The sequence below is a fragment of the Dromiciops gliroides genome, chromosome 4 (assembly GCF_019393635.1).
Source record: "Dromiciops gliroides isolate mDroGli1 chromosome 4, mDroGli1.pri, whole genome shotgun sequence".
Classification (NCBI taxonomy): domain Eukaryota; kingdom Metazoa; phylum Chordata; class Mammalia; order Microbiotheria; family Microbiotheriidae; genus Dromiciops; species Dromiciops gliroides.
The window spans coordinates 416022249-416155443 of NC_057864.1; the positions used below are offsets into that span (position 1 = coordinate 416022249).

Here is a 133195-nt window from a genome sequence, read left to right on the forward strand (position 1 = left end):
TGATTCTTTAAGAGAAAAAGACCAGTGCCAGGCAAGTCTAGAACTCTTCAGGCTTCACATACCCTTTTGACAGCATGCACTACTATGGTAAATGAAGAAGCGAGGGCAGGTTGTGCCCAACTCAATCAATGCTGTTTTTTCTGATTCCATGCTATTGTTAAGTGAGATTATTTTGTTAAATGGTATATGACCTATGAATATCTCATTTTATTCTAATCTGGAGCCTGAACCACCAGCCTGAGTTATGCCTGTACAGAACACAGTCTCTATACACATTACATACTCTATAGTCTAGTTGACTTGACTTAATTGATGTTCCTCACACATGACACTTTATTGATCACCTACACCTGAACTATATTCTCTCTCCTCTTAGAAACTAATTTCCTTCAAAATTTCCTTCAAAACTCAGCTCATATGTCACCTTCTTTTTTTTCAGGAGGGGGTGGGTGGGTAATGAGGGTGAAGTGGCTTGCCCAGGGTCACAGAGCTAGTGTCAAGTGTCTGAGGCTGAATTTGAACTCAGGTCATCCTGAATCTATGACTGATGCTTTATTCACTGCACCACCTAGCTGCCCCCTCAAATGTCACCTTCTAATGAGGCCTTTCCTGGCTCTTCCAGGCTATTAGTGCTTCTCCCATAAAAATTGCCTTATATTTTTGTATGTATTTTGTGTATACTTTTATATACCCTTTTAATATATCTTTTGTATAGACTTTCATATCTACTCCTATACAATATAAGTTCCTTGAGAGCAGGGACTGATTCATTTTTTTTTTTAAGTGAGGCAATTGGGGTTAAGTGACTTGCCCAGGGTCACACAGCTAGTAAGTGTTAAGTGTCTGAGGCCGTATTTGAACTCAGGTACTCCTGATTTCAGGGCCGGTGCTCTATGCACTGCGCCACCTAGCTGCCCCCTGATTCATTTTTTAATCTTTGTATCCCCAGTTTCTGGCAGACAGTAGGTGCATAATAAATTTTTGTTGATTGATTGATCTGAATAAGAATGCATTCAACTGAAAATGCATGAAGAGAAAATAAAATGCCCAGATAAAACTGTTCATTGGTGGGATTAGACTTGTTCTGCTTGGCTCCAGAGGGAAAAAAGTAGGAGCAATGGTGGAAGTTATAGGAAGGTAGAACTTTTAACAATTAGAGCCATTCCCAAAGGAATGGGCTTTCCTCCTGAAGCATCAAGTTCTCCATCACTGGAAATGTTTGTGCAGAAGAATAGATTAGTGAGGATTTATTCATGGAGCCCTAGGATTAGAGTAGCTAACTTCTAAATTCTCAATTTAAGGATTTAGGTGCTCTGATTTGTTTACAACACAATTATCTATTTACAAAATCAGCACTAGAGGTCGCTAATCTTCATTAGGAGAGTAAGGTCCTGAACGTATGGTAATTCAGATTTATTTATTTTTAGATTATTTTTTCTTATTCTGAACTTGATAAACACCAACACATGTGAATATTTCCACATATAAAGAATAGAGAAAGAGAATTGTATATGAAACCTCGAATCACAATTACATGCAGCTTGATTTTTTAAAAGGTATTTAATCTTTTGTTTTGTTTTTAAAAAAAGGTATTTAATAAACCCAACATGTTAAACCTTGCCTGTGTATCCTCCAAACTTCCATTGTTTTTCCTATGCATTTAAAAGAAAGGCTTCATTGACGCTCTATCTTTTCTTCTTTTTTAGTCACTATTGATTAATTGATGAATAAACTAATCATTAGCCCACCTTTCCTCAATTTTTCCACCCCTCGTTTTTTAAACTTCTTTCTTACAACAAAGATTATTGTCAAGCAAACCAAATCTACTCAGTGTCCACATCTGAAAATGTATGTAGCATTCTCTACTTCTACTCCATCTTCTGTCTGTCAGAAAGTGAGAAGCTTTTTTTCATCATCAGTCTTCTGGAATCATAGTTGTTCATTCCATTTAGAGTTCTTTTCTTTATAATATGGTTACTATATAAATTGTTCTCATGATTCTGCTCAGTTCACTCTGCATCAGATCATACAAGTCTGCTCAAGTTTCTCTGACTAATCTCTTAACAGTGCCATAACATTCCATTACATTCCTATACCATGTTTTATTCACCCACTCCCCAATTTTTTTCTTACCTCATCTTACATTCCAGTTCTTTGCTACAACAAAACATGCCAATATGAATATTCTTGTACATATAGGTTCTGTCCCTCTTTTTTATTTTTAAAATTATTTTTACCTATCCCTCTTTCTTTGGTTATCTCATGTTGAAATATCATTTTACAATTTACAAAGGGTGCTCTTATGAGCTAAGGAGCACTATTATCATTATTCATTCCCATGTCGAATGAAGAAACTGATTAAGGAGGTACATTCTCCCTGGGGCCCATGACCTTACTACCAAAGGGTCTTAAGCCCTAGAAACCACTTCTAGGGACTATATTTGGATCAGGAGTGGACATCATGAAAGCCAGCCTTGAGCCTTACAGGTCCTACCACCAGCCTAGGAATGAACCAGTAAAATTAGCATGAACACCTTATACTGTTACCAGTCATGGTTCAGTTAAACCACACTTTATAATAGGACAAAAGTAAAAACAAAAAACTACCTCCCTATAACTCCTACCATCTCCTCCTTTTCCTCTCTGGGGCCAAGCAGAACTAGTCTAATCCTTCCAATTAACAGTTATATCTAGGCACTTTATTTTGTCTCCTGGCATTTTCAGTTGAAAACGTCCTTAATCAGAGCAGAAAATCAGAAAAGTCTTGATTTATATCCAGATATTCTGACACTAAGTTCAGTGCTCTTTCAATTCAATAATTCAATTCAATTTGGCAGTCATTTATTAAACTCAGTACAAGACACTGTGCTTGACTCTAGATGTATAAAGACCAAAAAAAAAAGAGATGAGTCTCTTTCTTCAAGGAGCTTATATTTTCTTTCTACTTACTCCAGCATGTTATGCCTTTTTACCTAAAAATGTCTTCATTCGTTTGTTTTCCAGACCCATTTTTAGGCTAATCCTTAATGAGGATCAGCAGCCTCTAATATTTATTTCTGTGATGCAGGCGCTGGCTGGTGTTTAGGATAGGTGTCTCACTCAGTTGGCACTTGAGAGACAGAGCTGTGACTTAGATCAAACAAGAAGGTGTAGTTCATAATTTTGCTCGGTAGGTGGCACTCTATTCTATCCACCAGCCCAGCAGATCTCAAAGTCCCTTTGTCATATGCGCTAAAGAAATGAGGTCAAACTCAAATAGAAATGAGGACCACTGGGGCAGCTAGGTGGTGCAGTGGATAGAGCACTGGCCCTAGAGTCAGGAGGACCTAAGTTCAAATCTGCCTGCAGACACTTGACACTTGACACTTAACACTTAGTAGCTGTGTGACCCTGGGCAAGTTATTGACCCTCATTGCCCCACAAAGAAAAGAAAAAGAAATGGGAGCCTCTAAACTGTACATAAGGATCCCTGTAAGCCTCGTATTAACTTAGTTTTAAAATGTAATAACATCTATGTTTTATTGTATTTTATTTATTTTCCTAAATATTTCCCAATTGCATTTTTTTTAGTGAGGCAATTGGGGTTAAGTGACTTGCCCAGGGTCACACAGCTAGTAAGTGTTAAGTGTCTGAGGCTGGATTTGAACTCAGGAACTCCTGACTCCAGGGCCGGTGCTCTATCCACTGTGCCACCTAGCTGCCCCCCCAATTGCATTTTAATCTGTTTCTGCCGCATTTGGGATTCTGGCAGGCTGAATGCAGCACATGATCTGTGTGTTTAATACCTCTATGCTAAAGATTCTCACTGTAGCAAGGGTGTTCTGGCTCCCTCTCCCGGAGTTGGGCAAATTACATTAGCCTTAGGGTTCTAGGGTACATGGAAGGGCTTGTGGGTGGCTTTCCCTCTATTGTCATTAATTTGAGCCCACACTCCCCCTCATTGTTAGAGGGTGAGTGACTAGCACCCCTAGTTCCATTTAGCCACCTACTTTTACAAAAGAATCAGGTTGCTTTTACAAAAGAATAATTACTTCAAGGATACAGCAAGAATGAATGTACAAATACTTTCCCTAATAGCCCCTTGACCTCTCCTGGAGTAGGCTCAAAACTTAGTTCACAAAGCTAAAAAAAGCATTGGTCTCTCCTGGCCTTTTCACTTTCCTTTGATATGTTGTCTTCCCCCATTGGAATGTCAGCTTCTTTAGGGAAGGGACTGACTTCCTTTCTGCTTGTATTTGTATTTTCAGGATTTACACAGTGCTTGGCACAGAGTAAGTGCTTAATAAATGTTCATTGACTTGTTGACTCGGCCCCACCAAGTTCATGTCCAGATGCGGCATGACTGTTGGATGAATCCTTCCACTGGATTGGGGTCCTGAAGGTAGCTCCTGATGATGGCTGCCTCAGTTGAGACACCCCGCCCCAGTTTCCTGTGGCTTGCTCTCCTGACATTTTAAAGCTCCTCAGATCAGAGACTTCATTCCATTCATCAGATTTAATGAGCAAAAGAATCATCTAGATCCTGAAGAAATGAATGGGGCAAAGAGACCAGAGCTAAAATTTACAGGATTTTTTGAACACCTCCACAGCCAATCAAAGAGCTCTTCAACACTTGCTTAGCCAACTAGAACCAGTTACAGAATATCTATGGGGGTTCCAGTCTTCCTTTGGCACTTCTCTTATGCGCCATTACAATTCTCCCAAAAGGGTTTCCCTGGTGTCCTTCACAGGACAGAGATATCATTTTACATAATCTAGCTTTTAGAACACCCCCCCCCCATTACATCTCGATGATAATCGGCATGTCCAATCTAGCCAACCCATCCCTTCAAAGAGCTGGGCAAAGGTAAACTTGTGCTGATCAGGTTCTGAATTTCCACTAGAACATGAAAAAATAAAATATCACCTTCAGATATTAATATGGAATCTATGGCTCTTACCCTCTACCTTGTCTCTGGAGAATTTCTTGCTCTCCGTTGACCAGCCACTACATTTATAAGACTCAGGAAAAGGACATTTAGTGGCCATTGAGTTTACTATCAAAAATACAAGAGAAGAGTTTCAATGTGCCCATATTAACATACTTCTTGAATTTCTTCTCCCATTCTTAGTCACAGAAAAGGGAATAAGAGAGGTCAATGCTAGGGCCCAGGACTCCTCACTGGGTCCTGAAATGGAACAATAAAAAATGAGAGAAAAGGAGAATGGTTGGGGCTTAGGAAGTAGAGGGGTTGTGCTGGAATATTTTTATCACCAACATCTGAAATGTTTGAAATTTGTTCTGGTTCTCCACCCAGTCCAGGCACATTTCCCCTGAAGCTAGTCCCCCAGATGACTCTTTTGTCATCTGAATGACTGTTCTCCCAGCCCAATCTATCCTCTTGCTGCCACTCCCAGAAGGCAGGTCCCAGAAGTTGTAGGATGGACAAGAACCTCCCAGTCCCAGCTACTGAAAACTTCTCACCTCCTTCTCCCACCTCCTTAGGAAGTGCCCGGAGCAGTAGCTGCATTGGCCACTCAATCCAGTGGTTTCAATTTCCAAAGTCAGTTGCTGCTATCCTTGGCTTCACCCAGTTGTAGCCAAGTGCTACCATTCCCTGTATGGCTCAGGAAGGAAGAATTAGAATCTCCAGGACAAATGGGAAAAAGGGGAAGGTGTCCAATACATCCATGCCCATGTACTACTTTATCACTGCATTGTCCTCTCATACAGCCTCCTGTTTCTTAAGAGCTCATACTCAGATCTTCTTAACTCCAGGCCCAGTGCTTTATCCTTTGAATCACCTAGCTGCCTTAGGAAGTGCTTTAGAGATCATGTAATCTCAGTGTTCTTAACTTGGGTCCACAGATTCCCCAAAGTATCCATGGATAGATTTCAGAAGGTCTGTGAATTTGTATGGGGAAAAAAATGGCATTTTCTCTAACTTCTAACTGAAATCTAGTGTTTCCTTTAATTATGAATTTTCTTAAAAGAAAATAAATTATTTTGAAAAGGAAGGGGTCCACAGGTTTCGCCAAATGACTAAAGGGGTTCAGGATACACATAAAAATTAAGAACCCCTGGTCTACCCCAACCCCTTCATTTTATAGAAGAGGAGACTCAGATTTGTCCAGTAACCCAAATCTTAAATCCAGTGTTTTCACCACTGTCATGTTGTATCTATATGTGTATACATATATAGCTATGCATATTGTTGTGTGTAGTGCACAATGGGTGTGTGGTCTGTTATTAGTTTATAATAGTATTGAGAGGCCCTCCTTAATCCTTACTTCCTTCTCTTCCTTAAGCTCCCTTAAATTCTCTGCCCCTGTCCCCATATAAGGTCTTCTCTGGGGAAGTTGTTTAGTACTGTTTGTTCATCTTCTTCTTCTTTTTTTTTTCTTTCTGTTTTAGGAACAGTGATTTCCCTAAGCCCTCTCAGCTGGTTATTCCTCACTGCCCTGTTCTGCCTCAGGTCTTGGCCTTTCCCCAGACACATCTAAGAAGGACGTCGCAATCATCTATTTGGAAACATTTCTGAGCCAGTCAGATGTCATCCTAGAGATTTTCTCCAGACCAGTGGAAAGCCCATATGTCACTGATGGACAACATTGGTTTTATAGGGGAAAAGAAAAGAAAAGATCTTCTTTGTATCCAAACTAAACTAAGGGGGATGAGAGTGGGACTAGAGATGGTGGAGAATGGAACTGGAAATGGATGGTAGAAATAGAAGCCCTCCCTCAGAAAAACTTCCCTGATATTCCCCTATAACGTCACTCCTTCCCATCTATCCACTTCTCCCTCCCCATCAAAATTGGATAATACCAAAATTCCCTCTGCAGTAGTCCCACTTGAGCTACTCCCAATGATCTCCATCCCTTCATTGCTCTCTCCTTCCACCTTTCAGCTGGGACTCGATGGGCACAGTATTAGGAGAACTGCCTGGTCTCCTTTCACCTTCTTACTGTTACTGTTGTCCTTGCCTCTCCCAGGGTTCCTCACAAGCCTGGGGCCCTTCTGGGGTTCGAGGTGAGACTAGAGCCCATCAGGGAGGAGGGGAGTTCGTCCCTCCCTGAGTCTAAGAAGTAGCACTGAGTCTGGGTCATCCTGATTAGACCTAGCTGTGGGCAGAGCCAGACTTTCAGCTACAAGATATAAGGTAGAAGTTTTATTCTTGCTCAGGCCCAGGAAGAGGGGTGGGAAGCAAGACTGAAGATATATATATTTTTTAATTTATGATTTTTTTTGCAGGGCAATGGGGGTTAAGTGACTTGCCCAGGGTCACACAGCTAGTAGGTGTCAAGTGTCCGAGGCCGGATTTGAACTCAGGAACTCCGGAATCCAGGGCCGGTTCTCTATCTACTGTGCCACCTAGCTGCCCCCAAGACTGAAGATACTTTCAGAGTAAGAGGCTTGCTTTCTGTGGGGAACTCAAATGGCTCTTGGCTGATAGGGTACCAGCATCATGCCCTGGCATTCTTCCTTGGCCCCTTGTTCCACTGGGCTAGTTCTGGAGCTAGCCAAAGAAACTCCTTTTCCTTGAGGCTGTTTCCAGGATTGGCTTTCATCTCCTTTTCCTACACATCCTCTTCTTTTCCCATCTAAATTATTCCAGTCTTCAAGACAAGTTCAAGACTTGCTCCTTCCAAGAAGCCTTTCCTGACCATGCCATCCTACCATGATCTCTCCCTGCTTTCTGAATTCTAATACTTATTTAATACACATTTATTGAGGACCCACTATGTGTAAGGGACTGCACTGGATGCTGTGGCAGGCATGAGAATAATGCAATATGGTCTCTGCCTTCATGGAATTTACAGATCTGGGAGATCAGATAAAACATGTGCACAAATATAATACAATGTCTCATGGGATAAGTGATTGAGAGATATCCAAGGTGCTATGAGAAGTAGGATCATCTGCCATGGAGCAGTCATTTGGACAGTCATCCAAGCTTTCAGGGGCTCACTATGCTAAGTGCTCCAGATACAAAGAAAGGCAAAATAATAATAATGATGATGATGATAATAATCCCTCCCATTGGGGACAGTGCATTCTCATGGGGGACACAACATGTAAATAAATAAATGATCTATGTAGAATAGATGAAAGGTAATCTGAAGAGGGATCGCATTAGCAGCTGGGGGGAAGGGCCCCTGCGGCAGGTGGACTTTGGGCTGAGGCTTGAAGCCAGGCAAACTAAGAGCTGGAGGCTGGGGTGGGGGTGGGGTAGAGCATTCCAGGCATGTGGAAGAGCCAGTGGAAAGTCAAGGAGACAAAACTGGATCATAAAATGCGTGGAGGGGAGAAAAGTAGAAGAGGACTGAAAGGATAAGGAAAGAGGGGACAGGGCCCTGCTACTTATAGCACTGCCTATAATTATTACAACATTAATCTTTTTTTTTTTTTTTTTGGTGAGGCAATTGGGGTTAAGTGACTTGCCCAGGGTCACACAGCTAGTAAGTGTCAAGTGTCTGAAGCCGGATTTGAACTCAGGTCCTCCTGAATTCAGGGTCAGTGCTCTATCCACTGTGCCACCTCACAACATTAGTCTTTATCTTTGTATCAGTACATTTGATCATGTCTCCACAGGTTCCTTTAGTGCAACTGTCCTATAATTTCTTGGTTTCTCCTCTCCCCTTCCCTTTCTCCCTCTGTTCCCCACCCCCACCCCAGCACCTGCAAAGTAGTGTTCAACCAATCTCTATCACCACTCTTCGAGGGCTCTCAGATTGCATATATTTCTGTTGTCCTGTTTCTGTCTATGTTTCTGTTCCCATTTTTGTCAGACAGCAGGGGAAGGGGTCTCGGGGGTGGGGGTGGGGAGTGAGGGAGTTGTTCCGAGGAAAGGGATCTGGGTAGAATTGAAATTGGTTGGACAGCCCTGGTCCAGCCATCCAGAGGAAGTGGTAGCTATCATGACTAGTACTAAGATGGAATACTGGAACAAAGCAACAGTCTAGTACTAGGCTGGGCTAACTTTGCCCAGCGGCCTATGAGGCAATTTTCTTTTCCTTTTTCTTCTGAACCGTCTCCAGTCACCCTTCCCCACCCCCATCTCCACAGGATAACACGGATTACCAACACAGTCTCCATTGCTCTAGGCCAAAAGGTCTTAATCTTTGGTGTATCATGGGTCCCTTTGGCAGTCTGGGGAAGCCTGTGGCCTTCTCAGAATAATATTTTAAGATGGACAAAATGAGATACATACGTTACAAAGGAAATCAGTTATATTGAAATACAGTTATCAAAATATTAAAATAAAAACAAAACAAGTTCACAGATCCCAGGTTAAGAACCCCTGCCCTAGAATCATAGTCTGAGTATTACTAACCCATTTCTCTCACTCCACACATTCTGAACTTTACTACATCCTGGCCAATTTCTTCCCCCACCCCCATTTCAGCCTTGACTTTCTAATTCCACCCAAAGCCCCTGGAATGCTGGCTTTTCTTACTTCATGTTTATAAATGACTGAGGAAGCCTTCTTCCAACTCCCCTGCATCAATTCTTTCTTAACTCTCGTGTATATCTTTGATGATGCTCAAATGGTCATTTCCCATCAACCACGTTTATTGCCATGTATTTGTGCCAAGTACTGAGTCGCTTCTGGCTCTAAATCTCTATGTAAGAGTCTGCTCCCTCTAGATTCCTCCTCAAGACCCAGGACAGTGCTTTGCCCAGGGGAGGAGTTGGGGAGTGGCAGGGATGGGGTAGTTAGTGGTAACTGAAAGGAAGCAGGGTTGAACACTAGTACCCTGTGGTCCTGTAGTCCCCTGGGAGGGGAGGGGGGGAAAAAGGAGGGCCAGATATCTAGACCTCGCCAACCTTAAGTCCCAGACCCCCTACATTCCAGACATAATAGGGGAAAGGGGTAGTAGCCCTCAACTCCCAAAAGGAGGACAGAGTTGCTGCCCAGTAAATAAATAATGAAGTTAAATTTATTAGAAAACACGGTAATTCATGCCACGCGTTCCTGTCATCCTGTTTGTTTCTCCTTTAGGTGACAGGGAGTGGTTCAGGAACATACACACACACACAGACACACACATAAACACAAACACACCTCTCACTCCTGTCACCACTAACACTTGAACGGCCAGCTAGGCCAAATGCTGTGTGTAGAGGGACAAATTTCTACCTTCCCTCCCTCCCCTTCCTTGGACCAACCCCTGATAAACCAATGAATAAATATCAAATAAATACAATTGGGGCTCACCCTGCAATTCCCCACCTCCTGCGACCAGCTTCGGAGAGGGAATGGGTGGATACTGAGGGACTCTCCCCCATATTAGACCGAGTAGGCCCCCAGTCACGCAGTAGCCAGGCTGCCTCTTTCAGTCGGGTAGCCCAGGGCAGGGCCAGCCTGCAGGATGGGGAAAGGGGCTAGGTCCTGCCTTTATTACCACTTCCCTGTTGTGCCCTATAGGAGGCAGTTCCTCAGAGCCCCCTCCTCCAAGTCATTTGTGTGCCCCCACCGTGCCCAGGGCTGCTCCCCTGGGAGGGTGAGGTTATTTTTTGCCCACCCAATGGCGCCGCCTGAGGATCTCCAGGATCTGTGCACGCTGTCGGAGCCAGTCCTTCGGGGTGGGTCGAGGGGCTGGAGGGGCAGGCCGGGGTACGAAGAAGCTATAGCGGAGTCGAGGATTCTGAGGGTTCCCCACTACCAGGGCCTGCAAGGTCAGGGGCTGGGACAACGGCCCATGGCCTGTCAAGGTCTCCGAGGCTGCAGTGGCACCACTGTACCGAAGGCTGGCGCCTCCAGGAAGAACCACGTCACTTGGAGATGGGAGCAGCGTGTAGTCACCATTGAGGGCGTAGGAGCCGTCTTGAAGCTTCAGAGCCAGGTAAATGCTGTGGGGCCCAGAATCCCCCTGTTGCCGCACTAGAATGTGGGTAGCACCTGCAGGGATGGTGACCACGTCATTGTAGCCATACCTGGGGAAGGATACGAGAGGACAGAGTTAGGGAAGGGGGGGAGGTGAGGACAAGGCAAAAGGGTCTCACTGTTACCCCAGCCCACCTCCAGAGCATGAGGTCGACTCTCATTGCAGGAGGCATCTTTCTATACCTGAATTTCTTGGTTTTGGTTTTGGTTTTGGTTGTTGCAGGGCAGTGAGGGTTAAGTGACTTGCCCAAGGTCACTCAGCTAGTTAAGGGTCAAGTGTCTAAGGCTGGATTTGAACTCAGGTCCTCCTGAATCCAATGTCATTGCTTTATCCACTGCGCCACCTAGCAGCCCTATACCTGAATTTCTTGAAGGAGCCAGACTGTTTGCTGCAGCCAGAGCCGTCCCCGCCACATTCCATGCACTTGTCAAACTTTTTCTTAGAGCCAATAACCCGGTCACAGCCAGCATGGATACAGCGGCCCTGAACACAGACAGAGGTGCTGTCCAGTGAACAGGGGGTCCCATCTACCACCTGAGGAGAAGAAATGGAGTGAGGGGAGGGAAGCCAGGTGATGGAGGGAGAGGCTTGTGGGGATGGGAAAGGAACAGGAGCCTCATATTACTTCAGTAAGAAAATGTTCTAACGTCTTAGTGATCAGGGCAGGAGCTTGACATGCCAACAAAGTGATAGCAACAATCATTAACATTTATATAGTGCCTACTCTGTGCCAGGCACCATGCCGAAAGCTTTATAAGCATCATCGAATTTGATCTTTGCAACAATCCTAGGAGGGAGGTGCTATCATTTTACATTTGAGGAAACCGAGGCAAATAGCAGTTAAGTGATTTGCCCAGGGTCACACAGCCAGCAGTTGTCTAAGGTGGGATTTGACTTTGGGTCTTCTTGATTCCAGCTTCAGTCCTCTATCCACTGAGCCACCTAGTTGTCTTTGAGGCACTAGTAAATTTTAGTGGTGAACATAAGGTAAAGCTTAGTGGGTGCCCTACTTTGCTCAGTACCAAGAATACTAAGGTTGAGCACTGAGGCCAGCCCTCCATATAGTGGAGGCTGGTTGGAGGAGCTAGGAGGAGAGAAGAAAGCAAAGCTAAGATGAGATCCCGGCTAAAGATGCTGATGGTCAGATATATGTGAGCAACAACTCTCAACGCTTTGTGCTTTCTCTCTCTCTCTTTTTTTGGGGGAGCGGGGCAACGAGGGTTAAGTGACTTGCCCAGGGTCACACAGCCAGTAAGTGTCAAGTGTCTGAGGCTGGATTTGAACTCAGGTCCTCCTGAATCCAGGGCCATTGCTTTATCCACTGCACCACCTAGCTGCCCATGCTTTATTTCTCCAAGTAGCCATAAGGAGATAGTACTGGCAAGGTGGTCCTGTTCCATCCAGATGGCCTGCCTATGACATTGATTTTGCTTTCTTTGCTTTCAGAAAATAGGGTAGGACAGGAATTGTCAGGGTAGGGTTGTACGCCAGGGCCCTAAGGCTACCTTCCCCCTCCCCTCAACCCGTCCTCCCGGACCCTGACCCTGTCCTCACCCGTGGCTCTAGGACATAGTAGTAGCCAAGGGCTCGGGCCTGACAAGTGAGCTTGCACTGGTCCTGGGGAGCCACACCACTGTATCGTGGGACCCAATCCATGGGCCCCGGGAAGTTCTTGAAGAGATCAGAGCGGAGGTTGTAGGCAGCACACTGTTCCTCACGGAAGGTCAAAGCTGGAGCACACCAAGACAAAGGATAAATAATCAGGACTCAGAGTTCTAGCCCTGTCCCCGGCCTCCATCCATCTCCCCAGCTCTACCTATTGCCTTCCCCATACTGTTTCCACCCGATCCCCACTTCCATCCCCCACAAACTGCCAGGGACACATTGGGTTTGAGCCGGAGGCCCAATGACCTCCTTCTATCACCAGCACCTGGGGCTAAGCATTAGAGCTACCTCTTCCCCCCAAGGGTTTCTCCTGTGTCCCTTCCCCTTTTCCCCTCAGAAGCACTGGAAGGGAGCACTCATAGCCCTGCTGTCATTACCCACAGAATGATCCCATCCCCTAGTCTCTAGAGCCCACAAGAGATTTCTTTGAGGAGCCCCTCTCCATTGTCTCTCACCCCTTACCTGTGCCTGTTGGGCAGTCCTGGGTGTGGCAGGAGCGGAACCGTGTACGGCGTCCCTCACAGTATTTGCCGCCATTCCGGGGGACAGGACTGGTACAGTCACGGGAGGAGAATTGGACACCACCTCCACAGGTCCGAGAGCAGTCACCCCAGGGCCCCCAGGAGCCCCAGCCCCCTGCCTGTGGGGTCTGTGGAAGCAGAAGATTGGAGAAACAAGGATCGATGCAGCTTCCTCCACCACATCCCCTCACACTGCCCCACCGCCAGCACCAGCCTCATATCCCTCCTTCTGTCTTCCCACTCTCTCCATCCCCCTTCCTCACAGTCTTTCATTCCCTGGCCAGTGGTCATCCTCCTAGCCACCAACCCCATCCCCACATTTCCTGGCCCTCACATTGAAATCCTGGAGCTGGGCACTCTGGAGGCAGCGGCCACTCATGCAGGCCTGGTTGGGTCCACAGGGAGTGCCATCGGCCCAGGGGGAGTGCTTAGTTTGGCACATGGCGTGGCCGTTGAGGCGGCCGGAGCACCAGAGGGCAGCACAGGGTGGGGGGAGCTGGGGACAGTGTCTTGAGTCAGGCCCAAAGGTCAGCTGGCATTGGCGGTCAGCATCATAGTCCCTGCCTGGGAAGGTCACAGGCAGGCGCAGAGGAGCCGAGGGCTTGTCTAAGAGACAGTGTCCTGGGGAAAGAAGAGGAGAAAAGAGAAGTCATCAGGGGGTCCTGGTCCTGGGACTAGAAGGTTGGGGATATTCCAGCTTCTTGGCATCTGCTGAATAGGACGAGAATAGGGAACAAGAGCTCACAAGGACACACATGCTTTCTGCCCCCTTCCCACCTGTCAGATAGAAGGCACTTTGGGGAGCAAACTGGAGAAGGAGTCAGAGTCTGTCAGGAAGCAGGGATTAAGGGGCAGCTAGGTGGTGCAGTGGATAAAGCACCAGCCCTGGATTCAGGAGGACCTGAGTTCAAATCCAGCCTCAGATATTTGACACTTACTAGCTGTGTGACCCTGGGCAAGTCACTTAACCCTCATTGTCCCACCAAAAAACAAAAAGAAGCAGGGCTTAAACCTGGGAGGGGCCCAGAGGAGATGGGGGGGCCAGGGGACACAAATTTGGTTCACTGTAGGGTTCTGACCGTGGCCGTTGTCGAGGAAATCAGTGATGAAGCGAGCACTGCAGGGGGACCAGGGCTCCTCGGGGTCCACATGTGCCATCACTGGGGCCATCACATGGCGGGAGGAGCTCCCAGGACTATTCAGACTCACACATGGCTTGGAGTTGTCATGAAGCATGTTAAAGACGTGGCCTGTGGGGACAGAAGCACTGTCAGAGCAGCGGGGGGTCCCATCCGTCCCAGGGTGGACTGGAGCCGCTCGCACGGCATGACAAGGAAGCATCCGTCAGTTTGCAGACCAAACACCGCCCCTCTCTAAGCCTGCTTTGCTGCCCTGCGGGGTCTCCAGGCTTGCTACCACACACACACCCTTTACCCGTAACTCAGGTCTCCCTTTGAATATCGTTGGATTGTGGTGTAAGGAAAAGTGCACAGAATTTAGAGTGAGAGGACCTGGGGTCCAATCTGGGCTCTGCTTCTAACTACCCCGGTAACCGTGGACAAATTCCTCCACCTTTCTGGCCTTCAGTTTCTTCAAGGATAGGCCCACAGATTTAATATTGGAGAGCAATCGTGGTGGTCATCTAGGCCAGCGGTTTCAATGTGCTGTCTGGGACCCCTGGATGTTCCTGAGATTCTTTGGGGAGGGGGAATCTCTGAAGTCAAAACTATTTTTGTAATAATACTAAGATGTTTAATTTTCTGAAATAGTAACTATCCATACACATAACCCACAGAAATGAAAATTCTTGGGGGAGAAGGGTGCTGGGGTTCTGGGACCGAAAGATTAGAGAACTGCCGATCCGATTGAACCCCATCATTTTACAAGTCTGTCAATCAACAGGTATTTGTTAGGTACCTACGATGTACCATGCACGGTGTAGGTTGCTTGGGATAGAAAAAGATAAAAGAAACAATCCCTGCCCTCAAGAAACTGGTGTTCTATCAGGGAGATAATAGGGATACACGTCCAACTATATACAAAATGAAAACAAGGTGATTTTTTTGCAGGGGAAACCCCAGCAGCCAGATGGGAAGATCTTCAGGAAAGGATTCACATAGAAAGTGGCATTTTGGTTGAACTTTGAAGGGTAGTAGGGATTCTAAAAGGGGGAGATGAGGAGGGGGTACATTACAGGCATGAGGGGACAGCCAGTGCAAAGACATAGAGATAGGAAATGGGAGAGCGTGTATGAAGAATAATAGCAGGGAAGCCAATAGTGCTGGAGTGAAGAGTATATGGAAGGAATAACACAAGAAAACTGGGAAGGTAGGAAGGGGTCCGGTTGCCCTCAAAAGTTTGCATTTGATCCTAGAGGTAATAGGAGTTTATAGAATAGGGGAGTGAAATGGTCAGCTTTGCAATTTAGGAAAATCACTGTGGAGGATGGATTGGAGGAAGGAGAGATGAAGAAGGGAGACCAGTCAGGAGGCCACACTGTAATACAGCCCAGGTGAAGCGAGAACCTGAGTGAGGGCTTTGGCTGTGTGAAAGAAAAGAAGGCAGACAAGGGCATGGATGCAAGGGATGGTGAAGAGATTGAAATGACAAGATTTAGCAACTGATTGGATATACATACATACATAATACATACACACACACACACACACACACACACACACACACACACACACACACACACACATATATATATATGATATTGGTGAGTGAGATGATACCAAGGTTGCAAATCTGGGTGACCTCAAAAGTAACAGGGAGGGGGCAGCGAGGTGGCGCAGTGGATAGAGCACCGGCCCTGGATTCAGGAGGACCTGAGTTCAAATCCAGCCTCAGACACTTGACACTTGCTTAGCTGTGTGACCCTGGGCAAGTCACTTAACCCTCATTACCCCACACAAAAAAAAGTAACAGGGAAATTTGAAAGAGGGATGGGTTGGGGTGGGGGGGGAGAGATAGAATTGTTTTCAACATGCTGCATCTGAAATGCCCAGGATACAGTTTGAAATATCCAATAGGCAGTTGATGATGCTAGGATGGAGCTCAGGAAAGAGAGCAGCTGGGATTTAGCCTCTTGATGATAACTGAACCTATGAGAACTGACAAGATCATCAAGCAAGCGAGTACAGAAAGGGAAAAGAAGAGGGCCCGCATTGGAGCCTAAGGGTGTACCCAAAGGTAGTGTCTGTAAAGTGACTCTTACCCAGTTCGTGAGCAGCAGTGAAGGCTGACTGGAGTCCATCGTCTTCCACGATGGCACAACTTCTGGCTGGGTCACACACTGTGCCCACATCAGCCATGCCAAGTGTGTCACATGTAGAGACCCCACACAGGTCCTAGGGGAGTACAGAAGATGCATCAGGAGCCAGGATACCAAGCTCCAGGAGGTTGGGCACTCTAGAACATGATGGGGTCCTGGACACTAGAGGCTTAGGGCTAGGAGAGGCCTGGATGACAGTCTAGGAGGGTTTGGGGAAATGGGGAGTTGGTCGGGGCCTCACCTGTCGAGTAAACAGAATGGCCGTATCAAAGTGGTCGGGGTGGCTGTCCTCAGGAATGTTGAGTCCCTGCTGCCAGGTACAAAAGCTACGCAGGGTCTGGGCGGCGCTGGGGCCCACCTGAGGCCCTTCCTCACCGGGCCCAAGCACAACAAGCCGGGTTACCACCAGACTGACTGGGTTCCGAAGGCTCGGGTGGCGGAAAGCCTTGGCTGCGGCTGCCATCACAGTCAGCAGGTATCTCTTCAGCCCGGCCCCGTGAAATGCTGCCATCTTGTCATCTGCCACTACCAGGGTCTCCACAAAGCGGCTTACTGAGGCAAAGCGCTGGGAGGAGGGGAAGAGCAAAGGAGGGTTTCATCCCCAGACACCAGTGTTGCTCCCCTCCCCTCACCCTGTCCCCACTCCATTTCCTCTAGGGATTGAAGTTCAGCAGAACTAGATTGGGACCCGTAGGAGCCCATTGGGCTCCTCCTCTTATGTGGGTCATCTCCTTCCTCCCTTATTCGCCCCGACTCCAAGGGGCTTCTGCGGTTACTCAGGGACATCAGCTGTCGGTTTAGGGAAGAGGAGGGGAAGGGGGTGCCACGTCCCCTGCCACGTGGGCCTCAGGGGGAAAGAACAGCTGAGAGTGCCTGAGGGAAGAGATGGAGGGGGGCTCGCCCTGTTTGTGAGAGGGGCCTGAAAGCAGCGGAGTAGAGAGCTGGGTTTGCAACGTGTCTGTGCTGTGTGGTGGTGGGGGAACAAGTCTGTCAGCAGCCAGGGCCGGGGCCAGATATCCGGCAGTGGCTGGGTTTAAAGGGAGCGTCTGGTCTGGATTAGAAGGAGAAAGAGGGAGGGCGGGAGCGAGGGAGAGAGGGAAAGAGGGAGAGAGGGAGGGAGGGAGAGAGGGAGAGAGGGAGGGAGGGAGAGAGGGAGGGAAGAGGGTAGTTAGGAAAAAAAAGAAGGGAAGGAGGAAAAGAAAGGCAGACCAACTGTCTACCATGTTAAGAAGGGGACAAGCTAAAGAGAGATCATGGATGTCCTTCCAGTTTCTGAAGTGGGGTTGGGACTGAAGGGCCAGTCTCAGCTCCATCTTCTTGAGTACAAGCAAAGAAAGTGCCAAGTGCTGGGATGGGCATGGGGGCTAAAGTGTGACTGCCTAATCTCAAGGTGCTCCACTCGGGACTCCCTGTGCTGGAGAGAGGGGCCCGGAGGGCCAGTTAGAGGGAGGTGTGGTCACTCTCCAGCCCTAGTTTCCATGACTGCTGTAAATTCACCAGCTGGACTCAGCCTCCTTCTAACCAAGAAAGAGTCCGGGGAGGTTAAAGGGGAGACAAGTCAGCGGACTGACATGGAAAGACCACCAAGGGTCCTCGCCCAGGGCCTGGTTGGCAAAGTGAATGATGGTGACCAGAGACGAGTAGAAAGAGAAGAAAGAAGGGAGAGGGGGAAATGGAGCGGGCAGGGGTGGAGCTGGGTGGGGAAAGGATGAATGGAGGTCAGTGGGACAGATATGGTGGAGCGTTTGTAGCCTGGGCTCTGAAGCTGCCTACCTTGGCTCTTCGAGGGCTGGGGCCCAGGCTCCCGAGAGGGGCCCCAACGTTGCACATGGGGCCCTGGTCCCTGGTGGGGCTCTTTCGGCGTAGGATGTGGGCCCCTTTCCCCCCAGCAGAATTGGGAGCACCCTCTTCTAAGGGCTGAAGGTGGAGCTCTGTCCCCCGGTACTGTAGGACGCCCAGCAGGGCTCCCCCATCCCAATGCAGAGATGCCACAGACTCAGGGTCCCCGTTGATGGTGCCCGTCAGGTACGTGCCCACTTCAGCACCACCTAGCATCGAAGGGGCCTGGCCCAGGTACTGCACCGTCAATCCCTCCACCCGGACACCAGGGTCCTGCTCCAGCTCCAGCAGCAGCGTCTCCCCAAAGGCCGGCAACCGATAGAACAGGAGCCCCTGGGAGCCGGGACCAGGAAAGACGCTACCATTGAGTCTCTCAGGAAACACGATCTCCTCCTCCTGAGTGGGGAGGCCCACCAGCTGGGCAAGAGACAAGCAGGAGTTTAGCAGCAGCAGCAGCAGCAACAGCCCTGGAAGTGGCTGGGATGGGATGGCATTCAGAGGGCTGCTCTGAGTTCCCCCTAAGTCCCTCCTGGGACCTATATCTGCCCGGGACATGGCACTGCAGCACTAGCTAGAAGGAAATGAGGTGTGGGAGGCTCCAGCTACTCCCCCTGCCTGGTACTTGGAAGAACCTCTCAGCAGGAATCCCCTGTGGGTTCTGACCTGTGCCAGAGGAAGATGAAGTGCTGGCACAGGGACCGGGGAGCTTCCAAAGAGATAAAGAAAACTCCCCCCCAGAGGTGAGCAGTAAGTCTGAGGGCCACCTCCCCAAACACACACCACCCCTCCTCACCCTGGGCAGTAAGTAACTCCTCGGAGGTTTCCCCTGTTCAGGCTTTCTTCAGCTGTCCCTCCTGTCTCCCTCTGCCCTTCCCTATCTCTGGATGCCTCTGATTCCCTGTGTGTCTCTGTCTCTTTTGTTTCTCTGTCTTTTTCTGTCCTCTCTTCCTCTGTTTGACTTTCTGACCGTGTGGATTTCCCAGTCTCCCTCTAGCTCTCTCTCTCTCTCTCTCTGGGTCTTTGTCTCTGGGTCTCTCTCCAATTCCGTGTCTGTGTCTGTGTCTCTTTGCCTCTATCTCTCTGTGTCTCACCAGCCCTCTCCCGGTTGGATTCTCCTTAGCGGGCTCTCCCCGCCAGCGCCTTTAAGTACAGTGAAGAGCAGGGATTGGCTGAGCTGGCGGAGTCACTCAGACTAGGGCTTGAGGTCTTTGGTGGGAAGGCAGATGGGGTGTCTCATTACTTCCAAAAATTCAGGTTTTCAAAGGAAATTGGGGGTGGGGTGGGGGGAGGGGAATCCCCAGCAGTCAAATCCCAGGCACTTGGCCAGCTGATGACACAGCTCTTTTCTTAAATTTGACTCCGACTCTCAGCTGTTTCTTTCCTTTTCTGGGAGTTTATCACAGCCCTGGCTGGGGGTGGGGGAAGTGGAGTTGGGGGATAACACCAGCCCGGGTTCTAGTAGGAACAAAATAATAACTCAAACCCAGGGAACTGCTTCCCCACATCTAAACCTCTTACTCCTAACCCTGGAGGGGATGGAGGACTCCCTAAGGATAAACCCCTGTTCCCCAGGAGCTGGATCTCAGAGCTGAGGGAGATGAATGAGTGGCTGGAGGGAAGAAAGAGGAACAAAAGAAAGAGTTGAGGGAGGAACACACGAGAAGTCCCAAGGAGTGAGTTTAGGGCTAGGAAGTGTTAAGTTTAGGGATGCTGAGTGGTCCACCTGGGACAGTGGAGAGAATGAATGGGATGAGAGTGTGTGTGTGTGTGGGGGGGGACAAGGGAGTTTCTCGAATTTGTACTTGGATCAGGAGCTGGGGATGAAGGCACAAGAGGAGTTAATGACTTTTCCTTTTGTACAAGGAGGATCCAGCTTGGGCCAGGGCAGGGGTTCCCGTGCCAGAAACCACCTCCTCTCCCTTACCATCCCCCCCTCCCTCAGGCTCCCCTTTCCTTAGCTTCCCTCCTCCCCTCAACACAGACCCGGAACAGCCATTCCGCCTCCGTTCTCCCCCAGGGCTCCCCCTCCTCAATTCACGTCCTCCCCCTACTTCCTGGCTCCCCCTTTTCTTGGCCCAGCTCCCAGTTAATTCCCCTAGGGCTCCTGGCCCCACTCCTACTCTCTCCCAGAAGCATGGGTCCCTGTCCTACCCTCCCCCAGAGACTTTCTTTCTCATCTTTTTCCCCTTCCCCGCCCCCCCCCCCAGCCTGATCACTCTCTGGCTTGCCTCTCCCCTAACAGAATTAGAGTCCACCAGGACCTCAGAGATCACAAACTGAGGCCTTGAGAGGATGCAATTTGCCTAAGGTCACACAGCTGCTAAGTATCAGAGCAGGGACTACAACTCAACCTGAGTCTAACTAACGGGACCCCAAGTCCAATATTCTTTCCATATTGCCTTCCTCAGCCATCCCTCCGGAGGTCTCTATTCTCATACATCCTCAGCTCCCTGTAAGACTCTGCTTCTAACATTTCCATCCTCCCACCCTTGATCTGGGAACTCATGGCCTCGTAATCATTGCTGGCTTCTCCTTCCCTTATCCTCCAGGGGATGCGTCCATTGTACATATGGGAAAATTGACACAGAGAAAGACAGGAACTTTGTGTGTGTGTGATGGTGGTATTAAGGGGCTGGAGGGCTTGGGGGAGGGGAGAAGTGCAGGAGAAGGCCACTTCTGACATAGGATCGGGTCGTTAGGAGTCTGGACGAGGGGCAATTCCTGCTCTCACCCCCACCCTATAGCCACTCCTTTCCCCAGGAAATCCCCAGGAAGGATTGAGCTGCCAACTGATCCCTCCCCCTTCCCAGGAGCAAGACACCCTCCTCCCTCCCACTCCTACCCCCAATTCACTCTTCCCAGTCATCTCCTGCTCCTCACCTCACATCCTGCCCTGCCATTTCCTTTATCCTCTTCCCTTTCCACCCTAGGGGACACCAGTACCTGCCCATTATGCCTACCACCTCCTGCACCACCCAGCCTTGCATCACTGCTGAGCCATGTTCTCCTCTCTTAATAATACACCAAACCCTGATGATATTGGGAGTGTGAGACTCTCTGAGGTAAAAGCAGGGGCAAGGAGGGAGCCTGAGATGGGAGAAGGCCAGGGTCTGTGGCAGGAAGGGGATGGAGCAAGAGGAGCTATCCCCAGAGGGCTCCCCCACCCCCACTCCGTTAACAAGAGAGGAGGACAAAGGGGGTGACAAAGCAGCTGAAGACAAAGGGCCTCAGAATCACAGGGGGGGCGGGTGGTGGCAGCCTGGGTAGGGCACAAAAGATTCAGTGTCCTGGGCAGCCCCCCTAGGAGCCCTGCCCCCGCCTGAGCTCAATCCACCCTCCAGGGCTAGTGAGCACAGATGCTAACCCCCATCTCTCCTGAGCCTAGCAATAGCAAGAAACTGAACAATCTCTTTATTTGTAATTTCCCTCCCCTCTCCATACTCTTTCTCTTCCCCGGGGCCCATCCCTCCTATTTCAAAGAGTAAAGTTTCCTCTGGAAGGTGTTGGAATCTCTGGGATGGGCTCTGAGCTAGAGAGATCAGGCCTCACTCTTGCTCAGTCGGGAGCCAGCCCTCCCAGCTCTCCATCCAAGCCTAGGCCATTTCCCATAGCCACAGGCTCAGGCCCCACCCTTTGGAACATTTCCGATTAGGTCAGTTCCCAGGCAATCGTCTGGCCTTTCCCTTGCATCCACCCTCCCCCCCCCCCCCCAAACTCACGCAATTCTGGAACTTGGTAGCTACCTGACAGAACTATGACCCCCCCCAACCTTCACCTCCCACATAGCCCTTCGGGCTCACTACTGCCTTGGTTTCTCCCCACTTCCCACCCAATGTCCTCTGCACTGCTGGTGGGCTATGTCCCAGGGTCCCTGTCTGGATAAACCTCATCTTTCCACTCTCACACTCACACGGTGGCTGGGGATGAAGTTCCAGACTTAAGGGGTGGCCCAGCTCTAGCTGGGGGGCTTGGAGGGGGAGGGAGAGGGGGAGGGTGGGGCCTCCAAGGGTGGTTAGAAAGGAAGTTCCTCTTTTTCTTCAGAACCAGGATTACTGGACCAGCAGAGGTGAGGCTGTGGGGCACCTGCAAGTTCAGAAAGGCAAGAATAACAAGACAGGGTCTGGGCTAGGAGAGAAAATGGTGGAAACCGAGGGCCGTGCCCGGACCCTGGGTCAGTTATCAGGATGCCTACCCTCCCTCTGCCTCTCCTTTCCCATGCTGGGAGTAGCTGCTGTCTCAGCCCCAGGTTCCCCCTTTCCTCCCAGTGCTGGTGGCCTTGGCCCCAACTCCTGTTTTGATTTGTATTTGGCGGGAGCCCCTGGCCCCTCCCATCCCTGGGCTCCCCCATCCCTGTTCAGAACATCTGGGAATTGGGCTGGGGAGGGAGCTTCCAGGCTCCCACTGCCTTCGACCCCGCGATGGGGGAGGGGATGGGGAGTGCCTAGGGCTCCCCCGAATGGGGCCCAGATGTGCAAAGGCTCAGACACATTTGGGCAGCAGGCCCTCAGCAGGGAAAGCAGCCAGACGGAGAAGAGCCTGGGCGGGGGAAGCTTCTGACAACCGTCCGAGCTGGGGCTCCGCCTCCCCAGCAGCTGTGGCCTGAAGCAGAGGAGCGCTCCTCCAGCACCCGTGTCTATACAATACGTTGGTACCTACATGCTAAGGATGCTGCCCCTCCGCACCGCTTCCCCCTCCCACCCTCATTGGCTTGACTCCGAGAGACAGCGCACTCGCTCCAACACCAGGGGGCGGATTTCAGCAACGACCCAAGTCTCTTGCCCACAGTTAAAATGGACGGTGCCCGTAGCGGACTCAAGCAATGAAGCCAAATCCCGGAACCCGGATGTCTCCCGGCCAATCGCCGAAGCCTTTGCCAGCTTTCAAGATGGCGTCTCCACGACCTCCAACGGCGACAAGAAGCCAAGGGAGTGACGTGTAGCGCCTGCTTCCGCCCGGTTCTCCTTCCCAGGGTCCTGCAGCGACAGCAAGATGGCGGCGCTGAGGGGTCTGGGGAAGCTCCGGACCCTCGTGGCCCCGGTGCTACGACCCGGCTCTGGGGTTCGGCTGACGCTTCAGCCCAGCAGGTGAGGAGGAAACGGGAAACTTAGGTCCTGTTCCGCAACCCCTGGAAGCCAGGGACATTACCCTAGGTACTCTGAACCCCCACGGAGTGAGTGACCCAGGCTTATGACCTCTTCTCCCTAGTCCCTCCCCCCAGTCTCCCATAAGCCCCTGGGCTGGGTGATTTCCCCCAATTTTAGCGTAGTAATGAGGGGGTGCACTTGGTGGCCTGCGTGGACTCCCCTACTTCCTTGCCCCATTTCATCTGTAGACTTGAGATTTCTACCCCGACACCCCCTGCCGCCCCCCACCCCGCCCCCATATTCGGGGGTGGGGGAGCTGCATCGTTACTTCTGCCTTAGCTCATGAAGGCAGGGCCGGGGTCTCCCATTCTCTCAGGACAGGAGGCTTGGGTCACTTCTCTTCCCAGTCCCTTGAATGACCTTGGACAGCTTCTTTAGCAGGATCAGGGCTGAGCACTCTTCCCTTCCTGGTCAAAGAGTCATGTCCGTAGAAATTGGTTATTAATCAGAATCAAAAGAGTTTACGTAATGAGTAAGGCCTTTGAAAACCTCTGAATACTAGGCTATCATCATCATCATTAGAAGAAGGCCATACTGATCTTGTATCATTGACTTGGGAGTGGGCGGTGGGGAAGGGGTAAAAATACCCTTCCCCCATGCATACAGTTAGATCTGGTTTATCCCTCAATGGGCTCATTCCATTCCGTAAAAACTTATTAATAATCGATGTGCAAGGCACTGGGGATACAGAAATGACAGAGAAAAAAAATATATGAAGCAATCCTTGCCCTCAAAGAGCTTACAGTTTGACCCTTTGTCCCTGCTGACCTGCTTTCTGATCCCCAGAGGTGCTCGGCAGTGGCAGCCAGATGTGGAATGGGCAGAACAGTTTGGGGGGGCTGTCATGTACCCAAATAAAGAAACCGCCATCTGGAAGCCCGCACCCTGGAATGGTAAGTCTCTGGATCCATATGCCCACCAACTTTGTCACTGACTCAGAACTTCTTCCCTTGTGTTTTTGCCAAAGTTGATATCTGAATAACTGATTGTTGATATCGGAATCAGTTAGTCTTATTTGAAATAGTTGATCCTTATCTTAAGCCTGTCTCAGCACTCTGTTCTTTATATATTCCCTCTCAGAGATTTTGTCTATTTCCATACTGTCAACTCGTTCATGTTTGTTGAACGAATTCCTCTTAAAACTTTTTCTTTAATCATAACCTCCGTCTTGAGCTCCAGTCCTGCACGTACAGCAGCCTGCTATGTCCTGCTGTGATCAGATTAATTTTATTTTCATCCTACCAACACTGGTATGCTCCCCATTTTTCTTCTTTAGTACAGGCCTTCTAATCACTCGGGTTCAAAACTTTGATTCCTCTCTCTGCATGTCCAGTATATTATTAAGCCCCTTACCTCACATCTAACTCTCCTATTTCCATTCCTACTTCTACCAGCCTAATTTAAACCCTTGTCACATCATGTTTGTATTATTTCAGTAGCCCCTTAACTAGCCTAGCTACCTTGAGTCTGTCTTCCCTTGAACACATCTTACCTATTGCCATTATATTAATCTTCTGAAAATACCATCTTGGGTGCAGCTAGGTGGTGCAGTGGATAGAGCACCGGCCCTGGAGTCAGGAGCACCTGAGTTCAAATCCAGCCTCAGACACTTAACAACAGTTACTAGCTGTGTGACCCTGGGCAAGTCACTTAACCCCAATTGCCTCACTAAAACAAAAAAAAAAGAAAATACCATCTTCACCATGTCACTCACTACTATTTAGAAACCTGTAGAGGTTCACCATTGCCCACAGAATAAAGACTGACCTCTCATTCAAAGCCCTTCACAAACTGAACCCAACCTACCTTTCTAACTTAATCTTCCAATATTTACCAGTATGACTTCTGTTCCCACTAAACAGCTATATACATTATGCCCCAAACCACCTTTCACATTTTTATCTCCATGCCATTGTATATTCTGATTCTCTCTGTTCGCTGATGTCCTTGCCTTTCCTCTGCCAAGTACCCTACCTAAAGCCTTCCCAACCTTCAAAGCCCAGTTAAAAATATCATCCTTTCCATGAAGCCTCCTTTGACACTTCAGCCCACAATGACCTCTCCCTCATTTAACTTCCTTTAGCATTCATTTGTCACTTAGATATTTCCTTGTGTTACTCATTTTCATGATATTTCAGATACCTCCAACTAGATTGTAAAATTTGAACATGTGAATGAGGAATTAGGAAAGTAAGTCTGGGGTTCTTGCCTTCAAGGAACCCAGACAGTTTTCCACATTTCTCCTTTCCATTGACCTCAAGGAGTTTTAAGCGTGAAGGAGGAGGAAGACAATAAACTTGGCATGCTAGAAGGTTAATGTGAGACAGCAACTTTCTGGTGACAGGTTAACCCTTTTAATCCTTGGGAAAATCCCAGAGGAGTCACCATCCAGCCCTAAGCCTCCTCTTCTTCGTACTTCTCCCCAGATGTGGACCCTCCAAAAGACACAAAGGTGGCCAACGTGACCCTAAACTTTGGGCCCCAGCACCCAGCAGCTCATGGAGTCCTTCGACTGGTGATGGAACTAAGTGGAGAAATGGTGCGGAAGTGTGATCCACATGTTGGCCTGCTTCACCGAGGCACTGAAAAGCTCATCGAATACAAGACTTACTTGCAGGTGTGGGGATTGAGGAAGAGATGGAGATGCGGGGCACTGTCTGCTCTGAGATTTGTCTTTCTAGTCACCCTCAGGACTCTAGGTTTCATGGGGGCTTACAGGGGCAGCATGATGGCTAACCTTCGTACCTTTTCCCTGTTAAGGCAGTCCTAGGACAGATGAGGGGGGAGGGGGAGTGGAAAGCTCTGTCACGGTTATTAGGGCTTGGATTCAGCAGTAGAAGCCATGTCTCCTAGCTTCTCCTCCTCAGTCTCCTGTCATTTTCTTGATCAACTTTTGGCTGCCCTTCTTCACCCCTGTTTGTGTGCCTCAGTTTCTCTGGTGTCATATCAAATTCAGCCAATGCGTCACAGATTGTTTCCCTGGGCAGGGGACAGAGTGAAAGACGTCATCTTTTTTTGTTTGGACGTCCCTCTATCTTCCAGCTGCCTGTGTTTCCTTTTGAAATGTTCAGTGAGTCAGAATGACTGGGATAGAGAGGTTATGGCTGCTGCTGGCTTATGGGATGGAGGAGGGGGTGAGTGGGAACGCGGACACCCAGTGGTGAGAGTCAGGATTGCAGCATTGTCAGGCTTTGTGTTTGGGGCAGGAGCCAGTAGACCTCCCTTTATTTATTTATTTATTATTTGTGGCCACTGTGCAGGGAGTGAGGGAAGAGGCCTAATGTGAAAGGTTGTGAAACTGAAACTTCATGGCCCAGTGGAGGGGTCACACAGAGTGACTGAGATTCCCCAAGAGACTTGAGAATGATGTTTTCTGGCCCTTGGGTCCAGCCTCGCTCCACGTCACAGTGATGACCAAGAAAGAACAGGCTGTCCTGCAGGGATCAGCCCAAGCCCCGCCTCTTTCCTGGAACTTCCAGCTTGGAAGCCGAGGCCTAGTGCTAACCTGATGAGGACCTTAGGGAGGGGCTCCTCTATTCTAATCGGGGCCCTGTTCCCTTTAGACCCTTATTCTTGATAATTCCTGTAACAGTCCCTTCTTCCCAGTCCCACGTCCAGCTTCTTTAATTCCTTTTCTTCTGTTAGACTTGGGGAAGAAATGATGACTTGGAAATTGAAGATATTGTGCAGTTGTCTCCTTGTCTGGGAGGCTGTTGGAACATCTTAGCCCTGGACAGACGAGTGTGACCCTAGCCTCTAGAGCTGGTTCAGAACGTTCGCCCCAGTCAGACAGGAGGTCTGTATTAGGGTGTGAGACGCGGCAAGTTTTCCCTTAGTATCTGTCTTCCTTCTGTAGGCCCTTCCATACTTTGACCGGCTGGATTATGTGTCCATGATGTGTAACGAGCAGTGCTATTCCTTGGCTGTAGAGAAACTCCTTAACATCCAGCCTCCTCCCCGGGCACAGTGGATCCGAGGTAGGTCTCAGTCTCCTTGAGGCCCACTCTAGGTGTGATATACCTGAGGCCTGTCCCCTGCCTGTCCTGGAGACCAGTGAATTGAAGAGGGACTCCAGCCCTTCATGTCTGATGTCCAAAGTGCTCGAGCATCTCAGCCTGGAGTAGGCCCCATTGGCTTTTCTCAGATAGTTCTGCCTCTCTGCTTCTCAGATATTTTTCTGCTCCCTCCTCCCTCCCTCTCCACAGTGCTATTTGGAGAGATCACACGGCTGCTGAACCATATCATGGCACTGACCACACACGCCTTGGACATTGGGGCCATGACTCCCTTCTTCTGGATGTTTGAAGAAAGAGAGAAGGTATGACAGGGCACAGAGATTAGAGGTGGTTTGAAGAAAGGACAGAAAAAGTGAGCTATTAAAGGTTTCTGACATACAGAAGAGTAACCAGGGGACCAGCTTCTTGGAAGTTATCTTGATTCTTTTTTGGTGGTGGAATGCTACAAGTGGTGATACAAAGAGTGTTCTGTGGCATTCTTGGGAGGACAAGGGCCTCATCTCTGATTTTCAGTGTGTCCCCTCTAGATGTTTGAGTTTTATGAACGAGTATCAGGAGCCCGAATGCATGCAGCATACGTACGTCCAGGAGGGGTGCACCAGGTAAGAAGAGCCCCTTCTGCAGTTACTTTCATTCTCCCGTCCCTTCGTTCCTCCTCACCCCGTTCTCTCTGGCTACAGTATTTTAGGATTCCCTGACTGGCGGAAATGGGAAGTTAGATGTAATCCCAATATTCCACAGGGTGAGGGATGGAGAAGTTTGTGACTTTATTTCTTTGATGTGCCATTCTCCTCATCCCTCACGTGCCTCCCCCTGGCCCCTCAGGACCTGCCCCTTGGGCTCATGGATGACATCTATGAATTTGCCAAGAATTTCTCTCTTCGAATTGATGAGCTTGAAGAGGTAAGAAAGGTGAATGAGGAAACCTGCCTGGGCGTTCCTAGGAATTACTCAGGGTGGGGTGGGAAGGTCTAAGAAAATAAGAGATGCCCTCATATGAGGTGATACGTTGGCACTTCTTTCCTTGGGGTGGCAGATGCTGACCAACAATCGGATTTGGCGAAATCGAACAGTTGGCATTGGAGTGGTAACAGCAGAAGAGGCCCTTAACTATGGCTTCAGGTCAGTAGCTGGGTGAAGTGGGCAGGGATGGGTCCCCTTGTGCAGGGCCCGTGTTGTGCCCAGAAGTGAAGAAACTGGTCTCTTTGGATGGGAGACCAGTCCAGGCTCCCTTCCTGTGTCCCTCTTCTGGTTGCCCTTCAGCCTGGACTTCAGTCTGTCCAGAGGGAGCAGAAAAGAGAGAACGGCAGCATCTTTCTTGATTGTGCAGAATGTAACTTCCTCTTTCCCCCTTCCTTCTACTAGTGGGGTGATGCTTCGAGGCTCCGGGATTCAGTGGGACCTGCGGAAGACTCAGCCCTATGATGCATATGACCAAGTAGAGTTTGATGTGCCCATTGGTACCAAAGGCGACTGCTATGACAGGTAGGATGGAGACAGCTTCCAACTCTTGTCCTTTTGCCATCTGCACTTGCACGAACTGCTATCTGTATAGAATTTGTTCCTCGCTAAAATACTTTTACACAGACATTCTCATTTGGCTCAGAGGATCTTTGATTTCATCAGAGGCAGGAAATCTTGGTGTGAGAACTGTTTCTATCTGCACAGTTCATAAACTGTCCCTGACTTAGATAAATTCTAGGGGGTAGCTAAAGGCACACAGTTGTGACCAGAGTCAACCTGTAAGTGTCGGAGGTAGGATTTGAACTGAAGTTCGACTTCAAGCTTAGCATTCTATTCACCATATCACACTTCATCCTTTATCATTTTACCTTCAAGAGGACCTTGTGAAGCTCGGTCAGGCTGATAGAGTTTTATTTTAAATTTGAGAAAACTAATGACTTAATTTGGTTGCCTTTCCTGAGATTATGTTAATGGTAACCATACCAGGTCTAGTTCTTCTTACTCTCAGCCCATATTCTTACTCTTATGTGCATATTCATTTGCTGGGAGGTTGTCTAGGTAAGTCTTCCTTTTACAAATGAGGAAATAGACCCAGAGAAGTTGTGGCTTCTCAGGATCTGAGCAAGTGAGAGGGGTCCTTGTTACAGAAGCTTCTGCTGTCTCTTACTTAGTTCCATCTTCTTCCTCCTCTGCCACACAGCCCCATTCAGTTGCCATTGCCTTTCTCCATCCTAGGAAGGGCCACTGGATAGAATGCTGGCCACAGAATCAGGAAGACCCTGTTTTATCATCTGCTCAGACAGAGCTGCATGCTCCCTTAGTACCCTCTGAGAGCATCATTAGCTGGCTCCAGGGACACTCAGCCAGGGCTTAGGGAGTGGGTACTTTGTCCCTGCCTCCAGGAAGCTTATGCTGCATTGACACAATATAGACAGTTCATCTTCAGGCAGTGGCTAGAATACTGGACTTGGAGTCCAGAGGGTCTGTGTGTGAATCCGCCCTCAGAGTCTGCATCTCTGCGCCAAGATACTAACCTCCCTTTGCCTCAGTTTCCTCATCTAGAAAATGGGCTTAATAGCAGCACCTCGCTCGATGAGGTGAGGACCCCATGAGATAATACATGTAAAGCTCTTTGGGCTCTCTCAGTGTCAGCTATGGGAGAAACAACTTCCCTAGAGCAGAACCAAAAGAAACAAAGAGAAGACTGGTGGGAGGGGCCTCACAGGGTCATTGGCATATGCTCCGAGCTCAGGCCAGGCAGAAATATCAGACATAGAAAGGTCTGGTACACGGGGCAGAGAGCAGCTAATGGGTGGAGGGCAGGACCCTGACTGACCCTCCGACCTTCTTTTTCTCTGTTTGACCGCCTCCTAGGTACCTGTGTCGGGTAGAAGAGATGCGCCAGGCTCTCCGGATCATTCTGCAGTGTCTTAACAAGATGCCTCCTGGGGAGATCAAAGTTGATGACGCCAAAGTGTCTCCACCAAAGCGGGCAGAGATGAAGGTTGGGGTTGGCGAATGGTCTAGGAGAGGAACTGAGGACAGAGAAGGGATAGAAAGGGGGAAAGTGAGCAGAACTGGGCTTGAGTCCCTGAAAGGATGATCTCTGTGAGGCTGACACACGTTGGTCATCTCTTCATCTGTCCACTTTATTATCTATATTTACATTTGCATCTTGTTTTCAAGTAGATACTGATTATCCTATTAGGGCATGGTGTGTGGCTTCTTTCTTTCGGTGGGTCCTAAACATAGGTCTCCCTCCCCAGAGAGGGTACTCAGGTCTTTGATTATGACTGAGTTCTTCACTGCCCTTTCTTCTTCCTTCTCTAGACATCCATGGAGTCACTAATCCATCACTTCAAGCTCTATACTGAGGGCTACCAAGTCCCACCAGGTGCTACCTACACTGCCATCGAGGCACCTAAGGTGAGGAGTGGCCGCAGGGAAGAGGCAGAGGGGAGTGTACCCAGGAGGCATTTGATGGATGAATGTTGATTATATTGGAAAAGAACAGGAGGATTGACAGTGGTCATAGAAACAGGAAATGCGCAGGAGTTGGCTTCCTTTTGGGGGCAATCAGGGATGTGACATCTCCATCGTACCTTTTGCACAGGGAGAGTTCGGAGTATACCTGGTTTCTGATGGCAGCAGCCGCCCCTATCGATGCAAGATCAAAGCACCTGGTTTCGCCCACTTGGTGAGAACAGCAAACCCCGGTTATTCCCAGATCCCAGGGCCTAAAAGGACTGATTATCTAGAACCCCACAGCCCTCTTTCTCTCCTTCCTCTATTCCACCCCCAGTATTGATAATCTGATGTTCTCTTGCTTTCTCACATCTGCAGGCTGGTTTGGACAAGATGTCTAAGGGGCACATGCTGGCAGATGTAGTGGCAATCATAGGTATGGCTGCCTTTGGGTGGGTGGGTGGGTGGGTATAATGTCCTGCATGGGCTTGAAGATTGAGGGAACAGAAAGAGCTCGTATGGCCCTTGGACACACTTGTTTCTTTCTTCTACCCTCCAGGTACCCAGGATATTGTGTTTGGAGAGGTAGATCGATGAACAGGAGAACAGCTTATCTCTGCTGTCTGCCCACTGATTACCATCTCCTGAGGGAAATGGGAGGGAGGAAAGAAAGAGAGAGAGAGAGAAAGAGAGTGTGTGTGTGTGTGTGTGTGTGTGTGTGTGTGTGTGTGTGTGTGTCTTTGTGTGTGCTTGCACAAGCGCATGCCCAGGCACACCAAGTAGGCTGTGTTTCTGCTAAGAAAAAGGAAATAACAATAAATTAGCCGCTTTGCGGTCCCTGTGCCCAACCTCCCTTTCTTTCCTTCTGTCTGTCTTTCCCATGACTTGACTTTGCTTATGAAGTATGTCGGTTTTTCCAGGATCCTGTGTAGGAGGGGTAGAGGGTGGGGCAGAGGGGTAGCTTAATCCCTCCACTTCCCTGTCATCAGACTCGGATCTCTGGAGTTCTTTTACCACCTTCGCCCCTCCCACATACTTTGTCCACTTCTCCTTTCCCTGTTTCCTCTGTTCTTCCCCTTTCCCCTCTACGGTTTCCCTTGTCCTTGCAGAGCTGCTTTGGCCTCATGCCGTTAATTCCCATTCTTATAACCCTCCTACCCTAAACCTTAGGTAGAGGCAGGAAACTTCAGGGATAAGGAATGTGGTAGATGCTTGGGGATCACCTACAACCCAAGGACTGGGGCCCTGTGCTGTACAAAATTTCTCTGATGCTGCGCTGGAGCGGTCAACACAAACTGGGGCCAGCCTGTTCCCAGTGGTGGAGGGGGCTCACTCTCTTGGGATTAGAGGGTTTTGGTTCTTCAAGATCTCAGGGCTACAAATGGACCACACTGAGGCATCTTTTCTGTCCGATTTGGCCCTTCCGGGAGCTGCCCAGCCTGTACTGCAGGAAGGGGAAGGGGCCAAAGCTGGTGGGGGAGGCGGGGCAGGAAGGGGGGAAACTGTGGTCAGGGAGCTGCTGAGCACAGCTGCGAGGAGCCAGCTAACTAACAGCGTCTGGATCCCAGCCTCTGATCCCCCAAACCTCTGCCTGAGATGATTCCAGCGGTGGTCTTGCTCTTGCTGCTTCTAATTCAAGAAGCCGGTGAGTTGAAGGCTCGTGGGGAGCAGTGAGGGGAATGGTCATAGGCCTTTGAAGTCCATGAAAAACGGGTCATTCCCAGAAAGCATAGGACCGAGGGCAAGCTCACGAACATGAGCTTCACAGAGAAATACCTGTGCCTCTGAAGCAGGTTTTTTTGTCTCTACCTTGCTCCAGTCTCCTCCGCCCCAACTCGGATCCTTATCTGTATAGTTCTGTGACAGTGCTATCAGTGTCCTCTTCCCCTTCCCCCCTTTTTCAGTCCCATTCTTCCCTCCAGGTTTCATGAGATTAAAGAGACCAAGAGTAATGGTGCCATTCCACACCACCCTGCCTGCTTCCTTCCGTCATAATGCCCAACAGGAGGTGACTAACCATCCCTATATCTGTGATGGAGAATGACTGGTGCTGTAGTTAAGGAGGTAGGGATCCATGGCCTTGTACTTGGTGTTAAGGCAAGCAGCAGACAGTAAAAAGTGTTTCTTACCTCCTGTAGCTGCTGGTTCACGTGTTAGTATCGTGATAGCCATGGGCTAAGGCAGGGAGACAGAGTCATGGGCGCATTCCCCCTTGTTGAAGGTTCAGAAGCATTTAGGGGGAAACTAGCTAGGGTGGGGAAGTACTTTTAGCAAGATCTCTAAGATGAGACTTTCCCAACTCAGGAACCTTGAAGGTCTTTTTTAATGTCTTAACCATCATTGAGATGTCTATGCTGGGAAACATTAGGGTGATAGTGGGCAGGGGAGGGAATGGAGAATTATACACAAGTGGACCCAACAGCCCCTGCTTTGATGAGAAGACCAGAAAAACTAGATATCCCAGATGATGTGGATTTTTTTGTTTTGTTTTGTTTTGTTTTGTTTTGCGGGGCAATTGGGGTTAAGTGACTTGCCCAGGGTCACACAGCTAGTAAGTGTTAAGTGTCTGAGGCCAGATTTGAACTCAGGTCCTCCTGAATCCAGGGCCGGTGCTCTATCCACTGTGCCACCTAGCTGCCCTGATGTGGGGGTTTTTTACTGAGGAAAGTGGGGAATGATGGGAGCAGTAAGGAAGAAGCTCAGACCATTACCATGGCCTAGTTTGTGTCAGCAGGTAGGTATCTAGATATCTGACGGAGCTTTCCCTCTCTTGAGGGTCAGTGGAGGCTAGAACAACTGGGAAAATGGAAGCTTTCCCTGCTGTACCTTCCATCGCTTTGTAAACTAACATACTATATAACTGAGCTGCTGAGGACATTGTAACAGAGGATAGAGTCTTGCCCTTGGAGTCAGAAGACTTGGGTTCAAATCCTGAGTTATGAGCTTGGACAAGTCATTTCATATTAACCTGGGTATAACAAAAGAACCTTAGTATTTACCTCAGGCTGGTTTTGAGGTTCAAACCAGATAAAATACGTGAAAGTGGCTCTCTATAAAACGTCGGTTATTGTCATTACAACAGCACATCTCTCTGGCTCCTGGCTCTATCACTCGCCCCATGTTCCACCCATTCTAGTACGGAGAGATTTGGGGAGCCCCAGGGATTAGAAAATCGGGAAATTGTTTTTTGTTTCCAGGATGATCCGTATTTAGAGGGAAGTGATGAGGCCAAGGATAAGAGATTAACAATAATAGATGAATTGCCTCCTCCCTAAGCCCCAATATACATATCCTTCCTATCCGGCCACATCACCCACAGGTCACAGGACTTAGTAAGAAACACTCCTGTGGTTTCTGAACTGAAATTGTCGCTGCCTCGCTCTTGCCCTACTCTTTTCTGAGCTGAGGTTTTGGGTCTCAGCCCAGTGAACACTGATGAGTCCCTTGGGGAGAATTGTGCTCAATGATGCCTTAGAATTCCACCATTTGTAAGAAGGAAAAGATCCAGGGGAAAGCCTGGGGATTCAGGATGGAACTTTAGTTCCCCTCCCTCTACAAATTACTTATATTATCAACTTTGACAGAAATGGTTTTAGGCTTATTTTTTCCCCCAGTGGGTAAAGAGAAAATAAATTTAGAAAGTAAAATGGCTTATAAAATACTGATAACAGCCCACAAGCAGGAGACAGAGAAATTACATATTTCCAAAGCCATGGCCTAGGTGCCCAAACTCCCCAACCTGGTTATCAAACAACAAACATTTATTAAGAACCTGTATGTGTCACACAGTGTGCTAAGTACTAGGTATAAAAAGACAAAAGTGAAACACTTTCTGCAGTAGCTTATGTTCTATCAGGGGTCACATATACGCATATTATTTGCAAAATTTACCAGGCAGCCTTTGAGGGAAGGGTCCTAGCATCTGTGGGGGTAAGGGAGGGTTGGGAATCAGGAGAGGCCTCGTCGGTGGTCTCATTTGAGACAAGTCTTGAAGGAAAACCAGGGATTCCAAGGAGCGGAAATGATGAGTGCATTCTTGGCAAAGGGAACAGCCAGTGCCCAGGCATGGAGATAGAAGATGGACTATTCATGCATGAGGAAGAGTTAAAAAACGAATTTGGCTGGAACAAAGCATATGTGAAGGGGAATAATGTGTAAGAAGCCTGGAAACAGGTTGGATACAGCTTGTGAAAGCCTTTAAATGGCAAACAGGAATTCAAATTAGATCTTAGATATAAGGCGCCACTGGGATATACTGAGTGGGCGAGTGATATGGTCAGTCCATGCTTTAGGAAAGTCCTTTTAGTGGCTGTGTGGAGGAGAGATTGGAGTGGGGAGATCTGAAACAAGGAACACAGTTAGAAAGCCATCGTAATAGTTAAGGCGATAAGAGCCTAAATTGTAACAATGGAAGGGGATGGATGTGAGAAATGTGGTGGTAGACAAAAGATTTTGACGCTGACTGGATATTTGAGTTGAGAGAGTGAAGAGTCAAAGATGATGCCGAGGATATACTTCTAAGTGACTGGAAGAATAGTAGATAACAGAAATAAGGGTAGTTTGTGGTTCAGTTTTAGATATGTTGAGTTTGAGATGCCTCTGGTTTGAAATGTTTAATAAGCAGTTAACAATGTGGGACTGAAGCTCAGGAAAGAGACCAGAACTGGAGAAATGGAAATACTCATTTTATTTGGTGGTCAAGTTCAGAATAAAAGACATTTTAAAAAATGAGCATGTTTCAGAAGCAGCTTGTGTCATAGCCGATTAGAGTCCAGTCTTCGGCATATGCTAACTTTGTGACCATGGGCAAGTCAGCTTCTTGGTGATCCAGGCAACTCTCTTAGGACCATATGTTACAGGAGGATTACTGACCTGTGTTGATGGGGAGAGTCTTCCATACTGATAAAATCATAAGCCCTAACAAAAATAAAGTCTTTTCTTTTCTTTTCTTTTTTTTTATGAGGCAATTGGGGTTAAGTGACTTGCCTAGGGTCACACAGCTGGTGTCAAGTGTCTGAGGCCAGATTTGAACTCAGGTCCTCCTGACTCCAGGACCAGTGCTCTATCTACTGCGCCACCTAGCTGCCCCACAAAAATAAAATAAAATAAAATTCCTGCCCTTAGATGATGTACATAAAAGTACCTTGAAATATAATTCAAAGCACTATGTAAATATATGAAAACAAAGTATGTTAATGATTCATAATAATAGGACAATATAGTAAAATTTGAGCATGGGGAGGGATCTTAGTAGTCCGTCTAGTGCTCTCTGATTATGAAATACCCCATAAGCCTCCCATTAAGGAAGGGGAAACCCCTCCCTTCTTGAGAAACACCATTCCATTTTTGCACAACTCTTATTTCCTCACATCAAGCCTAAATGAGCTTTGTTGTAACCTAGATCCATTGCTCCTGCCTCTGCCTTCCCTAAATAAGTCTAATCTTTTTTCTACACAGAAGCTCTTCAAATTCTTGAAGACAGTTATCATGTTCTCCCTGAGTTTTCTCTTGAGGTTAACATGCCCTGTTCCTTCAACAGATGTCATATACTCAAAGTTGTTTGTGGCTACCTTCTGGACTCTCTCTGGTGTTCATAACGGAACACAATACTCTCTCTCTCTCTCTCTCTCTTTCTCTCTCTAAAGACAGAGCACAGTGAAACTATCACAATCCTCTTTCTGGAAGAGGAGCCTGGAAGTTCCTCAATGCAGCACAATATCACATTGGCTTTTTTTGGCTACCCCAACTCACTGTTGATTCATATTCCATTACAGTCCACTAAAACCCCTAGATCTCAGGTCTTCCCCCATCTTATACTTGTGAAGTTGATTTTTTTTGTGCCCAAATTGCAAGACTTTACAGCTATCTTTATTGAATTTCATCTTGTCAAATTCAGCCCAATGCCTGAGCCTGTCAACATCCTTTTTGGATACCAACTCTAGGTTGACCAGTGTGTTAGCACTCCCCCCCCCCCTCCCCAGCCCAGGTTTATGTCACCTGCAGATTTGATGAGCCATCCATGCTGTTTTTCACATCATTGATACAAATGTTAAACAGCACAAGACCAAGCACAAATCCCTGAGGAACATCACTGGAGAATTCCTGTAATGTGGATATGGAATAATTAATAATCACATTTTTTAGTTCTGCCACCCAACCAGGTGTGAATCTGACTGATCATATAATTATCTAATCCATATCTCTCCATCTTCTTCAAAAGGGTAATATGAGATACTTTATCAAAAACTTTGCTAAAATCTAGGAAAATTGAAGTCCCCCCCATCACTACCATCTCATGCTACTCAACCAGGCTTATGATCTGTTTTTCCCAGCTCTTCATTTATTTCATCTTTCTGTGTAGTCTGTAGTATACGCCAGTGACATTTCTGTTTCTCCTTCCCTTGACCTTTACCCAAATATTCTGAGTCACATTTCCCTTCTCTGGTTCTTGAGTTTCCTCATTCCTCCCCTGCCCCAACAATAATCCTATTTCTATTTTTTTAGAATTTTATTTTTCCAAATTACATGTAAAAATAAATTTTCACATCAATTTTTTAAAACTTTGTGTTCCAACTTCTCTTCCTCCCTCCCTCCCCACCTCGCCACCCCAAGAACTCAAGCAATTCAATATAAGTTATACATGAGTATTTGTGCAAAACGTCTCCACATTAGCCAGGTTGTGAAAGAAAACAGACAAAAACAAAACTTCAGATTAAGGAACTATCAAAAAAATTATGCTTCAATCTGTTTTCAGATACCATCAGTTCTTTCTCAGTAATCCTATTTCTTTAAGTAAGGTATACACACCCAAAGGTCTATTCTAGGATTGAGATTATGTGGATAATGTTGATGATAACTGATAATGTTGATGATAACTGATAATGTTGATGATAACTGATAATGATGATGATAACTGATGGTCATGGCCGTTTGTAGATGACTGGGGTCTGACCGAACTCACTGGGGTCATCTAACCTCATCCTACAGTTTGATTCATTGCTATATATTTAATTTATTAATCCTGAGCTCTGTAGAAATCTAATACTATGTTGGTTAATTTACTTCTCTTTAATAAATTTTAAATCTCTCACTACTTAGTTCATTAGTTCAGGCCCCCTCACTCCAATTCTTTGAATAATAATAATAATTATTCAATGAAATAGAGAAACCCCATTTCCTGAGTGATTACACTTATTCATTCATATTTAAATATATGTTAAAATATATTATTTATTAAGGAATGGAGTTGATTATAAGCATAAAAACACATGCATAGCTACACACAACTATACATATAGGTATGTGTATATGTATACAAGATATACATTAACATAACTATGCATATACATGTAGGCGTGTACCAATGTGTGTATATATGTGTTCATATAGACACATTGCATATATTTTATAATATATATGTGTTATAGAATTTATGTAATTATAATAATCAAATAATTGTATAACAAAACAACTTTTAATATTAATAATATAATACCCTATAACATATAACATATTTAGATATTTAATTATGTATAGTCTATTATATGCCATATATTATACTAATAAAAAGTAAATAATATACTAATATATTTTATTAGCATTCTATAATACATTATACTTACTATCATAATTATACAATAAATTATCATCTTAATTATATAATAAATTAAATTATTAAAATATGTATTATGTTAATGTACACACTCCAGAGAGTCACTTCAAATTCTCAAAATATCAGTAGTTGACTCCTCTGGAAACTTAGTACTACTTTCCTTGGGGTTTCTCAAGATGTGTATTAAGTAAAGTTTCTTCTCTTAAATCCTCTTTGTAAGATAAAGATTTAAACTGCCTTTTCATAAAAGATCTCTTTATCTTTCTTCCTTGTATCTTCTTCCATTTCACTCCAGCTATGACAGGAAACATCTCTCCAGTTGCCCTCTTCATAATCTCTCCACAGTTTATCAAGGAGATCCTTCTAGATAAAAAGTTAAACACACACACACACACACACACACACACATACACACACATCTCCCTGACTCCATAGGGGAAAACACCTGAAATATAAACACTTAAAAGATCCTCAGGGATCACAGGTAAACATATACCTCTGACTCCATATGGAGAGGAGCTTCACATCCAACCATTTCTCAGCAGTCACTTCCACCTGCTAACATGTCTGTTTTTTCCTTGACATTGCATTTTCTTCTGTGTTCTCAGAGAAAGAATAACAGTCTTCACAGGCTCTAGAGGGGAAGCTTTCAAAGCAAGGGTTAGAAAAGGAGGAGTACTCCATAAGCAAAGGAAAGGTCCAGAAAGGGATTCTAAGTGATTTTGAGGAGAGTTAGAGATCACTGTCATCAGGGAAGACTTCCTATAAAAGGTAACACCTAAGTTGGGCCAGGAGAGAGATTTTAAAGTCGGAAGAAACTTAAAATTAAGTGTGAAACCATGTTTGAAAACTGTTTCTGACACCTAATAGCTATATGACCTAGGACAGGTCACTTAATTTTTTAAGTTTCAGTTTCTTCATCTGAAAAATAGAGGTAATAATACCTGTAGCTTCTACCTCATAAAGACTGATTTGAGAAGCAAACGAGGTCATGTATGTATAACGTTTTGTAAACTTTTACAATGCCGCATCCATAGCTACTATTAATGGTCAGAGACAAGGAGGGAGTGCCTTGGCATCATCAGAAACGACAAAATACACAAAGGGAGAAGAGTACAGTATCAGAGTGAGGGAAGTATTTGAAATAAGACTGGAAAGGCAGGTTGGAGCCAAGTTACAGAGGTCCCCAAATGCCTGGCTCAAGGCTTGTATTTCACTGGATGGGCTAAAAGGGCTGCTGGAGCTTTTGCAACAGAAGAGTAATAGGTTTGTTCTAAAATATTTGAAAGGTTATTTTGGCACATTTGTGAAAGATGGACCAGGAAGGGGAAAGCCTAGGGGCAAGGAGATAGACCATTTACAAAGTTACTACAGAGTTAACAAGAGCTTGACTTGAATGAGAGTGATAATGGTATAATTGGAAGGGAGGAAATGACTATGGAAGGTACTCTCCCTTATGTGTGTGGATATTTTGGTGTTGAAAGAGGCATATAAAGAACATTTGTGTGAGGAAAACTGAGCAAATCAGCTTGAGAAGAAACATGGCCTCTCAGATAAACTATTGAGGAGAGAACAGACGTTACTTTTCTTTTTAAAATATATTATTGGGGGGCGGCTGGGTGGCACAGTGGATAGAGCACCAGCCCTGGAGTCAGGAGGACCTGAGTTCAAATTTGGCCTCAGACATTTGACACTTACTAGCTGTGAGACCCTGGACAAGTCATTTAACCCCAATTGCCTCACCAAAAAAAAAAAATTAAAAAGAAATATATTATTGGGGCAGCTAGGTGGTGCTTACTAGCTGTGTGACTCTGGGAAAGTCACTTAACCCTCATTACCCTGCCCTGCCCCCCCCCCCAAAAAAAAGTGTCTCTTGTAAACAACATATTGTTGGATTCTGGTTTCTAATCCATTCTGCTATCTGCTTCCATTTTATGAGTCATCTTACATTCACAGTTAAGATTACTGTATAATGGGGCAGCTAGACAGCACAGTGGATAGAGCACTGGCTTTGGACTCAGACACTTAATACTTACTAGCTGTGTGACCCTGGGCAAGTCACTTAACCCCAATTGCCTCACCAAAAAAAAAAATTACTGTATATTTTCTCTCCATCCCATTTTCTTCTGTTTCTTCCTTTTTCTATCTTTTTATCCAGTCTCTCCTCAAAAGTCAATTTTTCTTCTAACCCCAGCATCCCTTAATCTGTCCTCCCTTTTATCATCCCCTTTCTTTATCTTCTCCTCTTCCCCTCCCATTTTCCTATTTGGTAAACTAATACCGAGGGAATTGAAAGGATTAGCAAGTGGCTAATTGTGGGAATTAAGTGAACCACACTGACTCCATCTTGTGACTCAATTCTGAAACTAGCTCATTTCCTTTTGTATTATGGGTGTAGTCCAAATTCGGTCTTGTGAGAAAATTTTATTCAATTGAGAGGGAATTGAGAGAAAATCTTATTGCATTGTTTGAACCTAGCCCTGTGAGGCTGAGAAACTGGACCACTTCTACCAGCTATTTGGAGACCCTTAACTAAGGATTTAGGTTATGCTGGCCACAAATCTGGTGAGACCCAAAGATTGATGTAAGGAGTTATCTCCACAGTCGTACATCTCAAGTAACCCATATGTCTTATCTGAAATTTGGCCCCATACTGAACAATTAGTTATTGTTTCCATTGATTCTTTACAGATACTCTTTTTCTGAATTCAGGGAATTGCAACTGTTTGTTCTCCCTCCCCCAACTTGAAAAGATCCTAATCCTTGGTCCAATTAAAAATCAGATTATCTAATGTTGTATTGTTTCCCTTTAATTAATTGGTCTCACTTGATTAATTGTGGGGTTTTTTCTTCTTTCGTTGTGTGTTTTTTTGAGGGGGAATGAGGGTTAAGTGACTTTCCCAGGGTCACACAGCTAGTGTCAAGTGTCTTGAGATCGGATTTGAACTCAGGTCTTCCTGAATCCAGAGCTGTTGCTTTATCCACTGCGACACCTACCTGCCCTGATTAATTGTTTTTAATGTATAAAAGTCTGTCTCCCCCTGTATTGGGGTCCAGGCCTAAGCTGCAGAGGTCTGGTCCCACTTTGTTATGCAGTTGACCTGCATTGCTTAATAAATTGACAGACTCAGATCAAACCTTTGTTTTCTTAGTCATTTCATCTTTTACCTACCACAAGGCTTCTTTAAATAGCTGATTCATATTGTCTTCTTTTGAGTTTATGTGTTTTGCTCTACCCTGTCACCATAGTAGTTTTTGATGGACAAATTATTTTTATTGTTCTTTTTTTTCAGCCTATTTCTTGACATTGAACTTTATTTTAGTTAGGCTCTGTTCACCATGGAGTGGGGAGGCACTGTGACAATCTTCAGGCTTTTCTGGGCTGCTGTTTTCAGAGCTAGTTTTGGGAGTCTGGAAGTTTTTGGGTGCTTCCAAAGTGGTGTGATGCTGGAAGAGCCCCTGGTTCCTGGCAGCCACAAGCACTAATACTCCTCTTTGCTTTGAAACTGTGACCAGGGCTCCTGCTCCTTTGTGACCAACCACAGGGTGTTCTTTTCCACCATGCAACTTGCAACTCAGAACTGTGTATAAGCAATAAAGATGCCAGTCAGAGCCAGCCATACCCAGTCCCAGCAATGGGTTCCTGTAATCTCTTTCTGACCAGTTGCCCAACCTTCTTCCCATCTGGGCTGAGAGGTCCCCAAACCTCCATCTTTTGTTGGCTGTTCCACTCCAAAATTTTATTTGAGGCATTATTTTAAAGTTATTTAGAGGGGAATGTTAAGAGAATTAACTGCACGATTGCCCCATATCCACTGTCTTAGCTTGTTCTAGAGATCTGAGAAAGAACTGCTCATCAGATAAACATACTGAGAAAATCTGTTTAAGGTCAGAGTGGTAGACTGTTGTTTTCTGAGTCTCAAAGGTCTCAAAGCTGATAAACTACAAATTAAATAGTTGTTTGGGGACTGTAGGAAAATTATATATGTGTGTGTGGAATGTTGAGCTCATGTCTGACAGAAAGGTGGACTTTTTGTTTCATACTGTGAGTGAAAGGCATTAGAAGACAAGAAGAGCAGATTATTGAAGGAGTAGATGATCAGATAAAGATAGAAGCAGGAAAAAGCAAGAGGACGATAATCATAACATCTACACAGCAGATGGTAAAAGAATAATGATAATATATACTCGATGTAGCAGAATGAAGAGGGGAGGAAACTGTTATGTGTGGCTCAAAGGGAGGCAGAATAGGCATCTCTACTTTCTTCTACCCCTACCCTTCTTCAAAAGAGACTTTCATTCCTATCAAGAGGGAAAGTGGGATGTTGGGACCAGAGGCCAGCACTCTGCTTTCTTCAGAAAGAAGTATACCTACCTGCTCCCTTAAATCTTGTTTGTCATGGGGATATGATCAAGTTTAAACTAACTTTTGATCACTTTGTCATTTTGTGGGGAAGGGAGGAGCCCAAGCTCTATATCCAAGACTTGACACCTTCCCCACTTAATACCAGTTCCACAATTGACAACAAACAGATGGCAAAGAACAACAACCCATTTATCCAAATCTTAGTAGAATAGAAATCAGGGAAGGTACACATAGGAGAATACATACAAGACAGCACAGAGTGAAGGAACTCTCCCATTAGGATCAGGCTAATTCAGCTCAAGCAAGAGAGAGGTTGCTGGATCTCATCCAAGGAAAAGAAAAATTCCTCAAAGTCTCTAGAGTAGCAGACAGGACATAGGGAATGGTGAAGACTTCTGGCTCCTCTCATATATTCCAGAGTCTTTTCCTTCAGCAACCTGAAGTGGAGTTGGCCTCTTCCGTCTTCTCTCTCTAAACTGGAAGCTAGGGACCCCTGAAGTGATTCAATGCTAGAAAAAGAATTGAAACTCAATGAGTCCCTTGGTGGATCCCTAAAGAGAAAATTTTCCCTTGAAAAGTCCTAAGGATGAACTCAATGGGGGCTCTTCCTTGGAGAGTCTGAAAGGGGGTTCTTCCTGAGAACTGAAGTTCTCAACTCTCAACAACTCCACCCTGCCCCTCATATGGGAAAGTACCTTTTTTGTCTCTACCAATAAAGAGAAAACCTTATACCAGTGGGATTTGGGACAGGGGTTAGAACAGGAGTTATCAAAATAGTTCATCCATGAATCTGTGTCCCACAGAGACCCAGGGATATGCTCATGTGGGGGAAAGTGGACATCTATTTATAGAAACCTAGGAGGGAGACACATGAGCAGGAAAATCCACGTTCCAAGACCAACTTATAATTCTGGACGTGGAGATTTAATGTTCAGGGTCTTTTTGAGAACAATTTACCCTAAGTCACTTGTGGAACAAAGGTATTTCTTTTTTACTCTCAAGTTACTGAAGCAGTGAGAAGCACTTTTAGCAAACAGTCATCCTTGCCAGGCTAAGAAAGCATTAAGCTTTTTCAGTAACAAGTAGTTCCCATATTTCTCTCTATCTCTTTGTTGTTTTGTTTTTTGTTTTTTTGTTTTTTGTGAGGCAATTGGGGTTAAGTGACTTGCCTAGGGTCACACAACTAGTAAGTGTTAAGTGTCTGAGGCCAGATTTGAACTCAGGTCCTCCTGAATCCAGGGTCAGTGCTTTATCCGCTGTGTCACTTAGTTGCCCCCCACCCCCATATTTCTCTTAGATCTGGGATTCTAGGGAATCAAATTCTCAAACTGTAGATAGTGATAAAAACATGCAGCCTTTCCCCAGCCAGCTCTTCAAATTCTGTTTTACCCAATTAGACCTCACTAAAAATCTTGCCTCTTTTCAAAACAAAGCAGATGACGGGGGTGGCTAGGTGGCGCAGTGGATAAAGCATGGGCCCTGGATTCAGGAGTACCTGAGTTCAAATCTGACCTCAGACACTTGACACTTACTAGCTGTGTGATCCTGGGCAAGTCACTTAACCCCCATTGCCCCACAAACAAACAAAAAAAGCAAAAACAAAACAAAGCAGATGCAAAGCCTTTCTCCCCCACCCTGTTTTTCTTGCTCGAGAAAGAAAGAGCAGCAAAAGGCAACACAGGCAAACTCTGGAGAGATTTCCACTCTGTCAGGGTGTAAATGATGCTAGTGAACAATTTTGCTCTCAATAAAGCAAATAATGCTACTCTTCTAATTAGTAAGGTTTCTGGATGCTGTCAGCTTTGGTTACTTCCTATATTCTGTCTTCTGTTAGCAGTTCCTCTCATTACTGCCTGTGCCTTCTGTCCCAGACTCCTCTTATGGTCAAGTTCCTCCCTTTCATCTGTCTTTAACCAGACATGTCCTACTCCTTCAATCTTCTGATTTCTATGTCTTGTAATGGCTCAAAAAAGGGTCTCCTCATAAGCAGATACCATTTCTAAGTTATAACATGAATCTCAAAAAATCCCATCTTTCTTTCAACAATCTTTATATAGTCTTCTCATAGTCCCCAAACAGTTATTCAATTTATAATTTATCAGCTACATCGTTCAAAACTCTGAAAACTAACTGATGGAGCATAGCACCCAGTTGCCACTGTCTCCTCAGTCAGTTCTCTCCCTTCAAACAGGTCCTCTCAGTATATTTTACCAGAGGGGTTTTAGACAGATCTTTTGGGAGGATGACCAATGTATGAATTTGCTTTGATTGACTATGTATATTTGTTAAAAGGATTTTTTCTTTTTTTTTTCTCATTGGGAGGGAGTGAGGTAGGGGGAGTGAATACAGATTTCTGTTTAGAAAAAAATTTCAAGGGCAGCTAAGTGGCACAGTGGATAGAGCACCAGCCCTGGGGTCAGGAGTACCTGAGTTCAAATCTGGCCTCAGATACTTAACACTTACTAGCTGTGTGACCCTGGGCAAGTCACTTAACCCCAATTGCCTCACTTAAAAAAAAAAATTTGAAACCATTTCTTCTCAAGCTGATTTGATCCATTTTCCTGTACAATATTATTGTTCTGCTCCTTTCAGGAACCCAAATGTCCACATATGAAAGGTGAGACACCTTACAGATAAAAGTATAAGGCTGGAGTGAAAATACCCTCACCCCACTTAGCTCTTAAATTTTATTCAGTCAGTAAACATTTACTGAGGGCCTTCTATGTGCCAGGCACTGTACTAAGCACTGGGGATAAAAAAAGAGGCAAAAGATAGTCCCTGCCCTCAATAAGCTCACAATCTAAACAGGTCAGAAGACATATTGATTGTTTACCAGGTATGAACAAGGTCTAGATACATCCTTAGGTATGATGGGAAGTGTCCAAACTGGCTAATGGATTTGGTTATGTTCTGGGGTAGGATGGGGGTGGGTGGGATATAAAACCAAGAGCTAATTCAGAACTCAAGGTATTTGGGTAAGCCACTAGTCAGGGGATGTTCTAGCCAAATCCCTGAGAAGGAATCATGTGAGAGCAGGAGAGCATTTTTGCCTCAGCCTCCTCCCCTCAACTCCTACCCCCTTGGGTTGGAGGAAGATCTTGGGAACTTGAAGGACTGAAAGATTTGGATTTTTTCATTGGCATCCTAGGAATGTCCCTCAAATAGCTGATGACAATGTTTACATTAGGAGCTAGGGACATGCTGGAAGAGATGAGGAAAGAAGATTCAAGACTACAGAGTCCAGCAGAAAATCTATGCCATGCCTAAGGGGAATATCTTGACTCCTCCATCAAAAAGACTTCCAGGACTTCTGTCCCTGCTTTGCTATACCTTCATCTCTAGCCTGAGCCCACTTTCTCTTGGACTTTGCATGTACCGGTGGGAGAGCATGTCACAAATTTTGGGGGGAATATTTTGTACCAACTATAATTCATGATGAATGCATACTTCTAAAAGGTAATTCAGTCTATCTCATTGATTGATATCAACTGACAATCATCAGGGGAGGCACATTGATGAGGGCATTAGAAAGACATCCCCACCCCACAAGTGTAACCTTGCTGTGGGGACCAAACCCTGAGGAAACAAGTATGGGACAAACCTTACTGTGAAGACCCAACCTGCCAGTGTGAATGGAAGTTTGGGATGGAAGCCACAGAGCACATGCTCACAAGCTACATGTAGAATAGGTTACAATGGGATAAACAGTGAGCCCTTCACATTTGTAGTGACCTTCTTCTTCCTTCTCAGGGATTCAGCTGGAATATTCTCTCCTCTCTCTATTCTCACTTGAATCTTCATTTTCCACTAACTAAATAGTTTTAAATAGACCCAAGAGGACATAACCAAGTTCCTCATCACACTTAATAAATGCTTTTTTACCCAGGAAACATACAAGGGCTAAGTGGGTTGGCATCATTGTGCCCCTACCCTTATGAAAGAAATATCATGGAAATAGAGTCAATAACATAGATTTAGAGATGGAAAGAACCTTAGAGGACACCTAAGGAAAGAAAAGAAGAGTTAGCGATGACTCTGAGGTTTTGATTTTGGTTTACTGGAAGGATAATGGTGTCATCTACAGAAATAGGGAAGTTAGGAGGGAGGGCAAGTTGGGGGGAGGAAGGCAATGAGTTCAGTTTTGGACATGTTGTGTTTGAATTGCTGCAAGAACATTTATATAGGGCAGCTAGGTGGCACAGTGGATAAAGAACTGGCCCTAGATTCAGGAGGACCTGAGTTCAAATCTGACTTTAGACACTTGACACTTACAAGCTGTGTGACCCTGAGCAAGCCAATTAACCCTCATTGCCTGTAAAGAAAGAAAGAGAGAGAGAGAGAAAGGAAGGAAGGAAGGAAGGAAGGAAGGAAGGAAGCCAATTAACCCTCATTGCCCGTAAAGAAAGAAAGAGAGAGAAAGAGAAAGGAAGGAAGGAAGGAAGGAAGGAAGGAAGGAAGGAAGGAAGGAAGGAAGGAAGGAAGGAAGGAAGGAAGAATATTCATATAGAGGTGTCCAGCATTATCTTAGAGATGTAAAACTAGGATTCAAGAGAGAAATTGGAGACAGATAGATAGTTTGAAAGTAGCAAATTCTCAAAATGGAAAATCAGTTCAAACTGTCTTTTCAATCTCTTCACTTACTGGCTTTCTTACAACACTCAAGCAACTTTAGAGTTACACAATTACCTTTAAAGTATGCCTGTGAATTATACAGCAGTCAGTCCTCACACTTAAATTTTACACATTGCAAACAACTGATCATAGACACACCAACACACATGGATTTTTGTTAAAAGTCACGGAGAGAGATTGAACATTTAATTTTTTTAAATGAAAGAAGTTCTACCATCCAATAATACGACCAATATTTATTCTGATAACTAGAAAGTTGTTTTAATCAATTGTATGTACATTTAGATTTGGGAGTCATCTACATAGAGGTGATAAAAGAAGTCAAGGCATATACCCTAAAGAGTTCAGAGTCAGAAAAGTCATATGTATGTATGTGTGCATGTGAGTATATATGTGTATGTGTATAGGTATGTGTATATGTATGTCATATATATATGCACACATGTACATATGTATATGTGAGTCACCCTAAGAATCCAAAGTCATAAAAGTCTCTCTCATATATATATATATGCACATACACACATACACACATATATATGTGTATGTATGTATGTGTGTTTATGTATATTTGAGTCAAGGCACACATCCTAAGAATCCAAAGTCAGAAAAGTCTCTCATATATATATATATATATATATATATATATATATATATATATATATATATATATATATATATATATATATACACACACACACATACACATATATACATATACACACATATGTGTGTATGTGTATATGTATATTTGAGTCAAGGCACACAATCCAAAGTCAGAAAAGTCTCTCATATATATACACACATATATACATATATATGTATGTTTTAATATATATTATATATATATTATATACATTATATAGATATACACACACATATATTTGTAGCTGTCCTTTTTGTGGTAGCAAAAAATTAGAAACAAAAGGGAGTGCCCATCATTTGGGAACAGCTGAACAAAGGGTAGTCCATGAATGTTATGGAAGACATGAATATAAGGGATTCAGAGAAATATGTGAAGATGAGTTTAAACGAATACAGAGTGAAGTAAGTAAACCAAGAGAACAATATACATAATGACAAGGATATTGAACTCTACTTAGAGTTCACTAATCTTGAGGCAGAGAAGAAACAGAACACATTCTCTCTCTTCTGAGGGTATGGGATATTGCACATCCTGTCTGTCACACAAGTCATCTAGAAGACACCCTTCTTTTACAAAGGAGGAAACTAAAGCCCAGAGAAGTTAAGTAATTTGTCAAGGATCACAGAAGTGTCAGAGCTAGGATTTGAATTTAGGTCCAAAGCCACCCCTCTTTCTGCTTAATTGGTCTTGCTTAATTGTTTTAATTTTTTGTTGTTGTTACAGGGGAAGGCTCAATGGGGTGACTGTTATATCGGGAAATAACTGTACTGAAAAGACATAAAAAGCTTCAAGAACATGTTTATAAAATGAAGCCATGGGAATGAATGAGACTCCCCAGAGAGAATGGCAGCTAGGTGGTGCAGTGGATAGTGCTGGGCATGAAGTCGGGAAGACCTGAATTCAAATTCAGCCTCAGACACTGTGTGATCCTGGACAAGTCACTTAACCCCATATTCCTCATTTTATAAAATGAACTGGAGAAGGAAATCGCAAACTACTCTAGTATCTTTGCCATGAAAACCCCATGCCCTATTGGCATTCTATGGTCCACAGGACAAGACTTAACTGAACTACAACAATACCAAGAAAGAAACAAAAAGATAATAGTAATGATATAGCCTACTTTGAGTCAGGCACAAAATAGCCCAGAACATGGCCTGAGGAGACATATCCACACTTAGGGTATGGGAGGAGGAAGATGAATCATGGAAGGAATAGTCAGATAAAAGAAACAAGAAGCAGTAAAAGGTTATGTAACCATGTCAAAGGCTCACTCTCTTCCCCATTTCCCAACCCATCTTGATGGTTTTGTTTTGTTTTGTTTTCAGGGCTATGGGGATTAAGTGACTTGCCCAGGGTCACACAGCTAGTAAGTGTCAAGTGTCTGAGGTCAGATTTGAACTCAGGTCTTCCTGAATCCAAGGCCAGTGCTTTATCCACTGTGCCATCTAGCTGCCCCCCTATCCTAATGGTTTGGAAAAATTGATAGTGGATAAAGCACTGGCCTTCGATTCAGGAGGACCTGAGTTCAAATCCGACCTCAGACACTTGACACTTACTAGCTGTGTGACCCTGGGCAAGTCACTTAATCCTCATTGCTCTGGAAAAAAAAAAAAAACAGCAACAAACAAACAAAAAAAGAAATTGATAGTGAGGCCTGTACACTGTTAGAGAAAGGAGAAAGCCTCCTTTCTCTTCTCTTTCCTCTGCTCCTCCCCTCCAGAACCTCATCTACCATTCCTCTGACCCCTGAAGCTCTCTTACTTTCCCTTTTCAGCGGCTCTGTCTGAGCCCCAGCTCTGTTACATTCTGGATGCTGTGCTGTTCACCTATGGCATTGTCCTTACTCTGCTCTACTGCCGCCTCAAGGTACTGGGGGCCACAGAGTGGTGTGGAAGTGCTGGTGCGGGTGGCGATCATGCGTGAGAAAAGGGGAAGGGAAATCAGTTTTGCCCATGAGGAGGTTAGGTGGCTATGTGGAAAAGAACATTGTTTTTCTACATTGATGACTTTCTTTTTCCCTTCCCTCAGATCCAGGTGCGAAAGGCATCAGCTAGATTGGAGGTATGGACCAACTCTGCAATCTTCTACCCCTCAATACCGGGAAGCTATTTACTGGCTTCACTAACCCTTGGCTCCAGTAAAGCTGGAAGTCTCAGTTTGAAGACTCAAAGGGGAGGATGCTTAAGATCCTGTTAGAACAAAGTATCCATAGGTACTGGGACCACAATATTACTGTAGCTCCTGGCATTCTCATAAGACCAGCCATCAGATGTGGTGAATGAACATAAGATTGTGCTTGTCTCGGGAGGATGTCCTTGTGAGTCTCAAGGAGCATGGGTCTATGTACTTAAGTGCTAGACATTTGCTGAGCAAACCCAAGGGCAGATCCACTGCAGCTCTGATCTTTGAATGCTTCCCAATCACAAAGTAAGCCTTTAGAGTCTGTCCTGGTTTAAGTCTCTTTTTTAGTCATGTCCAACTCTTCATGACCCCATTTGGGATTTTCTTGGCAAGATGCCAGAGTCGTTCGCAATTTTTTTTCTCTAGCTCATTTTACAAATGAGGTAACTGAGTCAAACCAGGTTAAGTGACTTGCCCAGAGTCACACAGCTATTAAGTATCTGAGGTCATATTTGAACTCACAACGATGAGTCTTCCTGGCTCCAGGCCCAGCACTTTATCCACTGTGCCACCTAGCTGGCCCCTGTCCTTGTTACTACCTTAGTAAAAAAGTAAAAAAGGAGGAGCTCCCCATGAGCTGGAGAATCCACTATACCAAGATCCCAAATTTATCATGCGCCGTAAAGGGGTGGGAATGGGTACTGAGGAGATTTCTAGGATTCTGGATCCCTTACACTCTATATCCTTTCTTTTCACAGAAATCTGAGGAAGTCTACACAGTAAGTGACACTTAGTGGTCCTTGCCATTTGTGTTTGCCACAGGAATGGGTTAAAGGGCTCAGCTCCTTTTAGAAATTGAGAATCTTGAAAATGATCAAGAACGAGTAAGAGTTGGGGAAGGATGTGGTTAAGGGTGCCTGACTGGAGAGACTTTGGGAAGGCTGAGGTCATTTTGGAGGTAGGGGGATTGGGGAGTGGGAAGTTCACCTTGGGTTGGACTGATGATCTTGGTCCCCTGATGATCCCCTAACTCACTGTCCCAGGGCCTGAGTACCCGGACCCAGGAGACTTATGAAACACTGAAGTACGAAAAACAGCCACAGTAGAAGAGAAATGAGAGAAGCCCCCGTGGTCACGACAGGCCTCATCTCTTAGTCCCCTCTACCACCTGAGTACTCATCTTGGCCCTAACCTTTGCCCATTAAGAACAACACATGAAGTATCCCTATCCTCTTCATTAATATGATGCAACTTCACTTCTCTGATAATCAGCTGCCTATGTCCTCTTATTAATATGGAATCCTCCCTGTTCATTTTAATATCCCTGCCCTTCATTAACATGCAAAGATGTCATTGACACTTGTTACCATGAACATACTGACCCTTGACCATCCCATGTTATTAAAGGGTCTTCTATACTTTGCTCTATGTCAACCCCATCCCTGCCCCACCTTTCCTCTGTAGATTGTGGGGTTCTTTCCTCAATAAAGCTGCCATTGGCTATAGTTTTCTCTTCTACTGGACATTGAATACTAACCTTGACCAGGACATACAGAGTCTATCACAGAACCACAAACCTGACTGAAGAGTAGGAGCTTCAGAGTTTCATAGTACAATATTAGGTCATTTAGGGGACATAAATACCATCCTGAGTCAGGTCCATGGTCCATCCATCTCCCACAACATTCTGTCAAAGTTAGTGGGCTGGGCAGTGAGTTTTGGAAAGCCTTGGTTATTCCCCCTGGCAACCCCACTCAACATTTAGGGATCTGTAAGAGGAAGTAAGATGTAGTGAAGATAGCATAGGATTTAGAGGCAAGAAACCCGGGTTCTGTTCCTGACTGACCCTAACTAGTTGTTTGTCCCTGGACAAGTAGGTTAACCTCTCCATGCCTCAGTTTCCTCTTCCATAAAATGGATATAAAAATTACTTGCTGTCTCACCAGTTTGTTGCAAGAAAGACTTGAGTTTCGGGGCAGCTAGGTGGCGCAGTGGATAGAGCACCGGCCCTGGAGTCAGGAGTACCTGAGTTCAAATCCGGCCTCAGACACTTAACACACACTTACTAGCTGTGTGACCCTGGGCAAGTCACTTAACCCCAATTGCCTCACCAAAACAAAAAAAAAAGAAAGACTTGAGTTCTAATCAGCCTCAGATACTTACTAGGTGTTCAACCTTTGGCAAATCACTTAACTTCTGTTTGCCTCAGTTTCCTTAACTGCAAAATGGGATAATAATAACATCCACCTCCCAGGGTTGTTGTGAGGATCAAATGAGATAATATTTGTAAAGTGCTTAGTGCAGCACCTGGCACATAGTAGGTGCTGTATAAAAATCCTACATATATAAAATACATGTTGTATGTGTCCAGGTATTTGTGTACATATATATGGATATAGATAGATATAGACATAGACATAGACATAGACATAGATACAGATATAGATATAGATATAGATAACTTACCCAGGGTCAGACAATTGGTATCTAAGGCTAGATTTGAACTCAGATCTCCCTGACTCCAGGCCCAGCATTCTATCCACAGAACCACCCAAAGCTCCTTGGGTCTTTTATGCTTTTTATGCTTACAGTACTGTATGTCAAATACACACTGCTACTTGGGCCTTCTAAGAACTCCTGTTGTGTACCATAAGGTACATATGGTAAGTATCTTAATTTTGTAAATGAGGAAGCCGAAGGATGAGGCAACTGATTTCTCTTGACAAAGAGGTCAAGTGATTTCCCTGAAGTCACACACTTTCAAACAGATTCAGAACAAGAATATGGGGCACTGACCCAGGCACCCAGATTCCTATTTTTTCACTATCTTCCTCTTCCTGGATAAGACAAGGTAAACTCAGAGAAAGGTCATGAGAACCACATAAGGGAGGTTGAGTCTTGTTATCTGGGAGACAGTAAGATTTCTGAGCAGAGGAGGCAAGGTTATTAGATAAAAATGGAAGCTAGGGGCACCTAGGTGGCAGTGGATAAAGCACTGGCCTTGGATTCAGGAGGACCTGAGTTCAAATCCAGCCTTAGACACTAGACACGTTCTAGCTGTGTGACCCTGGGCAAGTCACTTAACCCTCATTGCCCTCCCCCCCCCCAAAAAAAGGGAAGCTAGTGGAAATAGTTGTTTTAAAGGTAAATTGGGATTGTTTCTGGAAAAACAACAACACCCAAACCCATTCTTTCCTGCTCGAGATCCCAGAATTTTAGATCTCAGCAACTCTGTATTAGGCCCCAAGACAGCTACCACCAATGGCCCTATGACAGTAATGGGGTAGAGTTTGGTCTTCCCCAGAAAAAGGGCCTGGTTAGTAAGTGGTAAGGGCTCTGAATGGAGGGGTTAAAGAATTGGATGAGGATGGATGAATGGGTAGGGAGGAAGTATGAAGAGGAAATATCAGATTTGGGGTTTTTTTGTGGGGAGGAATTCTACAGGCTGTATAGGTTTTGGGTGATACCTTTTGGAACCATTGCTTTGACATTTATTCATGGGTAATTTGTGTCTCTCCCCACCCCCATTTTAGAGAGCTTTTCAAATAAATACTCTTACCTAGGCCCCCAAGTGAGCCCCTGTCCCTCACCAAGACATTTATCTTCCATCCTACAGAGGGATTTCTTGAGTTTGGACCCCCTAATTTTGTTTTCCCACTTTGTTCTTTTACCCCATGACACCCCTCATTGGGTTGGGCTTCCCTGCTACCTCCTCCCAACTCAGATCATTAGCTGAATGGCAAAAACAACTCTGTTCCCTAAATACCAAACTCCAGTGTTCCATTTTCTTTGAAGGCATGCCTATCTGCTTTGTTCCTTTGCCCTTCTTCCCTGCCCCATTGCATGCCTCTCTGCCTATTTGAGATCTCAGAAATACATCAGGGGGCAGCTAGGTGGCGCAGTGGAAAAAGCACCCGCCCTGGAGTCAGGAGTACGTGAGTTCAAATCCGACCTCAGACACTTGACACTTACTAGCTGTGTGACCCTGGGCAAGTCACTTGGCCCCCATTGCCTCACAAAAAACCCCCCAAATCCCCCCAAACCCCAAACAAAACAAAACAAAAAAAGAAAAAAAAATAAATACATCAGACACACAGCATGGCTCATGCACCATTTATTGTAGAAAATAGGGGATGTTCAGGGAGTGGGAAGGAAAGGACAACTTGAAGACTCAACTGTAAGGGTTTGGGGAGGTTGGGTTGAAGTTATATAATATATGTATTCAAAGGCAAGCTGGGGATAGAAAAAAATCCTACTGGCTGGCAGCCTGCTTTCCTTGCTCCACAAGAGAGCTGAAAAAGGTCATTGTGTGTTTTAAGGCCTTCCTCGCCAGTGGGATCACTTGCTCTTGTGACTTCTCAAAATAAGCCCTAGGAACAGATGAAGACAAGAGTCAATATGTTGGGAGGATAGGAACTAGCTGCGGGGGAGCCGGGGAGGTGAGAAGGAATGTATGAATGGGTCGGGACAAACTGACCCAGGTCACCAAAATCTAGTCTGCTTTTAGCTAGGGGAAGAGGAGAGAGAGGAAACCCTCTCAGAAATATATTGATAGGGGCAGCTAGGTGGCGCAGTGGATAGAGCACCAGCCCTGGAGTCAGGAGTACCTGAGTTCAAATCTGGTCTCAGACACTTAACACTTACTAGCTGTGTGACCCTGGGCAAGTCACTTAACCCCAATTGCCTCACTAAAAAAAAAAAAAAAAAGAAAGAAATATATTGATGGACTCCAGGGTTCTCATTGCTACTGCTCTTCCCCATGGCCAAGAGGTGTGGATGGCAATGGGAGTTACTAAAGGATACTCCCTCCCAGCTCTGCAGGTCCCTCAACCGTAACCCCATAATTCCCTCTCCCGGGCCTTCCATCCTTCCCCACTCCCCAATGCCCATTTCCCTTTCCCATACTCACTGGACTTGGGACTTAACCTCTGGGGCTTTAACATTCTCTACTACTTCCTTGCCAATATTAGCCAACTTCTGGAAGTACTCAGTGAAGAGGCCCTCCCCTGGGGCTTCTTCTGCCTCTCTCCGGACTAAGGCTCCTGAATGAACACATATACCACACATAACCAGTTCAGTTTCAGTCCAGATGTTTGACTCAAAGTCTTCCTCCCCATAAACTTAGCCAAGACCCAGGCATCTGGTTCCTTGTTTCTCTAAAGAACCAGACTCCTGGATTAGGGGAAATGGGGAAGGACTCAGGGAACCTCCCTTGTCGGGCCCTTTAACTGTCCAGCTCTGTACAGGAGAACAGACCACTTATGACCCTTTTGCCCTTGTCCCCAACACAGACCTTCCAGGTGGCAGATGGTCAGGAGCACCACGGTCAGGGTGAGCAGCTTCATGGTGATGGCAAGTCAGTGTTGAATGGTCTAGGGACTGAAGGATTGGGGAGGAAATTGAATAGGAATAGGCAGCTATAGGCCCTCGGCCACCCCTCTAGGGTCTCTCTCCAGCCCACCAGCCCATTTCATTCCCTTACTTTCCCAGGATCACAGCCCAAATGCCCCCATAGACACTCCCCCCACCTCCGCCTCCTGCCCAGATTTCAACCTACCTTATCTAGGTCAGGTCGTCCTTAGCTGTGGGAATCTGCCCAGGTAGTTAAGGGGTTATATACTTACCTACTCCCCTCCCCCCATCAGGTGACCAAGTTTGTGGCAAGACCCAAAGGGTCAGGGATCATGGTTAGAGTAAACAGATGACAGTGATAGGAGAGCTGAGGATGGACAAGCAGGAACTCAAAGTGATGGTAAAGAGAGACTAATTTGAATCTATCCTCAAGGGAGTTACGGTCCTGGCAAAGAGGCACAGAGGACCAAAATCAATCAGTTAATCAATCAAAATAAACATTTATTAAGTGCTTACATTTGCCATATTACATGGCGTTGTGCTAAGAGCTGAGGTATAAAAAAAAAAAACAGTCCCTGTTCTCAAGGAACTCACATTCTAATGGGAGAGATTGTGTGTGTGTGTGTGTGTGTGTGTCTGTCTGTCTGTCTGTCTGTCTGTGTGTGCATTCAAGATAAATAGAAGGTAACCTGAAGGGATGGCATTAGCAGGTGCTAGGAACAAGAAAGCCCTCCCAGAGGAAGTGAGCTGAATCTTGTAAGAGATTCTAAGAGTCAGAGGTTGGGAAGAGAGAATTCCAGGCATGGGGAACAACAGCCCGTGCAAAGGTATTGAATATTCAGAGCACAGTAGAATGTAAAGAAGACTGGCAATGTGGAAAGGACCCAGAAGCTTTCTCTCAAAGGCCTTTCCTATGGCCTACCACATCTCAGGGTCTCATTTTTGTCATCTCTTGTTGAGGGAACCCTCTCTCCCTCTCCCCTAAACTGGCATTTGGGGGAAATCCTTAAATACAGTGGGGGAGAGGGAGGCAGTCAAGTAGGAGGTCTATAGGCTGAAGTACAGAAATGAGGACTGGAGGACTGGGGTATCTGAGCTTTGGGGTGTTAGGGGAATATTATGGGCCCAGGCCACCCCAGAAGTTCTCTGGGGTAAATCAAAGAACCTTCTCTTGGAGAAACTAAACCAAAGGACAGACACACCTAAGGAGATAAGTGGCACTGGATTTGGACTGAGCTAGCTCCAGGACCACCACCCTTCATTGCAGTCTCCCCTACCCCTGGGGAGATAAGATTAGGTGTGGCTGCTGCCTTTGTGGCAGGAGGAGGACAGAGATGGCTTGAGAGATCCACAGCCACCCCTCACTCAATTCCCCCCAGCCATCACCAGTAGGAGATGGTCCTCCCCCAATAAGGGAACTTTCCACAGTCAGATGATCACCCCCATCAGTCCTCCATAAAAGTATCTGCCAGTCTCCTGCTCAGGGAGATAGGTATCTCTGTGCTCTGTGCCATGCCTTTTCCCCATGAGAAGTCCAAGGATTTCTCTCTTGGCTTCCTTTCCCTAGCCCCTAAATAAACTATTATTTGATTCTAATTGGTTTTGTATGCAAGAGGGTGTAATTCGGGGCAGGTAGGTGGTGCAGTAGATAAAGCACCAGCCCTGGATTCAGGAGGACCTGAGTTCAAATCCAGCCTCAGACATTTGACACTTACTAGCTGTGTGACCCTGGACGAGTCACTTAACCCTCATTGCCCTGCAAAAAAAAAAGAGGGTTTACACCCTTCTTTAAAGAGGAATTCCCAAGAACCCCAACCCCTATCCTTATCCCTATTCCAAACCCTGACCTATTCTCCCCATAACATAATTGATGCCCAATGTTGCAGAGTATGGGAAATTCCTCTTTCCTTTTGGCACACAAAACCTGGAGGTAGGAACCTCCCTTTTGGGTTTCTTTTCTTCCTGTCCCACCTGACTCGACCTCTTACTTGAGTCATGGAGAGGTAGAGGCGGTCAGCTTTTGCATGTGGCAGCAATAGGCAGCCTGGGTCTCCCTCCCTCGCCAAAAGCTTGGCCAGACATCCAAACCATGTTTGGACCCTCAGACTCCATGTTTCTGGGTAAGAACTTTTATGTTTGTGTGTCTGTCCCTTGCCAGCACTTAACTCTTCCATGAGATGGGCAGCCAGAGTCTCCCTCCCTTGAGAAAGCTTAGCCTAACGTCTAAACCACGTTCAGACCATTCTCCTTAGACAGGATGATATTTAGGTACAGCCATGGGGCAGAAAGGGAGTGTTCCAAAAGGTTCACTTTTGGGGTGCATCCGAAGAGATTGGACTAAATTAGAACTTACAAATTTGAAAAAGAAATGCATGATCTATTATTGTAATACTGTTTGCCCAAAATATCAGTTGGAATCCCAAGAGAATTGGCCTTTACACAGAACTCTTAACCACAATACCACTTTGCAATTGGACAAGTTTTGCAGGTGTGAAGGGAAATGGACAGAGATTCCATACATACTGGCCTTTATGGCTTTAAGCCAGAGGTCAAAAGGAAAGGAGAAGAACAGAATATGCCCAGCAAAACCAACTGAATCTAAGGAGGCTATTGATAACCCTAAAAGGCCTCCTTCTCCACAGGAATTCAATGATTTCTTAGATGATTGCCTCCTGCCAATAAAAAATTACCACAAATCCAAGTGCTTAGCTAACCTTTCTGGCACACCTTCCTCCTCTGCGACCCCATCCCCTCCTGCTCCTAAGCCTCATTCCCCCTCTGTTCCTCCCTTCACCCCTTCTTCCCCACCTGCTTCCGTACCTATGGGTACAGAACTGTCATTACACTCTATGACTGGGGCAGCTAGGTGGCACAGTGGATAGAGCAGTGGATTCAGGAGGACCTGAGTTCAAATCTGGCCTCAGACACTTAACACTCACTAGCTATGTGACCCTGGGCAAGTCACTTAACCCCAATTGCCTCACCCCCCCAAAAAAAATAGTTGGCATAACACTCTATGACTGAGACTACTCTTTGCCCACCAGCTGATTTCAGAACCAATCTCCTGTGCCCTCCACAGCCAAGCTCCTGCCACACTTGGAGTGGACATCAGTATTCTTCTATTTTCCCCATGTTGGGCGCCAATTATGTTATGGGGAAAATGGGTGGGAGTTTAGGATAGGGGTTTGGGATAGGGGTAAGGGTAGGGGTTGGGATTCTTAGGAATTCCTCTTTAAAGGATTACACCCTCTTGCACACAAAACCAATTAGAATCAAATAATAGTTTATTTAGGGACTAGGGAAAGGAAGCCAAGAGAGAAATCCTTGGACAGCTCATGGGGAAAAGGCATGGCACAGAGCATGGCTCTGAGATACCTATCTCCCTGAGCAGGAGACAGGCAGGTATTTTTATAGAGGACTGATGGGGGTGATCATCTGACTGTGGATAGTTCCCTTATTGGGAGAGGACCATCTCCTACTGGTGATGGCTGGGGGAATTGAGTGAGGAGTGGCTATGGATCTCTCAAGCCATCTCTGTCCTCCTCCTGCCACAAAGGCAGCAGGCACACCTAATCTTATCTCCCCAGGGGTAGGGGAGACTGCAATGAAGGGTGTTGGTCCTGGAGCTAGCTCAGTCCAAATCCAGTGCCACTTATCTCTTTAGGTGTGTCTGTCCTTTGGTTTAGTTTCTCCAAGAGAAGGTTCTTTGATTTACCCCAGAGAACTTCTGGGGTAAGATGGGCCCATAATATTCCCATAACACTCCCCACTTCTCTATATCTAAGGAAAAGGGGCAAAGATTCTTCTTCTGTAACTGCTTCAAGCTGAGTGGGGTGGAAGAAATCATGGCAGGGGTGGGGGATGGGGGCAAAGGGGCTAAGTGGGGAAGACTTGGTCTGAAGAGTTTGAGTTGTGAGGTCCAGTGGTTGGGAGGAGACATATAGGAACAGTCTGAGGTTGAAGCCTTGAACCTAGATGGAACAGACTTAAAGAAAAATTTAAAAGAGTCCTGGGTAAAAAAGATCAGAAAGGACTTAAGGTGACACAAGTGCATGTCAAATAAGTTGTTCTTAAGGTATTTTGGATTCAGTTTTAAAATGCATAACTAATAGCAAACAGAAGACAAAGCCAGATTCTTCTACTAGAATTTCTCTATCTGCATCTTGCTATCATCCAGATATAAAAGAAATTGCTTTTCCACCATAGTTGATACAATTGTTCACCAATTTATACATTATAAGAAAACTTAGAAACATAATACCTTAAAAGAATATTGGGATTTAAAAAAAACTTGAAACAAAACCAATCAATTATCAATCAAGTGTTCCCAATTCAGTCGAACAGAGGTCAGAGGGTAAAGATTGTTGTTTTTGTCTTTTCCCCAGGTTAATATGTAATGGAATTTGGAAAGCCAGAATGTGTGTCTTTCTGGGGGTTGGATAATCAGTGACTTGCCCAGCCCCCAACCAAAATAATTAGGGTTGCCATATTCACCCCCACCAAGTGAATGGCTCTGGAGGGAGAGATTGGGAGAAGAATTGATAGGGGTACTGCAGAGTGCTGTAAAGGTTAAAGGTCTTCCAGTCACTTGATTATCTAATCTGCTGCCAATTGTGGCTGGTCAGCAGAGCCTGAGTAAGCAGGTTTCACAGAATTGAGTATGGGGTGAGAGACTGTGCTTAGAGCCTAGAGTCTTATAGCTGACTGGGGATCAGAATTGTTTTTTTGGGGGGTAAGAGTTCATTTGTTCCGATCCCAGCATATAATCCTGTAGATGTGTGATATTCAGTGGGAAAAGCAACTCAGGATCTAGGTAATCTATCCCTAGTGTTGAAATCTCTCAAACAAGTTGGCTGGAAGACACCTTTACTGCCTTGTGGGTGGAGAAATAGAGAAGAGAATTGGGAATGAGGACTCCTAGATTCTGTTTTTCTTATGGGTTCTTCTTCAGCAGAGGGTTTAAGCTGCTAAAAGGAATGACATTCTCCTAAATGAAGTTTCCATATTTGCTAATCACCCCTATATTCCTTTTATATTTAACCCCACTCTACCTCCCTCCACACAAACAAGAGAAATAAGTCGATTTTTATGCATTCTGGAAATTGCCCTGCCCTATGCTAGCCATGTGACCCTGGTCAAGTCACTTAACCCTTTTTGCCTCAGTTCCTCATCTGTTAAATGACCTGGAAAAGGAAAGGGCAAACCACTCCAGTACCTTTATCAAGAAAACCCCAAATGGGGCCATGAAGAGTCGGGACAGGTTTGAAAATGACTGAACAACAGCAACAGCTATATACTAAACTCTTGAGTAGGAACTGATGCTGTCACCACTTATTCTACAATATACTTCAACTCCCAACTTCACTGACTGTCCTACATGCTTGGAATTCTCTCCCTGATCATCTCCATCTCCTGATTTTCTTCAAGTCCCAGCTAAATTGGCACCTTCTGCAAAAACAATCCTTTCCTGATCCCCCTTAATGCTTGTACCTTCATTTATTTTTGTTTTTTTGTTTGTTTGTTTTTGAGGGGCAATGAGGGTTAAGTGACTTGCCCATAGTCACACAGCTATTAAGTGTCAAGTGTCTGAGGCCGAACTTGAACTCAGGTCCTTCTGAATCCAGGGCCGGTGCTTTATCCACTGCGCGACCTAGCTGCCCCCTGTACTTTCATTTGATTGCCTCTAAACTAGCCTATATATTTTATTCGTACATAATTGTTTGCATGTTGTCTCCCCAGTTGACTTTTTCTTCCCGCTCTTTCTTGGTATCCCTAACGCTTAGCAGTGTCTGGCGCATAGTACCCTCTTGATTAATACTTGTTGCAGGTTTATAGTGTATGCAGTCAAGAATTTTCTCGAATTGGTGACATCTATGAGGTTTGGCTAACGGGTCTATCGAAGTCGGAAAGATACAGGTTCTAGTGCTGCCCTCGAACACAACCACAGTCAAACCATTCCAACCTCTCGGAGCCCTGGGCAGCTCTAATTCGGAGAGGAGTCGCTAGTGTGCATCGTTGGAAAGTGTTTGTACATCGGGAATTCAATGCACCCATGAAATCACAACTTTCCTTTAAAAAAAAAAAAAGGAAGGAACGATGTCCCTCTGAAACGTGCAAACTCCTGGGAAACTACATCACATTCTGCACCGTGGGGGTGGTGTAGAAGGAAAGGCAGTGGCCCTTCTGAAGTTTCCGCTTAGTGGGCTGGCATGCTTGAGATTCTCCCTGGAGTTTTGGAGGAAAAAGCCCCTGGGCTTCAGCATGAACCAAATCCCAGGTCCGGGTCAATATCACAGTACAGGAATCTCCCGCCTCTCAGCCCTCCACGCCACGATTTTCTTTCTTCCCATTGGCCTCTGAAACACGGAGATCGCCTTCCTCACTGGTGGGATAGAGAAGGGGGCGGGACCTGATGCCCAGGTGGCGAGGGGTGGTTTTTTCCCCTCCCCTCGATGCCAGGGTCCAAGATGGCGCTCGCGGCCGCGCTAGGAGGGCCCAGTGAAGCTGAGGCTCTGCCCTTACTCAAGATGGCCGCCCCCATCAAGATGACCGGGGTGTGCCGGGGGTAGAAGGGTGGCGCGGTGGCCTGAGCAGGTAAGGGCCGTGGATGCGGAGCCAAACTCAACTTGGGGCCGTTTGGAAGCAGCGAAGCGAGCAAAGGAGGATGACGGGGTGGGCTCTAAGGCTCCAGGCTCCAGGGGCGGCGGGCGGGGGAGGGAGTCCCTTGGAGGGAAGGTGATGGAGCTGGGCATGGCTTTGGGGCGACAGGTAGGGTACGGAGAAGGTGAATTGCCCGTCTGTCCCACTGATAATCTCTCTCTTCCTCCACTCCCCTCCTCCGTTCCAGCTGCAGGGTCCGAGCATGTCGAGGCACCCGGGGTTGGGGTGCTGGGGAGCGGGGGGTGGGGTCAGCGGGGGCTGGGGAGGTCAGTAGCGACCCCTCTCCTGGACCCCACCCCCACCCCTCCCCCAGGCTGAGATGGGGAACATGTTGGGCCTGGCTCCCCTGGGAGCTCTGCCCCGCCGAGGTGCCCGTCGGGAGGAGCCGCTGCCCAACCCAGGGAGTTTCGATGAGTTGCACCGGCTCTGCAAAGGTGGGGCTCCTGGCAGAAAAACCTAAGTTCGGAACTCATTTCGTCTTTGATCAAGCACTAATTGTTTGCAAAGCCCTGCACTTTTTGGCCGGGAGGGATACCAGTAATTACTGTCTAGTTTGGGAATAAGGAACATAACCCAGGTAAATTGATTAAGTAAGCTCTTATAACAGTATTCGAGGCACGGTCGAAGTGCTGGGAATGCAAAGAAAGGCAAACACAGTCCCTGATTTCACTGAGCTCACATTCTAATCGTGTGAACTATGGACAAACAACTATGTAACTTACGATATATACAATGTAAATGGAAGGTATTCTTAGAGGAGGGGGGGAGTAGTGTCTACTTCGAAAGTTCTCCTGCAGAAGGTGGGAATTGAGCTGGATCTTGGAGGAAGCCAGCAGGTGGAGGTGAGGAGAGATAGCATTCTAGATATAGGGGACCAACAGGAGAGATGGTGTATCTTGGGCAAGTGAAAGTAAATAGGCCCCCATAACTGTGTTGTAGAGTTTATGGAGAGGTGTAAAGTGCATGAAGACTATAATATGCAATATTACCTGTTAAGTACATTAGAGAGGTGAAAATGTATATGACATCTAGAGAAGAAAAGATAACAGGAAGAATCTGGAGAAGCTTCCTGGAGGAGGTAGAATTTGAGTTAGGCTTTTAAGGAGAAAGGGAAGGGAGATATCTCAGATATATGGAACAGCATGACCGTCAGCATAGAGGTTAGGAAGGTTAGCTTGGATTCTGGGGACAGAATAGTGCAGTTTTATTAGAATCTAGACCAGGGCTTCTTCATCTTTTCCCACTCTCGACCCTTTCTCACAGAAGAAAATTTTTCCCTATCTCGGGTATATAGGTATCTAAAATAGGTATGCATAACCTTTTACTGTTGCCAAATTTTTCATGACCCCCAGTCGAGACCCACAGTTTAAGAAGCTAGGGTCTAGGGGGCAGTTAGGTGGTGCAGTGGATAAAGCACCGGCCCTGGCTTCAGGAGGACCTAAGTTCAAACCCAGCCTCAGATACTTGACACTTACTAGCTGTGTGACCCTGGGCAAGTCACTTAACCCTCATTGCCACGCCAAAAAAAAAAAAAGAAGAAGAAGAAGCTAGGTCTAGACTACATGAAGGGATGGGCAGGAGATAAAATGGCACAAGATTGTGGGGAGCTTTAAATGCCAGGCATTTATTCAGTTCCTTATTCAGGTGGGTTTAGAAGAGGGGAATATGGAAGAATATCCTGGCTGTGGCATGAAGGATGTAGTGGAGTGGGAGAGTAGAAGTAGGAAACATCTGTTAGGAAGCTATGATGATAGTGTCAATGAATCACAATAAGAGACCCCTATGAATATGGTGGCAGTTAGGAACAGAGAAGTAGACTGATGTGAAATGTATTACCTAGGTAAGTAGGTCATGGTTAGATGGGGACATTTGAATGACAAGGCTTAAGGAGTGAGGAGTTACCTTCAGAAATCAATTATTTCTCTTGGGGAGGAGGTTTCCTTGTGATTAGAGGGCCCCTGTCTAGACTTATTTTTTTTTTTATTCCTGTATTCTAGATGTGTTCCCATCACAGATGGAAGGAGTCAAGTTCATTGTCAACAAGGTCCTGAGCAGCCACTTCCAGGTGTTCTCATTTTCCTGCAGCTATCCCCTGGGGCCCTGATTACTTTTATCCAGATTGCCACTCCCTTATTAGGACCTATTCCTGAGTCCCTCCATCCTGCCATCTATTGTTTCCAGCCTTTAGCTAGTCGGTGTGACTCAAAATGGGAGGGAGAAAACCCATAACTCCTGTATCCTTTGACCTCTCTTCTCAATGGGAGGTGCTAGTGTCAGCCCAGTGGGGAGGGAGGAGGAGATGGAGAATGACTAGGGTTGCAAATTAGGGCAACCCTCATGTATGTGTTGTGGTAAGAGGTTCCTTGGGTGGCAAGAAAGAGAGGAACAAAAAACAAAACAAAACAAAAATAAATAAAAATAAAATAAATTAAAAAAAATTTTTTTTAAAAAGAAAGAGAAGAACTCCCCATTATCCTGCTAACCTATGCTCCTTTTCCCTCAGGTAACCCATACTGTGCACATGAGTGCCCTGGGCCTGTCAGGCTATCACCTCCATGCTGCTTTTGTTGGTGATCAGCAGCTCAGTTCTACTGAGGTAAGGGGATCGAACATCTGGCTTATCTCACCAAAACCCTGTGGAGCCCATGAAGATGAGGTTAAAAAGGTTTTCTTCTGGGGCAGCTAGGTGACGCAGTGGATAGAGCACTGGCCCTGGAGTCAGGAGTATTTGAGTTCAAATCCGACCTCAGACACTTAACACTAGCTGTGTGACCCTGGGCAAGTCACTTAACCCCAATTGCCTCACTAAGGAAAAAAAAAAAGGTTTTCTTCTTGCAGGATCTGATTCTGGGAAGGTCTGATGAAGGCTATGGGGTACTTCTTGGGGAATAACCATTCTGTCTTCATCCCACTAACTTCTTCTACCCAAGTTTCTAATCAGTCAATCAAAAAAAAATTATTAAATGCCTACCATGTGCCAAGTGCTTACAAAAAGAGGTAAAAGACAGTCCTTGCGCTCAAGGACTACAGTCTAATATATAGAATTCAATTATTCAATGACATTATTGTCATTACTGTGTACATTCTTTTTACTGGTTCTGCTTACTTCACTCTGCCATAGTTCATATAAGTTTTCCCATGCTTTTCTGAATTCTTCAGATTCATTATTTCTTTTAGTGTATTAATATTTCATTACATCCATATAATATAACTTGTTTAGCTGTTTCCCAGTGGATATACACTGTTTTGTTTTCAGTTTCTTATCACAAAAAGTATTACCATGAATATTTTGGAATATATGGGACCTTTCTGTCTTTGACCTCTTTGGAGTAGAAGCCTAGCAGTGAGATCTGTACAAGGGTGTGGACATTTTAAGTCACTTTTTAAACATAATTTCAAATTGCTTAACGAGATGGTCGGATTGATTCACAGTTCCACCAATAATGTCTTAATAGATGTGTTTGTGCCTGTCTTCATCACTGTGTTTCTTAGATGGATGGCGTTTCTAAGATCCCTTGTAGCTTTTATGTGTTTGGGTAGGCAGAAAAGGCAGTTCCCTCTTATCAATGTGGGTTATGTCCATCCTTATTTTCCACCAGAGGGCGCTGGGTACAATTGTGAAAGTTCCGCCATTAGATTTTGGAATGGGATGTTGGTACCCACTGAGTGCCTCTCACCAGGTCACCTTCTCCAACAGGTGTTCCCTACTGTTGTGGGGGATATGGACAGCAGTGGTAGCCTCAATGCGCAGGTCCTGTTTCTCGTGGCAGAGAGGCTCCGAGCCAAGGCCGTCTTCCAGGTGACCCACCAGTACTGACCCCCATAGCACACTGCCTTCCTCCCTCCAGCCAAGGGTATCCCTAGTCTAAGGATATGGAGAGAAGGACAATCTGGGGTGGCAGGTTGTCAGGGGCTGCAAATGTGAAAGGGATTGTGAATTTACTGGGGGATTGGCATGGGGTCGAAAGAAGATGAGGATCACTTCTTTTCCATCTAGACCCAACAGGCCAAGTTCCTGACATGGCAATTTGATGGGGAGTATCGGGGGGATGACTACACTGCCACTCTGACACTGGGGAACCCTGACCTGATTGGGGAATCAGGTGAGGAGCCAGGGTGGGGAGCTGGAGAGGGGTGAGGGACGAGGGTGGGAACCATCCCTTTTTAATCTCAGTTGCCCAGTGTTGTTGATTGTTTCTCCTTTTCTGTTCCTTTTTTGTCTATATGGTTTAAGGGTGGAAATAAAGGGGAGGCTTCCTTCCCATAATGATACTGCTTTGAGGAATGTGTAGTTGGGGAAGCTCCTGGTGGGATATTGGTCCTGGGCAAAGGGGATTCCTTGATTATTCCCTGATCCCATGTTTCCCCACCTCCCACCTCCCCCCCCCCCCCACAGTGATCATGGTCGCTCACTTCCTGCAGAGCCTTACTCAACGTCTGGTGCTGGGGGGAGAGCTGGTATATCACCGGCGCCCAGGAGAGGAGGGGGCTATCCTGACACTGGCTGGGAAGTACTCTGGTATGAAATGAGACAGGATGGGGATGAGGTTGGGATGATTCCGGTCTGCTCTGGGGTCTGTGGCCTGTGTTCCATTAATGATCATTAGTGACCCCCCCCTTTTTGGTTCTTGCAGCTCTGCACTGGGTGGCTACACTGAATGTGGGGTCAGGCGGGGCCCATGCAAGTTATTACCACAGGGCAAATGAGCAGGTGAGGTCCCCTCCCAAGCCAGACTCAAAGCCTTTTTTCACCACATCCGCTTGCCTCACCATGTTCAATCCTCACCCTTCGTCCAGATGACCCTTTGATGTTCTTCCCGATGGACCTCACCAACCCTATTTATCCTTCCATCTCTGCCCTTGGGGGCTCAGGTTCAGGTTGGAGTGGAGTTTGAGGCAAACACTCGGTTGCAGGACACCACCTTCTCCTTTGGATACCACTTGACGCTGCCCCAGGCCAACATGGTGTTCAGAGGTGAGGGGAGTATAGGGGTGGGGCAGAGGATCCCGGTGGAGCAGAATCATGGCCAGAACAGCATCGCTTAACACAGTGCCTGGCACAAAGTAGGCACTTAATAAATATTTTATTGACTGACTGAAGGATGCCTGATCTATCGTGCTCTCCCCCAACCCTCAAGGTATGATGTTGACTTCCCCCTCTGATGGTTTGTGTTATTGTTTCCAGGTCTTGTGGATAGTAATTGGTGTGTTGCTGCTGTGCTAGAGAAGAAGATGCCCCCTCTGCCTGTCACCCTGGCACTTGGAGCCTTCCTCAATCACTGGCGTAACAGATTTCACTGTGGCTTCAGCATCACTGTGGGATGAGAAAGCTGGACGTGGCTCCCCTGAGCACTTGAAGCCATCAGAAAGAACGAGCCAGGATCTGGGCCTCTCCCAAGAGACCACTTTGTCCAGTGGTTTGCTCAGTTTGCTCATACTCCATTGGACGAGTGAGGGCCTGGACAGAACCCCCTTGCTAACTGGAGCTGTCACATTGGACAGGATGGGAGGCTCTCCTGTCTTTCCCCAGAACTCCTGACTGCTTTCCTCTCCACGCCCTTGAGTCTGGCAGGCTCTGGGCTGAGGGGAGGACTTTTGATTATGTCTGATTGATTGCTTTCTTCCATTCCTGTGTATTCAAGCCAATCCCTCTCCTCACTGACCCTCAGCAGAGCTAAGAAAGCTAGGTGGGTACAAATCCCATCCTGCTCATCAGCTCTGGGCCTAGTGCTAGAGTGGGGAACAAGGCTGGCTGCTTCAGCCTGTACCCAGTGGGCACTGCTTCACTTGTGAAACCAGCTCTGTCTGACCCCTTCCCTGTGCAGACTAGAGAATGAATGAATGAATGAATGAATGAATGAATGAATTAATATATGGCCCTTCCTCGACAGCAGCATGAAGACATGGTGTTGCCTTAGTCGTTCATTGTTCACCTTGGGCGGACCTCTTTTCTGACTACTGGTCTTGACTTCAGATGTGGACGAGAATCCCTCTGTGGCCCTGTAGGGCTGCCATGGCTTAGGAAAGCTAAAGTAGATGTCTGGGGAATGGCCCTGATGGGTGGGCTAGGGCAGCTTGTTAGTTGAGGATGTGCTGGGGGATGGGAGCGGGCAGCATCTCAGCTGTAGATCTCCTGTAGCAGAGGCATCATGGCGGACAGCTCATGAATGTGTTGCAGCTGGCGCCCATACTCCATGTTGAGACTTCGGAGTTCTGCCAGCAGCCCGAGCATCTTTGCATACAAGAACCTGAAGGGTTGAAAATCACCGACTGGGTCACCTACTCGGAACTTCCCCTTCGCTTTATCCTCCCAGGGGAAGAAAAAGCAAAGTAGGCCCAAATCTCATAGATTTAAAGTTTTGGGCCTTGGCCCCTGAGTCTTCTCCATCTAGGAGCTGTGGAAGTGAAACCCAGGCCTGTAAACTAAAGAAAACCAGCCAGCAGGCCCAAAATACATTGGCTTAGTGGCCCGTCGGGTCTGACTCCTTCTCTCGTCTACATACACACAATGTGTGCTGTTGACAGGAGCAGAGGGAGAGTGTGTGTTGGGGGGTCTCTATACCCTGCATCCTGTGAAGGGTGGAGGTGGGAGAAGGGGCAGGACTGTGTTAAATAACAGCAAACCTTTTAGTCTAATTATCTGAGGCTGGATTGGAAGTAGGTTCTAAGAGCTCACGCTGTTTGGTGGGAGAAGGAAAGCAAATCATGGTTAGTTCTAACTTTTTCATAAGGTGGTTCTGTAGAGAACAGGAAGAGCAAGGGGGTACCCCTAAGATTGGGGAAGAATGAATTGAGAATAGCCCAACCCTTGGCCAGTTATGGGTCTTGGGACCAATATTCATCCTTAAAAGGGAAATGAGAATCAGAGAAAGTTAATGAATAGAGTAGAGGAGGGTTGGAAAAAGAGACCATAAGAAAAGTGAAAGGGGTTAGGATTCTTTAGAGAAATGAAGATTGGGATCGTGGAATGGCAGGGTTGGTTATTTTAAGCCTTGGAAGAACCATGATATAGAACACAGGGTTCAGCTATTTTCTATCACTAATGAATAAAGAACTAGGGGAAAAAATAGAATTAAATTGCAGCAGGAGGGATTTAGCTATGAGACATGTGAGATGTAAGGACCATTTTTGTCCATGGGAAAAGACTGGATCACCCTGGGAGAACCTAGTCCACAAAAGGAAAGAGACATTGAAAGGCATTCATCCTGAGCCTGAACATTAGGTCCAGTTCAAGTCAACAAATACTAGAGTCCTACTATATGGAAGACTCAATGCTAGGCTTTGGGATTCAGACTTTTTTTTTTTTTAAAGAAACAGTTCTTAGCCTCAAAGGGTTGACATTTTATTGTGGGGATAATATGCAGATGAGTATGTGCAAAGTAATTCCAGGAGACTGAGAGGACTAACAAGGAGAATTTTAAGAAAGGTGAAACACAGGAGATGGTCCCAAAGCTAAGTGAATTGAAAGAATTCAAAATTCAAAAAATTGAAAGGATAGGGGGCATCTAGGTAGTGCAGTGGATAAAGCACTGGCCCTGGATTCAGGAGGACCTGAGTTCAAATCCGGCCTCAGACACTTGACACTTACTAGCTGTGTGACCCTGGGCAAGTCACTTAACCCTCATTGCCCTGCAAAACAACGAAAAAACAAAACAAAAAAAAAATGGAAAGGATAACACTCCCCTCGTGCTTTGTAACCTCTCTCATTTAATGCTCAGAAACAAGTTCTACATTTTTCAGATGTTGTTTGTCTTTGTTCTTGAAGAGGATCGTGACATCGGAAAATGATATCATGACTTGCACTGAATTGGATTTAAGTGAGGGAGGACTGTGCAAGGTTGCTCCCCTCACTTTCTCCTACAAAGCCATCTGGGTTCAGTGACAAAATATAGATCAGGATGACTGGAGATAGCCCCAGAGCTTGAGGCAATAGGGGTTAAGTGACTTACCCAGGGTCACACAGCTAGTAAGTGTCTGAGGTGAGATTTGAACTTGGGTCCAGTGCTCTATCTGCTGCACTACCTAGCTGCCCCTCTTTTCCAGATGGGAAACAATCCAAAAGGGTGGCACTCCCTTGATAGTAATAGCCAGTAAGGGTTCAAGGCAGGATTTGAATTTGGGTTTTGCTGACCACAGACCCAGCCACTGCTCTGTTTGTTACCCCACACTTCCTCTTCAGGGTAGGGATTCTAAGGGGAGTAAGGTGAGAATGCATTTGAAGCTTTAGGGGACATTCTGTGCAAAAGCCTGGAGATGTAGAGGATATGAAGCATTAGTAACATAAAATATGTCTGGAAAGGAAGGTGGGGGGGGCACAGATTGTGGCCCTTGAGCACCTGAGGCCGAGGAGTTTGTGGTTTATTCTCAAAGCAACAGGATGTGGAGATCACTGAAGAATTTTTAGCAGAAGAGTGGTCAGACCTGTAGAGTAATAATTTGGTAGCTCTGAAAGATGAAAAGGGGAAAAATGGAGAGAGATGAGAAGCAGGGAAGACAATTGGGAGACTATCGTGAGAGTCCATGTTGGAGGTGATAACAACCTGAACTGGGGCTTGGGAGGTTGGGAGGAGAATGTCAACCAGTCAATCAAGTGTGTGCCTACTATGTGCCGGGCACTGTGCTAGCTGCTAGGGACCCAAATAAAAAGAATGAGTGGATGCAAGGGACGTGGTTAAAACAAGATCAGTGACACTTGGTCCCTGATTTCCTATGGGAAGTGAAAGAGGAAAGTCGAGGAGGATGCAAACTTGGGTGACTGGGAAGAAGAGGGTGCGCTCAGCTGGAATAGGGAAGTTTGAAGGAGAGGTGGGTTGAGGGGAAAGTGAACCTGGACCATTTTGAGTGAAATGCTAATGGGACATCCAGGTGGAGAAGTCTAGCAGGCTTTTGGCAACATAGGCCTAGAGCTGCAGGGCTCTGAATATATAGATTTAGTATTCCTGTGCAAAAGTGGTCATTAAACCCATGGGAGTTAATATCACAAGAGATTGAGAAAGCCTGCCACATAATCCTACACAGCACCCATGCTAAAGAGGCAAGAAGTGGATGATTAGGGGGCAGCTAGATGGCGCAGTGGTTAAAGCACCGGCCCTGGATTCAGGAGAACCTGAGTTCAAATCCGCCTCAGACACTTGACACTTACTAGCTTTGTGACCCTGGGCAAGTCACTTAACCCCCATTGCCCCACAAAAAAAAAAAAAAAGAAAAAAGAAAAAGAAAGAAAGAAATGGATGATCAAATAAAAGAAACTGAGGAATGATCAAAAGAAGAAATAGGAGAAAGCTTCATGCAAGCCAAGAGAGGAGAGCATCATCCAAGGCAAGGGATGCTTCACCGATAGACTAGACAGCCCCTGAGATGCTTCCCTGTTCTCCAGTGTGATTCTGGATAGTGTGAGGTAATTGCAGGATCAACTAAGACCTTTTTTTTGTTTTGTTTTGTTTTTTGCAGGCAATGGGGTTTAAGTGACTTGCCCAGGGTCACACAGCTAGTAAGTGTCAAGTGTCTGAGGTCGGATTTGAACTCAGGTTCTCCTGAATCCAGGGCCGGTGCTTTAACCACTGCGCCATCTAGCGGCCCAACTAAGACATTTTTAAAGCCTGTTCCGAGACAGAGAAGGAGCTAGTGGACAAGGAGAGGTCGAAGATGAGAGAAAGAAAGGGATTTATTGATTGGTGGAAACAAGGATGGGATCGACAGCACGAGTAGAAGGGTGGGCAGTCTTGGCACAAAGAAAGGACCATCTCTTCTTCGGAGGCTAGGGCAGAGGAGTGGATGGGACATGATGTAAGGTGGTTTGGGAGTGGTACAGAAGAGGAAGCTCAGAACGGGTGGTCTCTATTTTCTCAGTGAAAGCAGAAGGGAGATCCCTTGAGGAGAGAGAGGAGTTAGGGAGCTTGTTCCTACCGGCCTTGGGGCCGAGCTTGCTGGCCCCTGATGTAGCTCTGCAGCGTCAGCGCCATCTCTTCTTGCAGCTGGTCAATCTGCTCCCTTTGTGTCACTCCAGGGCGGTCTGGGGTGGGGGTGGGGGTGAGGACAGGACAGAGAAATGGAGAGTTGTCTTGGGTCTGCTCGAGGGGTAGGAGGCAGAAAGCCGCGGCACCAAATGGGCTGAATTGGGGATCCGGGGATTTCTCACCGGGAGAGAAGAGGGCCAAGGCCGCCATCAGCGCGTACTCGGGCTCCTGCAGCTTCAGTCGCCTCAGTGTCACGTGGAAACGAAACATCAGCTCCAGAAACTGCTCCTGGAACCCCACTGAAGGACACGGTGGGCTCAAGGGCAAGGCCACAGCTTCCCGATCTGCTTCCCAAGCCCTCCCGGCCACCTCCTAGATGGGGGAGTGCATGGGGAGCCGTGCCCCCTCACCATGAGCCGCATCCTGGAAGGTATAGCGGAGAGGCCCACATATAAAAGTGTGGCTGTGGGGGCAGAAAGTGGTGTTGAGCTCGATGTGACAGATTTCCAGGGCTGCACCCTTCAATAGGGATATCTGATCTTCTATGGGCAGAGACCTATGGGTGAGGCGGAGAACAACAGAGCAGCTGAGCTGGGGTGCGGAGAGACTCTCCGCTGAAGAGCAAAGGGGCCAAAGGTGTTCTCAGCCCCAGCAAAGGTGGGGAACGACAAGGCTGGGAGCAGGAGAATTTTGCCACAGAAACATTAGAGAGGAAACCTAGGAGAGACTCCTTTCCTAGATTGCTGGGGGTGGAAGGACTCACTCACCGGAAATGGGGCAGGTCCTTGGTGAACTTGATCACTTGCTGTACCATGAAAGTGCTGATGTCCGCCAGATGTATGAGCAAAGGCAGCACAGGTGGTAGAGAGGGTGCAGGCTGGTTCTGGATAAACAGATGGGCTGGGGGCTAGAAGAATGGAAAGTCAGAGGCTTTGGCTCAAGAGTCCACTTAATGCTTTCACCCCTGCCAGGGAAGGGACCTAAGCTAAAGAAGCTAATGGCCATTCGTTGGCCATCAAGAAGTTATGTCAGAAGGGGCAGCTAGGTGGCGCAGTGGATAAAGCACCGGCCTTGGATTCAGGAGAACCCGAGTTCAAAGCCGGCCTCAAACACTTAACACTTATTAGCTGACCCTGGGCAAGTCACTTAACCCCCTTTGCCTCTCAAAAAAAAAAAAAAGAAGAAGTTATGTCAGGGGCAGCTAGGTGGCGCAGTGGATAAAGCACTGGCCCTGGAGTCAGAAGGACCTGAGTTCAAATTTGACCTCAGACACTTGACACTTACTAGCCGTGTGACCTTGGGCAAGTCACTTAACCCTCATTGCCCCACAAAAAAACACACAACAAAACCAAAACAAGCAAACAAACAAAACAAAAAAACAAAAAAAGAAGTTATGTCTCCTGGAGCTGGCCTCCCATCCACTAGCCTTCAAACCTCTTCCATGGGCCAGCTTTCCCTAGTGTTCTGGCTCTAATCACTCCATTCTTCCTCTTCTGGGGCTCTCCACACCTTGACTCCAGCAGGTACTCACCCGGAACTGTACAAACTGGTCAAATAACACAGCACCCACATGGCGGGCATGAGCCCCCAGTAACACCTGGACTAATGCCTCCTGCTTCTTAGTCAGCTGCATAGGTTCCTGCTCTGCCCGCTTCTGTGCCTGCCTTGCCCTCCGCTGTGCCAGGGCTTCTGCCGATAGGATCACTGTGCTCCAGAAGAGACAAAAGAAGATGCAGAAACTGAGAGAGGTAGAGTCTAACTGTGCCTGGTGCCTGGCCCTGGAGCTCCTTTGGGCCAAAAACCTAGCTCTGGCATGGCTGTAGAGTTGCCCAAGGCTTCTCTCAATGGGTACAAGGGTCCCAGAGCTTTTCGAGGTTCCACAGGGTAAATAAGGGCTGCTCGCAGGAGTCTCTATGCTGGTTGCTGCAATAGGGAATAGCCCAGGATGGGGGAGTATTAGAAAGGTTTGCTGTGCCAGGGCCTCTCACACATGCTCTGGTAAGAGGAGAAAGGCTGTTCTATGGGCTGTTATGGGTGTGAAGCTGATATGAGAGGGTAGGGACCACAGGTGTGGAGGTAGAAGGGACAGGCCACAGTATCTTTCTTAATACCTAGAGAAGGAAAATGGAAGTCTGGGTCAGGGGAAGTAAGATAGCCCTTGGAGTTACATGACCAGTCCAGAGTAGTGTCAGAATCTGAACCCAGGCCTATCAAGTCCAATGCTCTGCCTAGCACCCCACCCTTGTCAGGGGCTAGGTAGGAGTTGACTCACTGTCCTTCCTCATGCCTGCATCAAAGCATTTCTGTAGCCTACAAGCTGGGCAATGGCGGCGCTGATTTTTGCTGACCTCACAGCATTGTTCAAAAGGACAGGTGAGTCCCATGCCCTTCTTGACAGTCCGCCTGTGAGAAACAGAGAGGCAGTTCAGGACTAATAAAGCACAGGCAGGGGTCAGAGAGAAATGAAAGTTTGAGTGGCCGGGTCTGAGGAGCATCTTGAGGGGAATGTGTGGGCTGCAGGGCACTGGCCAATCTGAAGCATATAAGACCAAAGGCATATGGGAAAACCTTAGGTAATGCAGTGCTTTACAGATAGTGACTATTTTCATAGCCAATTAGGAACAAATTACATCCAAGCCCAGTTGAGAGAGGTCTGTGCCAACCTAGGGACCTCGATCCCGGCTTTTCTCAAGGTTTTTTTTTTACAGGACTCTACATTTTACAATCAAGTCATGATACTCTGTACAATAACAACTTTAGTCATTTTCATATCAAGTATAGTAATATAGTGTTTGGCACACACTGTGTTTACTGCTAGGAGTAGATAAGTTGGCAGTCAATCTGAGACGAAAGTTCAGGGTTCTATCTTTTGCCTTATACTTGTTTATACAGCGTCGGGGTTGGCAGGACGTTGAGTGCCAGCTGTGGGGTCATTGGGCTGCAGAACATAGAAATGGGGCCCCATGATTGATATGATATGGTCAAATCTATGTTCTGTTAGGACCCAGGGGCAATCAGCTCATCCATGTGGGTGTCTAGATGTCGAAACAGACCTCACCTGAAGAACCCTTTGCAGCCCTCGCAGGTCAAGGCATGGAAGTGATATCCAGTGGCCCTGTCCCCGCATACGGCACAGCTCCGCAGTTCATCTTCTCTGCTTGCCATCGGCCTGAGGATGCCCCCTGAGAATGAGGAAGGGTGAGCATTCTGTCCCTGGCCTTTGAGTCTTCCCAGTTCCTCCCTCCTACAGGAGGGAGTGTCTCAAACTTGTATCTCAGCCTTTTGTACTTTTGCTCTTTTTTCCTCAGTCGCCAGGGGTCTCAGTTTCTCAGGTATTTTATTCCCCATGGTCTGGAGTTATCTGCCTTTTCCTGCCCTATCGCTCACCCTGCTCAGCCCACACAAGTCATCACTCTTGCTGCACTTACCTGAATGCCCCATAGCTTCCACGTGGGAGTCATCAGACTCCCTCCCCTCCCCAACTTGACAGTTCTTGCCTCACCTTGGACTCCATACTTAGCGTTAAGGATTGTGAGCCTCAGTACCTGAGAGGGGGCAAGGGAGCCCAGTGGTATGAAGCCTCCAGTTGTTCTCAGTGCCTAGGCTTTAGGTAGACTTTGGACCTAGGATGAAGGCAGGATGGGTGGTTTTCCCAGCATGCTCAAGGAGTTGGCATTGACAGCATAGAGGAGGAGCCTAGTGGGAGTGAGAACCTAGGGATTTACTAACAGTAGTTTCTGTCCCCTCTCATACCTCTTAGGTCTGCCAGCTGTTGTGAGGGTGAAAATATGGGTGGCAAACTTTACGGATGTCCAATGTATATTTCCAGTTTGTGACTAGATGAAGTAATTTGGCTTTATTAAAGGGAATTCCTCCCATTAGAAGGAAAAACTGGATAGACAGAACAAAGTGTAAGAATCTGACACATTAATAACCATGTATATTAATAGAGTAGGTGTAGGAGGATAGAGACTACTCTGGTATTAACACGCTACTGCTTTGTTCTCTGAGCCCCAAGATAAAGGAATCAGTGATTTCTGATAATGAATTTTAAGATTCCATCAGGGTCAACTCCCTTCATCCCTTTCCCCCACATGCACACAGCTCTCCACAGGGAAGGAGTGGACTATTGCTGTGGAATAAGGCATATGTTTTCAGAAGTGGTCAATGTATCAGTATGTCTTGCTTGGTCAAACTTATTTTGTTACAAGGAAGGGTAGAGAGTGACGGGAAGTGTTGTTGTGGTGGTGGTTTAGTTGTCTCATTCATATCTGACTCTCTGTGACCCCATTTCAGGTTTTCTCAACAATGATACTGGTTTGCCATTTCCTCCTCCAGCTCATTTTACAGATGAGGAAACTGAGGCAAACAGGATGAAGTAACTTTCCCAGGGTCACACAGCTAGTGAATGTTCGAGGCTGGATTTAAACTCAGGAAGATGAGTCTTCCTGACACTAGGCCTTGCAGTCTATCCACTTTGACACCTAATTGCCCCCAATATGGAGGGAAGTGACAGTGATATTAAAAAAAATTTTTTTCAAGACAAGCAAAAGAACATCATCATGCATTTAAAAAGAAAATGGAAAAATGAAAGGAGCTATAATGTTCAGGATAATTCTTCAACATACCCTTCATGGATGCAGATGACAGATCGCAGCCCTTCCATATATTACTAGTTGCTTTAATGAATTGCTGCAGCTAAAATATGTATTATTTAGTGATGAACTTAACTGGGCTGGTCCTTGGACAACAGTCAGCTCTCAGAGCCTTTCCAGCTTAGTAAGACCTACCAGAGCTTGAGTATACAGGGACATCTCCATGTGTGAGAACCCATCAGAGTAAGCTTGAGTGGAGGCAATGTCCAACCAGCATTGCTAATGTTGGTAAGTAGCGTACCTGCACTTTACAGGGATGCACCTTCCCATGTCTCTTTGTGAACAGGCCTTTCTTTGCATTCCTTTGTAGGACTGTGCTTTACTTCATTTTTCCCAAGTCAGCCACTGACCCAGAAGGCCACTTCATTAGGAGGATCTACCTTCTTCTTCCTAGGTCTCCCAACTCAATTTCATAAGACTCTCACTTTATACTTAAGCACTTTAGGGGGCAGGTAGGTGATGCAGTGGATAAAGCACTGGTCCTAGATTCAGGAGGACCTGAGTTCAAATCCGGCCTCAGACACTTGACACTTACTAGCTGTGTGACCCTGGGTAAGTCACTTAGCCCTCATTGCCCCGCAAAAAGAAAAAAAAACTTAAAATGTAATATGTATTTATATGTATACACACACACACACACACACATATATATATATATATATATATATATATACACTCAAGCACTTTGGGGAGGTACAAGAAGATGCCCCTGGGCAAGTCACTTCACTCTGAATCATTTGGACTGGAGAATCTCTAAGCATCCTTCTGACATTAACATTCTATGACTCTGAGATTTGGTGTCCATCAAAGAATTCAGAATAGAGAGAGAGATGAGACACAGATGCATAAAACAAGATCATATCCAAGACAATAAATAATAAAGTATGAGATAATAACTCATCATAAGAGCTAACATTTATATAATTCTTTCTATGTGTCAGGTGCATTACAATTGTCATTTCATTATTATTGTTCCCATTTTACAGATGAGGGAAATGGAAGCAGACAGAGATTAGTAACTAGCCCAGGCTTGCACAGTTAGTTAAAGTATCTAAGGTCTTGTTTAGAACTCAGGTCTTCCTGACTCTAGAACCAGGCTCTATCCACTGTACCACCTAGTTGCCTATAATGTAAAGTGTTTAGTCCTTAAATTTAAGGGATTTAGATAGGAAAGTTCACTGTGGACTAAGAGAGTAAGGGAAAGTTTCCTGGATAAGCTGAGGTTTGAACTTTGAAGGAAATGTTAGATTTATTCATTCATCAAGTATTTATTGAACACCTACTATGTATACCCCCTTATTAAGAAATGTGGAGGATGGGGGCAGCTAGGTGGCGCAGTGGATAGAGCATCGGCCCTGGATTCAGGAGTACCTGAGTTCAAATCCAGCCTCAGACACTTCACATTTACTAGCTGTGTGACCCTGGGCAAGTCACTTAACCCCAATTGCCTCACTAAAAAAAAAAAAAAAGAAATGTGGAGGAGGGGGCAGCTAGGTGTCACAGTGGATAAAGCACTAGCCCTGGATTCAGGAAGACCTGAGTTCAAATCTGGGCTCAGACACTTGACACTTAGTAGCTGTGTGACCTTGGGCAAGTCACTTAACCTCATTGGTCTGCCCCCCTCCCCCCCAAAAAAGAAAAGAAATGTAGAGGATATTCTCTATTTACCTATACTGTATTTTGTACCTATAATGTAGATGCTTCCATGTTTCAAGGATCCCCACTGAAGTACTGTGACTACTACTACAGTAAATCAATGAAGAATCCTTTATTAAGTGCTTAGTATGTGCCCCAAACAGTGCAAGGGGCTAAAGAGAAGAAGACAGCTGCAAGGGCAAGAGGCTTACATTTTATGGTGTGGGGGGTTTGGGGAGCGGAGAGGTCTGAGAAGAAAATGTGCCAAACTAAGCATGTTGAGAATATATGCAAAGTAAACACAAGTTAATTTAGGGAGGGAGGGCCCGTGTGTGTGTGTGTGTGTGTGTGTGTGTGTGTGTGTGTGTGTGTGTGTATGTGTGTGTGTGTGTGTGTGAATCCAGAAAGGCTTCATGTATAAAATGGTTCCTGAGCTCAGTCTCAAAAGAAACAAGGTGGAGGAGGGAGTGGAGGAACTAGGTGGCTCAGTGGATAAAGCACTGGCTCTGGATTCAGGAGGACCTGAATTCAAATCTGGCCTCAGACACTCGACACACACTAGCTGTGTGACCCTGGGCAAATCACTTAAAAAGAAAGAAAAAAAAAGAAATGAAACAAGGGTTTCTTTTTTTTCTTTTTGTTTTTGGTGAGACAATTAGGGTTAAGTGACTTGCCCAGGGTCACATAGCTAATAGGTGTGTTAAGTGGCTGAGGCTGGATTTGAACTCAGGTCCTCCTGAATCCAGGGCTGGTGCTCTATCCATTGTGCCACCTAGCCACCCCAGAAACAAGGGTTTCTAAGAGTTGGGGGAGGGGAGTGGGGAAAGAGGGAACACGTTCCCAACATGGTAGAGTTGGCAACATCATCATGTTTCTTCATCCCATGTAATTCTTGTCTGCTTCTCCCATGAAATCCTCCATTAAAGAGCTGCCCAGTGTACTAGAGACCTTCTGCTTCTTTGAATATTTTATGGAAACGAATGCAACACTCTGGCTGTCCATCTGTTATCCCTTGCTCTAACTGAGCGGCGGGCACATCGCCTCTTCTGTGTCGTGGGTGCCCTTGAAAAGTCACATAAAAGCCATCATCAAGGGCGGGCCATTTGGGGCAATATGGCACAGCCAACTCTACCTACCCTACGTGCCTTTCCGGTGCTATTTTGAACCATCTGTGATCGTGGTGTTGCATGATTCACAGTCACAGAGCATCGATGGAGGAATATGGATGTCAGGAAGATGGGCTTTTGCAGCAGCTTGGGATCACTAAAAGTGCTACTGCTGCCCAATTCCCCAAATAGAATCCATTCCAGTCGGGAAGCAGCATGCAATAAAGGAAAGGAAATCATGTGGGACTCTGGTTTAAGTCCCTTCTGGATTGAAATCCCTCATCCTATGATCATTTCCCACCTGGCTAGACTCCTCTGGGGTTCTCCATCTGTGTCAGGGACAACTTCATCCTAGATCACTCCAACCCCCAAACTCCAACTCCTACCTCATCAGTACCCTCTGTCCTTGGGGCCCCTTCCTCTGATTGTAGGGTGAAAACCTCCTCCCAGAACCTCCATTTAATGAGGGTGCCCAGGCCAGCCACCTCTTTATTTCCCTTGCCCCTACACCCAAGATAACATAGGTAAAACTCTTTGCAAACCTTGAATTATTATTATTATAATTTTTTTTTTTTGCAGGGCAATGAGGGCTAAGTGACTTGCCCAGAGTCACACAGCTAGTAAGTGTCATGTGTCTGAGGCCGGATTTGAACTCAGGTCCTCCTGAATCCAGGGCCAGTGCTCTATTCATTGCACCACCTAGCTGCCCCCCAGCAATTATTATTAACAAGCATTTATTAAAATGTACCTACTATGTGGTGGATGCAGTTATGATGCCTCCTTGCTATGCTGGTACTTTGCAGTCTCTTCCTCACCCCAATCCACCCCACTTCAGTTTCCCTTTCTGTGTAGTCTTTCCCATTAGATTGTAAGGTTCTTGAGGGCAGGGGCTATCTTTTGCCTTTTTATCCCCAGTGCTTACTTTGGTGTCTACTATATGGTAGGTGCTTAATAAATGTTTATTGACTGACAGTATACATACATATAAGATATGAGAGAAATGATTATTTCTCTCGCATATAAATAATCAATTATTGAATTAAGGAGAGGATTTTTTTTTTCAGAAGCCTGTAGGTTGTTCAGTCCCTGAAGGACATTACTGATAATGACATTGAATTAACTTTCTCCTCAATCTTGCTCAGACCCTACCCAAGTGAGAAAGCTTATTGTGTACACCAGTTTGGGTGGTGATAAATTCTTGGAGATTAGATTGCCCAAGGCTGGGCAATCTAGAAGTAAATCAAAGTCAAGTCCCCCAGTCCCTCAATTAGAATAGGTCTTCCTCTCATTGTGATTTTCTTTCTCTCTCATTAATTGTTTTTTTGGTTTTTGTTTTTGATTTTGTTTTTGTTTTTGTTTTGTGGGGCAATGGGGGTTGACTTGCCCAGTGTCACACAGCTAGTAAGTGCCAAGTGTCTGAGGCCGGATTTGAACTCAGGTACTCCTGAATCCAGGGCCGGTGCTTTATCCACTGCACCACCTAGCTGCCCCCCTCTCATTAATTGTTAACCATCAGAGTTGACTGCCACCTTCAGGCACACCCACTCTTCCAAGAGAGTATAAATTGTGAACCCACTGACATGTTTGTCTTTGGCATACAAGAGGGTCACTGATCCATTTTATTGGTAATATGCTAATAAAATGATTAATTACCCAGAAATTATATCTCTTTAACTTTTTAAATGTTACAGAGATGACACGAGCATGTGCATACTAATCACAAAATTAGCTGCCCAGTGTGTGACTAGCTCTAATGCTTTCTAAATTGTTTTGTTTTTTGTTTTTTTTGTGGGGCAATGAGGTTAAGTGACTTGCCCAGGGTCACACGGCTATTTAAGTGTCAAGTGTCTGAGACCAGATTTGAACTCAGGTCCTCCTGAATCCAGGGCTGGTGTTTTATCCACTGTGCCACTTAGCTGCCCCCAGTGCTTTCCAAATTGTACTTACTTTCCCCATGACCCCTCATTCAGTGTAACCCCTGAAACTAACTTTAAACTTTAACTTCCTGTACCTATCTTCCCAGGCCCTAGAGAGATGGTGACTATATTATATAAGACATTTGAAAAGGGTTTTGGCTCCATGCAGACTGTTTTGGGGTCCCTAGGGATTAGCTTGGTCAATTCCCAGCGCTGGGTCCTGGTGTTCTTCCTGCATCTATCCTTGTGATGTCTAACTTGGTGACAGTTCTTTTCCTTACCCAGGGAACATTACAGAAATGTGTTTATATTGTTTAAGTTGCTGTGAGCCATAGCCCCCCCAACTAAAGCACCCCAAATGTTCATGAAGACACTATATCTTCACATTGGCAAGGAGGATGGAGGAGAAACTATCAACAGCCAATCAACAGGTCAGCTAGGTGGTGCAGTGGATAGAGCACCAGCCCTGGATTCAGGAGGACCTGAGTTCAAATCCAGCCTCAGACCCTTGACACTTACTAGCTGTGTGACCCTGGGCAAGTCACTTAACCCCAATTGCCTCACAACACACACACACACACACAACCAAAAACCAAAACAAAAACCAATCAATCAACAAGGCAACTAGGTGGCAAAGTGGAGAGAGTATTGGATTTGGGGACTCAGGAAGACCTGAGTGTGAATCTTGCCTCACTGTGTGACCCCTGGGGAAGTCACTTACTTTCTCTCAGCCTCAGTGGTCCTCATTTGTAAAACGGTGATAATAATAGCACCTACCTCACAGGGTTGTTGTGAGGATCAAATGAGATAACACAGGCAAAACTCTTTGCAGACCTTAAAGTGCTGTATAAATGCTAGCTATTGTTAACAAGCAATAATTTTAAGTGCCTATTATGAAGCGGTGCTGGGGGTACAGACACAAAGAATGAAGCAATCCGTACTCTCAAGGAGCTTAACTTCTAGTGGGAGAGACAATAAGTACCTGCCTAAGCATATACAGGATAAATATGAAGCAAATACAAAGTAGTTTGGGAGGAAGGGCACTAGCAATTGAGGGGACTCAGGAAAGCTTCATGTAGACGTTGGTAGCAGGAGCTGGCATTCATGTAGTCCTTTAAAGTTTTCAAAGTTCTTTACATGTGATATCTCATTTGATCCTCACAACTCTGGGAGGTAGTTGCTGTTATTCTCCCATTTTACAGATGAGGAAACTGAGGAAAGCAGAGGGGAAGTATCTTGCCCAGGGTCTGAAGGCAAGGTTGCTAACAACAGTGTTCCTGTCTCCAGGTACAAACCAATCAAGTTAATTGGTCTTAACAAAGGCTGTCTCATTACCAGACTGAGAAGAGAGATGTCAAGGGATTTTGAGATGAAGAGAAGGGGTGAAGAGGGAAGCTCACTGTTAATGGCTTCATTATTTTAAGCAAAGAGGCAAAGTCCTCAGCTGAGAGGATGAGGAGAAGGAAATATGAGGAGAGAAATATGAGAGAAGATTTAGAATAGCTTTGGTGGAGAGTGGGAGAGAGTATCAGTTTTGTATGTGTGTGTGTGTAGGAATAAAAGCATTGTCTTGATGCAATGAAGGCCCAGTTGGGGCTACATAGCATGTATTTTTAGCATGTCCAGTCAGCTGGGTTATGTGACTTCCTTGGGCTTTCTATTCAGCAGCTTATGAATAGAAGTGGAAGAGGCAGATGGTGAGAATGGTCCAGGGCTGGAGTTTCACAAGAGAGGAGTGGTGATGGGGTTCTGGGAAGGGAGCAAGAAGGGCTTTATGGAGGAAGTGACATTTAAACTGAGCCTTGAAGGGAGCTAGAGATTCTCAGAGATGGAGATGAGGAGGGGCAACACTGTTGGCATGGAGGGGAGTCAGCCAGTGCAAAGGTATGGGCTGGAGACTTCCTGCTGAGAGCCTCTGTTGGGGGCCTGCTGCTCTTATGAGCACAGCAAGTAGACCAATTTGACTGTAATTTAGAGTACCTGAAAGGGAGGAGTAAGTTTGTGAAAGGTTTTAAATACCAAAGTGGTTTGTCTTTTACCTCAGAGAAAATTGGGAGCTACTGAAGATTCATTTGCATGGGAGTTATGTGAATAGAGAACATCAGTTTGGAGGATGGGTTAGAGAGAAGAAAGACCTTCATTCTCATTGGGAGGTTATGTCATGACTTGCACCGAATTGGATTTAAGTGAGGCAGGCAGTGCCTCTCCTCCAGAGTCCTCTGGGTCCAGGATCAAGATATACATCAGGGGGCAGCTAGGTGGTACAGTGGATAGAGCACCAGCCCTGGAGGACCTGAGTTCAGATCTGGCCTCAGACACTTGACAATTACTAGCTGTGTGACCCTGGGCAAGTCACTGAACCCCAATTGCCTCACTAAAAAAAATAAAAAGATATATATCAGGATGACTGGAGATGGTGCCAGATGTTTCGCAAGGCCAGATTTGAACTTAGGTCCACCTGACTCCAGGGTCAGTGCTCTACCCACTGTGCCAGGTAGCTGCCCCCGACCCAGGCTAGAGGTAATGACTGTTTAAACTAGGGTGGTGGCTATTGTGAGTGGAGAGAAGAGGTCAAATGTGAGAGATATTCTAGAGGCTATTTTGATAAAACCAGGAAACTGATTAACAACTGACTCTAGGGATCCTGGAGCACAGGATCATTACCTTCATTTCAAGTTTATCAGTGTCTTTCCTAAAATGTGGATTCCCAGAACTGAGCCCAAGACTTCAGATGTTTGACCAGCTCAGCATATGGTGTGGTTAGGTAGCATCTCCTGGACATTAGGTCTCTCATAATGCAGTTTAGGATGATATTAGGATTTTCCCCCCTCTATGTAGGACTGATTGGCATTGAATGCAATGTAGTATAGTGGATAGAGTTCTGGACTTGGTGGCAGGAGGACCTAGGTTTGAATCATACATTGAAACTGTCTGGTTATGTGATCCTGAACAAGTCATTTAATTTCTCTGCCCCTCAGTTTTCCTTATCTATAAGATGGGAATAATAGTGGTGCCTACCTCATCAATGTTTGGGAGAATCAATCGAGATAATACATGTAATGCTCTGCAGACCTTAAAGCCCAATATAAATGCCTGTGATTATTATTAAAACCTTCAGTTCTTTTTCTGGCAAACTGCTATCTAATCGTACCTTCTAAGTTATGATACTGATTTTTTTGAACCAGTCAGTCAATCAACAAACCTTTATTATCAACTACTGTATTGCAGGCACTGTGCTGGGGCACAAAGACAAGAATTCAATAATCCCTGCTCTCACGAAGATTTCCTTCTATTGAGAGACACAACACACGCATTTACAAGTCTGTGTAATTTGTGGGGAGAAAGCACTAGCATCTAGAAAAGGCTTCCCATAGAAGGTAGGGGGGTACCTGAGCTTGAGGGAAGTTAGAGATCTGAAAAGCTAGGAGGTGAGGAGGGTATGTAAGATTTTTTCTTTCCCTTGGGCAATGGGGGGACTAAGTGACTTGCCCAGGGTCACACAGCTAGTAAGTGTCAAGTGTCTGAGGCTGGATTTGAACTCAGGTCCTCCTGAATCCAGGGCTGGTGCTTTATCCACTGCGCCACCTAGCTGCCCGCTGTGGGTAAAACTTTTCATTGATTTCTATTAAGCTTTATCTTGTTAGATTTGGCCCCATGTCCTTGTTCTTCGAAATGTTTTTGGATCCTGACCGCTATCCAATTTGTTATCTTTCTCTCCCAGCTTCGCATCGCGTGTCAATTTTTTTTTTTTTAGTGAGGCAATTGGGGTTAAGTGACTTGCCCAGGGTCACACAGCTAGTGTTAAGTGTCTGAGGCTGGATTTGAACTCAAGTACTCCTGACTCCAAGGCTGGTGCTCTATCCACTGCGCCACCTAGCTGCCCCTATCGCGTGTCAATTTGATGAGCATGCCATCTATGTTTTTATCTAAGTCACTAAAAAAAAAAAAAAAAGTTAAGCCTCGTAGAACCAAGAACAAATCTGGGTGGCCATTCACTAGAGACCGTTATACAAAGTGATGTTGAACCATTGTTCTTTGGGTCTTGCCACTAGGCCAATTCTGATTCTATCTGACTGCACCATCATCTAACCCTCACTGTTCCATTTTATCCACAATGGCTTGGAAGATTTTGTCAAGAGTTTTCCTAAAATACAGATAAAACTATTGTATTGATAGCATTCCCCTCATCTCTCAGTCTAGGAGCCCTGTCAGAAAAGGAAATGAACTTAATCTGGTATGTGACCTGTTCTTGATAAAGGCACCTCTGAATCTTTGTCACCAGGTCTCCATCTTTATCCAACCATCCCTTTTGCAATATACCATCTAGAGGTAAAATGGCCTCTATTTTGCAGATGCCATTCTCTTCCCATTTAGGGGCAATTGGAACACCATGTGCTTCTCTATTCCTGCAGAACCTCTCCCATTCTCTGTGTTTTTTCCCAAGATTGTTCCACCCTTTGGCAGATTTTTCCTGCTTTTAGCAATCTTCTCAGGTTCTAAATATCGAATCTTCAACATCAGCTGTGGATCTCAGCCCTTTCTAATACTTCATTTGGTTCTTATATTCACTTTTTCCCTCCAAAACATCACTGACTTGTTTTTTTTTTTTAAGTAAGGCAATTGGGGTTAAGTGACTTGCCCAGGGTCACACAGCTAGTAAGTGTTAAGTGTCTGAAGCCGGATTTGAACTCAGGCACTCCTGACTTCAGGGCCGGTGCTCTATCCACTTCGCCACCTAGCTGCCCCCATCACCACCTCCTTCCTTTCTGCCCAATTCTTCCTAATCTTGAAAAACATTCATCTGATATTGTAGCTCCTTCCAGCTACCATCCCAAATTCTCTTCCTTTGTGCCCTTTCTCTAGCAGTTGTTGTTGTGTCTGACTCTTCGTGACCCCATTTGGCGTTTTCTTGGCAAAGATACTGGAGTGGTTTACCGTTTTCCTTCTGAGGTGAAGTAACTTGTTCAAGTTCACATAGCTTGCGCCTGAGGCCAGATTTGAACTCAGGAAGATGAGTCTTCTTGGTTTCAAGCCCAGTGCTCTATCCACTGCACTCCCTAGCTGCCCCTAACTAATTATGACAATTGCCACCACTTGGGGGCTCAGACCCATTTACATTCAGAGACTCGTTCTGGCCCTGGGCAGAAAAATCATTCATCCATTTGCTCATTTACTCTCAACAAACATCAACTGATTGCCTTCCAGACATCGGAGGCACTCAGCTCTGAGTATGTAAGGAGCTGTTCTGCTTCAGGAGGGCTTCGATTCAGATTGTATCAAGCTCCAAGCTTGCTTGTGCCCGCTCCTTCTTGCAAGCCTAGACCTTCTGTCTTGGGGATGTGACCTTTTGTTTTTACTGGTTTAGCCGCCTGAGTTCTTTATCCCTGCTTAGGCCTATGGTACTTGACTGCTTCTTCCAGTCTGGTGATTTCTTTGAATTTGCTTCCTGACCTGCCTAATTTAGACTAGCGTGCCAGGGGCCCCTCCTTTGGGGCCAAACTCCAGTCCCCGTCCTTCTTCTCTCACCCCGCCCTGTCGTCACCCAAGTCTTGGCACAACATTTTATGCTCAAACATCTTTTGAAAGAAGAATTACTCAATACCTGCCACTTCTTTCTGACCTCTTGCTGTCAGGCTTTCATCCTATGTTCAACCACTTTTGGTCAAATACAGTAGATTTCTCTCTGCCTGCCCCCCTCTTCCCCTTTTCAACCACTCCGCTGCATGTAACTCTCAACAACCTACTTTTCCCTGAAATTCGATGTTGCCTTGGCTTCTGTGATTGTATGCTTGTGGTTCTCCTCCTGAGATGAGAAATTCTGAGGCAAAAATCGTTGCTCCAGCATGTCTGGGGCAAGGAGGATCAGTGGTAGGGGCAGCAACACATAGAGCAGCCTAAAAGGGAGGCAGAAGTGGGAAGCAGAGGATACAAAGCACACTCAGAAAGGGGGTGACCAGTCCCCCAGAATCCAGCCCTTACTCTATTCTATGGGAGGCTGTGGGTGAAGGTAGGCCCTGGCAGAGGGGTCTCACAGTGATAGGACCCTAGGAATGGGACAGTGCACATCAGTGGAAAACCTCAAGGTGTTTATAGGGAGGAACTAAGTCCTTCTATCAGTTGGTGTCTTGGGACAAAGCCCCCAGAGTCCCATTTAATGCTTTGTCCTTTTTGTTTGCTTGTTTGTTTTATTTGTTTTATGTATTTATTTTTTTGCTTTGTCCTTTTTTAGATAGGGCTTTCTTATGCTTCGCACATTCTCTTCCTGCTGGGTACCCCTCTTTCCTGAAATTATCTCTCCTCAAATCACTATCTCCTGGCTCCCTTCAAGTTCCACCTTAAATCTTGCTATTGTCAAGAAGCCTTTTCCTATCCTCCTTATGCTATTGCCTTCTGAGATTATCTCATGTTGATCCTGCATGGATCATGGCTGTCCATAGCTTCGTGTGTGCTGTCTCCTCCGAGGGAACTGTTTTTTGCCTCTTTGTATCCAGCACTTAGCACAGGGCCTGGCATACCTTAGGTACTTAATCAATGCTTGACTGATTAACTCTTCCTCTGTCTTGTTAACTGAGTGTTCCCACAAGGTTCAGACTTTTTTTTTTTTGAGGGGCAATGGGGATTAAGTGACTTGCCCAGGGTCACACAGCTAGTAAGTGTTAAGTGTCTGAGGCCAGATTTGAACTCAGGTCCTCCTGAATCCAGGGCCGGTGCTTTATCCACTGCAACACCTAGCTGCCCCAAGGTTCAGACTTAATTAGTCCAATATCTTCTTGAAAAGATGCCCCTTTATGGGGGCAACTAGGTGGCACAGGTAAAATTACCATTTATTTTCCTTCTCCATCGGTGGCTTTTCATTTGTTGAGGGTTCTTCCTGCCAGCGATCCTTTTGTCGTTGTTCTTTTGGTCCTGCCGATTTCACTCTGTATCAGTTCATAACTCTCCATGTTTCCCTGGATTCCTAATGTTCATAATTCTTCACGATGTAATAATATTCCATTAAATTCATATACCATCAGGTTTTTTTTCCAGCTATTTCTCAATAGATGGATACTCACTTTGGTTCTAGTTCTTGTCTACCCATAAAGGGCACTGCTACAAATAGTTTGGTATATATTGGGCCTTTGTGTCTACATTTGAACTGCTTGGAGTATCAGCCTTGTAGTAGGATCGTGAATAGGTGTGGATAGTTTAATCACTTTTCTTTTCTCATTTCCAAATCAATATCCAGATGGATATTCAAATATCCATTTGGACAGATGGAGGGTTCCACCAACAGCGTATTACTGTGCCTGTCTTCCCCCAACTGCTCCAACATTAACTCTTCCCATTTTTGGTCATCTTGCCAATTTACATGGTGGGAGGCAAAGCTTCAGAGTTGGTTTAATTTGTATTTCTCTATTAGTGATTGAAAGTATGTTTCTAAATGGTCACTTAAACTGTGAAATCCTTTTGAAAACTGTTCATAGCCTTTGACCATTTCTCTGTTAAGGAATAGAACTTTTGTTATTCTATATTGTTAGTTAGTTATTAAATATTGTTATGGGCAGCTAGGTGGCTCAGGGGATATAGTGCCAGGCCTGGAGTCAGGAAGATCTGAGTTCATATTTGACCTCAGATACTAGCTGTGTTACCCTGGGTAAGTCACTTAAACCTGTTTGCCTCAGTTTCCTCATCTGTAAAATGAGCTAGAGAAGGAAATGGTAAACCACTCCAATATCTTTGCCAAGAAAATTCCAAATGGGGTCACAAAGTGTCTGAAACAACTGAACAGCATCAATAAGCATTTATTAAATGCCTACTAGGTGCCAGGCACTGTGCTAAACACCATGATATAAAAAAAGAGCTGCTCACAGGGGAGGAAATTAGCATTTATATAGCACCTACTATGTGCCAGACACAAATAGTATTCCATTTGATCCTTACAACAACCCTGTAAGTAAGGTGCTGTTACTACTCTATTTTGTAATTGAGGAAACTGAGGTTAAGTGGCTTGCCCAGAGTCAACAGCCAATAAGCATCTGAGGTCAAATTTGAACTCTGGTCTTCTTAACTCCAGGCCTAGTGCTCTCTCCACTGCATCGCCAGTCTCATGGCTGGAGAGACAACAAGCAAACATATTTGTAAATACAAGCTACACCCAGGATAAGTAGTGTATAATTAACAGAGGGAAGGCATTAAGAGGGATTGAGAAAGGCTTCTGTAGAAGGGGACATTTTAGTTGAAAGGAAGGAAGCAGGCAGCTAGATGGCGCAGTGGATAAGGCACTGACCCTGGATTCAGGAGATCCTGAGTTCAAATTCGGCCTCAGACACTTGACACTAAACTGTGTGATCCTGGGCAAGTCACTTAATCCTCATTGACCTACTAAAAAAAAAAAGAATGTTGAAAGTAAGGAAGCCAGGAGGCAGAGATGACAAGGATTCCAGGCATGGGAGAGAGACAGTGAGAATGCCAGGAGCTAAAAGGTGAGCGTCTTGTTTGCAGAACAGCAAGGAGACCCATGTCACTGGATAAAAGAGTATGTTGTGGGGAGTGAGGTATAAGAAGACTGGAAAGGTGGGTGGGAGGAGACAGGTTATTAAAGACTTTGAATGCCAAACAGAAGACTCTGCATCTGATGATGGAGGCAATTAGGGAATCACCAGAGTTGGGGGTGGGGGAGAAGGTGTCACATGGTCAGGTCTGCACTTTAGGAAAATCCCCTTGGTCCCTGGATGTAGGTTGGAGTGGGGAGAGTCTTAAGGCAGGCCAATCCACCGGGAGGCTATTGCAATAGTCCCAGTGTGAGGTGATGAGGACCTGTGCAAAGGGGGTGGCAGCGTCAGAAGAGAGAAGGGGGCCTAATAGAGAGATATTGCAAAGGGATCGATTCGTTAGAGAGCTTGAGTATCAGACTGTGACTGGTGATATTTGATGTAGCTATTTCCCCACTTTAGAGTTTCTCTTATTTTGTTTTCCTTGACCTTCTTCTTCTTTTCTTCTTTCTCATTGTCACTACATTATGTCTGGCTGAATTATTAATTCAGTCTCTGTGATGTATGTGGTAAGCATTTCAAATCAGCTCATGTACTGCTTTCCTTAAGCCTACATAAAAGAAGTGAATTTCTCTATTAATTATCCAGTGAGGGAGTACAATTTCTGAGTTGCTCATCAAGTGGTACTCTACTAGAGAAACCAGACTAGTGGCCTCTTGTTTATGTAGTAGTATAGTCTCCCTAAAGTGTGTGGGGGGGGGCGGTGAGGAGGGAGCAGCAAGCAACCAGGTGGTTCAGCAGATAGAGCACCTAGCCTGGAATCAGGAAGATCTGAGTTCAAATCTGAGCTTAGACATTTGCCAGCTGTGTGACCCTGAGTGAGTCACCTAACCTCTATTGCCTCAATTCCTCATCTGTAAAATGGGGACATACTGGAGAAGGAAATGGCAAACCACTCTAGTATCTTTGCCAAGAAAACCCTATGGAAAGAGTCCCACAGAAGTAAACAATAGCCTTCTTAAGATGTTGCAGTATTACTACTCTCCACCAGAGGGTGCTCAGCCTGCATATTTTTGTTCAGTTGAGGGCTCTTCCCCCACCCACCTCCTACCCCTGAGGCCCAGATTTCAAGTAGCAGGTTCAGAATGTAATTCAGTGAATGACATGGAATATTAATCCAAATATTAAAATATGGAATCTACAACCAATACACAACTCTAGAGTCTTTAGACAGATGTGGGTTCGTCTGTCTGTACTCTGTGTTCCTTGTGGTCATAGCTCCACCTGCATCCATAGAACTCATCCTCAACAAATTGTGATCACATAGTTTATTGAATTTTTTTTAAAGGTGTGTGTCGGGGGGAAAGAAATGGGTTAGTACTCTTATATGGAGCTATCCACCTCCAACCATCTCATAAATCACTTTCCTCTTGTTTTCCCAGATCTTTAGAGGGAAAATTTTTGGAATCACTGACTCCCACAATTTTTGAGGCAAAACAGAGAGAGACAGAGAGGGAGACAGAGGAGGGAGAGAGAGAGAGAGGGAGAGAGAGAGAGGGAGAGAGGGAGAGAGGGAGAGAGAGAGAGAGAGAGAGAGAGAGAGAGAGAGAGAGAGAGAGGGAGGGAGGGAGGGAGGGAGAGAGAGAGAGAGAGAGAGAGAGAGAGAGAGAGAGAGAGAGAGAGAGAGAGAGGGAGAGAGAGAGAGACAGAGGGAGAGAGAGAGGGAGAGAGAGAGAGACAGAGAGAGAGGGAGACAGAGAGAGAGAGAGGGAAAGAGAGAGAGAGGGAGACAGAGAGAGGGAGACAGAGAGAGAGGGAGACAGAGAGAGAGGGAGAGAGAGAGAGAGAGAGAGAGAGAGAGGGAGAGACAGAGAGGGAGAGGGAGAGAGAGAGAGAGAGAGAGAGAGAGAGAGAGAGAGAGAGGGAGACAGAGAGAGAGGGGGAGAGAGGGAGACAGAGAGAGAGGGAGAGAGAGAGAGACAGAGAGAGAGGGAGACAGAGAGAGAGAGAGGGAAAGAGAGAGAGAGGGAGACAGAGAGAGGGAGACAGAGAGAGAGGGAGACAGAGGGAGAGAGAGAGAGAGAGAGAGAGAGAGAGAGAGAGGGAGACAGAGAGGCAAAAGGGGTGTGTATGTGTGTGTGTGTGTGTGCACGTGCATCTTCATGTGCACATGTGGCACAGTATTTTCCTCCTTACTCATCAGCTGATGGAATTCTTCATGGCTACCCATTGGTCCAGGATCTAAATTTACTCCACAGTCTGGTCTCTGGCAGTTTTATCCCCTCTTATCAAGTCCACTGTAGCTTCAGCCTTACAACTTATAGTCTTAAAGAGAGTTAACTGGGACACTAAGGTTAAGTGATTTATCCAGCATCACTCAGCCAGCATGTGGCAAAGCCTGATGTTGAACCTATGAGCTGATATTGCAGCAGCAACAGCTGAACGTTAGTGGAGATTCTAGCAGAGTATCATGATAGTTGATATTTATATCATTTTTATATAGCTATATCTATTACTATCTAACTATGTACCTTATCTCATATACATCACCAACACCAAGAGCTGACCAGGGCAGACGAAGGAATACCAACTTAGGAAAGCAGAAAGGCATCCTGAGGAAGAGACAGAGGATGGCTTTTGACATGTGGGCCAAACCATTGTCACCTCTCAGTGGAGACTGCCCAGGACCCTTTTCCCCAAGGGCTATTGGAATAGCAATGCCACTCCCATCTCTTCCCCACCCCCACCCCCACCCCAGATCACAAGCCCAATACCAATAGTCATCATCCAGGAGAGCAACCCTTGTATAGATGAAACCTAGTGAGAACTGCTACAGGTGCTGCAGTCCCTAAAACCTCAGTAGCCACTGCTACGAAAGACCCAGAGTAGAAAGTTCTCACCACCAGATTCTTTGGCATAGTCAGGCAGTTGATTGGATAAGATTGTATGGATGGAAATGACATTGAAGAAGAAGCATTATTATTGTTTTTACCACTGCTCCTCCCTAAGACCCTTTCCATCTGACTTGTAGCCAAAATTTCTTAAATGCATTGTATACCTCATTAGAATGTGAACTCCAGGGGGCAGCTAGGTGGTGCAGTGGATAAAGCACAGGCCCTGCATTCAAAAGTACCTGAGTTCAAATCCGACCTCAGGCACTTGACACTTAATAGCTGTGTGACCCTGGGCAAGTCACTTAACCCCCATAGCCCTGCAAAAAAAAAAAAAAAAGAAAAGAAAAAAAGAATATAGACTCCTTAAGAGGAAGAATTGTCTTGCTTTTCCATTTGTATCCTCAACACTTAGTATATAGTTAGTGCCTAATAACTTTTTTCATTCATTCATTCATTCAGCCCCATGGCAGCAGAGAGCAGCACAATAAAGAACAACTCAGTGGAGAAGCCAACAGAGAGCAGTGTGATGGAGGAGCAGATCTTCAGAGGACTCCAGCTCAGCAGAGAAAGTGGATCGAGGGGCAGCTAGGTGGTGCAGTGGACAGAGTACCGGCCCTGGAGTCGGGAGTACCTGAGTTCAAATCTGGCCTCAGACACTTAACACTTACTAGCTGTGTGACCCTGGGCAAGTCACTTAACCCCAATTGCCTCAATTAAAAAAGAAAAAAAAAGAAAGTGGATCGAAGTTCACTAACACCACCAGTAGATATTGATAACTCAACAGGTAAGCAAGCAATAACTACAGAGGCAGAGATTTCCAACAGGAACTGACTCTCTCTTAAGACCTAACCATAGGGCAGCTAGGTGGCACAGTGGATGGAGCACCAGCCCTGGAGTCAGGAGGATCAGTTCAACTCCGGCCTCAGACATTTGACACTTACTAGCTGTGTGACCCTGGGCAAATCACTTAACCACAATTGCCTCACAAAAAAAAAAAAGACCTAACCATGAATGTTGCTTAACCATCTGGGTTCCCTGATTACATGTGCATATAAGTGTCTCTATATGTACATTCCCCCAATGGTCCTACTTTTAGCCCTACCCCCAAAGCCATCATGGAGATGTGACCGGGTTATTTCCCCTACAGGTGCTGTAGCACCCACCTTCTCAATAGCCCTCCTCAATGTGTCACACTTGTTCCAATTAGATATCCTGTCTCCTACTGGTTGCATTGTTATCTATAAGAGTATAGCTCTGTGTGTATTGGGGAAGGGGAGCTATTTTGTCACTTATTTCCACCTAAATAAATGTCCTGTGCTTTGAACTAATATGTCTTCTAATTGATTTATGAAAAGAAACACACTGGGGGTGGGCGGTGGCTCATAAGTTGTGTTTTTTCAGAATATACTGACACATACTTTGAATTTAGAGTAACTGAAACAGAAATCTGGGAAAGAATTTTTACAGCCAGTGTTTCTCATAAAAGCCTGATTTCTCAAATATATAGAGAACTGAGTCAAATTTGTAAGAATACAAATCATTCTCCAATTGATAAATGGCCAAAGGATATGAACAGGTAGTTTTCAGATGAATAAATTAAAGCTGTCTATAGTCATATAAAAATGTTCTAAATCACTACTGATTAGAAAGATGCATATTAAAACAACTCTGAAGTACTACATCACACCTATCAGATTGGATATGATAGAAAAGGAAAATGATAAATGTTGGAGAAGATGTGGGAAAATTGGAACACTAATACATTGTTGGTGGAGTTGTGAACTGATCCAACAATTCTAAAGAACAATTTGGAACTATACCCAAAGAGCTACAAAACTGTGAATACCCTTTGACACTGCAATTCCACTACTAGGTATGTATCTCAAAGAGGTCATAAAAAAAGGGAAAGGACCCACATGTACAAAAATATTTATAATAGCTCTTTTTATGGTGACAAGTAATTGGAAATTGAGGGGATGCCCATCAGTTGGGAAATGGCTGAACAAGTAGTGGTACATGAATGTAATGGAATACTATTGTGCTATAAGAAATGGTGAGCAGGTGGATTTAAAAAAAACCTGGAAAGTCTTACATGAACTGATGCTGAGTGAAATGAGCAGAACCAGAATAATATTGTAAACAGTACCAGCCGCATCCTTCAATGATGAGCTATGATGACTTAGCTCTTCTCAGCAATACAATGATCCAAAACAATTCCAAAAGACTCATGATGGAAAATGCTATTCACATCTAGAGAAAGAACTATGCAGTCTGAATGCAAATTGAAGTATACTGTTTTCACATTTTTTCTTTCTCATGGTTTTTCCCTTTTGTTCTGATTCTTCTTTTACAACATGACTAACGTGGAAATATATTTTAACATGATTATACTGTATAACCTGTATCAGATTGCTTGCTGTTTTGCAGAGGGGGGAGAGGAAGAAGGGAGAAAAATTTGGATCTCAAAATCTTATAAAAATGAATGTTGAAAACTATCTTTACATATAATTAGAAAATACTATTAAGTGGGGAGAAAGAATTGAGTAACTTTTCAGAGTTCCATCTGTGAAGGGGGAGGGGAGTTGCTAAATAAGAAAATCTGAGAAGGTAGAGAGAAGAATGACATCAAAGGGAATCAGAAAAAACTTCATGGGGAGCATTGGGGAGGTGGGTTGTCGTTCACCTGAGTAGAAACCTAAAGGAAGCTAGGAATTCTAAGGAGCAGAGGAGAAGGAGTAACATGCATCATCCTGGTATCAAGATTAGAGTTGAAAGGCACCTTGAGAAGATGATCCAATCCAGCCCCCTCATTTCACAAATAAGGAAAGGGAGGCCCAGAAAGCTTCAGTTCCTTGCCCAAGGGCATACAGGTAGCAACACTTTCCTACTTAGATCTTCAGATTCTAACTCAAGTGTTCTTTCTATCAGTCTAGGCTAAATATGTAAGTGGAGGGAAGACAGTGGGTGCTAAAGAGGTGGAACTGACAAGACTTGGCAACTGATTCCATATGAGGGGGTGAGAGAGAGGGAGGATTCAAAGATGACACATCGTAAACCTGGATGGACTAGAATGAGAGTGCTCTTAACATAAATTGGGAAGTTTGGAGGAGGAATGAATGAATGAATGAATGAATGAATGAATGAGCATTTAAGTCCTTCCTATGTGCAAAGCATTGTGCTAAGTACTAAGGATTCAGAGAGAAGTGAGATTGTCCCTGCTCTCAGGGAGCTTACATTCTAATACTACACGTAGGAGGTCTCAGCTGGAAGTCAGATGGAAAGACCCAGGGCTCCTTCAAGAGCAGCCACAAAACAGTAAATCTTGTTCTGTAGTGTTATTTTTCATTATTAAAAACCTTATTTGTTTCTGATTTGACAGTGTCAAGGACACTGGCGGTAGGAGCTTTCTTTTCTGGGTCTTCAGAAAGTTTGGGCTGTTGAGGAAGTAGGAACTCCAGCACCTCCAGAGGAAATAGCTAGGCTACATCTCCCTCATGGCTTTGGGGCTGGGTGAGAAGTAGAGCCAGTGGTATTCATTGTGGGAGGGGCATTGCTGTTCCTAGGACTCTTGGGGTTTATCCAACCATCTGTAGCAGTTGGTGTTGGGAGGAGAGGAAAGATAGGAATTCTGTTTTAAGTTAAGTTTGAGATACTAATGAGAGCGAGCGCCAACAACTAGGTTGCATGCTACATTGTTTTCTGTTCATGAGGTAACCAAGTGGTGTAAAAGATGCTGTTCAGAAAATGAGGTGGGCTGTTTATATCGTGAGAGCAAGGTGAAATGGAGAGATGTGCCCCTTTTAAACCTCAATCCATTTGTACTTTTGAAAACAGAGTGCCCTGATATCCCATTGTCTCTGCTACCTGTCCCTTGTATCTGTATGCACTGGAGGGACTCAATTGGTCAAAGAACTCCCTGATCAAATCCCTTACTACACATGGAATGTAGAGCCATTAAGAAATCTTCTAGTAGCTTGGGTAGAACCTCTGTGGAAAATCTAAGGGATGATATAGGACAGGGACAAGCAGAAAGAAAGTATGGACTGACAGGTTTGGATCTGTATGTACCACGGCAGGGGTGCCCCCCTAGATGGGATCATGAATCCTTTGAAATGTAGAACTGAAACATTGAGATAGCCATTATATAACTATTTTAAAACTGCTGGAAGGCTTCCTTTAATAAAGAAAAAAATTTCCAATGCTAATTAGCCACTCATTAAAAAGGGAAAAAGGAAAGGAGGTAGCAACATTAAAAAAAAAAGTTGGAACTGCCCTAGTTAGCAACTTAGTGACCCAGGCTACTATATCCTTGTTGAAAGGTGAGTCATGGAATCTTAGGTATATGGGGATGTAGAGAGCTGTAGAGATCTATTACTGGGGGGTAAGTGGGAGGGGGTGTAGGAAGAAGGACAAAGGTTTCCAGTGCCACAATGTGGGCGTTTGGTTAGAGTAAGGCAGAAAGGGGTGGGGCTGGGAGGGAAATAGTGAGAAGGTCATCAGTTCCACTCTAGTCCTTTCAGTTCTATTCCAGAGGTCATTTGCATAGACTCTGAGGCATACCACCCCTAAGTAGCATTGAGGAGGTTAAAATTAAACTCCTCACCACAGGCCCAGCCAGGCCTTTCAGTCCTCTCCTGGCACAATCTATAGGGACCTAGGGCCAGGGGTATAGTAGTAGTTAAAAGGAGCTTTCTGACCATGACTCAATTAAAAGTTTAAACACAGTCTAAGTGGTGGCAGAAGAGAAGTCCCTAAGAGTTTAGCTGGCTGTATGCAGCTGTCTGGGGTCTGAAAGCATAAACAGTTGAATTAGCCCCTGTGACTGTGTTAATGAAAGTCTTCCCCTTGGGGGTAAAGATGCTGCACAACAGCAAAAATCAACACAAAGCAGTTCAGTGGAAATCTCAGGAGAGAGTACAAAGAACAATCAGTCTTGGAGAATAACTGAGCCCAGGACTCCAGTCCAACAGAGAAAATATCTCACAGACCAACATCTTCATCAGAAGACATCAGAGAAATACTCAGCAGCTAAAGACAAAGGATTTTAGTAGGGATGCAACCTTAGGTGTATGAGTTGCACTGGCTGTGTGTGTACTTTGCAGGAGTGTTACCTGGCTATGTGTTCTTTGTAAATGGTTCCTTCCACTGGTGGTGTGTTCACCTATGGGAGAATGTACCCCTGGTGTTTATTGGTGAAATCTTTTTTTTGCCATTTATTTTTCTTTGAACTTTGTCCTTTGGTTAGCCTAGTAAATGAAACACGTAGGTGAGGGACATGTGAGCTATGGTTTTGAGTGGGTACAGATTCCCAAAGTGTCTTGGAGCTAGGGGCAATATCAGGAGACTCATATGTGAGAGATGTTTGGGGAGAAAGAAGAGTGGCATGATCCTAGAAAAAGAAAGATCAAGGAATAGTGATTTCAGGGGGGAACTTGAGACCTTGCCTGAAAGTAACTATTTAAGGAAAGATAAGCAACAGCTAAGAAAGAGGTAAATCTTTGCCATCAATGAGGATAGTAGGGAAAAGGCATCCAAAGGCTTTTTTCTTTGTGTGTGAGGCAATTGGGGTTAAGTGACTTGCCCAAGGTCACACAGCTAGTAAGTGTCAAGTGTCTGAGACTGGATTTGAACTCAGGTCCTCCTGAATCCAGGGCCAGTGCTCTGTATCCACTGTGCCACCTAGCTGCCCTACATCCAAAGGCTTTTAATACTAAAACTGCAAATGGTTGGCATGGCCTGTGGGTATTTTTCTAGAAAGTCTGAGAATATCTTAAGTGACAGGATTCAGAGACTAATGAAATGAAAGGCAGAGGTTTTGATAAGCTATGATTGATAATAGTTGAAGCTGAGTTAAGGTATATGACTTATGAGAAGTAGCATGGAGTAATAGCTAGAGGGCTACATTTGTCTCCAGGTCTTCATGACCCCATCTGGGGTTTTCTTGGCAAAGATACTGGAGTGATTTGCGATTTCCTCCTCCAGCTCATTCTACAGATGAGGAAACTGAGGCAAACAGGGTAAAGTGACTTGCTCAGGGGCACACAGGTAGTAAGTGTCTGAGGTCAGGAAGATGAGTCTTCCTGACTCTAGGCTCTGGCCCTTTTTTCATACTGAGTTTGTGAGACTGTGAGCAAGTCATTTAAGCTCTCTGTGCTCTAGGTAAGTCTCTGGGATGATGTTGAAGGGATAGCTCTGACTTCCATTAAGAGAGGAAGCTTCCTTATGTGTGAGTTCCCCATATCAATGAAATTTTAGGTCCAGTCCCTTATACTTACTTATGAGACTTGTACCAAAATGCTCTCCTTTAAATTTTAAATGGATTGTCTTCCCTCATTGTGAGAGTAGTGGAAAGAGGCCTTGATTAAGAATTCGAGAGACTTGAATTCCAGTTCAGCCTTGCAAAGGTCAGAGCCTATTTCCCGGCTCTGGTTTCCCCTTCTGCAAAATGAGGAGCCTAGATAAGAAGATCTCTTAAAAGAATTGTGGTGTCAGTGTCTGTAGATATACAACACAGATTGGATCGGTGCGTTTTTTCATCCATATCTCTCCATCAGCTAATCTCCTTATCTAAAGGTATTCCAGTTGCTTGGTGCTTAGTAACCAAATTCCTGGCACAGTACTTGGGAGGAACTGACCAGACTTTAGAGGGCATGCTCTGCCAAGCCAAACATCTTCGATCCAGAGATGTGTCTTATGTGTTTAATCTCCAGGGTTAGAATGTAGGCTCTCTGAGAGCAACGGACCAGGCTTCGAATTTTCTTTGTAGCCTCTACAGTGCCCAGGATGGTAGCAAATGTGTTGTTGGCACTCAGTTCTTGGAGGGGAGGGTGAAAATGGACAAGTTATGATTATAACAGGCAAGCACTTGTTCTCGATTTTCTCCATTAGTTTACCATGGAAGCACTTTGGAGTTATCACGGCTTCTCTTTCTCCTTTGCCCCCTACCTACATACATCAGCTAGATCCAGTAAGCGGTTCTAAGTGACATCTGTTGGATCTTCCTTTTTCAATCCATGCTCGCTCGCTCGCTCGCTCTCTCTCTCTCTCTCTCTCTCTCTCTCTCTCTCTCTCCTTCCCATCACCCCTTGCTATTTCCCTCCCAACTTTTCCCTCCTGGTTTATTTCTCAAACAAGCACTCCCGGTCTTCATCCCCCCCCCCCATCTCCCCCTCCCTCCCGCTCGCTTGTCTATCTTACCCTAGTTTGGAAATGCTGCAAACCACTGAGCCTTCTGCCATTGGCTGGGTCCAACTGTCAGTTTGCCGGAATCGGGCATCTCCATTGGCCAAGCCGGAGGTGGGTCCCGGGAGCTGGATATAAAACACGGGGCGGGCATCGCGGAGCCGCTTTGACAGGACAGGTCGGAAAGGGATAACGGTCTGAGAGCTAAAGGGCTCCGAAGCTGGGGTGCTGAGTGCCCAGGAGCGGGGGTCTGTCTGCATTCCTTCCGCCTGTGTGCCCAGCCCCTCGCGCCCCGCTCTCGGGCAGCCCCGTGAGACAACTGCCGACGGCCAACGGCTCCCCGAGACAACAGCCGCCCCAGCTAGCCCCTTCACCTGCGGGTGCAGCTCCCCCAACGAGCCCCGTCCTGCCGCCATGAGCGAGGTGAGCCCGCTCGCTGGGGCCGCCCCCCGACCCTGCCCTGCCCCGGGGAGGGAGGAGGAGTGAAGGCGGTGGAGGGAGGAGGCTGCTGCGGGAGGGATACCCCGAAAGGGACGCGTTGTGGGGTCATCCGTGAGGGGGGAGCACGGAACCCTGAGGCAACCCCCCCACTTTCCCACCCCGAGGGAGCCCAGAGCTGTGGAAAAGAGAGAGATTGACCCCTTATGTCACTGGGATGCGGGCTTACTGCCAAGGGCAGGCAGGCGCTATAGGGGTGATTGGAATTCTGTGGGCTGGGTGGGGGGATGGATTAGAGCTCAGAGCGGCAGCCTTCCCCTCTCTCCCGCCCCCAAATCCCCTCAAGATTCTCCCACTCTGCTGCTCTGGCTGCCTGGTTCCTGGGGTTATTCCTGGGCACCCCAGGTTCGTTCCTTCCCCCTCCAATCTAAGGATTCATCCCTCTTTTATTATTTATGCACTTCTCTGACATCCCTCCACCCTCCTCCCTTCCTCCTCCCTCCTTCCTCCTTCCCCTACCCTTCCCCCAGCTCAGGAGACTTTTCCTTCTTTAGGAAAGAAAATGGGGTGGGGGCAGCCCTCTGCTGGGGGCAAACTGGCATCTAGGGAAGAGCTATTTTATCATCTTCAGTAGCATACCTTAGTGGGTAGTTTCCACAGTCTCATATGCCAAGACCTGGGGGGGAGGATGGATTGAGGGTGGAGAAGTACCCTTAAGTAGTATACATCCCTCCCTCTGCAGTGTTAGTCAAGCTGTATGGCTGCCAGGGGAAACCTCATTGGAAATGAGGATGGCCAGTCTCAACACTCAACACTGTCATCTTATGGTATTGTGGTCTCAGACCATATCCACGGGGGAGGGCAGAGCACTGACTTTGAGGAATGTCCCCCAGTTGTCTGCTTGTGCTAACTTGTTAACAGTCCAGGATCCAAAAATTAGCCTTCTCTTGCTTCTGGATGCTGTTTTCTTTCCAGGGTAGAGTTCTCATTCTGCCCCTTTAGTGACTTGGGATTGTCCGGAAGATTTCTAGAATTGCTTTCTGGGCATGAGTTTACCCCAACTTCTCAGCTAGGTGCCAGAGACTTCTGTTTCTCTTTTCTAGTTTAGAGATATTGGAAGGGGAGGGGGGACGAGAGAGAGAAACAGTACAAATATTCCCAAGGTCACCTGTTTAGAAATAGGGCCTTGGAGTCCTGATTCCTAATTGAAGACTCAGGCTACATACAGAATTGCTCTATTCCCTCTTGCTGGGGGATGCCATCCAGGGTGCTAATTAGTTCCAACCACAAAGTTTTCTTTGGTTGCTATGCCCACTAAGTTTATCTTAATAAATGCAGTTAGTCTAGGGGCCACCAGATGAATGAAAAGGGTTCCAGCTCCCTAGCTGATTGCAATCATGACCAAAGGGAGCCTTTCAGAAGAGGAGCAGGAAATAGACCATGGCTACCTCCTTCAGTTACCCCCAGCTTTGTTACTGAGTACTAATGTGAGAGCTGAGGTGACCTTAACATTTACCTGGCACAACCCTCCTCCCCCCTTCTCCATTTTGGCAGATGAGGAAAGTGAGTCCCAGAAAGGTGAAATCACTTTCCCAGAGTCATCACAGCTAAAAAATGACAAATGTAGGCCTCGAACCCTGGCCTCCTGACTTCTATTACGTCATGCTTCTACCTTTAATGTGGATGCAAAGATTTTCTTCTTTCTCCCTTCACTGAGGTCTGGGGTTGATCCCTCCTGGCTGTTTCTAAATTTGAAAGTTGCAACTCAAGCTGCCCCTGGGAGTCTAAGCTCTAAGAACTGTAGCCGCATGGAACTGATGTGGTTAGAGAGGGCACCGATTCTCTGTGGGACACTGCTCTAGGAGATGGTGTTTGCTATAGGGTTTTGATCAGAGAAAAAACATTTCACTGGAAGGAAAAACAATTTGATGTCTTAAATGCATATAGGTCCTGGGGGGTGTTTGGGGTGGGGTGCCCTGGCTCAGCCGCTGAATCTGATCTCAGTCTGTTGGAGTAGGGGGTAGAATCTCGGGCTATAGGTTTAGCCATCACGATGTTCAGTGCTGCTGGGTGTTCCCGGTTGTCAGAATGAACTGGATCTAAATAACAATTTGGCTATTTAAACTGTCTTCCTTAGCACGGATTTGAGCCCAGCACTAAGGATTGATATTTATAAAAATCAAGCTGCAAAAATGAACCACCTGGGTGTGTACAGGGACCAGCTGACTCTGGAACCGTTCCCCAAGGGGTCCCTGCTTCCCCGGGGGGGTTCAGGCCCAGCCTGTTTTCTTCCTCTTGTTAAGACTGTTGTGAAAATCGGAAGTATTGACTGAAGGTCCGGAGCTCCAGGGAGACTCCAAAGTGCCTCAGTCTTTTTAGCCCATCCCTCTAGGCAGAAGTGCCCAGCTTGGGGAAGCCCTGGGTACCCTGCATCTTACGCAAGCTTTACCTCCTCCGCTTGTCCCTTTCCTTACTCCAGAGAAGCTGCAGGAAATGCAAAGGTTTGGAATTCCCTTAGGAGATCCCCATTTCACCTGGAGAACCCGTGCCTGGGGAAGCGAAGCCCCCTTGGGCTTTACTGAAGAGGGGCATTAGAGGGTTAGAGGGTGAAGATACATACAATTGGGGCATCAGTCTGCTTCTGTTTTGTTTTCCTGGCTTTAATCATACAGGACTGCAGCAATGGATTTCCCTTTGAGCGTGTCTGCATGCGCATAAGGAGCTGCTACAGGCTAGCTTATGTACATATACAGCTTCAAGTAGGGTTTGGTGGCTCTGTGGAGAGGGTTGGTGCTAGGGGGAGTCTGGGCTAGAAGCAGGGGAGGGAGCTCAGTATATCTTGGACAGCTTCTGTTTCAAGACGAGATGGGGAGTGGGGTTTAACCATAGGACCCTGGTTCCTTTCTGTAATCCCACTGTCATGCAGTGAATCTGGTTGCTTGAAGCATAATTCTGGTTCCTGTCTTCCTCCTCTTACTCTGCTGCAGTCCTTTTCTCCAGTGGGCTTTCTCTTGAAATGGGGCATATGGCTGTCTAGGTGGCTACTCAGATGGGTCTATGCTGCACTGCCACTTGGCAAGGGCTGGAGTGGTTGACAATTCACTAGCAGCATTCTTCGGGGATTCAGAAATGCTCTTTTCTTTACTATGGTACCATTTCCCTTGAGCATGGAATATACCCACCTTGGAGTACATGCTATTATATTGGCACATCTGGGCACATTTCAGCGCCCGGTTCTTCTCTTAACTCTGCTGCATTCCTGACCTGATAGAAGAATAGTTGCAGTCCCTTACCCCAGTCAATTTTCTGTTGAAATGGGGCATACAGGTGTCCAGGTCAGAGCAACCCTTTCCATAAGGGAATCCCTCTGGAGGTAACACAATTTTGTTGTGACCTCTCCAAGCCAGTAGGCTGGAAACCTAGTAGGGACCTGGAATGACCATTTATTATTTCTTAATAAATATATGTTAATTGATTTATCTCCCTCTAATTGGCATTTCCACCCTTGTTATAGAAGTCTTACATAAAACACAAGAGCTGCTTATCATTAGAATACTTACATATATTTCTTACATATTATTCTACACTCTTAGATGGATAAGGAGAGAATATGAGGCCTAGCTAGGTATTAAGTTATGCAACTTATTAGAAGATTTGAGACTAAGAACTAGAAAAACTTGGCTCAGCACAGCTTCTTGAGACTGGTGTGATAGGCTGCTCCTCTGGTCCAGGAGAAATGGAGAATCATATGGTTCAATGGCCCAAAAAGATGTCTCTTCACTTTCCAGTAAGAAGAGGAGTCCATGGACTCTTGGAGTTGGATGGGGAGGGGCATGAGGGAGTTCCTACTGAGGCTGTTATGGGTAAAAAGTGATCACATTTCAGATGGCCAACCAAGAGCCCAAATTGTCGAATCTTGCACTTGTAGCCATGAAGTGAGCTCTGGGTGTTTACTAGAGTAGTTAGGGGTGTTGGAGTTTGAGGGAGGGAAGTAATCTAGTTTTTTTTTTTTTTTTAAAAAGGTGAGTCAGAGAGGACTCTCTGTCACTATTCATGTCCATGGAGAAAAACAGGTGCAAGATTATCCCGGAACATAGAAATACAGCTGTTTTCTGTCTTAAGAAAACTCCAATTAAAATCTGAACTAAAAGAGCATAAATTGGGAAGTCATTTTATTTTATAAATGATGTGCCATAGGGTTCTTTTACATTACTTGTTTCACCAGTGCACGTAAATGGAACTGATTTACATGCATTTTTTCAGGAAAATACTCTTTTCGGCCCTCCACTGAAGTCTTATTTCATGCTTCCTAATGACCCTAAGTTCTTGAAGGCCATACCAATGAAGTGTAAGATCTGGCAGGTCCTGCCAAGATGGAAAGGCTCTGAGTACATGCCTGGTCTCTCATCCAAGCACCAGTCCAGCTAAGCGCTGAGAGGCTTAAGGCCAGAAAGTTGGCTACCTGGTGATACAGGTTTTTGGCCTCAGTACTTCATGAAGATTTATCTACTAAGGTGTTGATGGAACTCCCACATTGACAAAATCATGGATCTTTTGGAGGAACTATTATGTACACTTAAATATGAAACACAGAGGCTCTGACTTAAAAATTAACTTTTGCATACAGAGAGAGGGAAAGAGGTTTATCATGACCCAAAACATGACCGAGAAAAATTGGTGGGGGTGGGGACATACAGTTTAAATCCATCTCTATCTGTTTTCTGATGCATGGCATCTGGTCACTTTAGACCATTCTGGTTGACAGATGCAATGCAGGCATGGAGGTAGTTAACTGGGAGAAAAGGGTTTTCATGTCTCTTTGTATTATGGTGATTTCTATAACAATGTATTATGTATTTGTATTATGGTGATTTCTATAACAATTTCTATAATCCAAATAGGATAATAGATATGAAAATACCTTTCACGTTCTAAAGCACTAAAAAATGCAAGGTGGTTATGTACTCCTACCACTACCACCTTAGCCCCTGGAGCTTATCAGAAACAGCTGCTACTACTGCATTGCAGAGAGGATTGATGGTATGACTTTCTTAAGACATAGCTATCTGCTCTTAGTCCTGAACAACTGTTAGGTTTACTGGATTGGTGGGCATAGGACTGGTGGCTCAGGTTTGGGTATTTAGTTCTTGACTCAAAGATATATTATTTCCAAGTCAAGTTCACAAAAGCCTTGAAAGGAGAAATGTGAGACGAAGAGAGAATAGAGAATCCTCTGAGCTGGTTGATGATAATAAGCAAAGACCAGAGATGACCAAACCCTGAGGATGAAGTTTCCAGTATCCATGCTTCTGTGCTACTCCTTAAACGAGAAGATTTTACCCAGAATCATTCCTCCGGGCAGCAGCAACTTCCCCTTCCTTTAGTTGCCTTTGAGACCTAGAGCCTAAGGAAATCTGAAATCACTTTCTCCACAGGCTTGGGTTCTCTGGTTTGATTTTCCTAGGGACTGGGCAAGAGCCTTTGTAAGCAAATCATTAGAAAGTCATGTGGATGCCACATTTCTGTTTCTCACTAGGGTGACTCCAGAGGTGATGCCCACCTAGGTTTCCTGGCCCTCCGTCTAGCGAAAGGAGATATCAGGACGTATTATGCCCACTTACCACTATTGTCCATGACACCTTTCTCCTCCCACACTAACCCTTCCCGCTGCGGGATTGCTTGTTAGGCTGTGAGGGGATTAATACGTTTATTTTGAGTCATTAGCACCATGGGTGGGATGCACACTGAAGATTATAGTAATAAATGGTGCCTTGGCACTACTCTTCCCCCCAGTGTGAGGTGAAGGCACAGCCCTGAGCTGCGTGCAGTGTGCCACAAATAACCACTTATTAAACTGGTGCAGCCCAAGCTGGTGGAAATGGGGCTGTTGAGTCACTGCATGCGGTGAGCTGGCTCGGTCAACCAGTTCTGACTTTGGCTCTGGGGGAGGGGGAGGGGGTCTGCTATTCTAGGATACAGGGGGAGGGATTGCTGGATGGGGGACCTGGCTTGGCTGGAAATCAAGCTTATGAAGTTTCCCTTCCCCATTGTTGGAGGGACCTGGGAAATATGGTTTCTGGCATTCTTTGAGGGGCTTGCGATGAATAAGGATAAGGGATACCTGAGTTCATTTTCTGACTATTATTATCTCAAGGGGTGACCTTGAGCAAGTATTTCTTGTTCTAGCTGTGTGAGGGCTGCAGCTGGATCCTATTCTGAAGTGAATGTAGTTCCAGCAATCTCTCCAAAACAGAAGTATGGAAGAGCCTGCCAAGGGCATTTGGGAGTCACAGAAAACTTTCACTCCCTTGGCAGTGCCCTGTAATTGACAGCAGGACACAGAGCCTAGTCAGGGAGGAGCTAGTATTGGGGCTGGAGTCCCACCTTGCCCCATGGACTTGGAACCTAGGCCCATTTACACCCTGTCTCCCTCTAGTCCTTGCTGGGGAGCTTATCAAATCTTGGTGTATTTAAAGGAAGAAGCCCCTTTTAGGATTCCCTGCCACCAATTTGCAGACACATGGTCACGTTAATGAACACTGTGCTTGGTATGATGTGCATGTAGTTATGTGTGCATTCAAGCTGTGTTTGTGGACAGCCATATTGAGGATGCAGCATGGAGATACCTAGGCAGAGGTCAGTCTTTTGTTCCTGACAGTTGGTGCCCAGGACATCCTGCTGGCTTTTCTTTAAGGGGGCCAGTGAGGACGGGAACCATGGAGTGAATTGTGCAGTTCACCCCTCCCGAGATGAGTTCCAACTTGCTGTTTGGAGCAGAGAGGGTGACACTATCTTTCCTGTTCTGGTGGCAGTGGTTGCTGTGGCAACACCATTAAAAATGAAAGGGAGATGAAGGAGGAAGAAGGGGAGGGGCTTGAGGAAGGGGCGGGCTGAGCCTGAGCCTAGGAGCTGACACCCAAGGTTATCCACAGCAACAAGAAAACCACCCCCGAGCTTCTTGTTCCTTGGATTTCCTTAGAGCTGTGACCTGCTTCCTCTTGAGGAAAAGTGTGTAGGCAAGGGTATGGGGCTTTGCCTAAACCCCTAGCTTTCCAGGTGCCTCTGCTCAACCAGGAGAAATATCCCATCCCCAAACTTTGTGACTTTGCTTCTGCACTAACCCCGTCCTCACTAAATAACTTAAACTGGGATGTCCAAAGCCTGCCTTCCATTCTGGTCCTACAGGCTTCAGTCCCAAACCTCTACCTCCTCCATGAAGCGCTGTCCTGTGTTGTGCAGGGAAAGCCACCCCTGAGCCCCACACCCCCTTGTCACGACGGAATTGTCCATTTCCTTCTTGAATCCTGACAGACACGATGGCTTGCAGCATACATGCTTTGGGTTGGATCCAGGAAGTCCCAGAGAGGCACGCAAGCCTGGAGACTTGCTGCAGGGGGGCGTGGCCCTTGCCTGACTGTTATACTCCTCTGCCCTGGAGAGCTGGAACCATTCTAGAGATTTTCCATCGAAAAGCCCCAGGGTGGGAAAGATTTGGAACTTTGGGATATCTGTGATATTCCAAAGATCACAATTTCCAGGATCACCAGAAGAGACCCTTCTGGTCTCTTCCTGTAGTCTCCAACTCCCCACCCTTCCTCCCAACTCAGAAAGTCTGTGGGTTCCCTCCTATCTTATAGCTTGTCGGGGATATTCTGTGGCGACTGTGGGCAACCACGGCACCCGACTGGTTTATCCTCATCTGATGCACACCAGATTGTGAGCACGCCCCATGTACCTGTGGATTTGGAAGCCACTAAAGTAAGAGAAGAGACTAGAAAACAGTGTTTGCCTTTCTTTTGGTTTTTGTCCTTTTTTCAAGGTCACACATCAAGGTGAAAAGAACCATTCTTTTGGTTCTCTTCCCCTTTCTAAGGCTAGAGCTGAAAACAGAATGAGATCTCCTAGTTCTCAGGAAACAGATTCCATGTCAGAACCTCGCTTCAGGTGGACTGCCTGACGAGATAGGGGTAAATTGGTTTGGGACCTTAAAGGAATTAGGAGCTCCTTCCACATGAGAAGCTGGACTGGTTTTATGACATCGTTAAATGGCATTTACCATGCTAAGAGGGATACAAAGGGAACAAATGTGAGGCCATTTTCAATGGCTGGAAGGGAGAGAAGAAATAGGGGCATCCCGTTTGGGTGAAAGCAGGAACAGGGATGGGCAGGCATGAGGGATGGAGGTGGGGGTTGTTGCTCTCATTTTGTCCCTGCGAGAAACATCCTGAAACTGGATATTTGGATAGATTAGAGGAGAGCACCCTTCCCTTCCTTTGCTTCTGCTCCTTGTTTGGATACATTCTCATGTGAGAGTCCACGCAAGCAGAGGAAAATAAAGTGTGCCCACAGGGAATTGGCAGCTAGAGCTTGGCTGATGGAATGGAACATGGTAGCATGCTAGGCCCTAAGATGAGGAAGACAGGAAGGCAGGGAGCCCAGGAGAGGAGAGACGGGCTCCAGTGGGACATGGCTGGCTGGGACTTATGGTTCTCCAGGGTGGAGGTTCTGTTGCTAATAAGTAGATGTGGGGGGAAGGAAGGATGGCTAATGAATAGCATTTGGTACTCTGTGGGCAGGGAGGCTTTTCTCAACCAAGTTTTGGGCTCCCCCCCACCAGGTCACACTTTCACTGCTGTGAAACCTCTGGGAGTGAGGAAGGAAGCAAGACATTTAAACTGGAGGGGAGAAGAGCTCAAGAGTCAGGGCCCTAGGCAGCAGGGAGAGTGGAGAGGCTTGCTAGATGGACTAGGAGAACCAGTGCTGGAGTGAGGATCCAAACAGAACTTCAAGTCGGGGGTTAGAGCATTGAAGAACTGAGGGTGTGAGCTTTGGTTGGGACCCCATTCCCAAACCTTCAGGTTTTTGCACTAGCCCTGGCCAGATCAACCTCCATGATGCACAGGTTGCTAATTCGTTCTCAGTAGGATAAAGAGGAAAAACTGAGCTATGAAACAATAATAACTGTTTAGCTCTTTGAATGGGGGGAACGACAAAATGTCTAGTACTTTCTTTCCATCCCAGGGCTTGTCCTTCATTGTGGTAGGAGTACTTAATCAAGTAGTAGAATTTGACACACCCTCCCTCCAACCAACTCTCTCTCTCTCTCTCTCTCTCTCTCTCTCTCTGTCTCAGGGTTTGGGATGCTTCTCTGTATTTTCCTCCTAGAAGGAATTTGCATTAGCCCTAACCATTAGCTATTATTATTTCGGCTACCAGAGAGCCTGGTATTAGGAACTGAATGAGGTGGGGAAAATCTTGTGGGGTTTGGGAAGAAAATGTGTAACCTATTTATGGCTAGAATAGTAGGGAATTAGGCATTGATTGTAGGAAATAAATACTTAGCCCATTACCCTAGTGGCACTGTCATTTTCGTGTAGTACAATGAAGGATTGTGGGGCCTCTGGTGCTCCTGTAGAGGCCCTCCTGTGCCTCCTTTATTTTGTTTGGCTACAGAGAAATGAACAGATAGACCCCATACCACCTGCTATATTTGAGAAGTGAATGTGTCAGAGGATGAGTCGATCTGTCCCATTATTTTAATAGGAACCCCAAACAGTAGGAAGAAGCAACAAGATGAAAAAGCACATACTTGGCGAGGGTCCTGATATACAAGAAGGCATGCTTTTGGGGTTTTTTTTGGTGAGGCAATTGGGGTTAAGTGACTTGCCCAGGGTCACACAGCTAGTAAGTGTTAAGTGTCTGAGGCCAGATTTGAACTCAGGTCCTCCTGACTCTAGGGCGGATACTCTATCCACTGCACCACCTAGCTGCCCCAAGAAAGCATGATTTAACTAGAGCATCAGGAGTGTGTGTTGGGTGGGGGATGCCCGTCATCTTTGCTCCCCTGGATGTTGGGGGTGGAGGAAGGGAAGAGAACCTTGTTTATCTTAGGCGAATATTTGGGGCTTTTGGAATATTGAGGTTAGGTGCCAGGGATGCCTGGGGAGCTGTTGGGGAGGTAGTGAAGGAAGAGCCAAGTACCAGAAAGAGGATGGGAGCTGGCAGCTCCTGACCCTAAAAAAAGCCTAACAAAAACAAATAAAAACACAAAGAACTAAATTGAGAAAAAGAGTGGCTATTCCGAGAGCTAAGTGTTGGGGGGTGGGGAGAGGGAGGAAGAGAGAGCCATGAGGGAGAAAGAACCTTGGGATCGTTGGAGGAATGCGGATCCAGCAGGAGGCGCTGCAGGGCCTGTGGGATCTTCTGCCGGGAAGGGGGAGCACTGGGAAATGTTATTCCCTACCACAGTCCCCCCAGCAGAGCCCCCCGACTATCTGCTTTGGAGATTCTAGCTTCTTTCCAATTTAAGCCAAATCGGAGCTGGGAGTCCCCATGAGAGCAGACGGCTGTTGAGCTGTGGCTTCATTCCAGAGGCAGTAATCTCAGGAGAGATTCAGGCGGGGAGGGGAGGAGGAGGGAAGGAGGGGTCCTGACATACATCCACGTTTAGAGAGCCCTCAAGGACACCCAGTATGAAGTCAAGGAAGAGAGAGAGAGAGAGAGATGAAATTGGGCCACCCTTCCTGGGCCTCCGGGCTGGGGTTCAGTTTATTGTCACAAGTGGGAGCAGGGGGGAGAGAAGGGAGTTGGGGGGGAGGGATTATGGGGAGCAGGCTCAGCGTCGGATAATTGGATAATGGCTGAAGCAAGGATCAGGGCCGGGGGATTTACAGGCAACGGGGAAAATGGCATCTGAAGAGTCAGCCTCTTCTTCGTTCCCTTGCTCTGCTGATCTCGGGGTGCTCCTTGGCTCCGACCCCGTGGACCCTTGACCTTATCCGTGTCGGGCTCTCGCTGCGTGCACAGCCCCTAGCGCTGGCGGGGTGCCAGGGTGGGAAGCGTTGCCAGAGCCTGGCTATTGTTAGCCTCCTGGATTGGTGATACATGAAAACAGTTTGCTTCCAGGGATGAGTATAAGGACCCAGAGTGAGGAGAGGACTAGACTGGTATTTGAACCGCAAAGAAGTGCTAGTTGTAGAGTTGGAGGAGCTGCGTTCAAATCCTGATTTAGCCATTCACCTCTCTGGGTCTTGTTTTCCTGTCTGTAAAATGAGAGTTAGAAAAAAAAAAGACTTCAAAGGCCCCTTCCAGCTCTAAATCTCTGATAATCCTCTGAATGTTGGCTCTGCTTCCCTAGGGGAAGGTCCCAAATATACATTTACCCAGGGGGTTCTTCCTTTAGAGAAGAAAAGGGGGAGCAGCTAGGTGGCACAGTGGAAAGAGCACCGGCCCTGGATTCAGGAGGACCTGAGTTCAAATTTGACCTCAGACCCTTGACACTTACTAGTTGTGTGACCCTGGGCAAGTCACTTAACCCCAATTTCCTCACCCAAAATAAATAAATAAATAGAGAAGAAAAGGAAGAAATCCTTTGTGGACCCAAACATAGAAAGGGGTAGGCTACTCTGGAGGATTTTGAAGTTGGGAGGGCCCCTGAACCATTCTTGGGGAGAGGGTTGAGGCTGGGGGAAAGGGAATAAAGGCTTTATTAAAGCTCTTGCCATCGAGCCTTTAGGCTGTGCTGTATGTGTGGGCAAATATATTTTCTGGTATGAGAGATGGAGGAGAGGATCACAGAAGGGACTTTAGAAATCATTTAGTTTGAATTTGACAGATATCAGCCACATGAGCCTAGAAATATGAAATTACTTGTGCGACGTTTCATAGCTAAGTAGCAGAGCCAGAATTCAAGTTTAGGTCCTCTGATTCTGGATTCAGTGCTCAGAGGCCTCAAAGCCAGAAAGATGAGTTCAAATTCCACCTTTTGCACATACTGATTGTATGACTCTAGGCTAGTCACTTAACTTCTTTCATCAGGGACACTATATGCAACACTCCACATACATAGACCACTCCCCCCATCCTAAGGAAAAAAAAAGGATGAAGATATATTTCCTCATTTCTTCTGAAGGATGAGGTGAGGCAAGATTGGTTTTTATAACTATGTACCATTCATCTTTGTTTTATTATTGTTTTTGTTTATATTGTTGTAGTTAATAAAGTGGTCAAAAGATATGAACAAACAACTTTGTTCTCAAAGGAAGAATTACAAACTATTAACCTTATGAAAGACTGGTCCAAATAATTAGTTAGGGAAATGTCAAATTAATACAATTCTGAAGTTTGACTTTGCTAACACCAAATTGGCTATGATGAAATGAGATGGAAATAGTTAAGGCTGGGGGCAGCTACAAGTAGACAGAAACAAATACACTGTGGAAATAATCTGGAACAATGTGGAATTTTACAGAAAAGTGACTAAACTGTTCTTACCCTTTGACCCAGAGATCCCACTGTTGGGCATATGCTTCAAAAAGTCCAAAGACGAAAAGGTTTATATATACAACAATATTTCTAGTATCTCTTTTTGTGGTAGCACACAGCTAGCTGTAAATAAAGTTGGTGCCCTATGATAGGGGAATGGCTAAACAGTCTCATTTTACAGAGGAGAAATCTGAAGCCCAGGCAGGGCAAGTAACTCACTCTCAGTCACAAAACAAGTAGCAAAAGACAGCATTCAAATATGTAGCTTACTCTTTTTGTATTTAAAAATTTTTTTCCATTAAAAAGTATAACTTTGCTAAATTTTACTTCATGTTTTGTAAAAGAACCTTTAAAAAAAAGACAAAAACACTTAACTATGCACCTAATCTACCTGGATCCACTTTGTTTCCAACTCTTGGTTTGGTCAGAATCGACTAGGACCACACCTGCTTAAAATTTTCTTTAGAGATTTTATGATTATTATGAAGGCTATTTTGAATGAAGTTGATGCTAACTTTCTGTTCAAAGTATCCCAAGAATGTCTACTGCAGAGTTCTGCTCTTATTCTTGAGGTCATGGTAGCTGGAATAAGGAGAGTTAGAAAGTATGGTGGACTAAGGGTGGAGTGGGGGAATGCTTCTCACCTTCACTCGAGCGGTTTTTCCCTAAGGAACTCTTTGATTCTTTGTTTGTTTGTTTTTCTCAGCTCAGCACCAACGAGTCTCCAAAAGCCAACCAGGCATCCAGTCCAGAAGAAAAAGGTGAGTAGGCTTGGACTGAGCAGTTTTGAGAGCAGTGGTACCAAAAGAATGTGTGTTGATACTATAGAAACTCCTGAAAACAGCTGGGCACAGCATCCTAGATTGGGTTAGGACCAGGATCTGCCTACACCAGTGGAATCACAGGTCAGCACCAAATAGGAACAGGGATTCGGATGAGCGAAATGGATTTTCTAGGCCAGAGCAACCACTTCTAACTTTTGTTCTCTTCCTCAATCTGTGTTCCCAATGCCCAAGAGAGGAAACTTTACCTTTTAACTTTGAACACTCGTTTTGGGATTAAATCAGGGATGAAGCCAAGACTGTAGGAAGGAATAGATTGTTGAACACCTGCCTCATCCATCAGCACAGGAACTTAAAGGGCATTCATTCTAAGAGAGAAGAGTCAGAAAACAAGGATGGCACTTGTGACTTTGCAGAACTTAAGAATCTCTAGTGTGTGAAGCCCTTGGTCTTGGTCTTGAGGTAGGGAGGCTCCTCCAGGCACACCATGGGCAGTGTCCAGCATAAGTACCTTGTTTAAATTCATAAAGTAGCAAACTCTAGGCCTGGGAGGGGTAGGCAACCCTGGAGCCCAGTACAATAGGGGATGTTCTGGAAGGGCAAAGGAAATGGTGCTAGTAAACTCACCCAGGGGTCCTCCTTACTGTCCGCAGAGAAAACGGATGCCAAGAAGGGTGAGGAAGAAGAAATTGATATTGATCTGACTGCACCCGAGACAGAGAAAGCCGCACTTGCCATTCAGGGCAAGTTCCGCCGGTTCCAGAAAAGGAAAAAAGACCCCAGCTCCTGAGCCACCAGCCTGAGCCTTTGTCCTAGTTCCCCTTTCCCCTGCACCCTTTTCCACAGGCCCTGATTCTCTGTATTCTTCTGTTCCTATTTCTTCCACCCCGTCCCTGAGGCAGTACCAGCCCTCAGAATTGCCCCTGCCTCAGCCGTCAGAGCGGCGTAGCTATAAGGGACTTGGGGGAGTAAACGAATGCAGTTAGCAGTCACTTAGAGCTGAGAGGGAGCCAACCTCTCCCTGGAGAGATAGTGATCCCCCTTGGTGACTCGGCCTTAGGGCAGAGGCTCGGGGTGGCTCTGGTGGGGAACAAGCGGCCCTGAGGCTGAGTAATGGACCCCCCTGTCCGCAGGGAATGAGAACATCAACCCAGAAGACTTTAACATTGATATGACGGCACCTGAGACAGAGAGAGCTGCAATTGCCATCCAGGACAAGTTTCGGAGCTACCAGAAAAAAAAAAAAAGTTCCACCTAAGCTGCCAGCCCTGCCTTTGCCTATTACCCCCTCCTCTACAGACCCTGATCCCGTGTATCCTGGTGTCTCTCTCCTGCTAACCTATCTGTGAGGCATAGCTGTCAACCCTTGTGATGTCCCCTGTCCCCATCCTCACGGTCAGTAGCAAAGATGTAACGAACCTGGGGAAGCCAATCTCTCCTGCGTGACTAGGGCTCCATAGCAAGGACTGGTGCCCTGGACTAGCGGTGACTCCCATGGAGGCAGGGCAGGAGGTGATAGACCCTTGGACAGTTGAAACAGAGCAAGGGCTTCAGAGAAGGGTGTCTGGGGGCCGAGGGGGACACTTTCCCTTTTTATCACATGCTAAACTTAGCATTTAGGTATCATGTATTCTCTTACAGCTCTCTCTGTCCCTATTCCCAATTTCCTCTTGTGAGCTGAGCCACAGCAGGTGCTGGAGCCTCCCCTTTCCACATCACCACTTCAAACTGAAGAGCTTCTCACAATAGTGCATGCTAGGTAGAGTAGAATTTCAGGGGAGGAAGACTGGGAGTAGTAGAGGCAAAGGATTTTTCTCCCATTTCCCACTATCTCCCTCATCTTACCACTCTGCTAAGGCCAGGAAAATGAGAAGGGAGTTGGACAAGCTCAAAGATGATGGGTGGGCAGGAAAACTGGGACTGAGACAGACTGAGGATTAAAGGATGTTGAGAGGCAGTAGTGAAAGAGAAGCAGCGAGGGTTTCCTGAAGCCTTGAGGTAATGCCCAGGTGAGTGCCCTCTGTGAAAACTATCCTAGGGCTCTGACTAGCCTCCCTGCTGGTATGCTCTCCCTTTGGCCTCCTGGTAGTAGTGTCTTCGCCTTTCCCCCAATCTCCCCCTGCCCCACTGTGGAGGCAGGACCGAACTAAACAGTCCTTCTCCCAAGGTTTTAGCATGTTTAATAAAAACCTCGAGTGAGTTTGTTTCTGTCTCTACTTTATCTGGGGGTAGAGTATGCAAGTTGGGCCCCAGTGGGCCCAGGGTGGCCTTGGGTAGAGTGGCGCAGTGTACATGGAATCCAGGTGAGTGGTTTTCCATTGCTCAACTCCCAAATGTGGACTCTTGACAGTGAGGCAAGGCAAAATTACTTCATGAGTTTTCAATGAGACCCTAATTTTCCTGCAAATCTCTTCCCACCTCTACCATCCCACCCACCAACCTTGCCCTCACCTTGATTAACCTCTCAAGTTTCTTTGTCTGCTACTGTCACCTCCCCCGCCAGGCACCTGCATCACTCTCCCATCATTCTCCCTCCCTCCTCTGAGCTCAGAAGTTAGTGCAGACTCCTCTCTGAGAACAAACCTTAGATGAATTGTCCTTCTACTCCCCCTCCCTTGTTCTTTTAAATTGGGGGGGGGGGAGAATGCTATTATCATGAGGTCAGAGGGCAGAGGAAGTCATGCTGCAAATTAGTATTCTGTTTAACAAAATTGTAATAGCCCTCAGTTCAGTTTATAGTTGCTGATTAATGATACACCACAGGAGAAATTCAAAGCCCTATTTAGGGAGCTCTGGTTCAGACAAGCCTGGCTCAGAGACCAGAGCCCATCATTCCATTCTCCTCATTGGTGATAGGAGTGAGTGCTCCTGGCTAATGTGACTAGTCTGAGTGTGATTGGCTTCTTTTCTCCCAGGATTGGTGGTACTGGGATTGGGTGCAATCAACAACTTTTACTGGATCTTCAGGTGCTGAGGAAGCCCCACATCCTATCATGTGGAAACTGTAGGGACACACTTGGCAAAGAAGAATGGAGAGAGAGTTCCTACAATTCCTACCCAAAGGTTTACCTATGGATCCTAGGACCGTCAATGTAGGAACACATCAGGATCCAGGACCACCAAATGACTGGTGACTATACATACTACCAGAGAAGAAAAGGAGGTTAACAGTCCTAGAGGGGACTTGGCTGGTGGGAGCTCTGTGCTAAGTCCCTTCTCTATGTGCCATTGGAAATTCAGTATTTGTTGTTGGTCCTGACCTTCTCCCTGAGGGTGCAAGGGTGGTTCCTCAGGCTATATTTGATACTTGGAGGACACAGTGGTGAAGGTAGGGCCACCTTCTCCTGCCATTCTAGGCAGAATAAAAGATATATCCTTGACATACCTACCCCCGTTCCTATTTGCATTATGGTCATCTCACACCCCCTTCAATCATTCCCTGTCATGTGTGAAGTATGGTAAAGCCTATTGATTTTTTTGTTGCCTTTTTTGGTCACTGTGGTATCCCCTATTCCTGGCCCAGTTGACAGGAGATGGAGGCTGGTTATTCTTATATACCTCCCATTCAGGCGCTGAAGTCAAAGTGATGGTCCCTGCTTCTTGGAGGTTTCCTTTTACAGGCACTGTTGCCTGGAGGAGATTTGCTTGTTTGTTCTTTACCTCAATGCTCAGGGACACCCTGACAAAGTTATCTGTCCTAAGGACACCCCCCCCCAAGTGGTGGTCCTTACCTTGTTCCTCTTTATGGCTGCTGAGGTTTTTTGTCTTCTCATCTTCAACAGTTGCTCCAGCTGTTGGCCAAGGAGGCTTCAATCATTGGTAGCTCCCGCTGTCGGACCCAAGGCTATGATTCCTTTCTCTGCCCCACTTGTAGTTTCTGCTGTAATCCTTGAGCCCTTCACCTTGGGGCTCATCTCCCAGATACATAGGCTCCAGGTGGTGAGTTTATCAAGAACTGTAAGATATTGGACACATTGGTGTTCTCCCAGGTAGGAGGTTTGGCAGAAGAGACAGGTCTGCCATATGTGGCCACAGCATTGGCACTAGTTTGGATTCTTCAATCCAAAAACAGCATCACATCCTCACAAACAAAAACTGCTGCTGCGTCCTCAGGTGCTCTCCGGATGCATGGATGGCAACACCATAGTCCCAGTCATGATTGTACAAGGAGGGGGCACTGAAGCACAAAGCTATCAGCTGCCCATGCACGTGTGCCCAAAGTCTATTTTGTTTTATTTATTTATTTATTTATTTTAGTGAGGCAATTGGGGTTAAGTGACTTGCCCAGGGTCACACAGCTAGTAAGTGTTAAGTGTCTGAGGCAGGATTTGAACTCAGGTCCTCCTGACTCCAGGGCCAGTGCTCTATCCACTGCGCCACCTAGCTGCCCCCAAAGTCTATTTTGGCTGGCAAAAATCTTGGAGTCGGGAGCAGTCAAAGTTGGTGGTTGTGAAGGGTAGTTTTCCAAGCAAAGGCATAAAGTAAGGGCGGTAGAGACAAGTGTGTGGATGTTCTAAGGGAACGTGCTAGTGCCTGCCCAGATTGGAGGGGGTCAATGAAACCAGATCCACAGGTGCAGCAAACACAAAAGGTGTCCTGAGCATGCGGCAGTTTGTGTCTTTGCATGTTGATGTAGTTGCTGGATCCATGGTTACCAGAGGACAAGGGAACATGGAGGGCGGCTTTCCTGTTTGGGGGACTTATTTGCTCTTCTTTCTAGAGTCTGCTGCTACTGCTGCTGCAGAAGCTTGTCCTTTATTTGGCTCCCACCTTGCTACTTTCTTCCTCTTCTACCTGCTAGGAGGGTAAGGGAGAGAACCAGGTGGCACAGTGGATAGAGCACTGGCCCTGAAGTTGGAAGAATCTGAGTTCAAATTTGACCTAAGACACTTACTAGCTTTGTGACTCTGGGCAAGTCACTTAACCCCAACTGCCTTTTTAAACATCCAGAGCCACCTCCAGTCATCCTGATCTGTATTTCACCACTGGATCCAGATGGCTCTGGAGGAGAGAGTGATGCTGGTGATCTTGCACAGCCCTCCCTCTCTTCAATTCAGTGCAAGTCAGGTCCTCCTGACTCCAGGGCCGGTGCTCTATCCACTGTGCCACCTCCCTGCCCCTGAAAAAGCATTTTCTTAGGTGCTATGGGCCAAGAACTGCTAAGTACCAGGGATACAAACCAAAAGCAAAGACAATCCCTGACCTGGAAGCTTACTTCTAATAGGAAAATGGTGTCAGGGGAGGGGCCCTTTGGTCTGGAGAAGGGCGATAAGGGCCATATCTCATCTAGGAACAATGGCAGAATTTGACCATGGTTCAGGGACCAGAGAGCTGGAGGAGAGACAAGAGGGTGTGTATGTTGTATTTCCTCTGTAAACTCCCAAAGGGTGGAGACTTTTGTTTTTATCTCTGTATCCTCAGAACTAATAAAATAGGGGCAGTTAGGTGGATAGAGCACTGTTCCTGGAATCAGGAGACCCTGAGTTCAAATCTGACCTCAGACACTAGCTGTATGACCTTGGGCAAGTCACTTAACCCCCATTACCTCAAAAAAAAAATAGTAGAATAACCTTATACATTCATAATAGGTAATTCTTGTTTAGTGAATGAATGAGAGCCAAACCGGTTGCACTTCCTCTGATTGTACCAGCTCCCTGAAGGCAACCAGAAGCCAATGAGTCAGTTAGACCTTGGGCTCAGCTAATAATTGTGGATTCCAGCTCTGATGTGATGCAAGTGTCAAAAGAGTGGTAGATGGGCAAGATATGGAGCAGATGACTGGGAGCCCAGACTCTCCATTTGTTGGCAGCTCACCTACCTCAGGTCTCTACTACTACCCAGGTTAAGGAAAAACTGGAGAGGCTTTGGGTCATTGGGAATGCTAAGAATGCCGAAGGTCTGAAGAAGAGACTAGTCAGTCCAGGAGAGAGCTAGAGACCCACAGAGAATCTTCCTCTACTTCTGTAGTCAACGCCTCAGCAACAAGCATTACCTTGGCTCCATTCAGCAAAGCCTGATCCTTCCTGCTTCAGAAACCTGGCCTCTGGCCCCTAGCACCCTCAGATCTCTGATATCTGGAGTAGGAGATAGCCTCTGTGCCACGGGTTTGGTAATGAGGATCAGGAGAAGCTGAAGAAAGAACATGGCCCTGGATTCAGGAGGACATGAATTCAAATACAGCCTCAGACACTTGACACTTACTAGCTATGTGACCCTGGGCAAGTCACTTAACCCCAATTGCCTCACCAAAAAAGCCCCCCAAAAAAAAAAACAAAAAAACAACTAAATCTATGGGGCAGCTAGATGGTGCAGTGGATAGAGCACCGGCCCTGGAGTCAGGAGGACTTGAGTTCAAATATGGCTTCAGACACTTAACACTTACTGGTTGTGTGACCCTGGGCAAGCCACTTAACCCCAATTGCCTCACAGAAAAAAAAAAAAAGAAAATGCTTTTTCATTAATTTATCCATAGCAAGTGCAGACAATGTATATGCAAAGCAATTTCAAGAGGGAGAGAGTGCTAATAATTGGGGGTTCCACAAAGGTCTGTCTGTAGCCACCTGGAGGAGGCTAGATGGTAGGTTGTGGATCTGTCTGAGGCTCAGCTGGGACCCCTTCCCCCCACACCTGCCCCAGGAAGGACTCTTGGCAGGCCTTAAGGAAAATGAACTAAATCCCTAGAACAAAGGACATATAAGAGATTGAAGCCCTGATGTGGGGGGCTCCCCTCAGCCCCCATCTCCCCAAAACCTCTTCCCTTCTTGGGTTTTTGCACCCCTAACCTTTAAAAAGTATATCTGGGAGCAGCTAGATGGCACAGTGGATAGAGCACCAGCCCTGGAATCAGGAGTACCTGAGTTCAAATCCAGCCTCAGACACTTAATACTTACTAGCTGTGTAACCCTGAGCAAGTCACTTAACCCCAATTGCCTCACTAAAAACAAACAAACAAACAAACAAAAGTATATCTGAGGGGCAGCTAGGTGGCTCAGTGGATAGAGCACCCACCCTGGAATCAGGAGTACCTGAGTTCAAATCCAGCCTCAGACACTTGACACTTACTAGCTGTGTGACCCTGGGCAAGTCACTTAACCCCAATTGCCCTGCCTCCCCCCAAACTGTATCTGAAATGGGAAAATGGGAATTCTAGAAGTGAGTTCTAGAAATGAGAATCCCAGTCCCTGATCTCCATGGTTCAGTGGATGAGGGCAGGGCCCAAATCTTTTTGTGTGTGTTCTGGGACAATGATGGGAGGGATGGGTGAGAGGGGAAGAATCACTGTGGGACTGGTTGAGAAATGGGACCATGAGCCAAAGGCTGGTTTTATGCTGGCTGAGCTACCAGGACAAAGGGTAATGGGATTGGAGGAAGGGGAGGTGGAGGTGGGGGTGAGGTTGGGGGGGGGAGTTGAGAACCGAGTTATTCTGTGGGAGATTCAGCTCTCTCCCCTTTTCTAAATTTCCACTGTCCTCCTTTGTATCACTATGGCTTTCCTTACCACAGAATCTTCTCCTTACCCGTAACTTCCACTCCCCAAGTGTGGGTCTTTTAGGAGATAGGAGATAGAGTTAGACGTAGAACCTTATCATTTTAGGGCACTAGCTTCCTGGAGAAAAGGGGTTAAGCCTATTTGCATTTGGGTGACCCATCCAAGCCTGGTCAATTCCAGGCAAGGTGGCAAGGAGGGTCTTAGACCAAGGTGAAAGTCAACCCAAAAGGAAAGTTTACCCAGTGTTTCCGGGCAATCTGCCCAGTTGTCCCACTAGTTCCAGTAATTAAAAGCTATCTGGTTACAATCAAGGGCAGGAATAGCCCCAGTAGGAGAAGGGAAATTGAGGTTCAGGGTCACGAAAAAAAAATCAAGGCCCAGAGGAATGGCAACAGTCTGAGGGTTCAATTCCCACTTTAGTCCTTGTCTCCACGACTGTCGTCTTTCTAACACACTCTTTATGCCTGTCACTATTTTCTTCACCACTGCCCACCCTGTACCCTAAGTTTCCCACTTTCAAATATGTGCCCTAATTAGCTATCCATCCCCCTAAGCTCAATGGTGAGCCACTTTGAACTTACTTGTAGCCCTTTATGTGATGGAGGGAGAAACAGATGGGATTGTTAAAGAAAGAAACTTAACCAAGCTGAGGATGGGGTAGAGCTTGGGGTAGAGCTGCAATTTTTGGTGCCCAAAGGCAAGGACCAGTAGAGGCTTAACTGGCATTTCCCTCAACACCATCTCCATGTTTGAGACAGTTGAAGGCATCATATAAAGCAAACTGAAATAGAAACAGGGGACTCTAAATAAATGGTGCTTAAGGATCCCGGCAGGCCACATTGATTTAGAAAAACACATATTAACAGTATTGATGTTCTATTGTATTTTTATCTATTTTGTTATCTATTTCCCAATCACATTTTTTGGGCGGGGCAATGAGGGTTAAGTGACTTGCCCAAGGTCACACAGCTAGTAAGCATCAAGTGTCTGAGGCTGTATTTGAATTCATGTCCTCCTGAATCCAGGGCCAGTGCTTTATCTACTGCACCACCTAATTGCCCCTTCCCAATTACATTTTAATCTGATTGGGTTGGCACTCAGGAGTTTTGACAGCCACAGCCGCTTGTGATGTAAAAGATCTAATTTCCAGATCCAAAGGAATCTACTCCTGTGACCTCCTGTTCCCAGTTTTTCTTTCTACCATCCAGGATTAAATATAAAGTACTCTGACTTTGTGAAGTCTAAGGAAAGAAAAAATCTTTACTGATTCAGAGGATCAGGGAAGGTTTTCTAGAGGAGATCTCTCAAGGATTGGTGGAATTCAAAGGAATTCCTTGAAGAAGTAGGAATTCCAAGAATAGGGAACCATATGAACAAAGGCATGGGGCAGAAGAAACCAGGTGCAACATCTATTTTTCACATTTAATAGCTGTGCGACTATTGGTGAGTCATGACCCTTAGTTTCCTCATCTGTCAAATAAAGACAATAATAACAACTGGAGTAGGATACGACTACAAATGACCAAACAAACGAAAGTACTTACTTCACTTGGTGGTTGTGAGGCTTAGACGGGAATGGAATGTTGTTTTACAAACATCATAAATGTTAGCTATCCTGTAGAATGTACCAATGATTGCTCCTCATTTGTTTCCTTCCCATTTGCCTACAAGAGCATTACATGGGGGTGCAGCTAGGTGGTGAAGTGGATAAAGTAACAGCCCTGGATTCAGGAGGATTTGAGTTCAAATCCAACCTCAGACACTTGACACTTACTAGCTATGTGACCCTGGGCAAGTCACTTAACTCACATTGCCCCAAGAAAAGGGGGAAACAAGAGCAATTGCATGTATATAGCACTTTACAAATATTAGGTACTAGTATTATTCCCATTTTATAGATAAGGAAACTAAGGAAAACAAAGATTAAGTGATCTTCAAAGGTTTCTCTGACTTTAGGACCATCACTCTGTTCACTGTGCCACCTATGTCTGACCTTTCCTCCTCCCTATACACTCCTTTCCTTATATTGTGTCGTCCCTATGCTGCCTAACCCCTAGCAGAATGTAAACTCCTTAAAGGTAAGGAAAATTTCATTTCTGTCTTTGTAGCCTCTGGCCTGGCACAGGTGCCTTGTACTTAGTAGGCCCTTAACACATAATTGTTGAATTGAATTGGATCACGACATCACAGAATCACAGAATTTTTTAAGGTTGGATGGACCCCTTGACAGCATACCCCAAAGTTGTTACTTCTGTCTCTCCAACATCTCTTCCATCCAACCCCTTCTCTCTACTCATTCTCCCACCATCTTGGTTCAGGTCCTTGTCACCTCTTGCCTAGACAGTTGTAAAGACTTCCTGATTGGTCACCCTACACCAGTCTGTTCTTGACATAATTGCTAAGGTTGGATGGTTTGTCTCTTCTCTATTCAATAAACTCCAGTGGCTCTCTATTGCCTCTAGAATAAAATATAAACTCTAGATTTTAAAGCTCTTCACAACTTGGTCTCACTCTATCTTTCCAGCCCCATTATGCATTACTTGTCATCCTGCACTCTATCGTCCAATTAAATTAATCTTTTTGCTGTTTCTCATACACTCTACTCTCTGAGTCTTTAAACTAGCTATTCTCCATACCTGGGATGGACTCCCTCCTCATCTCTGTCTCATTGAATCCCTTACTGTCTTTAAGATAGAGCTCAGGTACCACCTTCTATATAATCCTTCCTACATAATGCCTTTCTTGAGTCCTGCAACTGCTAGTGACCTTTTTCCCTCTAACTACTTCACGTGAATTTTTGTTCTGAACATATATATACATATATGTATATTAGTATCTCTATCTGTATACATATATGTTGTCTCTCCTACAGAATGTAAGCTCCCCCAGAACAGGGATTGTTTCATTTTTTTTTGTCTTCTTATCTCCAGTGCCTGGTAAATAGTAGATGCTTAATAAATGTTTATTAGTTGATTAAGATAACATGTACATATATAAATGTAGGGGTAGAGTTGGAGCCATTCCTTTGTGGGTCTAGTGCCTTTTAAAAAAAAATTGAACTGAACAATCATAGCCAAGTGTGAACAGGGCCTGTATACCTCCCAGAATCAATCAAAGCCATTGAATAAGAGACTTGAGTTACACTCTAGGGAGCAGTTATTTCTGAATCAGGGGAGAAGAGATTTTCAGCATTTGTATTCAAGAGGTTAGAGCTAACATGGAGCAAAGGGAGGGTTGTGTTATGGTAGAGAAGGGAGATATGAAGCAAGTTGTTGGCTCTACAGGCATCATGGAGAGGAAGATCTAGGATAAGGGAAGCCACATGAAAAAAGTGGTTCTTAGGGGCAGCTAAGTGGTGCTGGCCCTGGAGTCAAAAGGACCTGAGTTAAAATCTGCCCTCAGACACTTACTAGCTGTGTGACCCTAGGCAAGTCACTTAACCCTGTTTGCCTAACAAACAACAAAAGATTGATTCTTTCCCCAACTTCCTCTCCTGACACGTCTAACCACAGATGCTATAGTATAATCTATTATTTTGTTGCCCAAATGTTTTCAGTAAACTGAATTTACCCCAAACCACAAAGAGGCCGGATGTTAACTAGAAGATATAAATGTAAGGTTAAACAGAGAACCCAATCTTTCCCTAAGTGTTAGGAATTTTTTCCCTAACTGGGAATTCAGAATGATTGCGATTGAACTCAGAATTTTTCATCTAAAATAAACATCCTAAAACGGCAGAGAAGAAAACTAAGCGGACTGTTGTTTCAGTGTGAAGGATTCCAAAGAGATTAATGCTGAGATCAAGTAGCAGCTTTGTTGGACTAGCAAAGATGGGGCCTAGCAGGAGCTCAAGCAGCTGCTCATATTCCATACTTGAGAAAGTGGCGAGAATACATTTATCAAGAATACATTACATTTCCTCCTAGGCTTAAATTGAGCTAATCATTATAACAAGGTGCTACATAAATATATTTAAATATTTAAAAAAATAATGCAAGGTATTTTGGAAAGGAGGGTGCTAGCAGCTGGGGGGGATGGGGGTGATCACGGAAGGTTTCATGTAGAAGGAGGCCCTTGAACTGGTGCTAATCCTTCCACGTGACAACACTTCAAATACTTGAAAGCAGTTATCAAGTTCCTCTCTTGACAACACCTCCCCCACCCCAGTCTTTTCTTCTCCAGATTAAACATCCCTAATTCTTTTCACTAATCCTCATATAACATAGGTTTAAGGGAAGTTAGGAAAGAAGGAGAATTTGGGGGAAAAGATAATAAGTTTGGTTTTGGATATAGTAACTTCAAGATATGTACTGGATATCCATTTAGAGATATCTAATAGGCAGTTAGAAATGCTCCTTTGAAGGTTAGTGGAGAAGTTAGGGATGGATAAGCAGATTTAAGAATCACTAGCATGGGGACAGCTAGGTGGCACAGTGGATAAAGCACTGGCCCTGGATTCAGGAGGACCTAAATTCAAATCTGACTTCAGACACTTGACACTCACTAGCTGTGTGACCCTGGGCAAGTCATTTAACCCTCATTGCCCCACAAAAAACAAAACAATAATAATAATAATAAAGTCTCTTATAGCCTGGCCCCTTCCTTTCTTGCCCAGGTACCCTTCAATCAAATGACTCCCTGGCCTCCTTGTTGTTCCTTGAACAAGACACTCCATTTTCTGACTCTGGTCATTTTCCCTATGCTAGTGATTCTTAAATCTGCTTATCCATCCCTAACTTCTCCACTAACCTTCAAAGGAGCATTTCTAACTGCCTATTAGATAAAAATCATTAGCATAGAGATGATAATTGAATCTATGAGAGCTGATGGGATCGCCAAATGAGACAGCATATCAGAAGAAGAAAAGAGAGCCCTGTAAAAGCCCAAAGGCAAATATACCTTTAGTGATCATGATCTGGATGAGGATTGAGGATTCCACAAAGGAGACTGAGAAGGAACAGCGAGATAGGTAGGAGGAAAACCAGGAAAAATTGGTATTAAGTATTAAGAGTAATAAGGGGGGGCAGCTAGGTGGATAGAGCACTGGCCCTGGATTCAGGAGTACCTGAGTTCAAATCCAGCCTCAGACACTTGACACTTACTAGCTGTGTGACCCTGGGCAAGTCACTTAACCCCCATTACCCCGCAAAAAACAAACAAACAAAAAGAGTAATAAGGGGAGGAGAGTGAGCTTAAGAGCACAAAAGAGTGAACACAATAAGCTATATAAGATCTAGCAAGGGCAAAGCACAGCAGGATGATCATTTCCTCAGTCCTGGACACTCTAGAGTGCTTAGAGCTTGGTCAGGTATTGAAGATGCCAGCGTCATACACTTCATACTGGACCCTCACCAGTCATCCTGACTTTTGTCCTGCCAATGGACTTCAGTGACTGTTTTTTTTTTTTAATTTTGTTTTCCCATAAGAATTTTATACATTTCTTTCTTTCTTTCTTCCTTTTTTTTTTTTTTGTGGGGCAATGGGGGTTAAGTGACTTTCCCAGGGTCACACAGCTAGTAAGTGTCAAATGTCTGAGGCCGCATTTGAACTCAGGTACTCCTGGATCCAGGGCCAGTGCTTTATCCACTGCACCACCTAGCTGCCCCCTGACTTCAGTGACTTTGGAAGAGAGGGTGACGCTGCTGATTTTACGCAACTCTGTCTCACTTAAACCCAATTCACTCCAGGAGTCGCGACATAACCCAATGATGTCATCGATCCTTTTGGAAATTGAAGGATGAAGGACGAACAACAACAGCCTTTCTTTACACTGCCCAAATCACCTGAGCTTTTGTTGGGTGCCACATCCCGCTGCTGTTTCATATTGACATCATAATCCAATAGAAACACTAGACCTTTTTTCAGAGGAACTACTGTCTAGCCATGTCTTTCACATCTTGTACTTAGGAGATTGATTTTTTGAACTTAACTGTAAGACTTTACTTTATCCCTATTGAATTTCACCTCAATTAGACTGTCAAGATCTTGTTCTTTTTTGGATTCTTACTCAGTCATTAAGTGTGCTAACTATCTCTCCCAACTTTGTGTCATCTGCAAATCTGATGAGCATGCCATCTCCTCCCTTAAGAATGAAATGAAAAAAGTATTTGCTAAGTATTTACTATGTGAATAGAATACTTACTATGGGAATAGAAATACAGAATTGAGACAATATAGGTACTTAAGGAATTTATCTTCCAATAAGGAAAGACAACACATGAAAGGGAATAGTGGTCAAGGAGAGGTGTTTTGGAAAGTCCCAGGGATATAGAATGGAGCTATAGTGAAAGATATTGACATACCTTTTCTACTAGAAATGACAACATTTATTAGATTATGGTTCCAGAGTTATAGGGGTGTGGGGAGGACAATAAGGAGGAAGATAATTTTATTGTGAGAGAAGACAAGAAGAGAGCCAGGATGTAGAGTGAAGGATGGCAAGGAACAGCTAAAAAAAGTAGTCTAGCAAGATGGTGGAGTAGAAAAAACCTGTGTCACATACCTCTTCCTACCACTACAAGACTTCCTATCACCACACAACTGATGCAAAGTAAAATAAACAGGACCAGAAGAACAATTTATACTAAAACCTCAATAATGAACAATTCTGACCCATCTCATGAAACAAGAGATGGTGGACTAATTGATTAATAAGTCGAATAAAAGATGAATGAAAAGTGACCAACGTGAAAATTTGTTTTGCTTAATTATGAAACAGGTCATATAGGCATATACGTATATATAGGTATATAGGGATAGTTCTTTCCTTCTTTCTTTCTCTTGCCAGAAGCATGGAGGCAAACCAGAGCTTATTTTCTTCTTCATCACCTATTTTCCCTTGCCATGAAGTCATCCAATGCAAATTCTATATGGCTGTCATCATGCCTGATAGTGTCTATGGCCCTACAGTATCCTTCTTGGAGGGACAGCAGCTGCTTTCAACTCTCTCCTCTTCAGGAAGAGCCACAAATCTCTTTGAGCTCCAAGAGTATATATCATGTTTCCTTCCCTTTTTCCTGTCTCCTGAAATTACTTTTTTCTGTGGGTGTCTGTGTATGTGAGTGTTTGTGTTGTTTATTTAGATATGATATATATGTATGTATCTATGTCTATGTGATATCTAAGTATGTATGTGTGTATATAGATGTATTTATGTTTGTATATGTGTGTGTATACATATATGTTTGTCCTTTGTTTTTAAGAGGACCAATGGCAAGGGGCAGCTAGATGGCCCAGTGGATAGAGCACTGGCCTTGGAGTCAGGAGTACCTAAGTTCAAATCCAGCCTCAGACACTTAACACTTACTAGCTGTGTGACCCTGGGCAAGTCACTTAACCCCAATTGCCTCACTAAAAAAAAAAAAAAGAGGACCAATGGCATCATTGAGTGATGTCTTGACTCAAGAGAATTGGATTTAAGTGAGGCAGAGTTGCACAAAATCGTCAGCCTCATTCTCTTCCACAGTCATCGAAGTCCAGTAGCAGGACAAAAAGTCAGGACAACTGGTGATGGCGCGAGATGCAGTGGATGACCTTGGGAGTCTTTGATGTCTGACCAAGCCACAACCTGGTATACCACAGTAGAACCTAGCGAGGCACCTTCCTTACACACAGCAGAAGTGTAATAAATGTTTGTTGAGGTAGAAGGTGAACCTTTGTTCTGAAAGTCTATAGCAGCAGAACACAGGGTCTGACAGATTTCATGAAACTGAGACAGCTCCAAAGTGCAGGCTGGATACAAATTGAATGCCTGTCATCTGAGGACTAGCCTAGCTAATTTCAGAGTGGTTCATCACCAGATGCTTGGTAATGGATATTTTTGGCTACAGAAACTTAAGGCTTAGAGGGATTTCAGTCCACATTGGTGGATCGCCCACCTCTGATCACATCACATGTCGTTCAGAGCTAGAAGCTAGAGGAGATCTTGGAAGTCATGTAATCTAACCCTTACATTTCACCTAGAAAGGTGAAAAGATGCCTAAAGTCATACATATTAAGTGGCAGAGCAGTGATTCAAACTGTGATCCTTGGTCAACATCATAGAAACCTTTTCCAGATGAATGACTCCATTCTGAATTTGTGACAAGCATGTGCATTTTGAACTCCTATGTATGAAAACAACTAAATTGAGTAGATTGGATAAGCAGATAGCTGTGACCAAATACTGTCACCTTGAAATGTGATGTCAATAATATTATTATACTGGTATTAAAAAACCTTGGCCACCAATTACATCAGCAAAAAGCTAACTGGTTAAATTAAAAGCAGGTCATAGAGCTCAATTTGTCGCTCTCAGGATCAGAATGGATCTATGCTGAAGTGTAGACCAAGCAAAATAATAATTATAGCTAGTATTTATATAATACTTTAAGGTTGGCAAAGTGCTTTACAAATATCTCACTCGATCCTTAAAATAACTTTAAGACCTAGGTGCTATTATTATCCCTACTTTGCAGATGAGGTAGGCAAAGGTTATGTGACTTGCCCCAGGTCACACAGCTGGAAAGTATCTGAGTCTAGATTTGAACTCAGATCTAAGTCCAACCAAAACAGATCTAGGAAATCCAGCATTATTAATGACTAGAGATTTGAGATGAAACCACAAAGTGAGCCCTCAGCTTCCTAGAGTCTAGAGAGGACTGACCTTAGTCTCAACAGAGACTTCACTCTTCCGAGTCTATCCATCCCAGCCATCACCACCCATAGCCACTGAGTCTGTCCAAATTATTGCTTCCACGATCTGGGGGCATGGAGGAGGAAGATCATTTTTGGTAGGAGTTTTTTGTTGTTGTTTTTTTGTTTTTGCGGAGCAATGAGGGTTAAGTGACTTGCCCAGCATCACACAGCTACTAAGTGTCAAGTATCTGAGGCTGGATTTGAACTCAGGTCATCCTGAATCCAAGGCCGGTGCTCCATCCAATTTTTGGTAGTTTAAATGTTATGTTAGGGGTGTGCTGGAGCCAGCTCATTAGAGCTGTTCATTAGACCTGCTGTTGAATTTTCAGTGTCAGCATTTATACCTCAGAAATTGGCAAAACAGGGCTTGATTTATTGTTTTGTTGATTGTCTAGGCTTAAGAAAGTGTTAATAATGCATATTAAACATAAAAGCATGTGCATACATTCCCTCCCCCCCACACACACACTCTCCTCCCCATACTGGTTTTACCAGCATACTTCTATGTGGCTTTATAAACCTTGCTCCAACTCAGCAGGAGTGCAAGGTCCAGGGAATGAAGTCATCACTGGACTGGAAGTTAATAATAATAATAATAACTGACATTTATTTAGCATTTTAAGGTTTGCAAAGTACTTTAATCCAGAAGATCATGTGAACCTAGAAACACCGTATTTGCCCATGCTTGGGTATTTAAGTAATTTTCATTATGTGGAATGGAAAAGATCATGGAACAGTTCCACTTTCTACTAACTAAATTGAGTAAAGTAACTAAAAGTACATGTATTAATTAAAGGAAATAAAAGCAATTTGATTGACCAAAACTTTGAAAGCCTTGCCTTTACTTGGAGGGTATGTTCTTTAGTTTTGGCCACACTGTTTCACATAAGCTTTAGATACTTAAATGACCCAAACTAGATTAAAATATAATTGGGAAATATTTAACCAAACAAATAAAAATATGATAAAATGTAGATGGTATTACATTTTAAAACTAAGTCAGTATGTGGCCCACAAGGATCCTTATGAACGTATTAGTGTCTCCCCCTTCACCACTACTTGAGAAATGAATGAGGGAACCCTGGGTAATCTCACCAGAGACTATCTCCCAATCCAATACTCTTTCCAATGTACCATACTGCCTTCAAGAGCTTGGTCTCTATCTTATACGTTTGAATTATAGAAGCAATTTCTTTATAATGAGATACACAGCACTTTAACATAGGCCATCCATTGGAGCTTGGGAGCATTTCATTGAAGTAAATTTTTCATGGTTGTAATAGGATCTTACTTATATTAATAATACTAATAATGAGGGTTTATGTGTGTACAGGGATAGGATATGACGGGAGGCTATTTCTCTTCCTGTTGTAAATTCATTCCATTATTTTCTTGTGAGTTTAATTAGCCATCTCAGGAGGCATATCCTATTGCTAAACTATGCCAAGAAAGTTGGCTGAAAAATTTTTAAAAATCAAACTTGGTTTAGTGAGTTTTATTTTATTTTTTCCAGTTCCAAGCCCTCAACCCACCCCAAGCAGAGTCCATTTAACTCAAGTATTCTTCGATTTACAGACGTAAACATTAATAAATCTTTGATGAAATGGAATTGAATGTAATTCAGAAATTGTGAGGCATCCCTAGATTTGTCACATCCTTGATTTACACCAATTGTCCCAGGCAAGAGTATGTCACTGTAGGTTGAAAGGAACCCAGAAATATGGTTGGTGGGTGTTAAGAAGCAGTTAATCAAAAAAAAAAGGGGGGCAGCTAGGTGGAGCAGTAGATAGAGTACCAGCCCTGGAGTCAGGAGGACCTGAGTTCAAATCCGGCGTCAGACACTTAACACTTACTAGCTGTGTGACCCTGGGCAAGTCACTTAACCCCAATTGCCTCACCAAAAAAAAAAAAGAAAAAGAAAAAAAAAAGAAGCAGCTAATCAGGGGTTGACAAAGAGCTAAAAAGATTATAGCCGTGAAAAGAGCATTGAGGTTGGGGGAAAAGAGAAAAGGGGATACAGCACTCATAAGATCATAGAAATAAGGATTTAGATCAAGAAAGGATCTTGAAAGGCATCAGGTACAACTCTCTTATTTTATAAATGAGGAAGCCAAGAATTTACAAAAGGAGAAGTGACCTGGACAAGGTTACAATGCAAATAGGAAAGTGGCCAAGCCAGGATTCAAGATCAGGTCCTCTGACTAGAGGAGACAGCAGCAGCTGAGCTAGAGAACAGGCTCTTGCTTGGGAATAGTCCTCAGAAAACCTTGGTGATCACATTGGTGCATTGAAGGACACATTGGTACAAGGAAGAAGGACTCCACTGGAACCAGCCTGTAAGTGTTGACCCTAGTGGCACTAGTGAGGTAGATGAAGCATAAAAGAGTCAGATGGAGCTTTTAGACTTAGAGGCATTTTAAGTGTCTACCAGAGATATCCAACATGAAGCCTGTAGGTGGCATTTGGCCCTCAACACTCCTGAAACCCAAACTAGATTAAAAAGTAATTAGGAGGGGCAGCTAGATGGCGAAGTGGATAGAACACCGGCCCTGGAGTCAGGAGTACCTGAGTTCAAATCCGGCCTCATACATTTAACACTTACTAGCTGTGTGACCCTGGGCAAGTCACTTAACCCCAATTGCCTCACTAAAAATAAAAAAACAAAAACAAAACGAAACAAAAAAAGTAATTAGGAAATGTTTAATGAAACTAATAAAACTACAATAAAACCTAGATTACATTACATTTCTTTTTTTTTCGTGAGGCAATTGGGGTTAAGGGACTTGCCCAGGGTCACACGGCTAATAAGTGTCAAGTGTCTGACACCAAATTTGAACTCAGGTCCTCCTGAATTCAGGATTGGTGCATTATCCACTGTACCACCTAGCTACCCCGATTACATTACATTTTAAAACTTAGTCAATATGTACAGATTAGTAGCCCCCCCCCCCTTTCTACTTGGGTTTGATACTACTAATGTATAGTATAGTATATAACTACATATTATCCATGGTACTGAATTGGTTCCCCAAACTCAGGTCTAACATAGACCAGGTACAATTTCAGAGATTGATCCCAGATGGTCATATTCTCCTCTGGCTTGTATCACTACCCAGAGTTTACTCTGGGAAATCATTTAGGTTTTCACAAAATGTGATTAATAGGGTCACCTTGGGGTTTTCTTGGCAGAGATACTGGAGTGGTTTGCCATTTCCTTTTCTACCTTATTTTACAAATGAGGAAACTGAAGCAATAAGGGTTAAGTAACTTGTCCAGGGTCACCAAGTTAGTAAATATCTGAGGCTGAATTTGAGCTCAGGAAGATGTCTTCCTGACTCCAGGCCCAGTACTCTATCCACTGTGATACCCAGCTGCTCATGCTAATTACTTTAAAAATATGATTTCATTTGATCCTCCAACAACCCTGGGAGGTAGGTGCTAATATTATTCCCATTTTGCAATTGATGAAAGTGAGGCAGACAAAGGTTAAGTTGCTTGCTACACAGCTAGAAAATGTCTGATGCTAGACTTGCTACATCTAGTGCCACCTAGCTACTTCTGGCATCAGCAAACAAT

At 45.5% G+C, this 133195-nt stretch overlaps 7 protein-coding genes and 1 long non-coding RNA gene across 11 annotated transcripts; 5 read left to right on the plus strand and 3 right to left on the minus strand.

Moving 5' to 3' along the window:
- Window positions 1-9219: 9219 nt before the first annotated feature.
- On the minus strand, window positions 9220-19283 carry ADAMTS4 (ADAM metallopeptidase with thrombospondin type 1 motif 4). The gene is made up of 9 exons (XM_043999624.1): window positions 18106-19283; window positions 16574-16897; window positions 16276-16408; window positions 14135-14305; window positions 13390-13676; window positions 12997-13183; window positions 12424-12599; window positions 11228-11403; window positions 9220-10918 (listed from the first exon to the last, which is right to left on the minus strand). The coding sequence occupies exons 1-9, from the start codon at window positions 18724-18726 to the stop codon at window positions 10492-10494; spliced, it is 2502 nt and encodes an 833-aa protein (XP_043855559.1). The 5' UTR covers window positions 18727-19283; the 3' UTR covers window positions 9220-10491.
- A 3820-nt stretch (window positions 19284-23103) lies between these two features.
- Window positions 23104-31603, plus strand: NDUFS2 (NADH:ubiquinone oxidoreductase core subunit S2). Its single transcript, XM_043963205.1, has 14 exons — window positions 23104-23255; window positions 24102-24208; window positions 25742-25932; window positions 27172-27292; window positions 27521-27633; window positions 27859-27933; window positions 28157-28234; window positions 28368-28453; window positions 28697-28816; window positions 30170-30299; window positions 30626-30721; window positions 30909-30992; window positions 31139-31196; window positions 31320-31603. Exons 1-14 carry the CDS (start codon window positions 23161-23163, stop codon window positions 31355-31357), a joined length of 1392 nt encoding a protein of 463 aa, XP_043819140.1. The 5' UTR covers window positions 23104-23160; the 3' UTR covers window positions 31358-31603.
- A 664-nt stretch (window positions 31604-32267) lies between these two features.
- Window positions 32268-51645, plus strand: FCER1G (Fc fragment of IgE receptor Ig). The gene is made up of 5 exons (XM_044005292.1): window positions 32268-32405; window positions 49794-49885; window positions 50048-50080; window positions 50899-50919; window positions 51184-51645. The coding sequence occupies exons 1-5, from the start codon at window positions 32357-32359 to the stop codon at window positions 51244-51246; spliced, it is 258 nt and encodes an 85-aa protein (XP_043861227.1). The 5' UTR covers window positions 32268-32356; the 3' UTR covers window positions 51247-51645.
- Window positions 51646-54238: 2593 nt separating this feature from the next.
- On the minus strand, window positions 54239-55847 carry APOA2 (apolipoprotein A2). Its single transcript, XM_044004558.1, has 4 exons — window positions 55698-55847; window positions 55434-55519; window positions 55050-55182; window positions 54239-54510 (listed from the first exon to the last, which is right to left on the minus strand). The coding sequence occupies exons 2-4, from the start codon at window positions 55483-55485 to the stop codon at window positions 54393-54395; spliced, it is 303 nt and encodes a 100-aa protein (XP_043860493.1). The 5' UTR covers window positions 55486-55519; window positions 55698-55847; the 3' UTR covers window positions 54239-54392.
- A 6081-nt stretch (window positions 55848-61928) lies between these two features.
- On the plus strand, window positions 61929-67477 carry TOMM40L (translocase of outer mitochondrial membrane 40 like). Of its 2 annotated transcripts, none has more exons than XM_044002044.1 (10): window positions 61929-62086; window positions 62340-62586; window positions 64150-64217; window positions 64656-64748; window positions 65850-65951; window positions 66150-66255; window positions 66549-66671; window positions 66787-66863; window positions 67025-67127; window positions 67338-67477. In XM_044002044.1, exons 2-10 carry the CDS (start codon window positions 62472-62474, stop codon window positions 67475-67477), a joined length of 927 nt encoding a protein of 308 aa, XP_043857979.1. In that variant the 5' UTR covers window positions 61929-62086; window positions 62340-62471. The 2 variants fall into 2 exon arrangements, with proteins under 2 accessions (XP_043857979.1, XP_043857980.1); XM_044002045.1 differs by having other exon boundaries at window positions 61949-62086; window positions 62466-62586.
- Window positions 67195-75788, minus strand: NR1I3 (nuclear receptor subfamily 1 group I member 3). Of its 3 annotated transcripts, none has more exons than XM_044002043.1 (9): window positions 75654-75788; window positions 75167-75290; window positions 74381-74511; window positions 73640-73812; window positions 72876-73015; window positions 72519-72664; window positions 72291-72407; window positions 72059-72164; window positions 67195-68400 (listed from the first exon to the last, which is right to left on the minus strand). In XM_044002043.1, exons 2-9 carry the CDS (start codon window positions 75271-75273, stop codon window positions 68271-68273), a joined length of 1050 nt encoding a protein of 349 aa, XP_043857978.1. In that variant the 5' UTR covers window positions 75274-75290; window positions 75654-75788; the 3' UTR covers window positions 67195-68270. The 3 variants fall into 3 exon arrangements, with proteins under 3 accessions (XP_043857978.1, XP_043857976.1, XP_043857977.1); XM_044002041.1 differs by having other exon boundaries at window positions 73706-73812; window positions 75654-75691; XM_044002042.1 differs by having other exon boundaries at window positions 75537-75679.
- LOC122754053 lies at window positions 75020-94116 on the plus strand. The gene is made up of 2 exons (XR_006356326.1): window positions 75020-75306; window positions 93248-94116. It is a non-coding gene; the product is annotated as an uncharacterized LOC122754053 (long non-coding RNA).
- A 5881-nt stretch (window positions 94117-99997) lies between these two features.
- Window positions 99998-115653, plus strand: PCP4L1 (Purkinje cell protein 4 like 1). The gene is made up of 5 exons (XM_044003518.1): window positions 99998-100084; window positions 100172-100393; window positions 113379-113433; window positions 114108-114128; window positions 114588-115653. The coding sequence occupies exons 1-5, from the start codon at window positions 99998-100000 to the stop codon at window positions 114710-114712; spliced, it is 510 nt and encodes a 169-aa protein (XP_043859453.1). The 3' UTR covers window positions 114713-115653.
- The last annotated feature ends 17542 nt before the right edge of the window (window positions 115654-133195 follow it).

Excerpts from the sequence above, each read along its gene's own strand:
- TOMM40L (XM_044002044.1), top strand. The coding sequence starts at position 62,472 with ATGGGGAACATGTTGGGCCTGGCTCCCCTGGGAGCTCTGCCCCGCCGA. Across the intron at positions 66,256-66,548 it reads TGACCTGATTGGGGAATCAG|TGATCATGGTCGCTCACTTC; the intron begins GTGAGGAGCCAG and ends CCCCCCCCACAG. Across the intron at positions 67,128-67,337 it reads GGCCAACATGGTGTTCAGAG|GTCTTGTGGATAGTAATTGG; the intron begins GTGAGGGGAGTA and ends TATTGTTTCCAG.
- NDUFS2 (XM_043963205.1), top strand. The coding sequence starts at position 23,161 with ATGGCGGCGCTGAGGGGTCTGGGGAAGCTCCGGACCCTCGTGGCCCCG. Across the intron at positions 23,256-24,101 it reads CTGACGCTTCAGCCCAGCAG|AGGTGCTCGGCAGTGGCAGC; the intron begins GTGAGGAGGAAA and ends TCTGATCCCCAG. Across the intron at positions 25,933-27,171 it reads AATACAAGACTTACTTGCAG|GCCCTTCCATACTTTGACCG; the intron begins GTGTGGGGATTG and ends TTCCTTCTGTAG.
- NR1I3 (XM_044002042.1), bottom strand. Across the intron at positions 74,512-75,166 it reads GGCTGCAAAGGGTTCTTCAG|GCGGACTGTCAAGAAGGGCA; the intron begins GTGAGGTCTGTT and ends TGTTTCTCACAG. Across the intron at positions 68,401-72,058 it reads CAAGCTCGGCCCCAAGGCCG|GTTCTTGTATGCAAAGATGC; the intron begins GTAGGAACAAGC and ends TCAACCCTTCAG.
- ADAMTS4 (XM_043999624.1), bottom strand. The coding sequence starts at position 18,726 with ATGTCCCGGGCAGATATAGGTCCCAGGAGGGACTTAGGGGGAACTCAG. Across the intron at positions 16,898-18,105 it reads CCAGCCCTCGAAGAGCCAAG|CGCTTTGCCTCAGTAAGCCG; the intron begins GTAGGCAGCTTC and ends CCCTCCTCCCAG. Across the intron at positions 13,184-13,389 it reads CCCAGCTCCAGGATTTCAAT|ACCCCACAGGCAGGGGGCTG; the intron begins GTGAGGGCCAGG and ends CTGCTTCCACAG.
- PCP4L1 (XM_044003518.1), top strand. The coding sequence starts at position 99,998 with ATGCTGCAAACCACTGAGCCTTCTGCCATTGGCTGGGTCCAACTGTCA. Across the intron at positions 100,085-100,171 it reads CTCCATTGGCCAAGCCGGAG|GAGCTAAAGGGCTCCGAAGC; the intron begins GTGGGTCCCGGG and ends ATAACGGTCTGA. Across the intron at positions 113,434-114,107 it reads ATCCAGTCCAGAAGAAAAAG|AGAAAACGGATGCCAAGAAG; the intron begins GTGAGTAGGCTT and ends TACTGTCCGCAG.
- APOA2 (XM_044004558.1), bottom strand. The coding sequence starts at position 55,485 with ATGAAGCTGCTCACCCTGACCGTGGTGCTCCTGACCATCTGCCACCTG. Across the intron at positions 55,183-55,433 it reads GACCATCTGCCACCTGGAAG|GAGCCTTAGTCCGGAGAGAG; the intron begins GTCTGTGTTGGG and ends GTGTTCATTCAG. Across the intron at positions 54,511-55,049 it reads GAGGTTAAGTCCCAAGTCCA|GGCTTATTTTGAGAAGTCAC; the intron begins GTGAGTATGGGA and ends ATCTGTTCCTAG.
- FCER1G (XM_044005292.1), top strand. The coding sequence starts at position 32,357 with ATGATTCCAGCGGTGGTCTTGCTCTTGCTGCTTCTAATTCAAGAAGCC. Across the intron at positions 49,886-50,047 it reads TGCTCTACTGCCGCCTCAAG|ATCCAGGTGCGAAAGGCATC; the intron begins GTACTGGGGGCC and ends CCCTTCCCTCAG. Across the intron at positions 50,920-51,183 it reads AATCTGAGGAAGTCTACACA|GGCCTGAGTACCCGGACCCA; the intron begins GTAAGTGACACT and ends TCACTGTCCCAG.